A 144179-nucleotide genomic window follows, 5' to 3' on the forward strand; every position below is an offset into this window, starting at 1 on the left:
TCAACTTCTGTTGTTTCTTCAAAGACATGGTTGGAGGTTCTTTTTACCAAAAAAGTTCCTTAATTCCTCAGACAAGGGTCACCTTTTTTAGGTTTCCAGATAGATTGTGTCAATGTCTTTGTCTCTAACAGACAAGAGACAATTTATATTGGGTTCAGTTTGTCGGAACCTTCAGTCTCTATTACTTCCTTCCGTAGTTATATGCATGGAAGTTTTAGGTCTCATGACTGCAGCATCGGACTCGATTCCCTTTGCTTGTTATCATATGAGACCTCTCCAGTTTTTAATGCAGAATTAATGGTGCAGGGATTATTCCAGGATATCACATTTAATATCCTTGAATCCCAATATTCAACTATCTCTGTCTTGGTGGTTAGATCACCATCGTATAGTTTTACGGGTCTCTTTGGTTCATCCAACCTGGACCGTGATCACAACAGATGCAAGTCTTTTAGGTTGGGAAGCTGTCTGGGGATCTCTGACAGCACAAGGGGTTTGGAAATCTCAAGAGGCGAGATTACCAATCAATATTTTGGAACTCAGTTTTGGCTTCTATTGAAGAGAGAGACGTTTATTGGTTTTCAGGCAGACAATGTCACAACTGTGGCGTATGTCAATCATCAGGGTGGGACTCATAGTCCTCAGGCTATGAAAGAAGTATATTGGATACTTGCTTGAGAAGAATCCAGCTCCTGTCTAATTTCTGCGGTCCATATCCCAGGTATAGACAATTGGGAAGCGGATTATCTCCGTCGTCAAGCTTTACATCCGGAAGAGTGGTCTCTTCACCCAGATGTGTTTTTTCAATTTGTTCAGATGTGGGGGCTTCCAGAAATAGATCTGATGGCATCTCATCTAAACAGGAAACTTCTCAGGTACCTATCCAGGTCCAGGGATTCTCAGACGGAAGCAGTGGATGCATTGACACTTCCTTGGAGTTATCAACCTGCCTATATTTTTCCGTCTCTAGTTCTTTTTCCAAGAGTGATTTTCAAAATCATCATGGAGCAATCGTTTGTGCTGCTGGTGGCTCCTGCATGGCCACACAGGTTTTGGAATGTGGTTCTTGTTCGGATGTCCAGTTGCCAACCTTGGCCACTTCCATTAAGGCCAGACCTTATATCTCAAGGTTCGTTTTTCCATCAGGATCTTAAATCATTAAATTTGATGGTATGGAAATTGAACGCTTAGTGCTTAGTCATAGCGGTTTCTCTGACTCGATGATTAATACTATGTTGCAGGCTCGTAAATCTGTGTCTAGAAAGATGTATTATCAAGTTTGGAAGACTTACATCTCATGATGCTCTTCTCATAAATTCTCTTGGCATTCTTTTAGAATTCCTAGAATTTGACAGTTTCTTCAGGATGGTTTAGATAAGGGTTTGTCTGCAAGTTCTTTGTAAGGACAAATCTCTGCTCTTTCTGTTCTGTTCCACAGAAAAAATTCTAAACTTCCTGATATTCATTGTTTTTGTACAGGCTTTGGTTCGTATCAAGCCTATCATTAAATCAATTTCTCCTCCTTGGAGTCTTAATTTGGTTTTGAAGGCTTTACAGGTTCCTCCGTTTGAGCCTATGCATTCTCTGGACATTAAATTACTTTCTTGGAAAGTATTGTTCCTTTTGGCCATCTCTTCTGCTAGAAGAGTTTCTGAATTATCTGCTCTTTCTTGTGAGTCTCCTTTTCTGATTTTTCATCAGGATAAGGCGGTTTTGCGGACTTCGTTTAAATTTTTACCTAAAGTTGTGAACTCCAACATTAGTAGAGAAATTGTTGTCCCTTCTTTGTGTCCTAATCCTAAGAATTCTCTGGAGAGATCTTTACATTCTTTGGATGTGGTAAGAGCTTTTGAATATTATGTTGAAGCTACTAAAGATTTCAGGAAGACTTCTAGTCTATTTGTTATCTTTTCTAGTTCTAGGAAAGGTCAGAAGGCTTCTGCCATTTCTTTGGCATCTTGGTTAAAGCTTTTGATTCATCATGCTTACTTGGAGTCGGGTAAATTCCCGCCTCAGAGGATTATGGCTCATTCTACTAGGCCAGAATGAAACTTCTGTTGATCAGATTTGCAAAGCAGCAACTTGGTCTTCTTTGCATACTTTTACTAATTTCTACCATTTTGATGTTTTCTCTTCTTCAGAAGCAGTTTTTGGTAGAAAAGTACTTCAGGCAGCTGTTTTCAGTTTGATTCTTCTGCTTATAATTTCAGTCTTTTTCATTATCAAGATTAAAACTTTTGATTTGGGTTGTGGATTAATTTTTCAGCGGAATTGGCTATCTTTATTTTTATCCCTCCCTCTCTAGTGAATCTTGCGTGGAGTTCCACATCTTGGGTATTTGCTATCCCATACGTCACTAGCTCATGGACTCTTGCCAATTACATGGAAGAAAACATAATTTATGTAAGAATTTACCTGATAAATTCATTTATTGGCAAGAGTCCATGAGACCCACCCTTTTTATGGTGGTTATGATTTTTTTGTATAAAGCACAATTATTCCAATTCCTTGTTGATGCTTTTTCCTCCTTTCTTTTCACCCCACTTCTTGGCTATTCGTTAAACTGAATTGTGGGTATGGTGGGGGGTGTATTTATAGGCATTTTGAGGTTTGGGAAACTTTGCCCCCTCTTGGTAGGATTGTATATCCCATACGTCACTAGCTCATGGACTCTTGTCAATATGAAAGAAATTAATTTATCAGGTAAATTCTTACATAAATTATGTTTTTTTGCTTGTTGATATATGATGAGAGGGCATCTCCCTCACATGGACCCGTGGGAAAATAAGGAAAGACTGAATAATCCTAAATCAGGCTTTCAGGATAGGGCAGCAACAACTATTTGGGAGGCGGAGTGAGGATTATACCCCACAAGTTCCCAATTGCTTAAAAGCCACCACCGCTCTACTGAAGAGACTGACATGGACTACGGCTTAACCCCAGGAAGGAGCAGAACAAACTTGCTCTGCTTCAAAATAATAAAATCTTGATTGAAGAATCTGCTTTCAGACACCTAAACTTTACCACCTTGTTGCTTTTAACGTAGGCAAAGAGAATGACTGGGGTTGGAGGGAAGGGAGGGGATACTTAACAGCTTTGCTGTGGTGCTCTTTGCCTCCTCCTGCTGGCCAGGAGTGATATTCCCAATAGTAATAAGAGATGATCCGTGGACTCACAGTGTCATTAGAAAGAAATTACATTTTCTATTTGAATCATGAAAGTTTATTTTAGACTAGACTGTCCCTTTAACTTTGTTTAAATGTAGGTTAGTAATGGGTTAATTATGCAAGAAAGATATAAAGTTTAGCCTGTTTCCGATTTTAAAATGGATCCGGTGCCCTTTAAAAATAAGAAAAAGGGTGATGAAGAAGAAGAAGGAGTTGCTAAAGGAATTGCCAGCACTCCATGAAGGAGAGGAGGGGTAAGCCAGTTTAGGGAGGGGCGAAACCGCGTCACAACTGGCACTCATCGAACCGGTAACTTTTAACTAGGAGCCGGGTTATCCTGATTGTTTCTCCACCCGCTCTAAACGGACCCTGGGAGACCATGGCTGAATGCATCTCAGGCGTGTCCTTGAAGTAAGGATCTAGGACGAAACGCCAGAAAGTTGTTTGCAGCTATATAGCCAGTGGAAAAGACAGAGTTCAAGCGGTGAGATTTGGGGACTAAATTGCTCCATCAGGATACATGCTTTCCTCCACCACATTGCAACTTCAATGATTTGATACCTGGAGCGTGTTCATACACTAAGTGCTCCTAGGACTGAAGCGGCAAGAATTATTTCTCTCCTTTGATTAAGGCACTGAAAATTTAAAACACAAGTTTGTTTCCCATAGTATAATTGCCAGCTGCAACTTGGATACAAAGAGCAATTGTTGCTAAATGTTTCGTATTGAGCCTTCAGAGCATGTCTTGTACACTTATCTGCTCTAATTTTGGCTCTCCTTTTTCTTTGCCTTATTAATCTTTAGTATGAGTATAGCGCTACGGAATCTGTTGGCGCTCTACAAATAACCGATAATATGAGAATCGTTTAGGACTGTTTTTTCCTAGCTCATATGTTTATTTGTGGGGGGTTTCACTTTGAGGGTTATTGTGGGGTTTTGGGGGGCTTGGGAGGAGGTATAAATACTTTTTTGATTAAGGATTTTTTGTGTGCAGCCTTGTCATTCTTTGATATCCTTAAATACTGTGGATATCTCTTATTTTTGGTAGTATTAGTTTATGACTGCTTGCACCTGCTTCAAGTCCTGTTGACAGAGTGCACACATCTTTTTGTATTGTAATTGTGCATTCTAATTATTCTGAACGTTCTTTTGAAAGCTGTAAACTTTTTCAGTTTCATGTCTCTTCAAGAAATTTGTTAAGGATTTTGAGAACCAAAACAGGGTGAAAAGTACCCTCTCTTTCTTTGGTACTATAATGAGATTTGAATAAAACCCTTGGTTGGAACTGAAGCAAAAACTAGATCCCAGATCTCTTACACAAGCTAAAAAAACTTTAGCCTTTAAAGGATATCAAGGCACTTGAGACAGGAAGACTCTTTCTTCAAAAATTATTTCCAACACCAAGGTATCCTGAACAGATCTCTCTCAATCTGCCCCTCACCAGTCTGGCATAGGGGCCGTACCTTCATGTGGACTTAGAGGCTAGAGTAGATTTCTTGGTCTGTTTGTTTTTAGACCAAGAAGGGCTAGACTTCCAGGAACATTTTGAGAGAGGTGGAAGCTTTCCGATTGTTAAATTTGTTATCAGTGGCGTCACCACCAGGCAGGAACTTTCTCAAGTAATCCTTGAGGCTGCACACAGATCAGGAGAAGTGTAGTGATGCTTTCTGTGTGTGGAGTGATCAGAGCAGCCTGAGGGGGACAGTTTCAAAAGTGATGTCAGCAAACTGTGATGCTGTGATGTCAGCAAAAATTAGCAATAGAGAAGCAGTTAACCACACCCACCTGTAAGGCAGCATGGAAATGTTTTTTTATAATTTTCAACAAATAAACATGTAGCAGTCTTTCTTAGATTTCCTGATTAAAAACAAACTCAGTATGTGCATAATTTTTTTTTTTTTTTTAATGTAAAACAATTCTCATCAAGTTCGGTTTAATCATGTTTAAAAAGTTGTGTTTGTTTATCTGTCTGTATCTATCTGTCTTTCTGTATCTGTCTGTCTACCTATGTTGCTGTCTATCTGTATCTGTCTTGCTATCATATATGTTATGACACCATGAGTTACCGCACAGGGTGACACCAACCCTAACACCACTGATTCTTATCCTTTGTTAAAGGAGCAGCAAAGCACTACTGGGAGCTAGCTGATCACATCTGCTGAAACAATGACAAGTGACAAATATATGCAGCCACCAATCAGCAGCTAGCACCAATTAGTGCATTGCCGCTCCTGAACCTACCTATGTATGCTTTTCAACAAAGGATACCAAGAGAATTATGCAAATTGGATAGGTATTTAACATTACATGCTATATCTGAATGATGAATTAAACCTTTTGGGTTTTGTGCCCCTTTAAAATAAAAAGTAAATGATTCATAATTAATGAACAGTCTACAAAAAAAAATGATAATCTGCATACATGTTTATTTCAATATCCATCTGCTATAAGCAAAGTAAAATACATTCTACATTATCCCTGTTGCATATGAATGCTAAGTAATCAGATATTACCAAATAGTTTCTCTACATCACTGCATAAAAAAAAGATGACAGTATAAATGGAGAACGATGATATTTGGTAGATACAAAAGTGAAAGTGGTATAGTGTAAGTCTTATGAGTAGCGTGGTTGTTTGCTGTACACTAAATGCACGAGCTACAATCAAAGCCTCGATTCCTAAAAACACTTTGATCTGCCCATTTACCCAAGGGCAGCCTAATGGCATATAGAATCTAAGGTCACATGCTGCAAAGCTTACCACTTCCTTTCTTATGATTAGCATTTATTTATGCTAGCTTTCTAAAAGCTTTCGTTTTGACAGTTGCTGGACACTAAAGCAGTACTGCTCTCCAATCCCACCTACTAAATCTCAAGTTTCCATGGGCATGGTGAGGTTCAGGTGCAGCATGCAGAGAGCGTACTAGAACAATTAATCCTGCTAGCAATAATATCAATGCAGCCAGTGCACTGCATTTTACTTTTAGTGATAAGTTAAGTTCTACAACTCTTTTACTCTATAACAAAGCAATGGTTCAGGTTCTTAAGTCACAGTGTGTTGTTGAGTTTAAATTCAACAAGACTGCTCTTCTCCAAACCCTATCGTTTTTTTCGGTTTCTTTTCCCTTTGCCAGCTGTAGCATGGGCTTGTTTATTTGTCTTCTGGATATTTCTTCTTTTCTGGTTCTTTTTTTTCCTGCAAAATAAAGCACCATAATGCACATAAATGACCAGTAATCCAAGACCCTAATGAAAAATATGAACCAATGTGTTTATAAAAGCAGAGAAGGTATATGGGGTTAAATATCAATGCCTGGTTAGTGCGAAACACTGCTCACCTTTAAAACTTTCCCAAAAGGTTTAAAAATAGAATACTAATAAATAAGGTGGTGCAAATATATGCCGTTTCTACTCAGTGGGCCTTGAGTGACTATTTGATATGTATTGTGTATATGTTTATTTCAGATGTCCTTTCCGGTAAATGTTGGATTAGTAGTTTACTAGATGTCTTGTATGTGTATTTTGTATTAAATGTATATTTTATATTAAAAACATGGGCAATGATTCCCTATGGTTATATAAATTAACTTTGATGAGTATGCACTAATGTATTAGAGTTAATATATTCCCTTCATAGGCGACATAAATAAATACAATCAATTTGAAAAAATATATACACTATTTTATTTATACAATATGTATTACCGGACAGTTCTGAAAATGCTTTAAAATGCTATTCATTAAAAGCAACACCGGTGTTGATAATATCACTCTGAATAAAATATAAAAATTGCTACAATCCTCTACAATTCTTAAGCATGTGCCCTTATTCAAACAAATGGTAGTTAAAACAGAAATAGAAACATATAACATACACAGTTCTGATACAATGCATCTAGTTATTAAGTCTCTTAATTCAAGTCTCGTTTGAAATAAACCTCTGTTATAGCTTTCTGCAATGTTTTCGGCTTGAGTTAGTATTTCCAATTTCTTTAGGGCTTGAGTTAGTGTTAGCAGATATTAAAATGATAGCAAAAGATGAGGCAGCAGTCGGTTCCTTGTGTGCATAAAAACCAATTCTTTATTCTTCTTGTTTAAAACAATACTTCACATCACAGCAAACAGGTAAAAGGAATGCAGGTGGTTGACTAGTTTCGGCAATGCCGTAATCATAAACCTGCAATCACTTAAGAGGTGAACATATTTAAAGGGATTGCTTAACACAGTGATTGGTCAATGTTAATGGGAGGTTACAACCCCTCCCTTACATATTAACCTCTTACTAGTAAATTACTTGTTGCATCTAAATGCAGCATTATGCATGAAAATATTCCAACTATGGCTATAGAACTTCAATTCAGTCGCTTGTTTAATACAAAATACAATTTATAAATTTATACAATGCAATGATCTAGTAATCTTGAAAACTGATCTGCAGGTTAGAGCTCTATGCAATGAGCAGAGAAAACCTTTACTAATAGATTGTAGAACCTTTTATTTTAATTAAGAGCTAAGGTGTAATCATGTTAGAAATAGCAATGGTTAATTATTCAACACTCAATAGGCTGTTAATGAATATATTTCCAACAATATACAAATATATATATATATATATATATATATATAGTTACTAAATTAGTAAGGGCCATCTTAAATTTTAAATTTTTAAATTTTACGCCTGGTTTAGAAAACGTAAATGCCATCAATAATAATGGGACCATTCTCATGATAAACAAATATTGCTTTAAACCTTAAAATATTTGGACAGATGTGTGGTGATCGATAACACCAACAAATTCATTTGCCATAAGAGCTATTATTAAGGAAAAAACATGGGAAAACTATTTGATAATGATAGCCATAAAATATTTTCAAACACATGTATGTTACTATTGAGTATGTTTAAACACATTCAAAGTGCCCATAGTAATATATATTATACATATAGCCAGTCCGTGAGTTTGAATCTATAGAGCAGAAACCAGCTTGTCAATCACAATATTGCAACAATATATATGTGTGTTTTGTTTTCAAGAGAAACTATTGCCAGATCAGTCACGGTGGAAGATTGGCAGTATTACAAATATTACAACTATTATGATTGTTACAAATATGGTCTAGTGGGCACCAGTCCAAATCAATGGGATAAATATGTAAAGGGTAACAGTGTAGGTAATAATGGAACTCTCAGCAGACCTCTGAAAAGACCCTTAATATATAAGCTCAAAAATAAGCTCAAAAATAAATATCAGATAAAGTCAGAGTGGAAAATATTCATTAATGCCAATGATTGATGAGATCAAACTCAGAATTGAAGCCCTCCGGCACCTGTGTACGGAGTTTGAAAATCCAGAAGGCTTCCTGTCTGGCTAGAATCTCATCTTTATTACCCCCTCTTGAGGGTTGCTTATCTGTTCAATTGCCCTCCAATTAAATGTACTGACATCTCCGTCGTGTACCTCAATGAAATGCTTTGCCAAAGCCGAACAAGTTTTTTCATTTTTGATATATCCTAGATGTTCTCGTATCCTCGTACGGACATCTCTCGTAGTCATGCCTACATATTGCCGGCGATGTTGAGTGCATTCAATGAGGTACACGACGAATTGGGTTGAGCACCTGATGCATCCTTTTGTATCAAATGCATCATTGGTTACATAAGAGTAAAATCTCTTTCCCTCTGTTATAAAGTCACACGCCTTACATCTGGCACTGCTACATTTGTATGTACCATTCACAGCTAGCCATGTGGCTGATGTCTCCTTTTGGGGTAAAAGGGATGGAGATAGAATGTTACCTAGAGTTGGACCCCTAGAGTAAACACAATTGAAACCCTTTTCACTGTCTTTTTTTAAGGCCTTATCCCCATATAACAATGGGAAATATTTTCTTATGATATTACAAATGTCATTATATTCAGAAGAGTATTGAGTAACAAAAAGGATTTTATTATCACCCTTTTTGTTTGGTCTACTTCTGAAGGTATCACGTCTATCCACTTTCCTCACCTCCTTAGCCACATTTTCCACCATATTGGGCTGGTACCCTCTCTCTATCAATCGATTTACCATGTGTGTACTCTCTTCCCTCAAAGTCTGTCTCAGTATTACAGGTCCGTCTTGTCCGCAATAGCTGACCTTTGGCTATCCCTCGGAAAACATGCCTCGGGTGAGCACTTCTGCTATGCAGGAGTGTGTTACCCGAAATAGGCTTTCTATAGAGGCGGGTGATGACCTTTCCTGTGTCAGCAACCCCTCTAAGGGTGACATCCAGATAGTTAATGGTTGATTTATTCCACTCGAAAGTGAAATTCACACCATTTTCACTTTCATTAAGGTAGCGCACAAAGGTCACTTGCCTCTGCCTCACTCGATTTCCATATCAGAAGCAAATCGTCAATGAAGCGCCTATACAGGCTGATATGTCTCCTATAGGGATTACTATCTGCATAGACAAAGCACCTTTCCAGCCAACCCATGAAGATGTTGGCATAGGAGGGGGCAAATTTTGCCCCCATTGCCGTGCCCTGTCTCTGCAGATAGTAAGTGCCCTCAAAAAGGAAGTAGTTGTGCTGCAGCAAAAAGGTAGTCACCCTAAGTATGTAATCCATTAGGTATTCCTCCATGTTGTAGTGCAGCTCCAGAAAATATTTAATGGCTTTTACTCCCAAATCTTGTGGAATACTGGAGTATAATGATACCACATCCACCGCCAACCAACTATGGTCTGTGGTCCATATGAAATCATCTAGGAGCTGCAATACATGTGTCGTGTCCCTGATATAACTATGTAGGTCAAGGACAATTGGTTGGAGGATGGCGTCCAACCATTCAGACAATGGCTCCAAAAGGGAGCCAATGCCTGAAACGATTGGGCGCCCCTTTACATCGGAGAGACATTTATGTACTTTGGGCAGGTGGTGAAACACTGGAGTGATAGGATTAACCACATATAGATATTTCAGTGTTTCCCCATCCAAAATGCCATACTGCATGCCATCATCCAATAAACTGTAGAGTTCTTTTTGAAACCTATTAGTTGGGTTACTAGTTAGAGTGACATATGTGGTAGTATCTTCTAACTGTCTTTTAGCTTCTGAAATATATGCTGTTTTGTCCATAACAACAACACTTCCTCCCTTATCGGCTTTTTTTATGACGATAGATTCATTGCTTTTAAGGCTGTTTAGTGCCAATTTTTCATTTACTGTTAAATTATGACTTCTGACTTTGTTTGACTGGTGTAGACTAGTGAGATCATCAACTACACATTTATGGAACAATTCAAGTGCTTTCCCTCGGCTATGTATGGGATAAAAGGTTGTCTGTTTTTTAAATCTGGGAAAATTAATCAAATTTGGACTTTCACCATTATCAGTATCTTGTAAAAGACTTTCCAAAGTGATAATATCACATGTCTCTGAAAAATCCCTGTGCTCTCTAGTGCTACTTGTTACATTATATACTTCATCTATTAGTTCTGTCATGATTTCATTTGTGTCGGCACTTGTAGAAAAATGTTTGTCTAGGGGTCAACTTTCTAATAAATTTGTTTAGATCAATAATAGTGTTAAACAAATTGAAATTATTGTTGGGATCATACGCCCGGCTGATAAAGGTGGCAGCATTGTTGTTCTAAATAGATCGGACTATGTGGCAGAAGCCATCGCCAATTGAATAATCCCTCAAGAGTACACTCCCCTACGACAAATCCAACAGCTAGATTTAAAAAGGATCTTCTTGGAATTTTGGATGACGGTGTTGAACATGGGTTTCTTAATGAGCAAACTGCTTCATTTCTTATATGTTCAACATCCTAAGATACCCATGTTCCACCTTTTTCCAAAAGTCCACAAATCCCTTATTAATGTTAAGGGTCGCCCCCATTGTTAGTGGGGTTGATTCCCTACTAGAAAGACTTTCATCCTGGCTTGATAGTATTCTACAGCCTTTGGTGAACACCTTACCATCCTTTACCAAGGACACAAAACATATTATCAACTTATTGGCTAAACACAAGTGGAAATGACAACTTTGTATGGGTGACAATAGATGCAGTCTCCCTGTATTCTTCCATACCCCACACAGAAGGTATCATGGCTATAAATTCTTCTTAGCTAATTATACAGAGTACACTGAGGACTTTCAAAACTTCATAATTCGTGTATTGGAATTTTTACTCACTCACAATTTCTTTTGTTTTGAGTCCAATTTCTATCTTCAGAAAAGGGGTACAGCTATGGGGGCAAAATTTGCCCCCTCATATGCTAATCTCTACTTAGGCTTTTGGGAGATTTACTACATCTATGGAGACATCAATCCCTACAGGTCCTCTATATATTTTTATAAAAGATATATAGATGACCTGCTATGTATTTGGTCAGGTCCTTCAGAAGATGTGCCCAAATTCATTTCTTGGCTGAATCAGAATGAGTTGAACCTCAGTTTTACTTTCACCTCTGATCCAGTCAATATAGATTATCTTGATCTCACACTTACTGGTAACTGTAATGGCACCATTTCCACCAAGGTCTTCCGTAAACCAATATCAGGCAATACACTTTTACATGCTACATCTTGTCATCCCACAAATACTGCTTTTGCTGTGGCCAAAGGCCAATTTATGCGCATTAAAAGAAATTGTAGTAGGGAGGAAGATTTTGAACATGAAGCTAACCTATTGGAAAACAGACTAAAATTGCGAAAATATCCTAAAAGACAAATAAAACAGGCAAGACAACAAGTTAACCTCATCCCCAGAGAGTCAATGCTACTTGATAAATACAAGAATACAACAAGCAATTTTCAGGGTATTCACTTTGTCACAGAGTACAGTGCTCAATACACCGAGGTCTGCAACATTATCAAAAGACATTTTCCTCTTCTAATTGCAGACGATAAGCTCACAGATGTAGTGAAAAATGGCATTAGATGCTCTTACAAAAAATGTGCCACTTTGGCTTCAATTCTATCACCTACACAACTTAGATCTACAACACAACCTAGTAGCTCTTGGTTGAGACATCAGGGCATGTATAGATGTGGTCATAAAAAGTGCAAGCCATGTGACTATGCTCAAATTACGACAGAATTTAGATCCACTGTAACTGGGACCATCTATCCTATAAAATCCTGTCTAAACTGTACCAGCACCAATGTCATATATCTTGTCACTTGCATCCTTTGCAATATTCAATATGTTGGTCTCACGTCTAGGGACGTTAACTCTAGAATAAGAGAACATATCTCCTCCCTGACTAGGGGTACGGCTACAACTCCTTTAGTGCAACATTTTGCCACCAAACATAACTGTTGCCTTAATTCGTTTAGATGGGCAGCCATTGAAAAAGCCAAAGTCCCTATGAGAGGGGGAGATATAGACAAAGTTCTAGCGAAACGTGAAACCTTTTGGATTTTCCAATTAAAAAACCAGACTTCCTCAAGGGCTTAACTCCAAATTTGATTTGATCAACTTTTGGGAGTAGATGTCTATATGTCAATGTATAGGTCAATTTATAATATATATTTTGACAAATCAATCTTCCTCTACTGTCCTATTCATATTCAAGTACATATGTCCGTAGTCCTTAACCCTGACAATTTTCATTTGGGACTAATTGTTAATACATGTATACTCAATGTACTTTTTATTCTTCAATATATTGCTGTTCATTTAATTCATGTTTATAGTGCTCATATCGCATGTACCATATGTCTCATATAGTGTGATTCATAGCTGCAATTCATCTATACTTAGAATCTGCTGTGGTTCCTTTATATTCTTCTGACATAACCTTTAATCTAATATACTATATATATACTAAAATATAGCATTACAGTTTGTGTACACTACATTTTTCTTTCTGTCTTTATTAGATTATATACAGCACCATAATTTGTATAGGGTGTATGCGGTATCATACACATATACTTTTATGTGCTATATGTGTATTCATTAGCCCCCACTATTTTTCCCTCTTTCTTCTTTTCAGTCTCTTTATTCTTTCCTCTTTCTTTCTCTCCTCTTTCATTTTCCCCCTCCCCCCCCCCCCCCCCCCCCCCCCCCCCCCCCCCCTTTCTATTCTCTATTCTTCCCTTTCTCTCTTCTTTTCTTTTGCATAGCGACATTGCGTGTTTAAATCATTATATCGATATTATCGCTTATGTCCACGCTTTGTCTATTTGGCAATCATTTAATAACAGTTAGTATCTTGCATACTATCTTACATATATTGTGACTATATACTTTTTTCTTGTGAACACTTTAAGTGTCCAATATTGCTGCTTCTCTGTTCCCTCTATCCATTTGCTGATTTTTCACTTTCTCTCTTCTCTTCATATCCCTTTTCTCCTTACTTATACATCATATATGTCTGCTTTCTTTTACCTACCCCCTTGCTCTAAAATATATTCTGACATGTATAGGGTTAACTTTTATGTTCATGCTAAATGTGTTGAAATGGGCGTTTGTTGTTTTTTCTTTGAAAGTGTTTTTAGCCAATTGAATCACTTCACACCTCCTTTTTAAACACTGCACAGGTATAGCACCTTAGGCTATGATTACGGCATTTCGCCGAAACATGTAAGCCACTGGTGCTACGCTCATCTCTCCACTTACCTTCTGGCTGATGTTGTGTCTGTGTGAGCTGCGTCTCACTTCTACTTTTAAAAGAATCGAATAAAAGAATTTGTTTTATTATAACCTGGGACTCCATCCTTCTTCTTCTGTGATACATTAAAAGTTCACATGGAAACTGTGTACAAACACATTCCAGGGTAAAGGTGACGTCATCTGACGCATTTCACGCCGGTTGGCGCTTTCTCAAAGATAGTTTAGGGAGTGTTCTAAGTGAGACTAAGTAGCCACCACTCGATACAGTCACACCCACAAACTAATTGGCGTATTGTTACAGTTATACAAGATGCGGTAATGTTGAATTTGCATTTGTTATTCCACAAATCAAAATTGAAACATTATATTAACATAGCCTAAAGCTAAAAAAACTTTAAACATAACTACAAGCAACAACTGGAACTGAAAAATAAGAAAAAGACACACTAAGCTAGCTCTTATATCGTACATATCTTGCTTATATTTGGACTGGGACAGCATTACAGTTAAAGAGTTACAAACATATGCATAGACAAATTCCTATATATATACTAAAGTGAGAAAGACACAATGAAATTGGGAGCGTATATAAAGCCTACATCTTCCTTTAGGTCGTTTCACAATAGCATATATTCCACAAATATCGTTTGTCATTTGCAAAAAGCTTTGATATTAACCCAATTATAAGGGCTTGTTATTACTGCATATATTGTTTATTTCCAAACGGACTAACGCACTGATTCCGTTCCATAAAGACATGTTAGTATCAAAGAGTAGCACTAAAGGACTGTTGCAATCATAAAATAAAATATTAATAAATACAAATTAAACAAAGTAAACAAAAGAAAGAAAAAGAAAAACAAAACATTTGTATAGAGAGAGATTGATGTCAAAGAGACATGTTCAATATATCTATGAGAGAAGACATTTGCTATTTCTTTCAAACATGGCACTGTTTGTTATAGGCAAAACCAGAGTATTTAGAGAATTGTTCTGATTTCTATTATTTATTATAGACAGAACCAGATTATTTAACCACTTTTTCTGATTTCTATTATTTGTCTATACTTCAATAAGCAATAAACAGGAGTGCTATTTTTTTTTTTTTTTTTTATATATACAATTTTTTTTTTTTTTTTTTTTAATATTTTTATTGAGGACATAAAAAAAAAAAAAGACATACAATATAAAATTATACACATGTCACAAATTGGGGTCCATAAATCTTTGCAAAGATAGATGTATAAAGTTATAGTCCTCGATTTTCTTCCCCTAATTTGGTATAGTGGGTCACTTTTGGACCTTTCAGGGTGAAGCACAGATAAAGTCCAGGGGATTTAATAATAACAAAATTAAAAGAGAAAACAAAAAAAAGCAGCATCCTGCTAGAAAGAGAACATTACAAATATTTTAGAGACAAGTTATAATCCAGATGCTGGGGCTGGAGCTAAACACAGGGCATACATAAGGCACATCGCCACAAATCATTATCCATAAAACAGTTATAATAAAGAACAATACGAACCTCTAATATATAGGAGCAGCATTAATAAACAGCTATGTGTACAGTTTTTGCCATCTTTCTAGATATTTAATACATAATCATATTCATGTTAGTTGGTCTATGATTTCAGAACTGAGGTATAGCTTGGGTTGCTGTATACATAAAACAAGCTGACAGGGTAATAACTGCATGTAAAAAGCTGCACTACTAATTCATGTATATGTCTGGGGTTGTCTAAGCTAACTTAGGCGCGGTATTCTGTGAATTTTATGTCTGTCCCATGGTCCCGGCCGTAGACCACTAGATCAAACTATCAAACCTGCACCGCCATCTTATCTAGACTGTCCTAGATTCTGGAGGCCCGCCTTCTTTACGGGGAAAGCTAAGTTTTGCCCGGGAGGCCCCCCCAAACCCCCAGAACTCACTACTGTCAAATGTAAAGAAGAGCGAGGGCATGTTGCTGTGCAGCCCTATATACATGCAAGATGATAACGTCTGCTAACATTATTGCCTAGAAAAAGTGCCTTACTCCACCCTTCCATTATATATTAAAAAAAGGTAAGAACTATAGTGAAGTTGTATATAGAAGATTGATAACATAATGAAAACAGTGCCCTCTAAACAACCCCCAATTCCCATACACATATATAAAAAACTTTCTAATAACTGAACACAATTTTTATGTTTAATCTCTACCAGAGCTGAGATACTTAGCTAAAGTCCCAAAAGTCTCCATTTTATGTACACTGCATGCCTTCTGCTGATCAACAGCAAACACCCGTATTTGAAGCCCCTTCTTGGTTTTAATCCTGGTGCGGTTAGAAATAAGCTGGGTTTTCTTCTGCACTGTACTTTGAGATCTATATCTGCCTGAGTGGGTTTCTGGAGGATCGTTCGAGATCAAGAGATTTACTGCTTCAGGGATCGCGGACTCCCCGGAGCTCCCCCCTGGGCTCCAGGGCAGTGCCGCCGACTCCGGCTCAAATCTGATCTGGTCAGGCAGACTTGAAGTCTTCGGATTATATCCAAGAGGTTTCTCTGCGCCTTCTTTGAAGACTTAACTGCTGCAACTTATTACTGTAGCTGTTCCGGGCGCCATCTTCGCTTGGTAGGTGCGTTGCTGGGTTTCAACGCTCTGAACTAAGTGTGAATGTGTTTCTTTTAAGCCGTTCCAAGAGACTCCTATGATTCTAGTCAGAGCCGCTGGGGTAAATAAAGGTAATGGGATGCAGTCCTGTGACCGGGGGCTCTCCTTTTCTCTGAGTGATAGGTTCACTGTCCCCACATAGGATTTGTATGTGATTCGGGCCGTTTATCCGTGGGCTGCAATTGAAGTTGCTCTGAATCTGCAGCGTCAGACAGACTTTCTGTAAGGAGTTGTAATTCGCTCTCTGACAGCGCCTTCTCTATCAAGGGCATAAAGAGGTCTTCCATCTTGGCAAGGATCTCGTCCCACCTATCAGTAAGAGACTTGTCTCGCATTTTAGCTGTAGGGCTTAGTAGCAAGGTTGTATCGTGCTGCTTAGAAGTACACTGTCAACGTTGTAGAGCAGGCTGATGTGCCAATTCTATTCAAAAGCGAAAATAGCTCCAGCCGTACACCCCAGAAGAATCCGGGGGGGGAGACGCAGCCTGCGAATGTGCCGACACTGCAGGAATCTAAAGTCCTTTTCCGCCCCTGGGGTCATCAATACAGCCAACTGAAAAAAATCTTTGAATGCTTTATCTTGTATTCACATGAAACCAGTCATGGAAGCTCACTTTGCTGTAACTATCGAACTATTACCGGCAAATAAACAGCTATTCACCCGGGAGCTCAAGAAATGTGCGACCGCTCATGGTCGCTGCTTGGACACGCCCTTCAACAGGAGTGCTATTTTATTACAACCTGTGTATACCTAAATTGTCTACTTCTAAAGTGGAGATGTAGGATACTCTTTCCAGATACAGCCATTTAACTACATATTCTTATCAGTACGTGTGTAATTAACACAACAAAGGGAGGGATGGGCAGTGTGTACTGTATCATATGGCAATAAAAATTGTCACTGATATTTACATGGAAAAACTTATAGGTAACTGTGACATTATAAGTTGCCATCATCTATATTCCCTGATAGAGATCTAAATCCCATCTCAGATGAATACCCTTTGGTTCCTTGGTCTCTAACTTAAAGATCCACTGTACTTCAACATCCAACAGTTTTTTATATCTATTTCCACCTCTTTTATTTAAAGGGATATAGTCGATGGCTTGAAAACTTAAAGCTTTTTTGTTCTCAGTATGTAAATTAAAATGTTTGGCTACTGGAGTTTTGGGAGGGTCCTTTTCTATAGATGTAAGGTGTTCACGTATCCTGTCTTTCAAACTTCTACTGGTAGAACCTGTGTATTGCTTTCCACAGACCTCACATGTAATCACATAGAGAACATACTTGGAACAGCAGTCCAGTCTGTATTTTATATTATGTATAAAAGTATTTGCTGTCGATACAAAGGTCTCTCCTGTTTTGCAGTGTACACATACATTACAGTGTCTGCCACAACGAAAGAAGCCTTTCCTAGCTAGCCATGTTTCTTTAGTTTTAGATTCAGAATTAAAGACATAGTTAATCAGGCGACTACCAATAGTGGATGCTTTTTTTGGAATAAACTTTATACCCTTGTCTAAAATGGCCTTACAATCTTGATCAAGAGTCAAAATTTCAAGATTTTTATTTATTATGCTCTTGATGTTACCAAATTGATTACTGAACTGTGTAATGAATTTTATGTCATCTGTCGATATTGACTTATTGTTTCTTTTATTCTTTTGATTTAGTAAAAGTTTATTTCTGCCCATGTCTCTAACTTTTTGTCTGAGTTGATGCAGGGATTCTTTCTTGTAGCCTCTTTCTTCCAATCTATTAATTAGATCCAGAGAATGTTTATCATAATTTTGTATGTCAGTGCATATTCTCCCTTATTCTAATTAACTGTCCCTTTGGGATGCCTATTTTTAGATGTTTAGAATGACAAGAGTCTGCTCTTAGGATTGTGTTTCCTGCAAAAAATTTTCTGTACAATTCTGTGGATATTTTCCTTTCTTCCCCTTTCACCTGAATGTCAAGGTACTCTATGGAGTGTTTATTGAGCTGATAGGTAAACTTTAAATTAGAAGTATTATTATTTAGATAAAGTTATTGGCTTGTTTTTCTGTTCCTGACCATATAATTAACAAATCATCAATGTATCCAAGATACATTGTGATAAGATCACTGAAGATGTTATTTTCTCCATAGATATATGTTGACTCGTACCACCCTAAGAACAGATTTGCGTATGAGGGGGCAAATTTTTCCCCCATCGCTGTACCGCAAATCTGTAAGTAGTAGCACAAGTCAAACATGAAAAAATTAATTTGTGAGTAGGAATCTCAAAACTTCTAAAATAAATTCAATTAGTTCCTCTGGGAAATCACTTATTAGCTGGAAATGGTATTTGACTGCTTTAAAACCCAAGTCATGGGGAATGCAAGAGTAAAGTGAAGACACATCTATGGTTAGCCAGCTAAAAGATGGGTCCCAGAGTTGTTTGTCCATCTTATAAGTCTTTTAAGTCTTATAAGTCTTTTACATAGCTGGGGATTGTTTGAACAAATGGTTGGAGTATATTATCCAGCTAAAAAGTGATTTCCCAGAGGAACTAATGAATTTATTTTAGAAGTTATGATACAGTACTTTGCTTAATTTGTATTTATTAATATTTTATTTTATGATTGCAACAGTCCTTTAGTGCTACTCTTTGATACTAACATGTCTTTATGGAACGGAATCAGTGCGTTAGTCCGTTTGGAAATAAATATATGCAGTAATAACAAGCCCTTATAATTGGGTTAATATCAAAGCTTTTTGCAAATGACAAACGATATTTGTGGAATATATGCTATTGTGAAACAACCTAAAGGAAGATGTAGGCTTTATATACGCTCCCAATTTCATTGTGTCTTTCTCACTTTAGTATATATATAGGAATTTGTCTATGCATATGTTTGTAACTCTTGAACTGTAATGCTGTCCCAGTCCAAATATAAGCAAGATATGTACGATATAAGAGCTAGCTTAGTGTGTCTTTTTCTTATTTTTCAGTTCCAGTTGTTGCTTGTAGTTATGTTTAAAGTTTTTTTAGCTTTAGGCTATGTTAATATAATGTTTCAATTTTGATTTGTGGAATAACAAATGCAAATTCAACATTACCGCATCTTGTATAACTGTAACAATACGCCAATTAGTTTGTGGGTGTGACTGTATCGAGTGGTGGCTACTTAGTCTCACTTAGAACACTCCCTAAACTATCTTTGAGAAAGCGCCAACCGGCGTGAAACGCGTCAGATGACGTCACCTTTACCCTGGAATGTGTTTGTACACAGTTTCCGTGTGAACTTTTAATGTATACCAAATAAATTTTCAACAAGTGTTTTTTACCTAAGTGCTCTGTGCATAGTGTCTTACCTTAGCCTGTATCAATTGCTACGTGCTGCTACTCAATAATACTGAGTTTATACTTATGCTGTGTGGGAGTCCTTCTTCCTTTGATACATTTGTTTACAGCGGACTATCTGACCCGACCTCCTCCACGCCGAGTGTTGGATCCCCGGATGAGCAGCCTGCTTTACGCTGTGGGACGGCGGCGTCTAGGCTTCCAAGCTAAGTGACTAAATACAGCCATACCTTACCTTAAACGCTTTTGTTATATATATATATATATATATATACACACACACACATATATACACATACTATGCGATAAGCCTGCCCAGAGGGCAACTATTTTAAAAAAATATAAAAAATTAAAAAAAAATCCCCCCAAAAATAAAAACACCGCCTAATCTAATACTAAACTACCAATAGCCCTTAAAAGGGCAATCAGCTAATTTCCAGCCCAAAAAACCCTAATCTAAAAATAAATTTAAAAAAAAAGCCATCCCAAAAAAAAAAAAAAAAAAAAAAAAAAAAAAAACTAAGTCCCAAATAGGTACTCACGGTTCCTGAAGTCCGGCGGAGAAGGTCTTCTTCCAGACGGCTCCATCATCTTCTATCTTCATCTGGAAAAAAGGCGGCGCGGTGCAGAGCTGTCTTCCCCGATGCCTGGATTCTCAGCGGCGGTTCTCGGTGGCGTGGAGGCTCCTCTTCATCTAATGTCCGTTGGACACTAAAAATTTTAATGCAAGGTACCGCATTTAATTCGGGGTACCTTGCATACCTATTGGCTGAAATTTTTAAATCAGCCAATAGGATGAGAGCTACTAAAATCCTATTTGGCTGTTCAAATCAGTAGCTCTCATCCTATTGGCTGATTTCAAAATGTCAGCGAATAGGAATGCAAGGTACCCCAATAAATATTGGGTACCTTGCATTCAATCTTCAGTGTGCGACGGACGATCGAATGAAGAGGAGCCTCCACACCGCTGGGGACCGCCGCCGAGGATCCGTGCCACCTTCGCTCCGGATGAAGATAATAGAGCCACCTGAAAGAAAACCTTCTCCGCCAGACTTCAGGAAAGGTGAGTACCTATTTGGGGCTTAGTTTTAGGATTTTTTTTTTTGTGGGGGGGAGGTTATTTCTAAGTTTAGGGCTGTAAAAGAGCTAATTGCCCTTTTAAGGGCAAAGCCCATACAAATGGGTAGTTTAGGTATTTTTAGTGTTTGTATTTTTATTTTGGGGGTTTGGTGGGTGGGGGGTACATTTTTTAAATGTGAAAGAGCTGTTTAACTTAGGGAAATGCCCCACAAAAGGCCCTTTTTATTGGTAGTTTAGGGGGGTGCTTTTTTATTTTCATAGGAATTAGGTTTAATTTTTTTTATTTTTGATAATTGCTTATTTTTTTCTGCAATTTAAAAGTTTATTATTTTTTTAATTTTAGATAATTTTTGTAATTTAATGTTAGCTTTTATTATTTTAATTGTAACTTAGTATTGGTGTTAATTTAGGGGGTGTTAGGTTAGTGGGCTTAGTAATTAAATTAGTTATTTGCGTTGTGGGGGGGTTGGCAGTTTAATTTTTTTAACAAATCGGTTTAGGGGTTACAAACGCAATTATAGTATGAATATTTAATTTTTTTAACACATCGGTTTAGGGGTTAATAGGTTAATTGCGATGTGGGGGTTTGGTGGTTCAGGGGTTAATAGGTTAATTAGGTTTATTGCGATGTGGGGGGTTGGTGGTTTAGGGGTTAATATTTTAATTATGTTATTTGCGGATTAGGGGTTAATTACTTTATTATTTTGTGATGTGGGGGTTTGCGGTTTAGGCGTTTGTTAATACTTTGTGCGGGAGGATAGTTTGTTTTTATTATACATGTGGGCGGTTACGTGTTTTTTATTTATTTCTTGCAGGCGGTTACGTGTTTTTTTGTTATTTTTAAGGCGCAGCCAACATTCCCTTTAAGGATGCGTGCGCAACTGGCATTACAAACGCAATTATAGTATAGATATTTAATTTTTTTAACACATCTTCTCTGCCTGCATTTCTGTCTGTTTTGTTATTTTAGTTCTAAAATGTAAATGACAGTCTATATTTATTTGAACCTATTACCTTTCTGATTACTATGTATACAAAAGTATTAAAATATATAAAATTGCCTTCAGGTTCTATGTGTAAGGTGTATTATGACATGTAAATATTGCCTTAATGACATCCACTCTCCAAGCTGTCCTATTTTACAGATGCAAATATACAAGTATTCCAGAATCCAAACCTTTTCTGGTCCCAAGTAGTTTGGATAAAGGGTTCTGTACCTATACACACTTTTTTGTTTATATATATGCCATGATACTTCTAATTGTGTGAGTATTTTATTACAATTTGAACCTGGTCTCAATACTACTACTCTGTGTGCACTACTCATAATTATTTGATGAGCCTAGATCACAATGCCTATGCTGGTGATAATGCAAAACTTAAAGTATGATTGCACATACACAATGGAATTTTCTACGCTTTGCTTATATCGGTCTCAAAAATCACAGTCCATTTTATTTTCTACACTACACACGGTCATAAATCATACTCCTGAATAAAAAAATAAAAAAGTTCTTTCCTCAGATCTTTCTTATCTGCCCCAGGTCCTTAAAGTAAGGGCACCTTCTGACACAATAATGGCTAGCAAAAGTGAAATTAATCTTAAACTTAGATATATACTCATACCACAAAAATGTTAACCAGATGTCAATGTAAACATTTATATTTGCAATCAATCTTTAGATTCTTTAGCCACTGTCACAGGAATCAGACATCCTTAAAAGGGACTGCTTGATTTTTTTTTATTGTTTAAAAGATAGATATTGCCTTTACTACCCATTCCCCAGTTTTGCACAACCAACATTATGTTATTTACTTTAGAACATCTAAAACTCTAAATATCTGCCTGTTTCTAAACCCCTGTCGGCCGCCTTTATCTCAGTGCATTGTATTAGCTTTTCACAGCAAGACAGTGCTAGTTTGTGTGTGCCATATAGATAATACTGTGCTCACTCCTGTAGCACTGAGATAAGGGACAGTCTGCAGAGGCCTAGATATAAGGTTATCACTGAGGTAAAAGGTGTATTAATATATCGGTGTTGGTTATGCAGAACTGGGGAATGGGCAATAAAGGCATTATCTTTTTTTAAACAATAACAATTTTTAAGTAGACTGTCCTTTTAAGGCGAGTCTATTCATGTTGCAGTAACTTTTATACATAGACAAAGTACTACTGGTGGCAGGGATATATCTCTCCCCGAAGAGGTGGAGGTTTTTGAGTTGCAGAGTCTGCACTGAATTATTTTACTCACATATACAGAATATTAACAGTCTTAATTATTCTGCAATCCATGGAGAGAAATTTCAAAACAATATTATGTTTATACTTGGTATTCTCCAAAGTTTTTTTTTTAAAGGACTACATGTGCAGAGCACTTTTGTACTATTCCAGGTAGAGAATTTAGACAAGACATTCCATTTCAATTTGAGAAAATAACACATTGGGCTCAATGAACTAAGCAGTGTAAGCTGCTTTTGAGCCTTTGTGGGGCAGGTTTGCACGTGAGCCTACTTGCCGCAGGTCTTAGTACATGGGGCCTATTGTATTACTGTTGATAAAACAGGTGTTGAGTTTTGTTATGTTTTGCATCAAAATGTGTATCTGCAAAAAAAAATTGGAAGCGCCAAACCTTTAGCAATTCCTTTTGGTGGGAAAAGAGCTGAATTATGAAATGACGCTTGCCCCACTGCCCACCAAAGTAAAACAAGGAGATGATAGCTTATGTGTGTGCACTAGAGGAAAACTGATTATTCAGGTTTTAGATACATAAAAGTTGTCAAAGGTGGTGGTTTCTGCTAAAACCATAAAAAACAAATGTTATGCTTACCTGATAAATTATTTTCTTTCCTGGAATAGTCCTCAAATCCATTCAATTACTAGTGGGAATTCAACTCCTGGCCACTAGGGGAAAGCAAAGAACACCCCAGCAGAGCTGTTAAGTATCACTCCCGCTTCCCATAACTCCCAGTCATTAAGCCGAAGGAATATGGAAAGAGAAGATGACACAAGGGTATAGAAGTGCCTGAGTGTTAAAATAGACAAACGCCATCTTAAAAATAAATAAAGGGCGGGTTGTGGACTCTCCAATGGCATGGAGAGTCCTCAAATCCATTCAATTACTAGTGGGAACCAATACCCAAGCTAGAGGACACAGAATGGAAGGGAGGGAGAATAAGACAGGCGGACCTAAACAGAAGGCACCACCGCTTGAAGAACTTTCCTTCCCAAAAGAAGGCTTCAGATAAGACAAAAACTTTGATTATTTAAATTCGGAAAAAGAATACAGCTAGAACAAAAATACCCCATACTGGGGTGATTTGTAAAACGCTAGGATTTACTTTCACTTAAGACTACAATTTGGAAGAGTTTGTCCAAAAGGCAAACTGCAAGAAAGGAAATGTTCCCTGAGGATAGGAACAAGAAGATAAGCGTTCTTCAAGTCAATGGCAGTCATGATCTGACCCTCCAAAACTAAAGGGAGAAAGAACGGACAGTCTCCCTATAGAAGGACGGAAACCTTGAGAAATCTGTGAGACACCTAAGGTCTAGAAAAGGGATGAAAAATTCCCTCTTTCTAGGGGACCACGAAGATGAAATAGATTGTATACCTTGTTCCGCCAGAGGAACCGGGACAAATACTCATAGGAAAGCGAGGTGTCCACTGCCCAAGGCTCTGGGACATCTAAAATCCAAGCCAGCTGAAAAAAGTGCAAGCCTGCCCCCTCACCTGAGCCATGACTGGATAGGGTCCCTTTATGCTAACTAGACCTCAGAGAAAAGCTTCTTGGATTGCTATCCTTATCCCAAGACAGGATAGACCTCCATGAGTTCTTGGATTAATCAGGCTTTAGAAGTCTGTAGATCCTGAAGACTAACCTTCTTATCCTATAGCAGGAAAGCTCTCTTTCTACCAGAGACCGAGAATTTTTTTTAGCCAGACTAAGGCCAAATAAAGTCTTGCCCTAAAATAGAAGAGACAGAAGTTTAGACTTGGAAGTCTCAACAGCAGACCCAGTCTTCCACCATATATCTCTAAGAATAGAACGGCAAAGCCAGAAACTTTGTCTTTGTCAAATTCTGTTTCAGGAGCAGAGGAGCTTACCACTAAGCCACATCTCCCTTGAATCCCAAGCAAACCACTTGCATGCTGCATTCATATAAAGGATACACCAGCTAAAAGGTCCTGATCCTATCCTGGATCTCCTCTAATGTAGTCATTACAAAAAGAGACTGCACCAGCAACTGGGCAAAGAATAAAAATCTCTTGAACAAGAGACCGAAGAAAATATTCAAGATCCTCACCAAAGAAATATATAAGATATATTTGTAACAGGACACAAAATTTAATGTCCGAGACATATCAAGAAGTCGCTCAATAAAAAGGCCATACAATTGAGTTATAGTTTCATAAAAAGGGACCTATAGCGTCAGCAGCTGGATTCAAACCAAGCCAAACAGCATCTGGCATTCCCAGGCTGACTCCCATCGAAGTACCGCTCTTGGGATGTAAAACCACCCTAGAGAAAATTGTGATTTAGACTACATAGGACAGATTGACAAAAGGGTCCCAAGCGACTTCCTACCTTAGTAAAGAGCACCTCGCAAGCGAGGCATTAAAGTAATGCATTAGTGTCAGCAGAACACTAAGAAACGCAAACCTCCATATTGAGAGAGATAAGAATAAAGAACTTCTATAGATAACATAGAATACATGACAGAAAATAAATCACCTCAAAGAGAGATATTAAAATAGAGAGTCCTATAGAAAACATAGGAAAAAACCTGTTAAATACATTATTAAAAAATCTCTTCAATATGAGAGATAAACTAATAAATAAATAAAGCCCTTAAAGATAACATAGCGACTACTTGTCCTAAACATAGGAAAACATTTCCCTCAATACGAGAGATATTAACAACTAGCTCCGATAGATAACATAGGAGAATACATGTCACAGACAATATTAAAAACATATAAGTGGGGGGGCGGAGCCGGCCGGAGACCAGCATGGCCGCATAAGTGCAAAGCTCCGTAAAGCTGTAACCCTAATGCGACAAAACACGGCTACCTAAGGGCTCAAAAGGTACAGAAATCCCTCATAGAGCGGATCGGAGGGAAGCAGTGACTTTTACACCCTCGCTTTTGGCAGAAAACAGAGTTCCGATCAATTTCAACGCCACCGGCACGAGCTTAACCCGGGAACAACCGGGACGTTGCAAAAGGAGAGTTCACTATGCCCAGCAGTGCCGGAGAGTATGCAGGGATACAGAGGACACCCGAGGAGTGATCACATCGCACAATGGGTATGAAAGTGGCGACGCGGCTATAGGTAAACGGATAATGCTGAAAATATAACCGCCATTTTTGACCGCATGCCACATTAAAGTAATTACAGACGTAAGTCCAAAATTTATAAACAAATACAAAACAAGTTCAAGGCAAGGGACTGACACGTAACTGGGAGGCTAAATCATCCGAAAAAACACGGCCAGAATTTAAAAACCTAACAGACGCACTATACTGGATCAGTGCGTCTCACTTTAACTAGGCCTCATGTGTTAGTAAGGGAGAACTGAGAAATCAGGACACAGGCTGTGATCTGTTTTTGTTTATGCCAGCTCTCTTCCACGCAAAGCACACCAATTACCATTAGAGAGAGCATAGTAAAACAACCCATAACATTGCTGCACACGATATTAAACCCTTTGAAAGGAGTCATAACATGGCGTCCAGAAGACAAACTAAGCCTGATAAGCATAATAAAACAACAGCACCACAGGGAGTTAAGATGAACTCTTTTTTTAAAATGCTGGAAAATCCAAATACTATACAACCCATCCCCTCACAGCCAGATATAGGGGATGATAGAGAGGACTCTGATAGCGCTTTACAGGATGATGATAGCCCTCTCACCAGGGCTGATTTAAATTTTTTACCTTCAAAAGAGGACTTTGCCACTTTGATGACTCAAGTGAGCCAAATTGTTAAGGATGGGCTAGCAGAGGTTAAAAAAGATCTCACAGACATAGGCAACAGAGTGGTGCAATTAGAAGATCAGGCGGAAGAGATTTCAGAAACGACAAATTTAACCACATCACAACTACAATGTCAAGCATTGGAAATCACGCGTTTACAGGACCAGATCGAAGATCTGGACAATAGAGGCCGTAGACAGAATCTGAGGATAAGGGGTGTTCCAGAGACAATCACTAACACAGATATTCCACAATACCTGCAAGCCCTTTTTAACTACCTGTTAGACACGGATGCCAATATCCTTCTCGACAGAGCTCACAGAGCTTTAAGACCTAAGCCCGCTGCCTCTGCACCACCTCGAGACATCATTTTAAAATGTCACTATTTTCATGAAAAAGAAAAGATTATGGCCGCCGCCAGGAAAAAGACCCCTGTGACCTGGGAGGGCACAAACATACAAATTTATGCAGACCTAAGCTCTCTCACGCTCACGAAGCGCAAAGAAGTCAGCTTTCTTACTACACACCTCAGAGACTTAGGGATACCCTACCGCTGGGGCTTCCCCTTCTCACTTAAGGCGGTCAAGGACAATAAAGAAGCTATCTATCAGGACATTGAAGACCTAGATAAATTCTGTTCACAACTAAACATACCCATACCCAGAGTCCCTCAACTGGATGAAGAGGACTTTCTTGCACCAAATCTTAAACCAAATAGACCAAAACCTCAACGCCCAAAATGGTCCACTGTCACCAGGAACAACAGACCCATCATGAAAATGAAGCAGCCTCCTAGCTCAAGAGAAAAGTCACCAACTTGAGAATTCTATACCGGAGCTGGTTGATATATGAAGCAAGAATTCTCCCCTTTCCTTTTCTTTTATTACTCCTTCTTAGCCCCTCACCTCTCTCTTACTTTTCTCAGTGGACTTATGGACATTGGTCCCTCAAGACTAATTGGACACATTGATCAGTTTGTTGTGATTGTTATTGTTTATCTGTGTATGTTTTTTTTTCTCCTCAGGCTTACCCAACCCTATAGGTGTAGTACAATTACAGAACTACAGCATAAGGTACAGCCGCAGTAATGAGCTACTGCAGACCCCCCTGGAGTAGTTAGATTAGAATGGCCTTCAGAAGGTCTAGTCACTTGTTACTCATTATGAGTAAGTATGTTTTTAGTTTCAATGTTTTGTTATTTATATGCTCAGTGTTTAAGACCATTTTTTCTATTCTAGAAGCTTTACCCACTAAGTTGATATCTACTTCCTTCACAAGGAGACAAGAATCATCTACCCTACATGGTTATGTAAGTCCTGGGGGGGAGGGCTCCATCCCTGGTCTACTATTTTCATCCCAAGGTAAGACTACGTTCATACTCTCACATCAGCGCTCACTTCATATCCACAGTCATAATGACTAGATCTATTAGAATAGTCTCACAGAATGCCAAAGGCCTTAATTCCCCGATAGCCTTAAGCTGGTTCGCAAAACAAAAGAGCTCAATTGTACTAGTACAAGAAACCCATTTTGCTAAATTAACTGAACCCAAGTTTTCGTCTAAAGACTTCCCTACAGGGTACTTTAACTCAAACACAGTGAAAAAGAACGGTGTAGGGATTTTATTTCATAGAAATACCCCTTTTCAATTAATTAACACAGTCTTAGATAAAGAAGGGAGAATCCTAATAGTAGTTGGGTTGTTGTTCAATAGACCAGTTACAATAGTAAACGTTTATGCCCCCAGCACTAGCAGAACTTCCTTCTTTAAACGCCTCCAATCCATGGTTTTAGAAACACAGAAAGGTACACTGATCCTAGGGGGAGACCTTAATGTCGCGATGGACCCCACAATGGATACATCGACACATAAGCCAAGAGCTCAGCTGAGACCCCCAGACGCTGTCCTTAATTGTAGCAAAAGACTGGGGATGGTAGATGCATGGAGGATTCAACACCCCCAACAAAAGAATTACACCTTCTACTCACATCCATGGGCTATGTACTCCAGAATTGACTACTTGTATATAGACCAAGCCGGACTGTCCCCTAACATTAGATACTGATATAGTCCCGACTCCTTGGTCAGACCCACTCCCTGATATCACTTGAATTAAATTGGCCGGACTCCCCCAATCCAACCATATACATGGCGGTTAGAAGACCATATGTTACATCACCCCCCAACAACCCAGTCTTTAACGACCTCTATATCTGAATATTTCCAATTTAATAGCTTACCAGAGTCCTCTCCCCTTCTGACCTGGGAGGCACATAAAGCAGTGATAAGGGGGGAATGCATTAAAATTAGAGCCCAACTGAAGAAAATATATAACTCCACAATGCAGGAACTAAATGATAAATTGCGACGATTAGAATTACAACATAAAAACTCACCCAAAAACTCTGAATTACTAACCCTCCTCACAGCCACTAGGAAAGAGATCAATAACATATTACTAAAGGAAGCACAGAGAAGGGCCCTTGCACTGAGGAAATCCTTCTTCTATGAGGGCAATAGAGTGGGTCCTTTGTAAGCGAGAGCCTTAAAAACAAAAAGGGGGCTAAATCATATATATAAAATCAAATCAGCCGATGGCACATTGATTTATGACAGTAAAGGAATCGCAAACCAATTCAGTAGTTTCTATAAAAACCTTTACAATCTCGAAACCCCAGACTTAGGGACTCAACCTACAGACATACATGACTATATAAAGAAAGCAGGATTACCACAACTATCCCAGGACCAGAAATCGGACCTAGAAAGACCAATTACCATGCAGGAACTTCAGAAAGTAATTTCCCATCTCCCTAATGGTAAAAGGCCCAGGCCCAGACGGTTTTACAAACCAATATTACAAGACATTTAGACACCTGCTAACACCCCACCTCTTAGCATTATTTAAAAGTATAGATGACACGGGTAAATTTTCCACGGACATGCTACAGGCGCACATCTCTGTCATCCTTAAACCTGATAAACCACAAGAGGAACCCGGTAGTTATCGCCCCATATCCTTGTTAAATTCAGATATCAAAATTTTCAGCAAAATTCTCTCAAACCGCATCAACACCATCCTGAGTGAATTAATTCATGTCGACCAAGTAGGCTTCATACCACAGAGGGAAGCCCGTGACAACACAATTAGGGCTATCTCCCTAATGGAATACGCCAAATGCCATCAAATTGAATCAGTATATATAACAACGGATGCTGAAAAAGCGTTCGACAGAACGAGCTGGCGGTTCCTTAAAGAAACCTTAGGCTCCTTCGGGTTCGGCAATAACATGATTTCACGTATTTTCAGTTTATATTCCCACCCCAGTGCTAGAGTGAAAGCCAATGGCATGCTATCTGACCCTTTTTTAATCCAAAACGGTACACGCCAGGGTTGCCCACTGTCTCCTATATTGTTCATCCTGACAATGGAGGTCTTCGCTTCCCATGTCCGTGGGAATGAGAACATTAGAGGTATTCAAATAGGACCTAACGACTATAAAATTGCCATGTATGCAGACGATGTTCTGTTTTCAGTCTCGTCCCCTACATCCTCAATTCCGGCAGTAATGAGTGAAATAGATAAATTCGGCAGACTTTCTAATTTCTTAGTCAATAAGACTAAATCCGAAATCTTAAACATTTCCCTCCCAGAGACGACATTCTGCGGTCTTTCATCACTAAGCCCATTACGACTACAGACTGACTCCATTAAATATTTGGGTATCCATATCTCCCCCACTTACTCCACCCTTTTTAATAAAAACTATGAGACTCTACTACGTAACACACTAAGAGACCTGACAGAGTGGGAGACAAAACCACTCTCATGGTGGGGACGAATTCAATCCATAAAAATGACCACTTTACCAAGAATATTGTACATACTACAGGCCCTCCCATTGCACCTTCCCAACTGGTATTTACAAAGGCTACAGAGTAAAATAAATTCCTATATCTGGGGTACATGTAAGCCCAGAGTTAACAGGAACACCCTCTACAGATCACTGGATCTATAACGCAGCTACTCTACAAAGAGTGCTGGATTGGCATGGAGCACAAAATGGCAAAGCCTGGGTTTCCCTAGACTCGCACATCCTAAAGGTCCCACATGTGCAAGCTCTGTGCTGGGTTCCAAGTAACCTGAGACCCCAACAATGCCAACTCCTAGATTCTCACAAACATTTTTTTAAAAATTGGGACAAAATCATTGCATCCAACCCCCATATTACCACTAGTAGATCACCCTTATTCCCAATAGTACTTAATGTAGAAATGGTCGGAGGCCTAGACAGGGGCTTTAAGAGGTTAACAGAATGGGGATACACGGTCCCCCTATGCCGTTTTACTGAAGGAGGCAAACTCAGGGATAGGAATAGGCTCACGGAAGTAGCAGATGGGACCTATGCAAAGTGGCTAAAATATGCTCAACTGCATCATTTCATACAAACCACACAGTTTAAACAAGACTTACTGAGGCCACTCACCCCCTTTGAAAACTTATGCGACAGCGGTAATCTAGTACGGCATTCCCTCTCTATATCACGCAAACTGCTAACTGCCCACCACAAAACCCAACTACCGCTATACACAACCAAATGGGCAGGGGACATCAGGACCGGTCCGGTTGAGACGGACTGGCATAGAATATTCACGACTACTAAGAAATCCTCAACCTCCCCACAGATACTAGAAATGAATTATAAAATCCTGACACAATGGTATCTTACACCAACGAGATTAAACACAATATATCCTGACTCATCACGGATGTGCTGGAGGGGGTGTGGAGAGGCAGGAAGCTTAGTACATATGTGGTGCTTTGCCCCCAAGGTACGACCATTATGGAGAGAGGTAGAAGCACATTTCCAGTTACTTTTAGGCAATGAACTACACATATCTATGACAGCCGCATTACTCAATGACCTCCCCAAAACTTCCTGTAAACTGAAGTCCTTTTTGCTACAGACAGGACTGAATAGTCTAAGATCCCTAATAGCACGGGCATGGAAAACACCGGAAACCCCCACAAAAGCTATGTGGCTAGATAGGATGACAGAGCTTTTGAATTTAGAGGAGTACGGTTATATTAAACGCAATAAATCAACTTTCATTCATGACGCTAGATTCCTATGGGAAGAATCATTACACTCACCACAGATTTCACAAGAACCAATAGGGGATCCCACACAAACCGTAGTCACCACTGACCGCTTAAGGGATGGGGTGCCTCCCCGCCTGGGTATATGAAAAAATGTCAATATAATGACGGATGGGTAATAGGAAACTTTAGCTATATTCACCTGCTCTTACTTTCAGGGACAGAATAATTAGCGAATTACAGGTCATAGAAAAGAATAGAATGGATAACATCTTTATGAAGCATATGTTTGTTATTGTTAGTTAAATGTAGAAATGAAAGCCCGAGAAGGGTACTGTATTGACTATTGCAAGTAAAGCACTAATGTACTGTTTACTGTGTAATTTGAAATCAGAAAAATAATAAATACATTTTAAAAAAAACACCACAAACAAAAAACAAAAAACATATAAGTGCTAAAAGAACACTAAATTAAATACATATATAATACACATGATTATATCTGTCACAGATATATTAAAAAAAAATTCAGATACACTAGGCAATACATGCTTAAAGGGACACTCAAGTCAAAAGTAAACTTTCATGATTTAGATACAGCACACAATTTTAAACAACTTTCCAATTTACTTGTATTAACAAAATGTGCACAGTCTTTTTATATTTACACTATTTGAGGTCATCAGCTCCTACTGAGCATGTGCGAGAATTCACAGAATATACGTTTATGCATTTGTGATTGGCTGATGGCTGTCACATGACACAGGGGGAGTGGAAATAGACATAACTTTGAAATGTGTCAGAAAAAAATCTACTACTTATTTGAAGTTCAGACTAAGTGATATTACATTGTCTTTATATCTTGCATTTGTTGATTATGTAAATCTACTGTATTTACTGGTAATTTAATAGAAACAATTCACAAAGAATTATCAATATATGTCGCAACTGAGACATATGAAAAATCCTGAGCAGAGAAAGTCTCATTATCAAAAAACTAAAACTAAAATAATCCCAGGGTCCCAGGAAGCATAAACAAAATGATGTCTTCAACAAGCTGCAACAGAAAGTCATGCAAAGCCCTAGAGAAGGGGAATAGGCAGAAGATTCTTTCAAAAACAAGGAAAGAAAGGTTAAATCTGTACAGCAGTAAACCCCCTAAATAAAAGTAATTCCCAATTTAGAGGGAAATAAAACTTATTAGAATAACAGTCAAAGAGTATATGACTACATATACACATAAATTGGCTGATAACAGATATAAACATTAAATCTGAACAGGTAGAGGAAACATTTTTATTCTGACAGGGTGAGATACCAAAATAAAGCTGCCAGGTGGCAATAGACATCCATAAAAAAACTGAGAGACCAGTTCTTTTAACTAAAAGAAAGAACAACGTTCGACACCGCACAGAAAATTTGAGCACCACAAATAAAGTCACTGCCCCACACATGCATGTATTAAAGCACTGTTAAAAAATAAAAGCAGATCTCTAGATCCCTTAGTTTAAAACAGATCGCCAGATTGCAGTAAACTCGCTTACACTGTCACATCAAGAAAGCCGAGTTATGGCCGCCTCCAGTGTCTGCTTTACAAAAGCACATAACAGACAGATAAAGTAAAAAGTACCAGCATATAAAAATATCTAAAGCTAAATTAGGGTTGCAATACCAGCAACCCCTATAAATATCCAGCATAAGTAGTAATAGGTCAGCCAGACATACAATCCTTGAGACTGGCGCCTTAGATATGTAGCCGTGAAATTACCTCTGACTGGATGTTAGTCAGAGTTTACAAAACAGTACTCCAAGAAAGACACCATATAGGAGTGCACAGAACAGCAAGCAGTGACATCCGACTTTAAACTGAGGTGTTGCCGCTGTTAAAAGATCCTTACCGGCATTTAAGAAGCTGAGCCTTAATACTTCATACTAATGCCTCTATTTTCCAATAATGCCTACCCCCAGTGAGGTTAAAAGTAAAGTGGCAAAAGTCCCCCTCCATTAAGTGAAACTCTTCTGAGTTTTAAGTCACCCCTCATAGACCACAAGTCATAGAGGGAAAAAGGGTAATCAAGGGATTCATCAGTCTTGCAGCTCTCAGTAGCTCCCGGTCTGGCAGAAGAAAACCTAATCCTGACAGGGACCTAGGAACTTCAGCTGCAGGGAAGATACAATCTCTCAGGTTTGACGGCCTCACCCCATCGCTGACAGGGACCTGAGGGTAAAAGAAAAACAGAGTAACCAACCCTGTTTTTTTATAAAAGGGGTAGCATTGGTGTTAGAATTAAAGCAAGGACCATCTCGCCGCCTTCTAACTGCTAAAGCCACTATTACTTTAATTTTTAGTAACCTATTAAAAGATTATTACTAATCCTTTAATGGGTTACTAAGTACTCATTAAATGATTAAATAGTTGATTTTCTTCAGACACATCTTCATACACCCCTACAATGTATGGAGCAAAGAATGACTGGGAGTTATGGGAAGTGGGAGTGATACTTAAAGGGACATTAAACCCAATTTTTTTCTCTCATGATTCAGATGGAGAATACCATTTTAAACAACTTTCTAATTTACTTCTATTATCTAATTTGCTTAATTCTCTTGGTATTCTTTCCTGAAAAGCATATCTAATCAGCAGCTTCTGATTGGTGGCTGCACATAGATGCCTCATGTGATTGGCTCACCCGTGTGCATTGCTATTTCTTTAACAAAGGATATCTAAAGCATGAAGCAAATGTGTTCTTTGCTTCCCCCTGGTGGCCAGGAGTTGAATTCCCACTACTAATTGAATGGACTCATGGACTCTCCATGCCATTGGAAAGAAAGTTATATAATTTGCCAACAACTTTGGGCTAAAAATGTTCCTTTTGTTTTTGAAAGAGGAGTGAAGAAGAAGAAGAGGTTTAAAATATGTATAAAAACAAAATTTATGCTTACCCGATACATTTCTTTCTCTTTCTTGACACGGTGAGTCCACGGATTATCTCTAATTACTATTGGAAATATCACTCCTGCCCAGCAGGAGGCGGCAAAGAGCACCACAGCAAAGCTGTTAAATATCACCTCCCTTCTCTCCAACCCCAGTCATTCGACCAAAGTAAAAGGAAAGAAAGGAAATAAGGTGCAGAGGTGTCTGATGTTTATAACACAAAAAAAAACTGTCTAAAGAAAACAGGGCGGGACGTGGACTCACAGTGTCAAGAAATAAATAAATTTATCAGGTAAGCATAAATTTAGTTTTCTTTCTAATGACACAGTGAGTCCATGGATCATCTCTAATTACTATTGGGAATCAATACCCAAGCTAGTAGACACAGATGATAAGAAGCCTCAGCCGAGGCAAAAGTATCAAATTTATAGAATTTAGAAAAAGTGTGTAGAGAGGACCAAGTTGCAGCCTTGCAAATCTGTTCCACAGAAGCTTAATTTTTGAATGCCCAGGAAGAGCAAACAGCCCTCGTAGAATGAGCCGTGACTCTCTCAGGAGGCTGCTGCCCAGCAGTTTCATAGGCCAAGCGAATTATACTCTTCAGCCACAAAGAAAGAAGTAGATGTAGCTTTCCGACGCTTACGTTTCCCAGAGAAAACAATAAACCGAGCAGAAGACTGACGAAATTCCTTTGTCGTCTGTAGATAGAATTTCAACGCACGCACCACGTCTAGGTTGTGCAGCAGGCGTTCTTTATGAGAGGACGGGTTAGGACACAAAGAAAAAACAATGATTTCTTGATTAATGTTCCTATGCGAAACCACTTTAGGGAGGAACCCTAACTTAGTACGCAGAACTACCTTATCCGAATGAAAAATAAGGTAAGGGGATTCACACTGCGACGCTGAGAGCTCTGATACTCTACGAGCAGAAGAAATTGCAACAAGAAATAAAACCTTCCAAGATAGCATCTTAATATCTAAGGAATGCATAGGCTCAAACGGAGCCTGCTGAAGAACCTTAAAAACAAGGTTAAGACTCCAGGGAGAAGTAACAGGTTTGAACACAGGCCTGATTCTGACCAAAGCCTGACAGAAAGATTGCACATTTGGTACATCCGCCAGACGCTTATGTAACAAAATAGACAAAGCAGATATCTGACCCTTCAAAGTACTTGCCGATAAACCCTTCTCCAAACCTTCCTGGAGAAAGGACAGAAATCTAGGAATCCAAACTCTACTCCAAGAGTAGCCTCTGGATTCACACCAATACAGATATTTACTCCATATCTTATAGTAAATCTTTCGGGTAACAGATTTACGAGCTTAAATCATGGTCTCAATGACCGACTCAAAGAATCCCAGCTTAGATACAATTAAGCATTCAATCTCCAAGCAGTCAGCTTCAGAAAAACGAGATTTGGGTGAAGGAAGGGCCCTTGAAGTACTTTGATTTTCTGACTTCTGTCAGAAAAATTTTCATTGATAGGGAATCTATTATGGTTCCCAAGAACACTACCCTTTTAACTGGAATTAAGGAACTCTTTCCCAAATTCACCTTCTAACCGTGAGAAAGCAGGAAGGATAACAATATCTCTGTGTGAAAGTTCGCTTGTTGATGGATGGCGTCTGAACCAGAATGTTGTCTAGATAAGGCGCCACTGCAATGCCCCGCAACCAGAGCGCTGCCAACAGGGATCCCAGGACCTTTGAAAAAATCTGGGAGCTGTGGCAAGGCCGAATGGAAGAGACACAAACTGGAAGTCTTTGTCTAGAAATGCGAACCTCAGAAACTTGTGATGATCCCTGTGGATGGGAACATGCAGGTATGTGTCCTTTAAATCTACTGACGTCATGAATTGACCCCCTTGAACCAAGGGAAGAACGGAATGAATAGTTTCCATCTTGAAGGACTGTACTCTGAGGAACTTGTCTTTTAAGGTCTAAATTTGGTCTGAAGGTTCCCTCTTTTTTGGGAACCATGAACAGATTGGAGTAAAATCCCAGACCCTGTTCCTGCAGTGGACAGGAACTATCACTCCCAGGTCAGAAAGGTCTCGGACACAGTGTAAGACCGCCTCTCTTTTTATCTGGTCTACAGATAATCTTGAGAGCAGAAACCCGCCCTTGGGAGGAAAGGTCTTGAACTCTAGTTTGTATCCCTGGGACACGATGTCCACCGCACAGGGATCCTGAACATCTCAAACCCAAGCCTGAGCGAAGAAGGAAAGTCTGCCCCCCACAAGATCCGGTCCCGGATCGAGGGCAGACCCTTCATGCAGACTTTGAGTCAGCAAACGGGCTTCTAAGCTTGCTTCCCCTTGTTCCAAGACTGGTTGGTCCTCCAGGAAGGTTTGGACTGATCTTGCTTGGCAGAGGGAGAGGAACCATTTCCCCCCCGTAATGTCAGAAATCATTTCAGCCAAGCCCGGCCCAAACAAGGTCTTACCCTTGTAGGGAATCGCCAAAAGCTTAGACTTAGACGAAACATCCGCAGACCAGGATTTCAACCATAAGGCTCTGCGGGCAAGTACGGCAAAACCAGAAATCTTTGCTCCCAGCTTAATAACCTGTAGGGAAGCATCCGTAATAAAAGAATTGGCCAACTTAAGGGCCTTGATCCTATCCTGGATCTCTTCAAGGGGAGTGTCTGTCTGAATAGAATCAGACAATGCATCAAACCAGTATGTCGCCGCACTAGTGACGGTAGCAATACACACCGCAGGTTGCCATTGTAAAGCCTGGTGAACATACATGTTTTTGAGCAACCCCTCCAACTTCTTATCCATAGGATCCTTAAAGGAACAACTATCCTATGGGAACAGTAGCTGTCTTAGCCCCTTCCACCTTGGGAACCGTCTGCCAAGACTCCCTGATAGTCAGCAATAGGGAACATCTTATTTAAAATAGGGGATGGAGAAAAAACATAATTTATGTAAGAACTTACCTGATAAATTCATTTCTTTCATATTAGCAAGAGTCCATGAGCTAGTGACGTATGGGATATACATTCCTACCAGTTTCCCAAACCTCAAAATGCCTATAAATACACCCCTCACCACACCCACAAATCAGTTTAACGCATAGCCAAGAAGTGGGGTGATAAGACAAAAGTGCGAAAGCATAAAAAATAAGGAACTGGAATAATTGTGCTTTATACAAAAAATCATAACCACCACAAAAAGGGTGGGCCTCATGGACTCTTGCTAATATGAAAGAAATGAATTTATCAGGTAAGTTCTTACATAAATTATGTTTTCTTTCATGTAATTAGCAAGAGTCCATGAGCTAGTGACGTATGGGATAATGACTACCCAAGATGTGGATCTTCCACGCAAGAGTCACTAGAGAGGGAGGGATAAAATAAAGACAGCCAATTCCGCTGAAAATAATCCACACCCAAAATAAAGTTTTAAATCTTATAATGAAAAAAAACTGAAATTATAAGCAGAAGAATCAAACTGAAACAGCTGCCTGAAGTACTTTTCTACCAAAAACTGCTTCAGAAGAAGAAAACACATCAAAATGGTAGAATTTAGTAAAAGTATGCAAAGAAGACCAAGTTGCTGCTTTGCAAATCTGATCAACCGAAGCTTCATTCCTAAACGCCCAGGAAGTAGAAACTGACCTAGTAGAATGAGCTGTAATCCTTTGAGGCGGAGTTTTACCCGACTCGACATAAGCATGATGAATTAAAGATTTCAACCAAGATGCCAAAGAAATGGCAGAGGCCTTCTGACCTTTCCTAGAACCGGAAAAGATAACAAATAGACTAGAAGTCTTTCGGAAATTCTTAGTAGCCTCAACATAATATTTCAAAGCTCTAACTACATCCAAAGAATGCAATGATCTCTCCTTAGAATTCTTAGGATTAGGACATAATGAAGGAACCACAATTTCTCTGCTAATGTTGTTAGAATTCACAACCTTAGGTAAAAATGTAAAAGAAGTTCGCAACACCGCCTTATCCTGATGAAAAATCAGAAAAGGAGACTCACAAGAAAGAGCAGATAATTCAGAAACTCTTCTAGCAGAAGAGATGGCCAAAAGAAACAAAACTTTCCAAGAAAGTAATTTAATGTCCAATGAATGCATAGGTTCAAACGGAGGAGCTTGAAGAGCCCCCCAGAACCAAATTCAAACTCCAAGGAGGAGAAATTGACTTAATAACAGGCTTTATACTAATCAAAGCTTGTACAAAACAATGAATATCAGGAAGATTAGCAATCTTTCTGTGAAAAAGAACAGAAAGAGCAGAGATTTGTCCTTTCAAGGAACTTGCAGACAAACCTTTATCCAAACCATCCTGAAGAAACTGTAAAATTCTCGGAATTCTAAAAGAATGCCAGGAAAAATGATGAGAAAGACACCAAGAGTCTTCCAGACTCGATAATATATCTTCCTAGATACAGATTTACGAGCCTGTAACATAGTATTAATCACAGAGTCAGAGAAACCTCTTTGACTAAGAATCAAGCGTTCAATCTCCATACCTTTAAATTTAAGGATTTGAGATCCTGATGGAAAAAAGGACCTTGCGACAAAAGGTCTGGTCTTAACGGAAGAGTCCATGGTTGGCAAGAAGCCATCCGGACAAGATCCGCATACCAAAACCTGTGAGGCCATGCTGGAGCCACCAGCAGAACAAACGAGCATTCCTTCAGAATCTTGGAGATTACTCTTGGAAGAAGAACTAGAGGCGGAAAGATATAGGCAGGATGATACTTCCAAGGAAGTGACAATGCATCCACTGCTTCCGCCTGAGGATCCCTGGATCTGGACAGATACCTGGGAAGTTTCTTGTTTAGATGAGAAGCCATCAGATCTATTTCTGGAAGTCCCCACATTTGAACAATCTGAAGAAATACCTCTGGGTGAAGAGACCATTCGCCCGGATGTAACGTTTGGCGACTGAGATAATCCGCTTCCCAATTGTCTATACCTGGGATATGAACCACAGAAATTAGACAGGAGCTGGATTCCGCCCATACCAGTATTCGAGATACTTCTTTCATAGCCAGAGGACTGTGAGTCCCTCCTTGATGATTGATATATGCCACAGTTGTGACATTGTCTGTCTGAAAACAAATGAACGATTCTCTCTTTAGAAGAGGCCATGACTGAAGAGCTCTGAAAATTGCACGGAGTTCCAAAATATTGATTGGTAATCTCACCTCCTGAGATTCCCAAACCCCTTGTGCTGTCAGAGACCCCCAAACAGCTCCCCAACCTGTCAGACTTGCATCTGTTGAAATTACAGTCCAGGTCGGAAGAACAAAAGAAGCCCCCTGAATTAAACGATGGTGATCTGTCCACCACGTCAGAGAGTGTCGTACAATCGGTTTTAAAGATATTAATTGAGATATCTTTGTGTAATCCCTGCACCACTGGTTCAGCATACAGAGCTGAAGAGGTCGCATGTGAAAACGAGCAAAGGGGATCGCGTCCGATGCAGCAGTCATAAGACCTAGAATTTCCATGCATAAGGCTACCGAAGGGAATGATTGAGACTGAAGGTTTCGACAAGCTGAGATCAATTTTAGACGTCTCTTGTCTGTCAGAGACAGAGTCATGGACACTGAATCTATCTGTAAACCTAAAAAGGTTACCCTTGTCTGAGGAATCAATGAACTTTTCGGTAAATTGATCCTCCAACCATGATCTCGAAGAAACAACACAAGTCGATTCGTATGAGATTCTGCTAAATGTGAAGACTGAGCAAGTACCAGGATATCGTCCAAATAAGGAAATACCACAATACCCTGTTCTCTGATTACAGACAGAAGGGCACCGAGAACCTTTGTAAAAATTCTTGGAGCTGTTGCTAGGCCAAACGGCAGAGAGCACAAACTTACTTCACCACCTCCATAGGAGGCAAAGTTTGTGGTGAGGGGTGTATTTATAGGCATTTTGAGGTTTGGGAAACTTTGCCCCTCCTGGTAGGAATGTATATCCCATACGTCACTAGCTCATGGACTCTTGCTAATTACATGAAAGAAAGGGATACCAGGTCTCTCCCATAACCTAGCAATAATCTCTGTAGCCCGATCAGGTACAGGGAAAACCTCCACCATGAAAGGTACATCAAAATACTTGTTTAGCTTGCTAGACTTCTCAGGATTGATTACGACCGTAGTGTCGGAGTCGTCCAAGGTAGCCAAAACCTCCTTAAGTAACATACGGAGGTGTTCTAGCTTAAACCTGAAGGATACTTCAGCATCAGAAGAAAGAATTACACTGTCTGGGTCTGAGATTTCACCCTCAGATGCTACCGAAGTATCTTCCTCCTCAGATTTCTGGGAGGGAACATTGGAATAGCCACGACTGCTTTTCCCATGCTGCGTTTTCTCTGCAGCATGGGAAAAGCAGACAGCGCATCAGATACCGCAGAAGACACGAGGGTAGCGATGTCTTGCAATGTAACGCCAGGCAGAGTTTGAGAGGAAGCGCAGGGCACTGCATGTGTGGACGATTACGTTTGGGACACTTGAGGAGAAAGCTGCGGCATATCTTGAACATTGTCAGAAGACCCCTAAACAGCATCCGACTTAGAAAAAAGTCTATCCTTGTAATTTAAGGTTCTCTTAATACATGAGGAACAGAAAGGGATTGGTGGTTCCACGTTAGCATCAAAACAAAGAACAAGTAACATTTTGCTGGGCCTCTTGGTCCATCTTTACACAAAATTGAACAAATTAGAATTAAACATATATTTTAAGTTGAAATTAAACACACAAAAAACTTTACTGTCTCTTTAAATTTTAAAACGTAACTGCTTTATTTTTTCTGCAAGAAAATGAATAAACTGTCACAAACACTCCGGACAACATCTACACCTCAGCTTAGCTGAGGTGCCTACCTGCCTTGCTGACACCAGAGACAATATCCTGCTAGAAGAATTCTGGACTCAACTTACAGCACTATAAAAACGCAGTCCGGCAACCGTAGCACTGCTTACAAAGCTGCAATGACGCTGTCTTCCCTCCAGAACACAGGAAGTGAATGGGAAAAGGTGCGCAGCAGAAACTTGACGTCTCAGCTATCCCCGCCCATTGTGGGCGTATCAAAATTAACCTCCCGGTCGGCAAAACGTACTCTGAACTAAAGCCGCCGGGAGTAAGTGAAAACAAACCACACATTGAGCCTATATCTCCTCATCCCCAGTGCCTGCAAATACTGCCCTTTTCAACATTATCCCCCAATTGTATAGGAGAATGTCTCTTGTGTCCCATCAAATAAATATTAAAGTGCCATATTTTTCCTACATAGTCCCAGAAAAATAAAATCAGCACTTAACCTCCATGAAATCTGCCAGGCAGCAAGGCATCTCACTAGGTTTGAGAGGCATGTTACCTTCACATGCACCTGTGGAAGAAAACAAAGACTGAGTAATCTTACTCAGGCTTATAAATTAGGGCAGCAATAACTACTTGGGAGGCGCAGTGAGGATTATACCCCACCAGTTCCCAATTGCTTAAAAGCCACCACTGCTCTACTGAAGAGACTGACATGGGCTACGGCTACACCCCAGGACAAAGCAGAACAAACTTGCACTGGTGAAAAATAACAAAATCTTGATTGAAGAATCTTCTTCCAGACATCTAAACTTTACCACCTCCTTGCTCTTAACGTAGGCAAAGAGAATGACTGGGGTTGGAGGGAAGAGAGGTGATATTTAACAGCTTTGCTGTGGTGCTCTTTGCCGCATCCTGCTGGGCAAGAGTGATATTCCCAATAGTAATTAGAGATGATTTGTGGACTCCATATGTCATTAGAAAGATATTTTCACTCTTACACTCTTTGCCAAGTGGGGAATATGTGAATACACATGATTAATGTTGGCATGAGTTCTTGGTCCCATAAAGCAAGATGCAGTTATGCACAGTAATGCCAGTGAGGGTCTAGGACAGGACACATGCGTAGTCCTGCTTTGAAAGCCTCATTAAATGCATTCATGTTGTCTGGACCTTTCCAGTATATATTCTCTTATAACTATATACTTTCATATCTTCCATAATAATAAAGAACATTTATTTTAGAGCTAAGAGTACAAAACGTGCTACCATCTCCATATAAACACATATTAAATCATCGACTTTTACAACCCACAGTCAAACATCACATTTAACTTACTTATTGCCTTTTGCAGTTTCAGTATGACGGGGACAGCTCCTGTGTTTGTGATCTTTTCCTCCACAGAGAAAGCAGCCAGGCTCATTGCCAACACCACATGAGTGGTCAGGAAGTGCACATCGATTGCATCCGCTACAGTGCGTCCAAGCTAGTAAAAAGTGATAATGGTGAAAATCAAAGCAAGCTAATAAGAAGACTGCACCAGTCAGAGAAATGTATAGCAAAATAGTTAGGTAATTTAATCTAGGCAAAAGCAATTTGGGTGCAAAAAGAAACAAAAATGCGTAGTTTCCCTAATTAGAACTCATCAATCATAAAGTGCTCTCTTTAAGTGTGACACACAGAAACTCACTGTAAAATTCACCATAGATGTTACGACAAACCTTAAAATCAATGACAGTCTCTCAAAAACAGTCTAGTACAAATGGCAGTTAAAAAGTATAAGGTTGCACTAAAAAGGAAAGACACTAGCCCAAATATATATATATATATATATATATATTTATTTATATATATTCCTAAACACATTTAATGAATCATAAGAAACAGAGCAATTACATAAACTTTTAGGAAAAATAGCTGATAAAAAAACGTTATTCTTACCTTATAAATTCCTTTCTTTCTTGTTGGTGAGAGTCCACAATTCCTTACTGTTGGGAAATCATCACCTGGCGGCAAAGACACACCAAAGCAAAGCTTTAAGTATCGCTCCTACTTCCCTTAACCTCCCAGTATTATGTATAGCCAAGAATAGGAGGAAAAAGTGAGAGAGACAGTAGGGTAAAGTGGTGCAAATTAAAACTGCCACCACAAAGTAAAATGGGTTTGTGGACTCTCACCAACAAGAAAAAGTAATTTATCAGGTAAGAATAAATTATGTTTTCTATCTAAGTTGATGAGAGTACTCGTTTCCTTACTGTTGGGAAAGAATACTCAAGCTGTGGAGTCCACAATGGTAACGGGTGGGAAAAAAAAAAAAAAAGAATTAAGGCAGGCACCTATTTACCAGAAACCACAGTCCAAAGCAGCATCAAAATGACAAAAATATGATATGCAAAGATGACCAAGTAGCCACCTTGGAAATTTTATCTACTGAAGCCTATTTGTAAAAAACAAAACAAAAAAAAACAAGACCAAACTCAAAAACCAAGAATATAGAGAATAAGAAGTGGCACTCTGACTCGTACACCTACCTGAAAACAGAACTAACAAACTTCAGGACAGATAGAATACGTAGTAGCCTACAAATAGAAAAACAATGTCCTAAACACATCTAGAAAATGTAGTAATCTCTACTTTCATGATTTTGTAGTGGGACATAAAGAGGTTTCACAAATTCCCAATTAATGATCTATGGAGAACCCCCTCAGAGAAAAACTGAACAAAGTTCAAGAACAACCCTGTCCTGAAGGGAGAGCGTATGCGGTGGAACAAAAGAGAGCTAACAATTCAGATACTCTGCTAGCTGAAGAAAACTAAATTTATGCTTACCTGATAAATTACTTTCTTTTACGATATGACGAGTCCATTTCATCCTTACTTGTGGGATATTAACCTCCTGCTAACAGGAAGTGGCAAAGGGCACCACAGCAGAGCTGTATATATATAGCCCCTCCCCTTCCCCTCCACCCTCAGTCATTCTGCCGAAGGGATAGGAAGAGAAAAGGAAAGGCTAAAAAGGTGCAGAGGTGACTGAAGTTTACAAAAAATATAAAGAAAAACTGTCTTGAAAAGAACAGGGTGGGCCGTGGACTCGTCATATCGTAAAAGAAAGTAATTTATCAGGTAAGCATAAATTTAGTTTTCTTTTACAAAGATATGACGAGTCCACGGATTTCATCCTTACTTGTGGGAAACCAATACCAAAGCAATAGGACACGGATGAAATGGAGGGACAAGACAGGAATCCAGGCTTTCCAGAATAAACAATGAATAATGAAGATGATTGACGGAAATCTTTAGTTGCCTGTAAGTAAAACTTTAAGGCACGGACCACATCCAAATTATGCAACATACGCTCCTTCTTAGAAGAAGGGTTAGGACATAAGGAAGGAACAACAATTTCCTGATTAATATTGTTATTTGAAACAACCTTAGGAAGGAACGTAACACCACCTTATCAGAATGAAAAATAAGATAAAGGGAATCACACTGTAGTGCTGAAAGCTCAGAAACTCTTCGAGCAGAAGAAATAGCAACTAAAAACAGAACTTTCCAAGATAACAATTTGATATCCATGGAATGCAAAGGTTCAAACGGAACCCCTTGAAGAACTCAAAGAACTAAATTCAAACTCCAGGGAGGAGTAATGGGTCTATATACAGGCTTAATTCTACATAGAGCCTGACAAAAAGACTGAACGTCTGGCACATTTGCCAAACGTTTGTAAAACAGAATTGACAAAGCTGAAATTTGTCCCTTTAAGGAACTCACTGATAACCCTTTCTCCAATCCTTGGAGAAAAGACAGAATCCTAGGAATCCTAACTTGACTCCATGAGTAACCCTTGGATTCACACCAATAAAGATATTTACGCCATATCTTATGATAAATCTTTCTAGTGACAGGCTTTCTGGCCTGTATCAAAGTATTGATGACCGAATCAGAGAATCCTCACTTCGATAAAATCAAGCGGTCAATCTCCACACAGTCAGCTGCAGAGAAATTAGATTTGGATATTGGAAAGGACTTTGAATAAGAAGGTCCTGTCTCAATGGAAGTTTCCACGGTGGCAGAGTGGACATGTCCACTAGATCCGCATACCAAGTCCTGAGTGGCCACGCAGGCGCTATCAGGATCACTGAAGCTCTCTCCTGTTTGATTCGAGCAATCACGCGTGGGAGGAGAGGAAACGGCGGAAACACATAAGCTAGGTTGAACAACCAAGGAACTGCCAAGGCAGCTATCAGTTCGGCCTGATGATCCCTTGACCGGGATCCGTATCTTAGCATTCTGTCGAGATGCCATCAAATCCAATTCCGGTCTGCCCCATCTGAGAATCAATGAGGTAAATACCTCCGGATGAAGTTTACACTCCCCCGGATGAAAAGTCTGTCGACTTAGAAAATCTGCTTCCCAGTTCTCTACTCCTGGGATATAGATCGCTGACAGATGACAAGAGTGGGCCTCCGCCCAACTGATTATCTTGGATACCTCTATCATTGCTAAGGAACTCCTTGTTCCCCCTGATGATTGATATATGCCACAGTCGTGATGTTGTCCGACTGGAATCTGATGAATTTAGCCGAAGCCAACTGAGGCCATGCCTGAAGCGCATTGAATATTGCTCTCAGTTCCAGAATATTGATTGGACTCCACTTGAGTCCAAACACCCTGAGCCTTCAGGGAGTTCCAAACTGCACCCCAGCCCAGAAGGCTGGCATCTGTTGTCACTATCACCCACGAGGGTCTGCGGAAACAAGTCCCTTGGGACAGATGATCCGGCGACAACCACCAAAGAAGAGAGTTTCTGGTCTCTTGATCCAGATTTATCTGAGGAGATAAATCCGCATAATCCCCATTCCACTGTCCGAGCATGCACAGTTGAAGTGGTCTGAGATGAAAGCGAGCAAACGATGTCCATTGCCGCTACCATTAATCCAATTACCTCCATACACTGAGCCACTGATGGCCGAGGAATGGACTGAAGTGCTCGGCAAGTATTTAGAATCATTGATTTTCTGACCTCCGTCAGAAATATTTTCATGGCTACCGAGTCTATCAGAGTTCACCTTCCAGCCGTGGGTTCTCAGAAAAGACAACACTGTGTCCGTGTGAGATTTTGTTAGATGATATGTTGACGCCTGAATAGACCCTAGAACCTTTGTGAAGATTCTGGGTGCTGTGGCCAACCCGAAAGGAAGAGCCACAAACTGATAATGTTTGTCCAAGAAGGCAAACCTTAGAAACCGATGATGATCCTTGTGGATTGGAATATGAAGGTAAGCATCCTTTAAATCCACGGTAGTCATATATTGACCCTCTTGGATCATTGGTAAAATTGTTCGTATTGTCTCCATCTTGAATGATGGAACTCTTAGAAATTTGTTTACACACTTGAGATCTAAGATGGGTCTGAACATTCCCTCTTTTTTGGGAACCACAAATAGGTTTGAGTAAAACCCCTGTCCCTGTTCCAATTTTGGAACTGGACAAATTACTCCCATAGTAGAAAGGTCTTTTACACAGCGTAAGAACGCCTCTCTTTTTTTATCTGGTTTGCAGATAACTTTGAAAGATGAAATCTCCCTCTTGGGAGAAAGTCCTTGAATTCCAATTGATAACCGTGGGTCACTATTTCTAGTGCCCAGGGATCCTGAACATCTCTTGCCCAAGCCTGAGCAAAGAAAGAGAGTCTGCCCCATACTAGATCCAGTCCCGAATCAGGGGCCGCCCCTTCATGCTGTCTTAGGAGCAGCAGCGGGCTTTTTGGATTGTTTACCCTTATTCCAGTTCTGATTAGGTCTCCAGACTGACTTAGATTGGGTAAAATTCCCTTCCTGCTTTGAGGAAGAAGAAGCGGGGGTCCTCCTTTAAAGTTCCGAAAGGAACGAAAATGAATTATTCTGCTTACCCCTCATTTTAAACCGATTTATCCTGAGGTAGGGCATGGCCTTTACCTCCTGTAATATCAGAAATTATTTCCTTCAATTCTGGCCCGAAAAGGGTCTTACCTTTAAAGGGAATAGCTAAAAGCTTATGTTTTGATGACACATCAGCAGACCAAGATTTGAGCCACAATGCCCTACGTGCTAAAATAGCAAATCCTGCATTTTTGCCGCTAATTTAGCAATTTGAAAAGCGGCATCAGTAATAAAAGAATTAGCTAGCTTGAGAGCCTTAATTCTATCTAAGATGTCATCTAATGGAGTCTCAACCTTAAGAGACTCTTCTAGAGCCTCAAACCAAAAAGCTGCTGCAGTAGTTACTGGAACAATGCAAGCTGTAGGTTGTAAAAGAAACCCCTGATTAACAAATAATTTCTTTAGTAGACCCTCTAATTTCTTATCCATAGGATCTTTGAAAGCACAACTATCCTCAATGGGAATAGTAGTACGCTTAGCTAGGGTAGATATAGCTCCCTCTACCTTAGGGGCTGTTTGCCATGAGTCCCGAATGGTGTCTGATATGGGAAACATTTTCTTAAAATTAGGAGGGGGAGAAAACGGTATACCTGGTCTATCTTATTCCTTTCTAATAATTTCCGAAATTCTCTTAGGAACCGGAAAAACATCAGTGTAAGTAGGCACTTCTAAATATTTAGCCATTTTACACAATTTCTCTGGAGGAATCATAATAGGATCACAATCATCTAAAACCTCCCTAAGTAACAGGCGGAGGTGTTCAAGCTTAAATTTAAATGACATAGCATCTGAATCTGTCTGAGGTAAAACATTCCCTGAATCTGAAATTTCACCCTCAGAAAGTAATTCCCTGATCCCCAACTCAGAACACTGTGAGGGAACATCGGAAATAGCTAATAAAGCATCAGAGGATTCAATATTTACATTAATACCTGACCTACTGCGTTTACCCTGCAACACTGGTAATTTAGACAATACCTCTGTAAGGGTAGTTGACATAACTGCAGCCATCTCCTGCAGAGTAAAAGAATTAGACGCACTAGAAGTACTAGGCGTCGCTTGTGTGGGCGTTAAAGGTTGTGACACTTGGGGAGAATTGGATGGCATATCCTCATTCTCTTCAGACTGAGAATCATCCTTAGGCACACTTTCTTTATTTAAAATATGCTTTTTACATTGTAAGGCCCTTTCAGTACAAGAGTTACACAATGTTAGAGGGGTTTGCACAATAGCTTCTAAACACATAGAACAATGAGAATCCTCAATGTCAGACATATTGAACAGACTAGTAATACCACAAAAGTCGATTAAACACTTATTTATTGCATAAAATAAACTTTAGAAAAAACGTGTACTGTGCCTTTAAGAAAAGAAAAAGTGAACAATTTTTCCAAAATGATCAAAAAACGTTTAATTATCTCAAAATTTAACCTAAGATCGTTGGTTTATCCAAAAATTACTGCACCCTGAAGCAAGGGCATAAATAAGGCTCAAAAGTACAAAATATCAACATTTAGCCAATTTATAGAAAAAAATACCCTCTGCACCTCGCCTGCTCTGGCGCCTACCTGCCCCCAGGGTACTTTGAAATAACTTTCCAACACTTCAGACCAGCTTGCACAGTCCAGGAGCCACCGGAGTTACTGCTTGCTGTTGGCTAGCCTGAAGGAAGTGCGCATCTGAGCGTGCAAAAATAGGCCACGCCCCTTAAGGTCGATGCCGAAGTAGGCCCAAACACAACCGCATGGAAAGCGGTTTCACACCTAAGTATAATCAGCTAGTGCCATACAACCCCTCAAATGCACCAGTAAATAAATATATAAATATCTGAAAAAACGTTATGTATCATTTTTTTATAATACTCATAGTGTCACACAATGCCCATAAGTCAACCATTAAATAAAATTAGGGATTCCAGTAATACCCTTTATATAACATAGGAATACTGCTTACCCCATTCCTATACAGGGAAATAAATGCCAGCCAGTTCTGATATATCAAGTCTCCTCAGAAAAAAAGGCTGCACTTACCTTAATGCTGCTTGTAGCATGAAACCAGTCTCCACACTGAAGATGTCTCATGGTTACCTTCAGAAGTCTTGTGGGAACCAGCGTGGATCTTAGTTACAACTGCTAAGATCATCAACCTCAGGGCAGAAATCTTCTTTCATATCCCCCTGAGGAAAATACTCACCGGTACCATTTAAAATAAAAAACTTCTTGATTGAAGAAACTAAAATTAACACCTCACTTTACCATGTCTTCCTAGTATAACACAGGCAAAGAGAATGACTGAGGGTGGAGGGGAAGGGAGGGGCTATATATACAGCTCTGCTGTGGTGCTCTTTGCCACTTCCTGTTAGCAGGAGGTTAATATCCCACAAGTAAGGATGAAATCCGTGGACTCGTCATATCTTTGTAAAAGAAATAGCAAACACAAACTAAATCTTCCAGAATAATAACTGAAAGTCCCATGAATGCATAAATTCAAAGGACGGATATTGCCAAACTCTAAGAACCAGAATCAAACATTATGGAAATTCTGCTAGTGACAAGCTTAATAGCCTGAATCAAGAACTCTAATACAGAGTCTGAAAATTTGAGAAAATATATTTTGGCAGATGAGGAAGGTGCCACAAATGAAAATGATATCTGAACTAGATCCGAATACCATACACTGCGAGAAAATCATTCACGCTGGACACACGCCTTTAGCCTAGGCAGTTCGTAAAAATGGAATAAAAATATAAACTAGTTGACAAGACCAAGGAACAACTAGAGCTCCTATTAAATCCACCGGAGGATCTCGACCTCAACCCAAATCTGGGAAGTACGTGGTTCATATGAGACGCCATGATGTCTATTATTGTAAGACCCCAGCAATCTACCAACTGGTCACAAATCTACTAATTGAGGACCCATTTTCCTGAATGTAACTTTTGGAGACTCAGTTAATCCGCTTCCCAGCTGAGAATCCTAGGAATGTGAATTGCTAACATTGAACACTGAATAGCTTTTGCCCAATTCAGAATACACAAAACCTATTTCATCACTAGAGAACTCTGGGTACCACCCAGATGATTGACATAGGCTACTGCCGAGAAGATGATTACTGAAAGGGAATGAAACAAACCCCTGGCACCAAAGAGGTATATATTCATTCACCCAGCAAAATATAGTCTGGTTACCTGATTAATTGAGACAGGTTGGAAAGATCTACATTTCACTGCCCTAGCCTGCAAAGCTGTAGTGCAGATGAAGTTGTGCAAACGGGAAGTGACACATTGGGTTATAGAAGCCCGAGATAGGGAGTGAAAATTTTGGCTGGCCAATAGTAGCTTGACCTTGCTTTGTATGTAAAACACAGCTGCTATGAAGACCAAATCTATGAGTACCACCACAAAGGAAAACTCATGTACAAGAGAAAAAAGAAACTCTTGACCACCCTTACCTTCCAGACAAGACTACGAAACAACCATTAGTTTATCTGAGTGCACAATAGGCCAAAGGTAAAAATGGAACTTAACCCAGAGACAATCCAAATATGGCGTCACCACTTCGCAGAGAAGGCTAATTGCAAAGCGCACAAATCAATATTCATAATGATCCTTTGAGCTGTAGCCAGATCAAAGGAAAAACTGCAAACTGATAATACCTGTTCAAAAAGGCTGAACCCCCCCAAAAAAATATATAAGAATGTGTAAACATGTATCCTTCAATTTATTGGTGTAATAAACTGTACCTGGATCACTAAAGGGAGACACAGGAGTAGTATACATTCTATATATCCTTAAACAGTTACTGATTTACAGAAATGTGAACAGTATAGTAAAATAGTGAGTAGAAAATTGGTAGCAACTGATGTATTAACATTTAGACATAGCAGTATGTAATCGCATTAGCACATATTAGAAAGTAAAACCAATTTGAGAAAACATACATTAATTTAGGAGAAAATACCCAAATCTGAGGAAAACACCCCCAAAGGGTCAACTTCAGGGAGAACGACAGCTTGTTCCCCTATGCCAGAATACAGTGTCAAAAAACACAAAGGTAAGGAGTCCTATAGAGCACCCTGGAAATGTAGGCACCTTTTAGATAATGCTAATGTAACTCAGGATTTGTGAGAAGGATCCCTTAGCATTCAGAGAATAAGCCCAGCTCTTAACATAGCTAATATATCTTGAAAAAGCGCTTTTGGATGAAACGTGTTGATTAGAGGCTGAATACACTGAATATAGTGTACTTTTACCCCTTTTCAGAACCAAGATTTTAGGCCTTTTTTTTGGTTCCAACGAACCTAACCTGCTGTTTCATGGCATCCAGAATAGGCCATTAGTGGGTTTTAAACTAAAGTGGAATTTGCAGATGAAACCTTAAAGAGACAGTCTACACCAGAATATTTATTGTTTTAAAAGATAGATAATCCCTTTATTACCCATTCCCTAGTTTTGCATAACCAACACAATTATATTAATACACTTTTTACCTCTGTGATTTCCTTGTATCTAAGCCTCTGCAAACTGCCCCTTATTTCAGTTCTTTTGACAGACTTGCAGTTTAGTCAATCAGTGCTGGCTCCAAGGAACTCCACGTGCATGAGCACAGTGTTATCTATATGAAACACATGAATTAACACCCTCTAGTCGTGAAAAACTGTCAAAATGCCCTGAGATGAGAGGCGGCCTTCAAGGGCTTAGAAATTAGCATATTAACCTCCTAGGTTTAACTTTCAATTAAGAATACCAAGAGAACAAAGCAAAATTGGTGATAGATGTAAATTTGAAAATTGTTTAAAATTACATGCCCTATCTGAATAATGAAAGTTTGTTTTGGACTAAACTGTCCCTTTAAGGTAGTTCAGAAGAACAAAATTGATTAGAGAATCTACCTCTACAAATAAAGGAACTTTTGCCACCGTAGATATATTGGCATTGAAAATGAAGAAGGGAATTCCCTGTCATTTTTGTGATGTATATTAACAAGTCACATAACTGGAACGAACCTCAGACGCCACTGCTTGGGACTAGAAACAACTGTGAATGTTTAGCTAATTGCGGAGCAGAAGAGTTCCGGTAGTGAATAACAAGGCTGAACACCTAGTCGGATGTGTCAGAGTAACCCCAACCCTCCCATAGATAGGAGAGAACAAAAGATAGGGGTTTATAGCACTCACCCTTAACATAATAGTATATTAGGCTAAAACATAACCTTTAATAAATTCACACAATTAAAACTGCAGTAGTGTCTGCTTAGAGTGAATGTAAATTTTGATGATAAATAAAGTGCACGTTTTTTAAAAATTTGATTAAAAACAGGGGCACTTTAATTCATCAAAATTTACATTTTACTCGTGTTGTGAAAATACTTACCTTTTAATCTTGACAGCCGCTCCAGCTTCCCAGTCGTCGCAAGCCTCTTCCTACGTCAGAAATGACGGACCGGTCATCCTCCAATTACGGCTCCCCGCCCCCCCTCCCGGGGGAATCAGTGTCTGATTCAACGCCATGATTAAAGGAAGCCAGGTTCCTCATTTTAGACCCAGGAAGAGGCTTTGCGACAGGCGGAGGAATCGATACAGCGGCTGTCAAGATTAAAAAGTATTTTCACAACACGAGTGAAATGTAAATTTTTATTAAATAAAGTGCCCCTGTTTTTAATAAAAATTTTAAAAAACAGGCACTTTATCATCAAAATATACTTTCACTTTAACACTGCCCACCACCATAAATGAAATCGTCTAACACCCCCGTTTCCTGGCCGATAACTGGATACGTTGGCTTCAGGTGATAGGGGTGTCACAACGAAAATGTAACTTTAAAACAAGCGCATTTCGGCCGTAACACTGGCCCTTTCTCAGTGTTAAGTAAAAAATGACAAGACGAAAATGCGTGTATTACAGCCTTTTAAACATCCAACTAACTGTACTTAGCCAATCCAAGTACGGGACTCCTTATCGCCCCTCCCACCCTTCGTAGTCGTCCACTGATAGGACATGCTAAGGGTGTGAACTGGAATCGCTCATTTCATAGGTCATTAGTTGGTGATGCTAAAGCAGTGTCATAACACACCCCTTCTCCCCCCTGTTTATCGCTGCAAATACTAAGAATGCATTTTGCTATTCTGCAATCAAAATATGCGATCCAATACTCAGATATGTTACAAACGTTTTTAAGGTAAACACCGGTTTCCGAACTCCCAAATGTTTAGACAGTATCTAAAATGTTACTGATTGACAGGTTAGTATATTGCTCCAGAGTAGCTTACGCATAACCATAGCGGTTAAGCTCAAACATGTGTTTAGTATAATCGGAGCACCGATCATAAAGTCCATCAGTCACTTCAGGTCACCATAATTAAAGAGTCACCTAATTAGTAATTGGTCGCATCTATTAAAATGGTAATATACATTCATGTTGCTAATACCCACATTATTAAAGGAAGTTTTTAGAATTTTTTATTTTCGTTCATGCCATGAGGCATCACACAATGGAGTCTAAATATCCACTTTGTCTCTCTCTGCAGCAGTACCGTTTCATTAATACCACCTCTTATTCCCGGTCTCAACCTTTCAAGTCCCCAACATCTCAGAGCATTTGTGTTACCATTGTGATGCTGAAGGAAGTGCTTAGCCACACTAGTAATTTGTTTCCCTTTTTCAACATCTTTTCTGGCAGTCCTTATATTGCTTAAATGCTGTGACTCTAGTCCCCATGCCAACATAAAAAAGGTTACAACTGCATGTTAAGCAATAAAAAACATTGTTGCTTTTGCAGTTGATGTGGTTATTTATAAAACATTTTTTATTAAATCGGTCAGTGACAGATTTAGTCACCACCATGTGCTGGCAAACTCTACAACCACCACAGCGGATAGAATATTTGTATAATGGGGGCTTGTTAGCATTCCTGTCAAAGTGACTTTGGGTTAGACAGTCGTTTAAATGGTTGGACCTTCTATAAGTGAACATAGGGTTATCTGTTAGTAATGATTTTAGCCGATCATCAGCCTTCAAAACATGCCAGTGCCTATTAAAAATATCCCTAATTTGTTCACTATAAGGTGAATAAGTGTCAGAGAGTAACCCTGAAGGTGGCTTATGGAGTATCATAGAGATCTGATCCACCATATATTTTCTGTGTCACACTGAGTAATAACTTTTGAGCAGAGGTTAACAGACGGTGACCTCTGGTAATCGAACTTGACCTTATACTGACCTGAACAACACTGACATTTTTCAGCATTTAAAACAACCGAAGTGTGAATGTAAACTGTATTTAGTTTTGGTCCCAATAGCCGGCATATCATTTATATATATTTCTAGATGTTTGCCTAATAGGATTTTATCTGGATATCTATGTTTTTATAGGTATGAGATTGTGCACATCTCAGAATTAATTATTTTTGAATATATAAAAATCATGTTATTTTTTATTCAGTGAGAAAGTAATTATGATTCACTTCACACATTCCTCTATATTGCAACCCCACTGGGTTCTACAACATTTCCTTACATATACTTTTACATTTCATCTTTATTTTAAAACTGCTCAGGCGCCCTATAGTCTTCAATAATCTATAGTCCTGTAGTCTACTGAAAACTACTAAATAAATGAATTAGTCCAAAGCAAAACATGTAATATATTGTTCATACATGGATAATAAAGATTAAAGGGACACTGAACCCAAATGTTTTCTTTTGTGATTCAGATAGAGCATGCAATTTTAAGCAACTTTCTAATTTACTCCTATTATCAATTTTTCTTCGTTCTCTTGCAATCCTTATTTGAAAAAGATGGCATCTAAGCTAATTTTTTTGTTCAGGACCATGTACAGCACTTGTTTATTGGTGAGTGAATGTATCCACCAATCAGCAACAACAACCCAGGTTGTTCACCAAAAATGAGCCGGCATCTAAACTTACATTCTTGCATTTCAAATAAAGATACCAAGAGAATGAAGAAAATTTGATAATAGGAGTAAATTAGAAAGTTGCTTAAAACTGCATGCTCTATCTGAATCACGAAAGAAAAAAAATTGGGTTCAGGGTCCCTTTAATAAAATTTGATAATCAAAGATGAATTAATCTGTTCATAAAGACAAACCTATGATTTTTACGGGGTATAAAATAACCTTGACACTGATACTTTCAATACTGGTTCTGTGCAGAGCAACAAGGTCACTAAAAGAAGTGATTACACACTAACTAGCACGTGCAGTCAATAGGATCAATAAAAGATGATAAAGGCTTACATATAAAATCAACTGTGTGACGGCCTCTTTATGCTGCTTCTAAATATCATGCGGGTAATTAAAAAAAATTCCTAAAAGAAACATCTGTTTAACTCCAACCTAGGAGTCGGTTTGATATATTTAGGAGTTTGGCATTGCAATACATTTACGTGTGACTATAAAAATTATGGGTTTTTTGGCGATATGCACAAATAATCCATCTTGGCAGCCATTCTAGTTATTTTGAGTTACTGCTACTTACACGGCTTCACACACTTCTTGCATAATACACAATGCTTCCATCGTCTGCCATCCTAGAAACAAATGATGACAATCAGCAAGTACTCCACACGCTATCTCAAGATAAAACAATATAAAGGCAGAAAGGACTTGCATGCAAGTGTGATTTAATTAAAGCGTTTACATTAAGGGTATACAGGTGGCCCTCGGTTTACGACTGTTCAACTTGCGCCGTTTCAGAATAACGCCCTTTTTTTTGCTATTGAAAAGCATTGACTGCTATTAAAAGCATTAGCACATGCATACATTAAAATAGCCAGTAGGTGGAGCTGTCCGCTTGTGTTGCAGCAAACACATGCAAAGAAAAGCAAGCCAGACATCATCAATGGATCAGCTTTCAAAGGAACAAGATCTAGCAGCCACTTCCCTTAGCTGCAGACTCAATGCAGAGAACTGTTTGCAGAAAAAGGCAAGTAAAAACCGTTTTTGTTCATTAAACTTAGTTTGATGATGATGCAGTCTGTTGTGTGATTAAACACAGGCAGGATAATCAGTGTATAACCAGACCTGAGCAATGGATCCGTTTTTAAAGCAACAAGATCTAGCAGCCACTTCCCTTAGCTGCAGAAAAACAGAATTTATGTTTACCTGATAAATTACTTTCTCCAACGGTGTGTCCGGTCCACGGCGTCATCCTTACTTGTGGGATATTCTCTTCCCCAACAGGAAATGGCAAAGAGCCCAGCAAAGCTGGTCACATGATCCCTCCTAGGCTCCGCCTACCCCAGTCATTCGACCGACGTTAAGGAGGAATATTTGCATAGGAGAAACCATATGGTACCGTGGTGACTGTAGTTAAAGAAAATAAATTATCAGACCTGATTAAAAAAACCAGGGCGGGCCGTGGACCGGACACACCGTTGGAGAAAGTAATTTATCAGGTAAACATAAATTCTGTTTTCTCCAACATAGGTGTGTCCGGTCCACGGCGTCATCCTTACTTGTGGGAACCAATACCAAAGCTTTAGGACACGGATGAAGGGAGGGAGCAAATCAGGTCACCTAAATGGAAGGCACCACGGCTTGCAAAACCTTTCTCCCAAAAATAGCCTCAGAAGAAGCAAAAGTATCAAACTTGTAAAATTTGGTAAAAGTGTGCAGTGAAGACCAAGTCGCTGCCCTACATATCTGATCAACAGAAGCCTCGTTCTTGAAGGCCCATGTGGAAGCCACAGCCCTAGTGGAATGAGCTGTGATTCTTTCGGGAGGCTGCCGTCCGGCAGTCTCGTAAGCCAATCTGATGATGCTTTTAATCCAAAAAGAGAGAGAGGTAGAAGTTGCTTTTTGCCCTCTCCTTTTACCGGAATAAACAACAAACAAGGAAGATGTTTGTCTAAAATCCTTTGTAGCATCTAAATAGAATTTTAGAGCGCGAACAACATCCAAATTGTGCAACAAACGTTCCTTCTTTGAAACTGGTTTCGGACACAGAGAAGGTACGATAATCTCCTGGTTAATGTTTTTATTAGAAACAACTTTTGGAAGAAAACCAGGTTTAGTACGTAAAACCACCTTATCTGCATGGAACACCAGATAAGGAGGAGAACACTGCAGAGCAGATAATTCTGAAACTCTTCTAGCAGAAGAAATTGCAACTAAAAACAAAACTTTCCAAGATAATATCTTAATATCAACGGAATGCAAGGGTTCAAACGGAACCCCCTGAAGAACTGAAAGAACTAAATTGAGACTCCAAGGAGGAGTCAAAGGTTTGTAAACAGGCTTAATTCTAACCAGAGCCTGAACAAAGGCTTGAACATCTGGCACAGCGGCCAGCTTTTTGTGAAGTAACACAGACAAGGCAGAAATCTGTCCCTTCAGGGAACTTGCAGATAGTCCTTTGTCCAATCCTTCTTGAAGGAAGGATAGAATCCTAGGAATCTTAACCTTGTCCCAAGGGAATCCTTTAGATTCACACCAACAGATATATTTTTTCCAAATTTTGTGGTAAATCTTTCTAGTTACAGGCTTTCTGGCCTGAACAAGAGTATCGATAACAGAATCTGAGAACCCTCGCTTCGATAAGATCAAGCGTTCAATCTCCAAGCAGTCAGCTGGAGTGAAACCAGATTCGGATGTTCGAACGGACCCTGAACAAGAAGGTCTCGTCTCAAAGGTAGCTTCCAAGGTGGAGCCGATGACATATTCACCAGATCTGCATACCAAGTCCTGCGTGGCCACGCAGGAGCTATCAAGATCACCGACGCCCTCTCCTGATTGATCCTGGCTACCAGCCTGGGGATGAGAGGAAACGGCGGGAACACATAAGCTAGTTTGAAGGTCCAAGGTGCTACTAGTGCATCCACTAGAGCCGCCTTGGGATCCCTGGATCTGGACCCGTAGCAAGGAACTTTGAAGTTCTGACGAGAGGCCATCAGATCCATGTCTGGAATGCCCCACAGCTGAGTGACTTGGGCAAAGATTTCCGGATGGAGTTCCCACTCCCCCGGATGCAATGTCTGACGACTCAGAAAATCCGCTTCCCAATTTTCCACTCCTGGGATGTGGATAGCAGACAGGTGGCAGGAGTGAGACTCCGCCCATAGAATGATTTTGGTCACTTCTTCCATCGCCAGGGAACTCCTTGTTCCCCCCTGATGGTTGATGTACGCAACAGTTGTCATGTTGTCTGATTGAAACCGTATGAACTTGGCCCTCGCTAGCTGAGGCCAAGCCTTGAGAGCATTGAATATCGCTCTCAGTTCCAGAATATTTATCGGTAACAGAGATTCTTCCCGAGACCAAAGACCCTGAGCTTTCAGGGATCCCCAGACCGCGCCCCAGCCCATCAGACTGGCGTCGGTCGTGACAATGACCCACTCTGGTCTGCGGAATGTCATCCCTCGTGACAGGTTGTCCAGGGACAGCCACCAACGGAGTGAGTCTCTGGTCCTCTGATTTACTTGTATCTTCGGAGACAAGTCTGTATAGTCCCCCATTCCACTGACTGAGCATGCACAGTTGTAATGGTCTTAGATGAATGCGCGCAAAAGGAACTATGTCCATTGCCGCTACCATCAACCCGATCACTTCCATGCACTGAGCTATGGAAGGAAGAGGAACGGAATGAAGTATCCGACAAGAGTCTAGAAGCTTTGTTTTTCTGGCCTCTGTCAGAAAAATCCTCATTTCTAAGGAGTCTATTATTGTTCCCAAGAAGGGAACCCTTGTTGACGGAGATAGAGAACTCTTTTCCACGTTCACTTTCCATCCGTGAGATCTGAGAAAGGCCAGGACAATGTCCGTGTGAGCCTTTGCTTGAGGAAGGGACGACGCTTGAATTAGAATGTCGTCCAAGTAAGGTACTACAGCAATGCCCCTTGGTCTTAGCACAGCTAGAAGGGACCCTAGTACCTTTGTGAAAATCCTTGGAGCAGTGGCTAATCCGAAAGGAAGCGCCACGAACTGGTAATGTTTGTCCAGGAATGCGAACCTCAGGAACCGATGATGTTCCTTGTGGATAGGAATATGTAGATACACATCCTTTAAATCCACCGTGGTCATGAATTGACCTTCCTGGATGGAAGGAAGAATAGTTCGAATGGTTTCCATCTTGAACGATGGAACCTTGAGAAACTTGTTTAAGATCTTGAGATCTAAGATTGGTCTGAACGTTCCCTCTTTTTTGGGAACTATGAACAGATTGGAGTAGAACCCTATCCCTTGTTCTCTTAATGGAACAGGATGAATCACTCCCATTTTTAACAGGTCTTCTACACAATGTAAGAATGCCTGTCTTTTTATATGGTCTGAAGACAACTGAGACCTGTGGAACCTCCCCCTTGGGGGAAGTCCCTTGAATTCCAGAAGATAACCTTGGGAGACTATTTCTAGCGCCCAAGGATCCAGAACATCTCTTGCCCAAGCCTGAGCGAAGAGAGAGAGTCTGCCCCCCACCAGATCCGGTCCCGGATCGGGGGCCAACATTTCATGCTGTCTTGGTAGCAGTGGCAGGTTTCTTGGCCTGCTTACCCTTGTTCCAGCCTTGCATTGGTCTCCAAGCTGGCTTGGCTTGAGAAGTATTACCCTCTTGCTTAGAGGACGTAGCACTTTGGGCTGGTCCGTTTCTACGAAAGGGACGAAAATTAGGTTTATTTTTTGCCTTGAAAGGCCGATCCTGAGGAAGGGCGTGGCCCTTACCCCCAGTGATATCAGAGATAATCTCTTTCAAGTCAGGGCCAAACAGCGTTTTCCCCTTGAAAGGAATGTTAAGTAGCTTGTTCTTGGAAGACGCATCAGCCGACCAAGATTTCAACCAAAGCGCTCTGCGCGCCACAATAGCAAACCCAGAATTCTTAGCCGCTAACCTAGCCAATTGCAAAGTGGCGTCTAGGGTGAAAGAATTAGCCAATTTGAGAGCATTGATTCTGTCCATAATCTCCTCATAAGGAGGAGAATCACTATCGACCGCCTTTATCAGCTCATCGAACCAGAAACATGCGGCTGTAGCGACAGGGACAATGCATGAAATTGGTTGTAGAAGGAAACCCTGCTGAACAAACATCTTTTTAAGCAAACCTTCTAATTTTTTATCCATAGGATCTTTGAAAGCACAACTATCCTCTATGGGTATAGTGGTGCGTTTGTTTAAAGTGGAAACCGCTCCCTCGACCTTGGGGACTGTCTGCCATAAGTCCTTTCTGGGGTCGACCATAGGAAACAATTTTTTAAATATGGGGGGAGGGACGAAAGGAATACCGGGCCTTTCCCATTCTTTATTAACAATGTCCGCCACCCGCTTGGGTATAGGAAAAGCTTCTGGGAGCCCCGGCACCTCTAGGAACTTGTCCATTTTACATAGTTTCTCTGGGATGACCAACTTGTCACAATCATCCAGAGTGGATAATACCTCCTTAAGCAGAATGCGGAGATGTTCCAACTTAAATTTAAATGCAATCACATCAGGTTCAGCTTGTTGAGAAATGTTCCCTGAATCAGTAATTTCTCCCTCAGACAAAACCTCCCTGGCCCCATCAGACTGGGTTGGGGGCCCTTCAGAAATATTGTTATCAGCGTCGTCATGTTCTTCAGTATCTAAAACAGAGCAGTCGCGCTTACGCTGATAAGGGTTCATTTTGGCTAAAATGTTTTTGACAGAATTATCCATTACAGCCGTTAATTGTTGCATAGTAAGGAGTATTGGCGCGCTAGATGTACTAGGGGCCTCCTGAGTGGGCAAGACTCGTGTAGACGAAGGAGGGAATGATGCAGTACCATGCTTACTCCCCTCACTTGAGGAATCATCTTGGGCATCATTGTCATTATCACATAAATCACATTTATTTAAATGAATAGGAATTCTGGCTTCCCCACATTCAGAACACAGTCTATCTGGTAGTTCAGACATGTTAAACAGGCATAAACTTGATAACAAAGTACAAAAAACGTTTTAAAATAAAACCGTTACTGTCACTTTAAATTTTAAACTGAACACACTTTATTACTGCAATTGCGAAAAAACATGAAGGAATTGTTCAAAATTCACCAAATTTTCACCACAGTGTCTTAAAGCCTTAAAAGTATTGCACACCAAATTTGGAAGCTTTAACCCTTAAAATAACGGAACCGGAGCCGTTTTGAACTTTAACCCCTTTACAGTCCCTGGTATCTGCTTTGCTGAGACCCAACCAAGCCCCAAGGGGAATACGATACCAAATGACGCCTTCAGAAAGTCTTTTCTAAGTATCAGAGCTCCTCTCACATGCGACTGCATGCCATGCCTCTCAAAAACAAGTGCGCAACACCGGCGCGAAAATGAGGCTCTGCCTATGCTTTGGGAAAGCCCCTAAAGAATAAGGTGTCTAAAACAGTGCCTGCCGATATTATTATATCAAAATACCCAGATAAAATGATTCCTCAAGGCTAAATATGTGTTAATAATGAATCGATTTAGCCCAGAAAAAGTCCACAGTCTTAATAAGCCCTTTTTGAAGCCCTTATTTACGATCGTAATAAACATGGCTTACCGGATCCCATAGGGAAAATGACAGCTTCCAGCATTACATCGTCTTGTTAGAATGTGTCATACCTCAAGCAGCAAAAGTCTGCACACTGTTCCCCCAACTGAAGTTAATTGCTCTCAACAGTCCTGTGTGGAACAGCCATGGATTTTAGTGACGGTTGCTAAAATCATTTTCCTCATACAAACAGAAATCTTCATCTCTTTTCTGTTTCTGAGTAAATAGTACATACCAGCACTATTTTAAAATAACAAACTCTTGATTGAATAATAAAAACTACAGTTAAACACTAAAAAACTCTAAGCCATCTCCGTGGAGATGTTGCCTGTACAACGGCAAAGAGAATGACTGGGGTAGGCGGAGCCTAGGAGGGATCATGTGACCAGCTTTGCTGGGCTCTTTGCCATTTCCTGTTGGGGAAGAGAATATCCCACAAGTAAGGATGACGCCGTGGACCGGACACACCTATGTTGGAGAAAATGCAAGTAAAAAAACGTTTTTCTACATTAAACTTAGTTTGATGATGGTACAGTCTGTTGTGTGATTTTGTTTTTCTTCATTAAACTTAGATTGATGATGATACAGTCTGTGTTTGTGTGATAATTTCATTAGGTGCGGTTTAGCAAATGTTTTTGTTTATTAAACTTAGTTTGATGATGATACAATCTACAGTATATTTTTAGTTTTATAATGCTGTTTACCATTTAAAGTCTTCATTTTAAAGCTTTAAAAATAATGTATTAGGTGTTACTTATGACAATTTTGAGAGGGGCCTGGAACCTAACTCCCTCACTTCCCATTGACTTACATTATAAACTAGGTTTCAATTTACAACCATTCCTTCTGGAACCTAACCCCGGCGTAAACTGAGGGCTACCTGTATATCAATATAACAATGTTGCATTTGTTAAACAAATGTAAATAAAATAAACTTTTAGGGGTACAATTAAATTATTAGGTTGGTCACTAATATATAGTTGCAGATTATACAGATAAATATTCCTACAAGTTTGAACTATACTGGATTTAATTAATTAGCATCATATACAAAACAGTTTGACTGAAATTTTATTTATTGAAAACTAATGCAGAAAATTGATCAGGACTACCACTAATAGTAATAATAATAATTTTAAAAATTATATAACAGTAAAAAAAATCCTTACTTTCGAAGTGCAGGAATTGCAGATTGCACAGTGCTTATTTTCTGAAGATACAAATCGCTTACAATCTGAGCAAAACCTAAAGTAATGATAGTAATAAACATAATTGCAACATTATATATTTTCAGTTTATCACATATATAATTTTACGTAAAATAGAATTAAAAGGGACATTCCGGTCAAAATGTAAATGCACTTAGATGAATTACATTTTCGAATAAAAATATATTTGCAATGTACATGTAATGGCAAAAGTGTTTCTAGTAAAAGTTATCACTGTTTTAGTGTTTAAATTTTTCTCTGCACGTGAAGCATAGCTAGAAATTCTCAGTGCACCATCAGTGGGGCTTGTATCATGTCAGCAATTTAGAAATTGAGTCATTACCAGATGGTACAAGCACCTTAGGTTCTCTGACCAAGGGCTGTGCTTAAAATACTGGTGCATGGTGCATACTTAAATACACTTTTGAAACAGCTATAGCTATTATTAGGAGCATTTTTGCTAATACATGTTTATTGCAAAAATGCTTTTATTCAAAACAAATGCATCCATGTGGATTCCAAATTTGGCTGGAATATCCCCTTAACTTTTTATATGGTTACCCTGTTTTGGCACTGTCAATCTTTAATCACAATGTATGTGAAAAAAAAATAAAAAAATAATATATATATATATATATATACATACACATATTTACAATGTTTTTACTAGTCAAGGGTTAAAAGTCACTAGCGCACAGGGAAAAAGAAAATTTATGCTTACCTGACAAATTTTTTTATTTTTAGACACGATGAGTCCACGGGTTTCATCCCTACTTGTGGCATTACGCCTCCTGGTCAGCAGGAGGCGGCAAAGAGCACCACAGCAGAGCTGTATAAATATAGCTCCTCCCTTCCCTCCCACTCCAGTCATTCGACCGAAGTTAGGAAGAGCAAGGAAAAGCCAAGTTGCAGAGGTGTCTGAAGTTTACAAAAAATAATAACAACCTGTCTTGCAAGAACAGGGCGGGCCGTGGACTCATCGTGTCTAAAAAGAAACAAATTTATCAGGTAAGCATAAATTTTCTTTTCTTTTTAAAGACATGATGAGTCCACGGATTTAATCCCTACTTGTGGGATACAATGCCAAAGCTATAGTACACGGATGAAACGGGAGGGACAAGACAGGGAACCTAAACGGAAGGCACCACTACCTGAAGAACCTTTCTCCCAAAAACAGCCTCAGCCGAGGCAAAGGTATCAAATTTGTAAAATTTAGAAAAAGTGTGAAGAGAGGACCAAGTTGCAGCCTTGCAAAGCTGTTCAACAGAAGCATCATTTTTGAATGCCCATGAGGAAGCAACAGCCCTAGTGGAATGAGCCATAATTCTTTCAGGAGGCCAGCAGTCTCATATGCAAAATGGATGGTACTCTTCAGCCAAAAAGAAAGAGAGGTAGCCGTAGCTTTCTGACCCCTATGTTTCCCTGAAAAAACAAAGAAGATTGACGAAAGTCCTTAGTCGCCTGCAAGTAGAACTTTAGAGCACGGACTACATCCAAATTATGTAGCAGGCGTTCCTTCTGAGGAGGAGGATTAGGACACAAGGACGGAACAACAATTTCCTGATTAATGTTCTTGTCTGAAACAACTTTAGGAAGAAAACTAGGTTTAGTATGTAACACCATCTTATCAGCATGGAAAATAAGGTAAGGAGAATAATATTGTAATGCCGAAAGCTCCGATACTCTTCGAGCAGAAGAAATAGCAACCAGAAATAAAACTTTCCAAGATAACAACTTAATATCTATGGAATGCATAGGTTCAAACGGAACCCCTTGTAGAACTTTAAGAACTAAATTCAAACTCCAAGGAGGAGCAATTGGTCTAAATACAGGCCTGATTCTAGTCAGAGCCTGACAAAAAGATTGTACATCCGGAACAGCTGCCAATCGCTTATGTAACAAAATAGATAAGGCAGAGATCTGTCCCTTCAGAGAACTTGCAGATAACCTCTTCTCCAATCCTTCTTGGAGAAAAGATAAAATCCTAGGAATCCTGACCCTACTCCATGAGTAGCCCTTGGATTCACACCAATAAAGATATTTGCGCCATATTTTATGATAAATTTTCCTAGTAACAGGCTTACTTGCCTGAATTAAAGTATCAATGACCGAATCAGAAAAACCTCGCCTAGATAAAATTAAGCGTCCAATCTCCAAGCAGTCAGCTGCAGAGAAACGAGATTCGGGTGATGGAAGGGACCCTGAATGAGAAGGTCTCTCCTCAATGGAAGCTTCCACGGTGGCTAAGATGACATGTCCACCTTATCGGCATACCAAATCTTGCGAGGCCACGCAGGGGCAATGAGGATCACCGACGCCCTCTCCTGTTTGATTCGAGCAATCACCCGGGGAAGGAGAGCAAACGGAGGGAATACATAAGCTAGGCTGAAAGACCAAGGCATCTATCAGCTCGGCCTGAGGATCCCTGGACCCGTCTCGGAAGCATGGCATTCTGACGAGACGCCATAAAGTCCAACTCCGGCCGACCCCATCTGAGAATCAGGTTTGAGAATATTTCCGGGTGGAGTTCCCACTCTCCCGGATGAAAAGTGTGCCTGCTCAGAAAATCTGCCTCCCAGTTTTCCACCCCTGGGATGTAGATCGCCGACAGATGGCAAGAGTGAATCTCCGCCCACTGAATTATTTTGGCCACTTCGGTCATTGCTAAGGAACTCCTTGTTCCACCCTGATGATTGATGTAGGCCACTGTTATATTGTCCGACTGGAATCTGATGAATTGGGCTGAGGCCAACTGAGGCCAGGCCCGAAGCGCATTGAATATCGCCCTCAACTCTAGAATGTTGATTGGAAGGAGAGACTCTGCTTGAGACCATGCTCCTTGAGCCCTTAAGGAGTTCCAGACTGCTCCCCAACCTAACAGGCTGGCATCCGTTGTTACAATCAACCATGAGGGTCTGCGAAAGCATGTCCCCTGGGATAGATGATCCGGCGACAAACACCATAGAAGAGAGTCCCTCGTCTCCTGATCTAGATTTATTCAAGGAGACAAATCTGTATAATCTCCATTTCACTGTCTGAGCATGCTCAGCTGCAGAGGCCTGAGATGAAAACGCACAAACGGTACGATGTCCATTGCCGCCACCATCAAGCCGATTACCTCCATGCACTGAAATGTCGGTATGGGACCTTGCTAGTTGATAGGATGACGCCTGGACCAGAATATCGTCCAGGTAAGGAGCCACCGCCAGTAAAGACCCCAGAACCTTTGTGAAAATTCTGGGCGCCGTGGCCAGACCGAAAGGGAGAGCTACAAACTGAAAATGTTTGTCCAGAAAGGCAAACCTCGGGGACTTGATGATCTCTGTGGATAGGAACATGAAGATATGCATCCTTGAGATCCACTGTTGTCATAAATTGACCCTCCTGGATTAATGGAAGAATGGTACAAATGGTTTCCATCTTGAAGGATGGAACTCTGAGAAACTTGTTTAGACTTTTGAGGTCTAAAATAGGGCTGACGGTTCCCTCTTTCTTGGGAACTAAAAACAGATTTGAATAAAACCATTGTCCCTGAATTGGAACGGGACAGATTACTCCCATGGAGGAGAGGTCTCCTACACAACGTAAGAACTCCTCTCTTTTTATCTGGTCTGCAGAAACCTTCCTCAGGGATACAAATTGGAGTTCAGAAATTCTTCTCCCAGAGACACTATTTCTATTGCCCAGGGATCCTGAACGTCTCGCATCCAAGCCTGGATGAAGAATGAAAGTCTGCCCCCTACTAGATCCGGTCCCGGATCGGGGGCCAGCCCTTCATGCTGACTTGGGAGCAGCAGCAGGCTTTTTGGATTGTTTACCCTTGTTTCAAGACTGGTTGGGTCTCCAGGTAGACTTGGTTTGTGAATAGTTCCCGTCCTGTTTAGAGGAAGAGGAAGGGGGATTCCCTTGAAATTTCGAAAGGAACAACCTCTCTGTTTTGATTTTTTATCCTGAGGGAGGAGATGACCCTTGCCTCCCGTGATGTCAGAAATAATTTCTTTCAAGTCAGGTCCAAACAGAGTCTTCCCTTGTAAGGAATAGCCAAAAGTTTAGACTTGGATGACACATCCGCAGACCAAGACTTCAGCCATAAGGCTCTGCGTTCTAAGATGGAGAACCCCGAACTCTTAGCCGCCAATTTAGTAATCTAAAAGGAAGCATCCGTAATAAGCGAATTAGCTAATTTAAGAGCTTTAATCCGATCCTGTATCTCTTCCAAAGAAGTCTCAGTCTTAAGAGACTCTTCCAGAGCATCAAACCAATAAGCAGCTGCACTGGTAACCATAACAATGAAGGCCCCCGGTTGTAATAGCAACCCCTGATCAACATAGATCTTCTTAAGGAGACCCTCCAACTTCTTATCCATAGGGTCCTTAAAAGCACAACTATCCTCAATAGGAATAGTAGTTCGTTTAGCTAGAGTAGAAATAGCACCCTCCACCTTAGGGACTGTCTGCCAAGAGTCCCTAATAGTGTCAGCTATAGGGTACATCTTCTTAAAAACAGGAGGAGGAGAGAAGGGAATACCTGGTCTTTCCCATTCCTTATCAATAATCTCTGAAGTTCTCTTGGGAACTGGAAAGACCTCAGAATAAGAAGGGACTTCTAGATATCTGTCCAACTTACTCAACTTCTCTGGAGGAACCACTATTGAATCACAGTCATCCAGAGTCACCAAAACCTCCCTCAATAATAAGCGGAGGTGTTCAAGCTTAAACCTGAAAGAAACCACTTCTGAATCCGTCAATGGTAAAGCACTTCCTGAATCAAGAAGTTCACCTTCGGATAGAATCTCCATACCCTCCAATTCAGAGCCCTGGGAGGGTACATCTGAAATCACCATCAAGGCATCAGAAGTTGCATCGACTACGTGGTTCTCCTTTTTGCATTTGCCTTGAAATACGGGAAAGGCAGATAATGCATCGGAAAGAGTAGATGACATAACTGCAGCTATGTCCTTTAAAGTAATCGCAGCAGAAACTGCAGAGGTACTTGGCTCCTCTTGAGCGGGCGTTAAGGGCTGTGACGCTTGGGGAGAAAGTTGCGGGAAACTCTGTATCTCATCAGTAGAACCCTGAGAAGCAACCGCTTTTATACATTTTCTATCAAAGAAAATTTGCTCTCTAAACTGTAACGCCCTCTCAATGCATGAGGGACAAAAAGTAACAGGAGGTTCCACATTGGCATTCAAACACATGGAACATGTAACATTCTGAAGATCTTCCATGATAAAAATAAGCAAAGCAAATTTTAGTCTTGGCTCCTTTAAATATATAATCTGTTAATTTTATGTCAGAAAAAATATGAGAACAGCCCTAATATAGATGCTGTCCGGTAAAATCTTCTGAAACAGAGAGAATACTGTGCCTTTAAAATGTAAAAACTAACAATTTTACTAAATGAAAGAAAATGCACCTCTTCGCCTCAACAGCTCTGCTGAGGCACCTACCTGCCCCCACGGTACACCGACCACTGCTAACCGTGCTTCAGAATGCCTAAGACCTGCTTTAACTTTCAACCATGCGGTCTTATCGAACCCTGAACTGCAATGAAGCTCCCTGTATGCTGGATGCCGGGACTCCGTAGCAAGGAAACAACCCGCGCGGCGCCTCTTCAAGCGCGCAAAAGTTAACCCCGCCCTTCATGGGCGGCAAAGGAAACCACTTTGATCTTCCAGCTAAACAATGTGAAAAACGAATCGCCGGTCAAAGATAAACTTCTAAAACAGCAATTCAAATGTAAATCCATTTACTGATAAAGTAAAAACACACAGCCCTACACCAGAGCCTTAAGTCTCAGAGCTCCGCTAATAACAGTCCCCAGCATCTCGCCCACAGCACCAACAAACAGGGCTATTCGTCACAGTAGGAGCCCTTATAAAAATTACAGTCCCTTGTCATGACTCTCGCCCACCGCACTTCTTTTTGTGAAAGTCGAGTGGTACAGCGTAATGAGGGGGGCCCCTGACAATAAAGGTCTCTTTCCCCACTATCAGATAGGTAATATATACAGCCGTCTCTGAGGTAATATATGTCCCAGAAAAATAAAGAGCTGCACATATCTCTATGCTGAGCGACAGCATGACCGATCCCACAGGATCAAGAGGTCTTCTCCCTCCTGCAGTTCTGTGGAGACATACAGGGCCTTAGTTAATATCTGCTAAGACCATCGTCTGAAGGGCAGCACTCAGTATGGGAGGCGCAGTGAGTTTTATCCCACCAGTTCCCATTGCTTTAAAGCCACCTGTAGCTCTACTCTAGAGGCTGACAAAAAAATACGGCTACACCCTATAATAAAATAGCACTCACTGGTACCATTTTAAAAATAACAAACACTTGATTGAAGAATCTAAACTAACACCTCACTTTACCTCTTTCTATCACTAACACAGGCAAAGAGAATGACTGGAGTGGGAGGGAAGGGAGGAGCTATATATACAGCTCTGCTGTGGTGCTCTTTGCCTCCTCCTACTGACCAGGAGGCGTAATCCCACAAGTAGGGATGAAATCCGTGGACTCATTGTGTCTTTAAAAAGAAAAGTTACTAGTCCACTTTCTGTATATACACATATATTTTGTATAGATATTTTCTCCTGATATCAAGCAATCATGGAAGTCCAGTTCATATGGCAAGACCTGTGATTAGATAGCATCAGTGCAGGATCTGAATATTTTCTATGCAAGATTATACCTGTATCCTTCATTTTCAGGAAGTAGGATTTTTTCCGGTGGAATATCAGTGAATATACGCACAGGTGACTGTTTTCGCCCAGCCTTCTTATGCTTATAAAGAGTATGGTTATCATAATCAACCTGAAATAGGTAACAAATAATAAATTATGGAGTAGGTATGAAATTCATATTTTTCTTCATAAATGTTCAATAAACTGATGAACCTTCATCAATATTTACTTTACCATATAAAGTTTTGGACATTTTCAAATGTATAGTTATATCCAGTAATTAAATTTGGCAAGTAAACCAATATGTGCATATATAAGATATCTAGGGTTCTAAGACTATGTTTCAAATATGGAGAGAGTTTTTATTACGTCTGATGGGATATTATTTAGAGAATATTTACTAAAGTTCCTAGAAATGTGTAATAAAATAAAAAAAATATGGAATAAAGGAAAATGAGAGAAAGAATTTCAAGTAAATTCTTACAATAGAGCTCTGGAATCGGTAAAGGTACTGAATTGTTTGAGATGTATTTTAAAAAGCCAGCTGATGGCACTGTCTCTTTAAGAATACATATGATGTATTTAGACATCTCAGTCTTGCATTGAAGAAGTTGTGGTTAAAAAGAAGGCATAAAGCATATTTTTTGGAGGAAGTTTCCAACAGTTAAGAACCAACTGAGATATTTTACTAAATATCTCTAAATATCCCACATCAGCTAAACTATGCATCGTCCGTAACTGTAAAAAAAAAAAAAATTCCTTAAAGGAACATGAAACCCAAACAATTTATTTCATGATCCGACAGGGCATGCAATTTTAAAAACATTTCTAATTTACTTCTATTATCGCATTTTCTTTGATCTTTTGTTGAAAAACAGGGACGTGAGCTCAGGATCGTGCACATATCTGGAGCAGTATATAGCAGCAGTTTTTCAAAAATGTTATCATTTGCAAAAGCACTAGGTGTCTCTTCAACAAAGGATAACATAGGAACAAAGCAAATTTGATAATGGAAGTATATTTGGAAACTTTGTAAAAATTGCATTCTCTGTCTGAATTGCATATTTTTGTGTGTTTCATATCCCTTTAACTTAGCAAATGCACAAAGGTGAATCATAGGAATAACCATTAGTGTTTTTGATAAAGAACAGACAAGAAAGTCATAAGTAAAACAGATAAGACAGATTAACAATGAAACGTATAAGTGCAAAGTCTGTATTTATTACTTTCTGTATTGCTGTCAGGTTATTCTCTGTGGGACAATCTTTATGCATATTTATTTTCTCTCATTCGCTCGTTTGATAAAATTGCATCTGTATATAGATATTTGTGTGTGTGTATTTTATGTCACATAATAAAATAATAAAAAAATGCTGGTAGACTATTTTATAAATGTGTGTCTAGTATTTTGCTGCATTTTTACTATTAGAACCAACAAATGTTTACTTAATTCCGTATATTACTTGCATTGCTTATATATAATAGGGAGCGAATATATACAAATGAAAAACGTATAAAGGATAATTAAAGGGGCAATTCTCTAATTCACACTACTTACAAATACCAGATATGATAAAAAGTATACCTGATAATCGAGCATGGAGAACTCAGGAAAGCACTGTACAATACGAGGCTCAAAGAAGTATGGAAAGATCCAAAACATGGGTAGTTCTTTCCCACTCTCTGAAGGCAACAAGAAAAGTATAGTCATTTGTTTTGCTATTCTCTAGTGAAAACACCAGAGATAGCTTAAAGGGGGATGGGAGTCAAAATTAAACAATCATGATTGAGTGTACAGTTAAAGAAAACTGTATTACAATTATAACATTTACATCTTTCTCTTAGTATCCTTTGTTGAAACAGATGATTTTTATAAGAGCATACTGAGGTATGCTCAGAGCACATGTGTCTTTAGCACTTTATAGCATTAGTGCCTTCAACAATGTTTGTAACAATGTTCTACATAGTGACCAATACACATGCAACACCCCTGAGCCAGTTTCTGTAGACATTTGATAATAAAAGCTAGAGAAGCCCTGCCGTTTAATGTATTTACAGAAGGTTTTTTTGGTTTATGGCCTATTTGACTTGAGCATCCTCATTTCCAATGAATGCTCTTATGTTCCTCTCTGCAACCAATGTGACAACTGTTTCTACAACACCAGACATCTTGTGACCACTTTTTATGCCACTGTCAGCAGCAAATGTATATCCTATTGATTTATCTTAACCCTTTACAGTGTTTTACTACGCAACTATAGCTTTCCATATTTTAAAGAAGATTTGACAAGGGAAAGTATTAAACATGCTATTTTTTGTGCAAGTGGGCTATGTAAGTATGAGTGTGTGTGTGGGTGCTACATCAGTGCTAAGAAAGCCAAACAACAATATTTATCATTTCTTGGCAGTGTCTATGTAACATGGAGAACCACAAACAATGATGGAAGGGTACATTTGTTCATCCAGGAGCCACGTTTTCAAAACATAATTGGCTTTATGTATCTCCCACAAACTATTAATCGTTCGCACATATTGTAGAACATGACTGCAAGAAGTCTCTTGAAATGACTGGTGAAATTAAGCTTTACATATTATGTTACAGTGAACAGTCATACCAGTGTTTGATGAAGTCTTCCACATTTCTCTTAATCTTTTAAAGCTGAATGCTAGTGGTTCTACTAAACCTCCAAAAGGTGGGTCAGTTACCAGGAGGACGCCTTCACCATCGTCTTTTTGAAGGAATTTCCGGCAAATATCTTGAGCCTCCTGCAATACATTTATTATACAACAAAACGTTTAAAGCACTCAGTTGTTTCCTATCTTGCTCCAATCTGTGGCTTCAGATGGACTTTGAATTGGTGTTATGTCATTGTTTGAGTTGATTAATAGCTCATATTTTCTATGTTTTATTTTTATAGGAAGAGAGAGAGCGAGCGAGAGAAAAAAAGAGAGAGAGAGAGAGAGAGAGAGAGAGAGCGAGCGAGCGAAAGAGCGAGTTTTAAAACAATATATCCCCTCCAAAAGAGTACGTTATGGCATTACATTTCTATAAACTGTGTGAGAATGTCACAGGATAAATTCACAATTTTAGGATTTATGAAGGGAAGGATGGTAAGATCTATCTGGATGTCCACTTCATCTAAGAATAAGTGAGAATATTGTCTAGGACCATGTTCATCCTTTATTAGGCTATGTGAACCATCTGTATGTTAATAACTATTACACCAGCATCCCACTCTTTAATATAGTATACTGCTGTGACACACTGGCCTATGGAGTAATAAGAAAAATAAGTTGCTACAACAAATAATCCCCAAAAGCTAAAGGCTGGGGAATCACTTTACAGAGTGAAGAACTTTTTGCCGTAAAGATTAGTGACCAAAAACAGAATTTATGTTTACCTGATAAATTTCTTTCTCCAACGGTGTGTCCGGTCCACGGCGTCATCCTTACTTGTGGGATATTCTCTTCCCCAACAGGAAATGGCAAAGAGCCCAGCAAAGCTGGTCACATGATCCCTCCTAGGCTCCGCCTACCCCAGTCATTCGACCGACGTTAAGGAGGAATATTTGCATAGGAGAAACCATATGGTACCGTGGTGACTGTAGTTAAAGAAAATAAATTATCAGACCTGATTAAAAAACCAGGGCGGGCCGTGGACCGGACACACCGTTGGAGAAAGAAATTTATCAGGTAAACATAAATTCTGTTTTCTCCAACATAGGTGTGTCCGGTCCACGGCGTCATCCTTACTTGTGGGAACCAATACCAAAGCTTTAGGACACAGATGAAGGGAGGGAGCAAATCAGGTCACCTAAATGGAAGGCACCACGGCTTGCAAAACCTTTCTCCCAAAAATAGCCTCAGAAGAAGCAAAAGTATCAAACTTGTAAAATTTGGTAAAAGTGTGCAGTGAAGACCAAGTCGCTGCCCTACATATCTGATCAACAGAAGCCTCGTTCTTGAAGGCCCATGTGGAAGCCACAGCCCTAGTGGAATGAGCTGTGATTCTTTCGGGAGGCTGCCGTCCGGCAGTCTCGTAAGCCAATCTGATGATGCTTTTAATCCAAAAAGAGAGAGAGGTAGAAGTTGCTTTTTGACCTCTCCTTTTACCTGAATAAACAACAAACAAGGAAGATGTTTGTCTAAAATCCTTTGTAGCATCTAAATAGAATTTTAGAGCGCGAACAACATCCAAATTGTGCAACAAACGTTCCTTCTTTGAAACTGGTTTTGGACACAGAGAAGGTACGATAATCTCCTGGTTAATGTTTTTGTTAGAAACAACTTTTGGAAGAAAACCAGGTTTAGTACGTAAAACCACCTTATCTGCATGGAACACCAGATAAGGAGGAGAACACTGCAGAGCAGATAATTCTGAGACTCTTCTAGCAGAAGAAATCGCAACTAAAAACAAAACTTTCCAAGATAATAACTTAATATCAACGGAATGTAAGGGTTCAAACGGAACCCCCTGAAGAACTGAAAGAACTAAATTGAGACTCCAAGGAGGAGTCAAAGGTTTGTAAACAGGCTTGATTCTAACCAGAGCCTGAACAAAGGCTTGAACATCTGGCACAGCTGCCAGCTTTTTGTGAAGTAATACCGACAAGGCAGAAATCTGTCCCTTCAGGGAACTAGCAGATAATCCTTTTTCCAATCCTTCTTGAAGGAAGGATAGAATCCTAGGAATCTTAACCTTGTCCCAAGGGAATCCTTTAGATTCACACCAACAGATATATTTTTTCCAAATTTTGTGGTAAATCTTTCTAGTTACAGGCTTTCTGGCCTGAACAAGAGTATCGATAACAGAATCTGAGAATCCTCGCTTCGATAAAATCAAGCGTTCAATCTCCAAGCAGTCAGCTGGAGTGAAACCAGATTCGGATGTTCGAACGGACCCTGAACAAGAAGGTCTCGTCTCAAAGGTAGCTTCCAAGGTGGAGCCGATGACATATTCACCAGATCTGCATACCAAGTCCTGCGTGGCCACGCAGGAGCTATCAAGATCACCGACGCCCTCTCCTGATTGATCCTGGCTACCAGCCTGGGGATGAGAGGAAATGGCGGGAACACATAAGCTAGTTTGAAGGTCCAAGGTGCTACTAGTGCATCCACTAGAGCCGCCTTGGGATCCCTGGATCTGGCCCCGTAGCAAGGAACTTTGAAGTTCTGACGAGAGGCCATCAGATCCATGTCTGGAATGCCCCACAGGTGAGTGACTTGGGCAAAGATTTCCGGATGGAGTTCCCACTCCCCCGGATGCAATGTCTGACGACTCAGAAAATCCGCTTCCCAATTTTCCACTCCTGGGATGTGGATAGCAGACAGGTGGCAGGAGTGAGACTCCGCCCATAGAATGATTTTGGTCACTTCTTCCATCGCTAGGGAACTCCTTGTTCCCCCCTGATGGTTGATGTACGCAACAGTTGTCATGTTGTCTGATTGAAACCGTATGAACTTGGTCCTCGCTAGCCGAGGCCAGGCCTTGAGAGCATTGAATATCGCTCTCAGTTCCAGAATATTTATCGGTAGAAGAGATTCTTCCCGAGACCAAAGACCCTGAGCTTTCAGGGATCCCCAGACCGCGCCCCAGCCCATCAGACTGGCGTCGGTCGTGACAATGACCCACTCTGGTCTGCGGAACGTCATCCCTTGAGACAGATTGTCCAGGGACAGCCACCAACGGAGTGAGTCTCTGGTCCTCTGATTTACTTGTATCTTCGGAGACAAGTCTGTATAGTCCCCATTCCACTGACTGAGCATGCACAGTTGTAATGGTCTTAGATGAATGCGCGCAAAAGGAACTATGTCCATCGCCGCTACCATCAACCCGATCACTTCCATGCACTGAGCTATGGAAGGAAGAGGAACGGAATGAAGTATCCGACAAGAGTCTAGAAGTTTTGTTTTTCTGGCCTCTGTAAGAAAGATCCTCATTTCTAAAGAGTCTATAATTGTTCCCAAGAAGGGAACCCTTGTTGACGGGGATAGAGAACTCTTTTCCACGTTCACTTTCCAGCCGTGAGATCTGAGAAAGGCCAGGACAATGTCCGTGTGAGCCTTTGCTTGAGGAAGGGACGACGCTTGAATCAGGATGTCGTCCAGGTAAGGTACTACTGCAATGCCCCTTGGTCTTAGCACCGCTAGAAGAGAGCCTAGTACCTTTGTGAAAATCCTTGGAGCAGTGGCTAATCCGAAAGGAAGCGCCACGAACTGGTAATGTTTGTCCAGGAATGCAAACCTTAGGAACCGATGATGTTCCTTGTGGATAGGAATATGTAGATACGCATCCTTTAAATCCACCGTGGTCATGAATTGACCCTCCTGGATGGAAGGAAGAATAGTTCGAATGGTTTCCATCTTGAAAGATGGAACCTTGAGAAACTTGTTTAAGATCTTGAGATCTAAGATTGGTCTGAACGTTCCCTCTTTTTTGGGAACTATGAACAGATTGGAGTAGAACCCCATCCCTTGTTCTCTTAGTGGAACAGGATGAATCACTCCCATTTTTAACAGGTCTTCTACACAATGTAAGAACGCCTGTCTTTTTATGTGGTCTGAAGACAACTGAGACCTGTGGAACCTCCCCCTTGGGGGAAGTCCCTTGAATTCCAGAAGATAACCCTGGGAGACTATTTCTAGCGCCCAAGGATCCAGAACATCTCTTGCCCAAGCCTGAGCGAAGAGAGAGAGTCTGCCCCCCACCAGATCCGGTCCCGGATCGGGGGCCAATATTTCATGCTGTCTTGGTAGCAGTGGCAGGCTTCTTGGCCTGCTTTCCCTTGTTCCAGCCTTGCATTGGTCTCCAAGCTGGCTTGGCTTGAGAAGTATTACCCTCTTGCTTAGAGGACGTAGCACTTTGGGCTGGTCCGTTTTTACGAAAGGGACGAAAATTAGGTCTATTTTTCGCCTTGAAAGGCCGATCCTGAGGAAGGGCGTGGCCCTTACCCCCAGTGATATCCGAGATAATCTCTTTCAAGTCAGGGCCAAACAGCGTTTTCCCCTTGAAAGGAATGTTTAGTAGCTTGTTCTTGGAAGACGCGTCAGCCGACCAAGATTTCAACCAAAGCGCTCTGCGCGCCACAATAGCAAACCCAGAATTCTTAGCCGCTAACCTAGCCAATTGCAAAGTGGCGTCTAGGGTGAAAGAATTAGCCAATTTGAGAGCATTGATTCTGTCCATAATCTCCTCATAAGGAGGAGAATCACTATCGAGTGCCTTTATCAGTTCATCAAACCAGAAACATGCGGCTGTAGTGACAGGGACAATGCATGAAATTGGTTGTAGAAGGTAACCCTGCTGAACAAACATCTTTTTAAGCAAACCTTCTAATTTTTTATCCATAGGATCTTTGAAAGCACAACTATCCTCTATGGGTATAGTGGTGCGTTTGTTTAAAGTAGAGACCGCTCCCTCGACCTTGGGGACTGTCTGCCAAAAGTCCTTTCTGGGGTCGACCATAGGAAACAATTTTTTAAATATGGGGGGAGGGACGAAAGGAATACCGGGCCTTTCCCATTCTTTATTAACAATGTCCGCCACCCGCTTGGGTATAGGAAAAGCTTCTGGGAGCTCCGGCACCTCTAGGAACTTGTCCATTTTACATAGTTTCTCTGGGATGACCAACTTTTCACAATCATCCAGAGTGGATAATACCTCCTTAAGCAGAATGCGGAGATGTTCCAACTTAAATTTAAATGCAATTACATCAGGTTCAGCCTGTTGAGAAATGTTCCCTGAATCAGTAATTTCTCCCTCAGACAAAACCTCCCTGGCCCCCTCAGATTGGGTTAGGGGCCCTTCAGAGATATTAATATCAGCGTCGTCATGCTCTTCAGTAACTAAAACAGAGCAGCCACGCTTACGCTGACAAGGGTTCATTTTGGCTAAAATGTTTTTGACAGAATTATCCATTACAGCCGTTAATTGTTGCATAGTAAGGAGTATTGGCGCGCTAGATGTACTAGGGGCCTCCTGAGTGGGCAAAACTCGTGTAGACGAAGGAGGGAATGATGCAGTACCATGCTTACTCCCCTCACTTGAGGAATCATCTTGGGCATCATTGTCATTGTCACATAAATCACATTTATTTAAATGAACAGGAATTCTGGCTTCCCCACATTCAGAACACAGTCTATCTGGTAGTTCAGACATGTTAAACAGGCATAAACTTGATAATAAAGTACAAAAAACGTTTTAAAATAAAACCGTTACTGTCACTTTAAATTTTAAACTGAACACACTTTATTACTGCAATTGCGAAAAAACATGAAGGAATTGTACAAAATTCACCAAATTTTCACCACAGTGTCTTAAAGCCTTAAAAGTATTGCACACCAAATTTGGAAGCTTTAACCCTTAAAATAACGGAACCGGAGCCGTTTTAACACTTTAACCCCTTTACAGTCCCTGGTATCTGCTTTGCTGAGACCCAACCAAACCCAAAGGGGAATACGATACCAAATGACGCCTTCAGAAAGTCTTTTCTAAGTATCAGAGCTCCTCTCACATGCGACTGCATGCCATGCCTCTCAAAAACAAGTGCGCCACACCGGCGCGAAAATGAGGCTCTGCTTATGCTTTGGGAAAGCCCCAGAGAAATAAGGTGTCTAATACAGTGCCTGCCGATATTATAATATCAATAAACCCAGATAAAATGATTCCTCAGGGCTAAATATGTTTTAAAACTGAATCGATTTAGCCCAGAAAAGTCTACAATCTTAATAAGCCCTTGTGAAGCCCTTATTTACCATCGTAATAAACATGGCTTACCGGATCCCATAGGGAAAAAATGACAGCTTCCAGCATTACATCGTCTTGTTAGAATGTGTCATACCTCAAGCAGCAAGAGACTGCACACTGTTCCCCCAACTGAAGTTAATTGCTCTCAACAGTCCTGTGTGGAACAGCCATGGATTTTAGTTACGGTGCTAAAATCATTTTCCTCATACAAACAGAAATCTTCATCTCTTTTCTGTTTCTGAGTAAATAGTACATACCAGCACTATTTTAAAATAACAAACTCTTGATTGAATAATAAAAACTACAGTTAAACACTAAAAAACTCTAAGCCATCTCCGTGGAGATGTTGCCTGTACAACGGCAAAGAGAATGACTGGGGTAGGCGGAGCCTAGGAGGGATCATGTGACCAGCTTTGCTGGGCTCTTTGCCATTTCCTGTTGGGGAAGAGAATATCCCACAAGTAAGGATGACGCCGTGGACCGGACACACCTATGTTGGAGAAAAAACACATAATTTATGTAAGAACTTACCTGATAAATTCATTTCTTTCATATTGGCAAGAGTCCATGAGCTAGTGACGTATGGGATATAAAATCCTACCAGGAGGGGCAAAGTTTCCCAAACCTCAAAAAGCCTATAAATACACCCCTCACGACACCCACAATTCAGTTTAACAAATACCTAAGTAGTGGGGTGATAAAGAAAGGAGTAAAAAGCATCAACAAAGGAATTTGGAAATAATTGTGCTTTGTACAAAAAAAATCATAACCACCATAAAAAAGGGTGGGCCTCATTGACTCTTGCCAATATGAAAGAAATGAATTTATCAATTAAGTTCTTACATAAATTATGTTTTCTTTCATGTAATTGGCAAGAGTCCATGAGCTAGTGACGTATGGGATAGCAATACCCAAGATGTGGAACTCCACACAAGAGTCACTAGAGAGGGAGGGATAAAATAAAAACAGCCATTTCCCGCTGAAAAAATTAAATCCACAACCAAAAAAAAAATAATTTTTTTCTCATAAATGAAAGAAAAAAAACTTAAAACATAAGCAGAAGAATCAAACAAACAGCTGCCTGAAGAACTTTTCTACCAAAAACTGCTTGCGAAGAAGCAAATACATCAAAACGGTAGAATTTAGTAAATGTATGCAAAGAAGACCAAGTTGCTGCTTTTCAAATCTGATCAACTGAAGCTTCATTCTTAAAGCCCACGAAGTAGAGACTGATCTAGTAGAATGAGCTGTAACTCTCTGAGGCGGGGCTTGACCCAACTCCTAATAAGCTTGATGAATCAAGAGCTTTAACCAAGATGCCAACGAAACGGCAGAAGCCTTCTGACCTTTCCTAGAACCAGAAAAGATAACAAATAGACTAGAAGTCTTCCTGAAATCTTTAGTAGCATCAACATAATATTTCAAAGCTCTTACCACATCCAAAGAATGTAAGGATCTCTCCAAATAATTTTTAGGATTAGGACACAAAGAAGGGACAACAATTTCTCTATTAATGTTGTTAGAATTCACAACCTTAGGTAAGAATTTAAATGAAGTGCGCAAAACTGCCTTATCCTTGTGAAAAATCAGAAAAAGAGATTCACAAGAAAGAGCAGATAATTCAGAAACTCTTCTAGTAGAAGAGATGGCCAAAAGGAACAACACTTTCCAAGAAAGTAGTTTAATGTCCAAAGAATGCATAGGCTCAAACAGAGGAGCCTGTAAAGCCTTCAAAACCAAATTAAGACTCCAAGGAGGAGAAATTGATTTAATGACAGGCTTGATACGGACCAAAGCCTGTACAAAACAGTGAATATCAGGAAGCTTAGCAATCTTTCTGTGAAATAAAACAGAAAGAGCAGAGATTTGTCCCTTCAAGGAACTTGCAGACAAACCCTTATCCAAACCATCCTGAAGAAACTGTAAAATTCTAGGAATTCTAAAAGAATGCCAAGAGAATTTATAAGAAGAACACCATGAAATGTAAGTCTTCCAAACTCGATAATAAATTTTCCTAGAAACAGATTTACGAGCCTGTAACATAGTATTAATCACTGAGTCAGAGAAACCTCTATGACTAAGCACTAGGCGTTCACTTTCCATACCTTCAAATTGAATGATTTGAGATCCTGATGGAAAAACAGACCTTGAGATAGAAGGTCTAGCCTTAATGGAAAAGGCCAAGGTTGGCAACTGGACATTCGAACAAGATCCGCATACCAAAACCTGTGAGGCCATGCTTTAGCAACTAGTAACACAAACAATTGTTCTATGATGATTTTGGAGATCACTCTTGGAAGAAGAACTAAAGGCGGGAAAATATAAGCAGGTTGGTAACACCAAGGAACTGTCAACGCATCCACTGCTTCCGCCTGAGGATCCCAGGACCTGGACAGGTACCTGGGAAGTTTCTTGTTTAGATGAGAAGCCATCAGATCTATTTCTGGAAGACCCCACATCTGAACAATCTGAGAAAACACATCCAGATGGAGGGACCCCTCCCCCGGATGTAAAGTCTGACGGCTGAGATAATCCGCTTCCCAATTGTCTATACCTGGGATATGAACCGCAGAAATTAGACAGGAGCTGGATTTCGCCCAAGCAAGTATCTGAGGTACTTCTTTCATAACTTGGGGACTGTGAGTCCCACCCTGATGATTGACATATGCCCCAGTTGTGATATTGTCTGTCTGAAAACAAATGAACGGTTCTCTCTTCAACAGAGGCCAAACCTGAAGAGCCCTGAAAATCGCACGGAGTTCCAAAATATTGATTGGTAATCTCGCCTCTTGAGATTTCCAAACCCCTTATGCTGTCAGAGATCCCCAGACAGCTCCCCAACCTGAAAGACTTGCATCTGTTGTGATTACAGTCCAGGTTGGACGAACAAAAGAGGCCCCTAGAACTATACGATGGTGATCTAACCACCAAGTCAGAGATAGTCGAACATTGGGATTTAAGGATATTAATTGTGATATCTTTGTATAATCAGTGCACCACTGGTTCAGCATAGAATCCAAAAGACTGCAAAGGCGCACAGACCAACTCCGGTAAGATAAAAACTTCAATGCTTTATTAATCCATGTAAAAACAAGCCATAGATCCTCCGGTCAAATAAAAACACAATATAGCAATTCAGGTGTGTGAAATGGAGCTCCTCGCATACGCGTTTCGTGCGTCTGCGCACTTGATCACTGCATAGATTCTCTATGGGGTTAAGGTCAGGCGAGTTTGCTGGCCAATCAAGCACAGTAATCCCACGGTCATTGAACCAGGTTTTGGTGCTTTTGGCAGTGTGGGCAGGTGCCAAGTCCTGCTGGAAAATGAAGTCAGCATCCCCATAGAGCTTGTCTGCGGAAGGAAGCATGAAGTACTCCAAAATCTCCTGGTAGATGGCTGCGTTGACCCTGGACTTAATGAAGCACATTGGACCAACACCAGCAGATGACATGGCTCCTCAAATCAACACAGACTGTGGAAACTTCACACTGGACATCAAGCATCTTGTAGTGTGTGCCTATCCATTCTTCCTCCATACTCTGTGTCCTTGGTTTCCAAATGAGATGCAAAATTTCCTCTCATCAGAAAAGAGGACTTTGGACCACTGAGCAACAGACCAGGTCTGTTTTTCTTTAGCCCAGGTAAGACGCTTCTGACATTGTTTGTTGTTCAGGAGTGGCTTGACAAGAGGAATACGACATTTGAAGCCCATGTCCGGGATCCGTCTGTGTGTGGTGGCTCTTGATGCACTGACTCCAGCCTCAGTCCACTCCTTGCCTTTTCCTGACAATCCTCTCCAGGCTGCGGTCATCCCTGCTGCTTGTGCACCTTTTTCTTCCACACGTTTCCCTTCCACATAACTTTCTATTAATGTGCTTTGATACAGCACTTTGGGAACATCCAACTTCTTTTGCAATTACCTTTTGAGGCTTTCCCTCCTTATGGAGGGTGTCAATGATGGTTTTCTGCACAACTGTCAGGTTAGCAGTCTTTCCCATGATTGTGATTCCTACTGAACCAGACCATTTAAACCCTTTGCAGGTGTTATGGCTTAATTAGCTGATTAGAGTGGGACACTTTGAGCCTAGAATATTGCACCTTTTCACAATATTCTAATTTTCTGAGATTGTGGATTTGGGGTTTTCATGAGCTGTAAGCCATAATCATCACAATTATGACAAATCACGGGTTGAACTATATTGCTTTGCATGTAATGACTATCTCATATATTAGTTTCACCTTTTAAGTTGCATTAGTGAAATAAATTAACTTTTGCACGATATTCTAATTTTTCGAGTTTCACCTGTATAAATAGGCTTTCCTTAGATAGGATTCAAGTTTCCTATCTAAAGGATCTTTAAAGGAAGTACTATCTTCCATAGGAATAGTAGTACGTTTAGCAAGAGTAGAAATAGCCCCATCAACTTTGGGGGATCTTTTCCAAAAACTCCAATCTAACTGCTGGCAAAGGATACGATTTTTTAAACCTTGAAGAAGTAATAAAAGTACCACCAGGCCTATTCCATTCCTTAGAAATCATATCAGAAATAGCATCAGGAACTGGAAAAACCTCTGGAGTAACCACAGGAGGTTTATAAACAGAATTTAAACGTCTACTAGTTTTAACATCAAGAGAACTAGTTTCCTCAATATCTAATGTAATCAACACTTCTTTTAACAAAGAACAAATATACTCCATTTTAAATAAGTAGATTTGTCAGTGTCAATATCTGAGGAAGGATCTTCTGAATCAGACAGATCCTCGTCAGAGGAGGATAATTCAGTATGTTGTCGGTCATTTGAAATTTCATCAACTTTATGAGAAGTTTTAAAAGACCTTTATGTTTATTAGAAGGCGTGATGGCAGACAAAGCCTTCTGAATTGCATCAGCAATAAAATCTTTTAAATTCACAGGTATATCTTGTACATTAGATGTTGAAGGAACAACAGGCAATGTACTATTACTGATGGACACATTCTCTGCATGTAAAAGCTTATCATGACAACTATTACATACCACAGCTGGAGATATAATCTCCACAAATTTACAACAAATGCACTTAGCTTTGGTAGAACTGATATCAGGCAGCAGGGTTCCAACAGTGGTTTCTGAGACAGGATCAGATTGAGACATCTTGCAAATGTAAGAGAAAAAACAACATATAAAGCAAAATTATCAATTTCCTTATATGGCAGTTTCAGGAATGGGAAAAAATGCAAACAGCATAGCCCTCTGATAGAGAAAAAGGCTAGAGGCATATAGGAATGGGGTTTTAAATAATGAAAATATTTGGCGCCAAGTATGACGCACAATGTAAACAGAAATTTTTTTGGCACTAACAACATCCGGAGATGACACACTCGCGTCATTGAAGACGCAACCTCGTGAAAGGAACTCGGCGTCAACTAAGACACCGGAAATGACTAATTTTGCATCATCGAACGTAACTTCGCGCCAAAAAATCTCACGCCAAGAAAGACGCAATATACTTTGCCATTTTACGCCCTCGCGAGCCTAATTTTGTCCGCAAAATTTAATGAAAAACAGTCAATTTGAAAAAAGTCTATACTCCAGGTAAGAATTTTTTTATTTTTTCCTAAAAAATGCTTTTCCCAAATATGAAACTGACAGTCTGCAAAAGGAAATATACATAAACCTGACTCATGGCAAATATAAGTACAATAGATATATTTAGAACTTTATATTAATACATAAAGTGCCAAACCATAGCTGAGAGTGTCTTAAGTAATTAAAACATACTTACCAAAAGACACCCATCCACATATAGCAGATAGCCAAACCAGTACTGAAACAGTTATCAGTAGAGGTAATGGAATATGAGACTATATAGTCGATCTGAATAAGGGAGGTAGGAGATGAATCTCTACGACCGATAACAGAGAACCTATGAAATAGATCTCCCGTGAGGAAAACCCATTGCATTCACATCCCTCTGACATTCACTGTACTCTGAGAGGAATCAGGCTTTAAAATGCTGAGAAGCGCATATCAATGTAGAATCTAAGCACAAACTTACTTCACCACCTCCATAGGAGGCAAAGTTTGTAAAAACTTAATTGTGGGTGTGGTGAGGGGTGTATTTATAGGCATTTTTAGGTTTGGGAAACTTTGACCCTTCTGGGTGGATTGTATATCCCATACGTCACTAGCTCATGGACTCTTGCCAATTACATGAAAGAAATATTTTTTTCAATTATAGGATATAATAAGTATATTGGTGGAGTAGACCTTTCAAACCAAATAATTAAGCCATAACTCGCCACAAGGAAAACCAAAACTTGGTAGAAAATGTTGCTGTCTATTTGGTTCAAGTGGCACTTTTTAAATTGATTTGTACTGTACGGATCAGCTGCATCGCCTAACAAGTACTCTTTTTTTTTTTATTACCAGTTATCTGTAAAATTCAGAAAAATTTGAAATAATTTTCAATTTGCTCTTGGTATTACTTTTGGGAAGAGATCAGTTGCATATACAGGGTGGGTAGACCAATAGGATTTTATAGATGGCTTACATACAATGCCCATACTGAGAGTAAAATCCCCCCAAAAATGTAGTTATCTAGCGATTGTTGGGGTCCAGTTTTTTTTTTTGGGGGGGGGGGGGCAAAAAATTGTTGTGCTTATAAATTTGCACCACTATTTCCTCAAGTAAATCTGGTGGAAAAAAAATCTGCTGGGGTAAAGATAGTGTAATTTATATTTATACCACCAGACTTAACAAAATCAGGAATTTCTGGGCAATATGATTCAGGGGGATCATAGGTGTGCGCACAGGATGTGCCGGGTGTGTCTGGGCACTCCCTAATCCACCTGTGCATACAGGGCCAGAGCGGTGCCCACGTCGGCTCCTTGTGTGATTCAGGCTCATATTTTGCCAGGCTTCCCTGCAGCAATTACAAGATTAAAAGGCGTTATTGGCTTATCACTTCAATACGATATACACTTAAGCAATCGTTCCCAGCTTTGGTGTTAATTTGCACCATTCTCACATTTTTGTCTTTGTAATAGAGATTTCTTGGCAGCAACCACTAGCCTGATAAAATTATACAATGTTTTGAGCATTTGCTACAATGGCTTTCACCATTTTCTAGGTATTTCTGCAAACTTTCTTAAAGTGTTTGGTCTACTAAAAAAAAAAATCAAGGTATTATTTTTGGGTGTAATTCACAGAAGTAGTGGTGAATTCATGTTTAAATATGATTAGTACAACAAACGTAAAGGGACATGAAACCCAGATTTTTTCTTTCATGATTCAGCTAGAGATAGCAATTTTAAACAACTTTCAATTTACTTCCATGATCTAATTTGCTTCCTTCTCTTGATATCCTTTGTTTTAAAGAATATCTAAAGAGGCTAAGTAGCTTCTGATTGGTGGCTGCACATAGATGCCTTGTGTGATTTGCTCACCCATGTGCATTTCTATTTCTTCAACAATGGATATCTAAAGAATGAAGCAAATAACATCATGTTAGTAAATGTTTAAAATTGTATTCTCTATCTAAATCATGAAAGAAAAAGCTAAATATATGCTTACCTGATAAATGTCTTTCTTTCTTGACACGGGGAGTCCACGGATCATCAATAATTACTGTTGGGAATATCACTCCTGGCCAGCAGGAGGAGGCAAAGAGCACCACAGCAAAGCGGATAAATATCACTTCCCTACCTACAATCCCCCAGTCATTCGACCAAAGTAAAGGAGAGAAAGGAAGTAACACAAGGTGCAAAGGTGCCTGAGGTCGTGGACTCACCGTGTCAAGAAAGAAAGAAATTTATCAGGTAAGCATAAATTTTGTTTTCTTTCTAATGACACGGTGGGTCCACGGATCATCAATAATTACTGTTGGGAATCAATACCCAAGCTAGAGGACACAGATAAGGGAGGGACAAGACAGGTAACCTAAACAGAAGGCACCACTGCTTGAAGAACCTCTCTCGCAAAGGAAGCCTCAGCCGAGGCAAAAGTATTGAATTTATAGAATTTGGAAAAAGTATGCAAAGATAACCAAGTTGCAGCCTTGCAAATCTGTTCCACAGAAGCTTCATTTTTGAAAGCCCAAGAAGAAGAAACAGCCCTCGTGGAGTGAGCTGTGATTTTCTCAGGAGGTTGCTGTCCAGCAGTCTCATAGGCCAAACGTATAACACTCTTCAGCCAAAAGGAAAGCAAAGTAGCCATAGTTTTCTGACCCTTGTGTTTCCCAGAAAAACAGACAAACAAGGCAGAGGACTGACAAAAGTCCTTAGTCGCCTGTAGATAGAATTTCAGCGCACGTACAACAACATCTAGGTTATGCAATAAATGCTCCTTATGAGAAGAAGGGTTAGGACACAAAGAAGCAACCACGATTTCCTGATTAATATTCTTGAACGAAACAACTCTAGGCAGGAAACCCAACTTAGTACACTAAACCACCTTATCAGAATGAGAGATAAAAAAAAGGGGAATCACACTGTAGAGATGAGAGTTCCGAAACTCTCCTAGCAGAAGAAATGGCAACAAGAAACAAAACTTTCCAAGATAACAACTTAATATCCAAGGAATGCAGAGGCTCAAACGGAGCCTGCTGTAAAATCTTAAGAACAAGATTAAAACTCCAGGGAGGAGTAACTGGTTTAAACACAGGCCGGATCCTGACCAAGGTCTGACAAAACGATTGCACGTCTGGCACATCCGCCAGACGCTTGTGCAACAAAATAGACAATGCCGAAATCTGACCCTTCAGAGTACTAGACGACAAACCCTATTACAGACCGTCCTGGAGAAAAGAAATCCTATGAATCCTGACTCTACTCCAAGAGTATACTTTGGATTCACACCAATACAAATATTTACGCCAAATCTTATGGTAAATCCTACGGGTCACAGGCTTACGAGCCTGGATCAAGGTCTCAATGACCGACTCTGAAAACCCACGCTTAGATAAAATTAAGCGTTCAATCTCCAAGCAGTCAGCTTCAGAGAAACGAGATATGGATGAAGGAAGGGATCCTGAAGTAGAAGGTTCTTCCTCAGAGGAAGTCTCCAAGGTGGAAAGGATGACATTTCCACTAGGTCTGCATACCAGATCCTGTGAGGCCACGCCGGAGCAATGAGAATCACTGACGCCCTCTCCTGCTTGAGCCGAGCAATGACCCTTGGAAGGAGAGCGAACGGAGGAAATAGGTATGCTAGACTGAAGTGCCAGAGCATCTATCAGGACTGCCTGTGGATCCCTTGACCTTGAGTCGTACCTCGGGAGCTTGGCATTCTGCAGAGAAGCCATGAGATCCAGTTCTGGCTGCCCCCATTTGAGAATCAAACTGGGAAACACCTCCAGATGAAGTTCCTACTCCCCGGCATGAAAAGTCCGTCTGCTCAGAAAATCCGCTTCCCAATTGTCCACTCCTGGGATGTCCAATAAAAATAGAAATGGCACTTACCTGAAAAATAGTCTGTCCGGCAGCAGGACAGCTCATCTGGTTTTAGAGGATGTCATAACTCACATGGACCTGTGGAAAAGGAAAAAATCATCTGAGTAAACCTACTCAGGCTTTCTGATTAGGGCAGCAACAACCTTGGGAAAACGCAGAGGATTGTACCTCACAAGTTCCCAATTGCTCAAAAGCCACCACTGCCCTACTGAAGAGACTGATGTGGACTAAGGCTAGACCCCAGGAAAGATCAAAGTAAACCTACTCTGCTTAAAAATAATAAAATCTTAAAGAAAACTTATCAGACACCTAAATTTCACCTCCTCCTTGCACTTTAGGCAAAGAGAATGACTGGGGGATTGTGGGTAAGGAAGTGATATTTATCAACTTTGCTGTGGTGCTCTTTGCCTCCACCTCCTGGCCTGGAGTAATATTCCCAACAGTAATTATTGATAATCCATTGACTCACTGTGTCATTAGAAAGAAATTTGGGGTTTCATGTCCCTTTAAAATAACTTTATCACAGGGTGTGAAAAGGATCAACAGAAAAGTTAAACATATATGTGATAGCAAGCATTATAAAATTACATGGGAGACACTTTACCTCGCCACCAAAGAAATGGTGATTAAACATGTTGTAGTGGCAAAATTCCTCCTCGTTGTAGAACTGAGAATACCTGCAAAATTGCGATATCAGGAACAATAAATAAAACATAATTTATGCTTACCTGATAAATTCCTTTCTCCTGTAGTGTAGTCAGTCCACGGGTCATCATTACTTCTGGGATATTAACTCCTCCCCAACAGGAAGTGCAAGAGGATCACCCAAGCAGAGCTGCTATATAGCTCCTCCCCTCTACGTCACACCCAGTCATTCGACCGAGAACCAAACGAGAAAGGAGAAACTATAGGGTGCAGTGGTGACTGGAGTATAATTTAAAAATTTAGACCTGCCATAAAAAACAGGGCGGGCCGTGGACTGACTACACTACAGGAGAAAGGAATTTATCAGGTAAGCATAAATTATGTTTTCTCCTGTTAAGTGTAGTCAGTCCACGGGTCATCATTACTTCTGGGATACCAATACCAAAGCTAAAGTACACGGATGACGGGAGGGACAGGCAGGATCTTTATACGGAAGGGACCACTGCCTGAAGAACCTTTCTCCCAAAAACAGCCTCCGAAGAAGCAAAAGTGTCAAATTTGTAAAATTTGGAAAAAGTATGAAGAGAAGACCAAGTTGCAGCCTTGCAAATCTGTTCAACAGATGCCTCATTCTTAAAGGCCCAAGTGGAAGCCACAGCTCTAGTAGAATGAGCTGTAATTCTTTCAGGAGGCTGCTGTCCAGCAGTCTCATAGGCTAAACGTATTATGCTACGAAGCCAAAAAGAGAGAGAGGTAGCAGAAGCTTTTTGACCTCTCCTCTGTCCAGAATAAACGACAAACAGGGAAGAAGTTTGGCGAAAATCTTTAGTTGCCTGTAAATAAAATTTCAGGGCACGAACTACATCCAGATTGTGTAGAAGTCGTTCCTTCTTTGAAGAAGGGTTAGGACACAATGATGGAACAACAATCTCTTGATTGATATTCCTATTAGTGACTACCTTAGGTAAGAACCCAGGTTTAGTACGCAGAACTACCTTGTCTGAATGAAAAATCAGATAAGGAGAATCACAATGTAAGGCCGATAACTCAGAGACTCTTCGAGCCGAGGAAATAGCCATTAAAAACAGAACTTTCCAAGATAACAATTTGATATCAATGGAATGAAGGGGTTCAAACGGAACACCCTGTAAAACGTTAAGAACTAAATTTAAGCTCCATGGTGGAGCAACCGTTTTAAACACAGGCTTAATCCTGGCCAAAGCTTGACAAAAAGCCTGAACGTCTGGAACTTCTGACAGACGTTTGTGTAAAAGAATGGACAGAGCTGAGATCTATCCTTTTAAGGAACTAGCAGATAAACCCTTTTCTAAACCTTCTTGTAGAAAAGACAATATCCTAGGAATCCTAACCTTACTCCATGAGTAACTCTTGGATTCGCACCAATGTAAGTATTTACGCCATATTTTATGGTAAATCTTTCTGGTAACAGGTTTCCTAGCCTGTATTAAGGTATCAATTACTGACTCAGAAAATCCACGCTTTGATAAAATCAAGCGTTCAATTTCCAAGCAGTCAGCTTCAGAGAAATTAGATTTTGATGTTTGAAAGGACCCTGAATTAGAAGGTCCTGTCTCAGAGGCAGAGACCAAGGTGGACAGGATGACATGTCCACTAGATCTGCATACCAGGTCCTGCGTGGCCACGCAGGCGCTATTAGAATCACCGATGCTCTCTCCTGTTTGATCCTGGCAATCAATCGAGGAAGCATCGGGAAGGGTGGAAACACATAAGCCATCCCGAAGGTCCAAGGTGCTGTCAAAGCATCTACCAGGACCGCTCCCGGGTCCCTGGACCTGGACCCGTAACAAGGAAGCTTGGCGTTCTGGCGAGACGCCATGAGATCTCTCTCTAGTTTGCCCCAACGTCGAAGTATTTGGGCAAAGGCCTCCGGATGAAGTTCCCACTCCCCCGGATGAAAAGTCTGACGACTTAGGAAATCCGCCTTCCAGTTCTCCACTCCTGGAATGTGGATCGCTGACAGGTGGCAAGAGTGAGACTCTGCCCAGCGAATTATCTTTGATACTTCCATCATCGCTAGGGAGCTTCTTGTCCCTCCTTGATGGTTGATGTAAGCTACAGTCGTGATGTTGTCCGACTGAAACCTGATGAACCCCCGAGTTGTTAACTGAGGCCAAGCCAGAAGGGCATTGAGAACTGCTCTAAATTCCAGAATGTTTATTGGAAGGAGACTCTCCTCCTGAGTCCATGATCCCTGAGCCTTCAGGGAATTCCAGACAGCGCCCCAACCTAGTAGGCTGGCGTCTGTTGTTACAATTGTCCAATCTGGCCTGCTGAATGGCATCCCCCTGGACAGATGTGGCCGAGAAAGCCACCATAGAAGAGAATTTCTGGTCTCTTGATCCAGATTCAGAGTAGGGGACAAATCTGAGTAATCCCCATTCCACTGACTTAGCATGCACAATTGCAGCGGTCTGAGATGTAGGCGTGCAAAGGGTACTATGTCCATTGCCGCTACCATTAAGCCGATTACCTCCATGCATTGAGCCACTGACGGGTGTTGAATGGAATGAAGGACACGGCAAGCATTTTGAAGCTTTGTTAACCTGTCTTCTGTCAGGTAGATCTTCATTTCTACAGAATCTATAAGAGTCCCCAAGAAGGGAACTCTTGTGAGTGGAAAGAGAGAACTCTTCTCTTCGTTCACCTTCCACCCATGCGACCTTAGAAATGCCAGTACTAACTCTGTATGAGACTTGGCAGTTTGAAAGCTTGACGCTTGTATCAGAATGTCGTCTAGGTACGGAGCCACCGAAATTCCTCGCGGTCTTAGTACCGCCAGAAGAGCGCCCAGAACCTTTGTGAAGATTCTTGGAGCCGTAGCCAATCCGAATGGAAGAGCTACAAACTGGTAATGCCTGTCTAAGAAGGCAAACCTTAGATACCGGTAATGATCTTTGTGAATCGGTATGTGAAGGTAAGCGTCCTTTAAATCCACTGTGGTCATGTACTGACCCTTTTGGATCATGGGTAAGATTGTCCGAATAGTTTCCATTTTGAACAATGGAACTCTTAGGAATTTGTTTAGGATCTTTAAATCCAAGATTGGTCTGAAGGTTCCTTCTTTCTTGGGAACCACAAACAGATTTGAGTAAAACCCCTGTCCGTGCTCCGACCGCGGAACCGGGTGGATCACTCCCATTAGTAAAAGATCTTGTACACAGCGTAGAAACGCCTCTTTATTTGGTTTGTTGACAACCTTGAAAGATGAAATCTTCCTTTTGGTGGAGAGATTTTGAAGTCCAGAAGATATCCCTGAGATATGATCTCTAACGCCCAGGGATCCTGGACATCTCTTGCCCAAGCCTGGGCGAAGAGAGAAAGTCTGCCCCCCACTAGATCCGTTCCCGGATCGGGGGCCCTCAATTCATGCTGTCTTAGGGGCAGCAGCAGGTTTTCTGGCCTGCTTGCCCTTGTTCCAGGACTGGTTAGGTTTCCAGCCTTGTCTGTAGCGAGCAACAGCTCCTTCCTGTTTTGGTGCAGAGGAAGTTGATGCTGCTCCTGCCTTGAAGTTACGAAAGGCACGAAAATTAGACTGTCTAGCCCTAGGTTTGGCTCTGTCTTGAGGCAGGGCATGGCCTTTACCTCCTGTAATGTCAGCGATAATTTCTTTCAAACCGGGCCCGAATAAGGTCTGCCCTTTGAAAGGTATGTTAAGTAATTTAGATTTAGAAGTAACATCAGCTGACCAGGATTTTAGCCACAGTGCTCTACGTGCCTGAATGGCGAATCCGGAATTCTTAGCCGTAAGTTTAGTTAAATGTACTACGGCATCTGAAATAAATGAATTAGCTAGCTTAAGGGTTTTAAGCTTATTTGAAATCTCATCTATAGTTATTGAGTCAAGAGTCTCTTTCAGAGACTCGGACCAAAATGCGGCCGCAGCCGTGACAGACGCAATACATGCAAGGGGTTGCAATATAAAACCTTGTTGAACAAACATTTTCTTAAGGTAACCTTCTAATTTTTTATCCATTGGATCTGAAAAGGCACAGCTATCCTCCACCGGGATAGTGGTACGCTTAGCCAGAGTAGAAACCGCTCCCTCCACCTTAGGGACCATCTGCCATAAGTCCCGTGTGGTGGCGTCTATTGGAAACATTTTTCTAAATACAGGAGGGGGGGGGAAAGGGTACACCGGGCCTATCCCACTCCTTAGTAATTATCTCTGTAAGCCTCTTAGGTATAGGAAATACGTCAGTACTCGCTGGTACCGCATAGTATCTATCCAGCCTACATAATTTCTCTGGGATTGCAACGGTGTTACAATCATTCAGAGCCGCTAATACCTCCCCTAGCAGTACACGGAGGTTTTCTAGTTTAAACTTAAAATTTGAAATGTCTGAATCCACTCTATTTGGATCAGATCCGTCACCTGCAGATTGAAGCTCTCCGTCCTCATGTTCTGCAAATTGTGACGCAGTATCTGACATGGCCCTATTATTATCAGCGCACTCTGTTCTCACCCCAGAGTGATCTCGCTTACCTCTAAGTTCTGGTAATTTAGACAAAACTTCAGTCATAACATTAGCCATGTCCTGTAGTGTGATTTGTAATGGCCGCCCTGAAGTACTCGGCGTTACAATATCACGCACCTCCCGAGCGGGAGATGCAGGTACTGACACGTGAGGCAAGTTAGTCGGCATAACTTCCCCCTCGTTGTTTGGTGAATGATGTTCAATTTGTACAGATTGACTTTTATTTAAAGTAGCATCAATGCAATTAGTACATAAATTTCTATTGGGCTCCACCTTGGCTTTTGCACATATAGCACAGAGATATTCCTCTGAGTCAGACATGTTTAACAAACTAGCAATTAAACTAGCAAGCTTGGAAATACTTTTCAACTCAATTTACAAGTAATATGAAAAACGTACTGTGCCTTTAAGAAGCACAGAAAAGAACTATGACAGTTGAATAACAATGAACCGGAGAAATTATAAAAACCAAATTTTTCCCGGTAAAGGCATAAATTTAGCAAAGGATTGCCCCCATTAGCAATGGATAATTAACCCTTAATAGCAGAAAAAAAATGTACAAAATATAAACGTTTTTTATCACAGTCAAAGCACAATCTCACAGGTCTGCTGTGAGTGATTACCTCCCTCAAAATAATTTTTGAAGACCCTTGAGCTCTGTAGAGACGATCCGGATCATGCAGGGAGAGAAACAGACTTGTGACTGAATTTCTGATGCGTAGCAAAAGCGCCAAAATAGGCCCCTCCCCCTCACACACAACAGTGAGGGAAGCTCAGTGAACTGTCTTAAATTAAAATAAACGACAGCCAAGTGGAAAAACAGTGCCCAAAACAATTTTTCACCCAGTACCTCAGATAATTAAACGATTTAACATGCCAGCAAAACATTTAAAATCAAATAATATGAATGTCATTAAAAAGCCTGCTGCTAGTCGTTCCCACTGCAAGTTAGGCTAAAAGTTATATGCATATAGTATTATCCCAGTGAAGTGCCATTCCCCAGAATACTGAAGTGTAAACATATATACATAACAGCCTGATACCAGTTGCTACTACTGCATTTAAGGCTGAACTTACATTATATTGGTATTGGCAGTATTTTCTCAGTCAATTCCATTCCTCAGAAAATAATATACTGCAACATACCTCTTTGCAGGTGAACCTGCCCGCTGTCCCCTGATCTGAAGTTTACCTCACTCCTCAGAATGGCCGAGAACAGCAAAATGAATCTTAGCTACGCCGGCTAAGATCATACAAAAACTCAGGTAGATTCTTCTTCAAATTCTACCTGAGAAGGAACAACACACTCCGGTGCTGTTTTAAAATAACAAACTTTTGATTGAAGATATAAAAACTAAGTATAATCACCACAGTCCTCTCACACATCCTATCTATTAGTTGGGTGCAAGAGAATGACTGGGTGTGACGTAGAGGGGAGGAGCTATATAACAGCTCTGCTTGGGTGATCCTCTTGCACTTCCTGTTGGGGAGGAGTTAATATCCCAGAAGTAATGATGACCCGTGGACTGACTACACTTAACAGGAGAAATAACTACATTTACATATAGTTTTATCACCATTTTACTCATGTGACACATGAAAACAAACTACTGTAATCTTATAGCTAAAGAAATGTTAACAAATCTGTGAAGGTTACACTAAAGAGGTGAGCGCTGTTTTATAAGTGCAATTATCACATTCACATAAGAGCCAAGCAAACCGTAATATGTCTTTACATCACATTCACGTGTACCTGAAGTCAATGTCTAGCAAAAGACTTTTCATTTTTGGCTCTTCAGAGGCACGGAGTTTGATTAATTCATGAAGCCTAGAAACACAGAAAGATGTGAAATACAAAATAGCAGTACACATACAGCTATGTGTGAACAGCCAAAGGATTTGACAGCATAGAGCAGGTAATAAACTACTTCACACCTAGAAACATGACAACACTAATTAGCCTCTTCAGGAGCTGCAACATGTAGTGTTTCACTTTTGAGAACCAGGAAGAATATTGGAGGAAACAGCTACTTTTATTTAGGAGCACAAAAAGGGTACATGTATAAGGGTACATGTATAAGGGTACATGTATAAGGGTACATGTATAAGGGTACATGTATAAGGGTACATGTATAAGGGTACATGTATAAGGGTACATGTATAAGGGTACTTGTATAAGGGTACTTGTATAAGGGTACATGTATAAGGGTACATGTATAAGGGTACATGAAGAAAAATGACTAATTCATGGGACATAAAAGTGCAAAAAGAAAATGATCTAATGAGTTTGAGGATTTTATTGAAAACTTAGTTTAAAGGGACACAAAACCCATTTTTCTTACATGATTCAGAGCATATCATTTTAAATAACTTTCCTTTTTTTTTTTATATCTAATTAGTTTTGTTCCTTTGCTGAAATGTAAAACTAAGTTGGTTTAGAAGCTGCTGATTGGTGGCTGCACATATGTGCCTCGTCATTGGCTTTCAGTTAGCTCCCAATAGTGCATTACTGCTGGTTCAATAAAAGATACCAAAAGAATGAAGCAAATTAGATATTAGGAGTAAATTGGAAAGTTGTTTAAAATGGTATGATTTATCTGAATCATGAAAGAAAATGTGCTTCATGTCCCTTTAAAGTCTGCACCAGAGCAGCAATGCACTACTGGGAGCTAGTTGAACACATCTGGTAACCTACCTATGTATGTATCTATGCTCCTGAACCTACCTATGTATGTTTTTCAACAAAGGATAACAAGAGAATAAAGTCAAATTGATAATAGCAATACATTGATAAGTCTCTTAAAAACACAGGCTCTTAGCTTTAAGAGCTAGATGTATATTGCCCAAAATACTGAGAATTTATAGCATTTTTGCTATCACTATTTAAACAGAAATAAAGCCTTGTTTTTTTATATATACCTATCAAAACTATATTTATTTATTTTTTTAAAGTAGACAACCCAAGGTATTGATCTAGGCCCATTTTGGTATATTTCATGCCACCATTTTGCATCCAAATGCGATCATATTAGAAAAAAAGTTTACTTTTATGCAACTTTGGGTTTCTCACTAAAGATATTTACATATCGCGTGTGCGGTCATAACACAAGTGGTTGTAAAAGCTTCTCTGGGATCCTTTTTGTTAAGATATAGCAGACATAAATGATTTATCCATTGCTTTTTGGTAATTAGAAGACCGCTAATTAAAGCTGTGCACCGCACTTTCAGACAGTGAAGGGGTTAATTAATTAGCTGGTAAAGGTAATAGTAATGTCATGTAGGGATTACACTCCCACCTTATCCCTCCCAACAGCTCACCCCTCACTACCATCTTAGGTACTGGTAGGCCGTCTGCAGTTTAGTTAAACTTTTTTTTTTTTTGCAGTGTAGGGATCCTTCCTCAACCCTCCCACCTCCCTTTCAAACATCTAAATCTCCACCCGCCTACTAGTGGCAACCATCTTAAGTACTGTAGTCTGTAGTGTAGTGGTACCCCTCATCCCCACCTCCCCCAACCCCCCTCTGGGTTTTTTTTTCCTGCAGTGTAGAGACCCATATCCAAACTCCCTTCCATATTTATTGGCCGTTATATAGGTTCCGCCCCTCCCTCATGCTCCATCGCTGGCCGCCCACTCGCCTTCCTCCTTCCCTCCCACTGGCACCAATGAATGATCGCTACAGACAGTGTCTGATCGTGCTCAATTAAAATATGAAGGCAGATGCTGGAAGCCCACAAAAAGCAGTCTCAGTTGTCGCTTGACAACCAAGACTGCTTGGGCTTCCAGTATTACAGACATAGATGTAGGTTATGCAATACAATGGGCTATGTATCACATGATGTAGCTATACATCTATTTGGGCAAAGGAGTTAAAGGTGTGAAGACAAAATGTAATGCTAAAATAACTGCATATATTTTACGCATACTGTGTGTTTAATCCCTTTGCAGGAGTTAAACACATAAAAGGGATAGAAAGCCCAAAATGTGTCAGACAACACACCTTCTCAGAGAGCCGTCTGCAGTGAGTATTGCATCAGTGAAGACGTATTTTGTGTCACACAAGCCACTACTGACTCTCTGAGAAGGTGCAGCGTTTTAATGCTGGTACAGGGGCCATCATAGCCTCTTTTACTAGAAATATTTTGCTGATGGAAGAATACTGCAAAAATTATTCTATTTAACATTTAAATGCACATTTCTATTTTGACCTTTACATCCCTTTAAAGTCAGCTCCAGAGCAAATGTGTGCAGCCACCAATCACCAGTGTAGGATATGTACATGTTTGTTAAAAAAAAGATACCAAGAGAACAAAGTAAATTTGATAATAGAAGTGTATTTAAAAGTGTTGTAAAAACAAATGCTTTATCCTTTATAATTTTGACTTTCCTATACGTTTAACCTCTGCATTATCTCACTTAGGTCTACTAACTAACTATAATATTATGAAGTGACTGCTGCTTCAGTCACAGTAAAACATACCTGGGTGTCCCAACACAGAGGACTCGTCTGAACCCCAGAGAGGTTATAGCATCTAGAAGAAATGTACAGCTTCGATCTGCAAACAGATATTGAGCATTGGACTTCTTATTTTCTAAAGGATGCAACAGGAGGCTGGGTCTTTTTAATTGAGATACAGAGATGTCACCAAGCACATGATGAGCAAAATGTCTGTCCCACTCATCTTGCAACAGGAGCTGCTGGCAATCTCTGCAAAACTTTCTTTTGGCCAATGGAAGCTGAATAAAGTTTTCAAACCTTTGTATATAAAAAAATATATATTTGCTAAAAATATTAACATGACAAATGACTTATAATTATTTGCATCAAACAACATATATTATGGGTCTGGTTATCTAAAAGTCGTCACTGCAAAATCGTATAAAAAGATCCTTCATGGAATATATCGTACAGAAGGCCAACAGTTTCTAGCTCCTAGATTTTTAACAAATTTGTCGAGCCCTGGTATAGTGCTCAATAAAATAAACATTTCAAATGCATTATAAATGTACTCTAAAAATCGTAATAGTACTAAGCTTAAACTCATATTATTAGTACTAATTGAAATGTGCATTAAAAGTTCATAGCAAAATGCAAATTTACATGAAGGTGGAAATGTATTTAATGTAAAACAGTAAAACTTGTATTTAACATGCAACATTTTATTTTTTTTATTATTTTTTTTAAGTTGAAATTGTAATCAAGAGGTCAAAATTCAAAAGGTGCTATTATAATAGGGGTCTCGCAGTCTAGGGCAGTGGGCTGAACAGGGGCTTGAATAAAGTTTTCTAATAGAGGTCATTAGAATTCTCTAAGCAAGTGTGCACCTGTAAGTCTTGCTGTTTTCTATCAACAAATGTAACATGGTGAATTGTTTCAAAATATGCAATGCTCTTAATAAACTGAAAGAAAAAGACGTCTGAAAAACTAAATACTAATGCAAATGGTAACTTATGACAGTGTAAATTGATTTGCATGTGCTATCATTGCCAGATGTTCTCTGTGATATTCTCTCTTTACAATGAGATTTTGCATTTCATAGAGTTTATTTCTATGGAAAAGCTCACAACTCAATAAGAATTCCAGGTTCAGGTTTTCTGAGAGTCTTGCCATGCAGATGAATTTCAGGTAATCTGGCCCTACATATGTTCATAGTTTATTTGTATGCAGAGCTTAAATTAGAAAATGCATTGAAATTCATCAAACAGGCCACATCCATCTTTTAATGCTAGGGTAGAACAAGGAGGCAAAATATGTAAACAACATTTAAAACAGGAAGGAGAAAAAAAAATACATAGCTTGTATATGGAGTGGAAACATTTTTCTCTGCTAGACTAAGATGTGCTGAATATGAGAATGGTTTGTACCAATGGTTGACAGATTTATTTCAAATTTTGGAGCCAGCAAGTATATTAAGTTAGTCAAGCTTTCAGGAGACAGACAAAGCTATTTTTTAGGTTCCTTTGCCTCAAAGGAATATTGTAGTTTAAAGGAAAAGTAAACTATCATGTACCCGTATGCAGAACCACACAGCCCAGCAAAAATTAGTTTACCTTAAATTCATCAATTTTTTTAATCATTATTATTTATGTCTGTAATGTACCTTTCATAACGCAATCCTATCTCGCCGTCACTACGCATGGATATAAAAAAAAATTGTATTTTGGAATAACAAATTTCTTCTTTCTCCTTTTCATTGGTCCCCCACTGGCATCCCAACCGACTCACTTCACGCCCCCAATTGACAATACGCATGCGTGTCTCATGGAATTCTCAGCCTCTATCGAAGCACTTCATGAGACACGCATGCGCATCATCTTTCGAGCCGCAAATTTCAGATAGACTGTTTTTATTGTTTTGTTGATGCATGCGCAATAAAGGAGGCTTCACTGGAACAGGCACGGATGTACACATAAGAGCGGGTGGGACCGCTCTTATGTGAGAAATAGAAAAAGCAGGAAATGAGCAGGTGGGAGGAGGATGTGAAGAAAACGGTATGAAATGTATTATATTATTATATACAAAAGACCAATGAATTTAAAAAAAATATTAGCGACTGCATTACTCTTTAGAAGATTAAAGTGAATGTAAATTTTGATGCTAAAGTGCCCGGTTTTTAAAACTTTGATTAAAAACAGGGGCACTTTAATTCATCAAAATTTACATTTCACTCCTGTTGTGACAAAAAAAAAAACTTACCTTTTAAACTTCACAGCAGCTCCAGCTTCCTCCGGTCTCACAAGCCATTTCTGATGTCAGAAATGATTGATAGGTCATCCTCCAATCACAGCTTCCCAACCGGGGGATTCAGTGTCTGATTCACTGCTGTGATTGGAGGAAGCCGGATGCCTCATTTTAGACCCAGGAAGAGGCTTTGAAACGGGTGGACGCTGGAGCTGCTGTGTAGATTAAAAGTTACGTTTTTTTTTCACAACAGGAGTGAAATGAAAATTTTGATGAATTAAAGGGCCCCTGTTTTTAATCAAAGTTTTAAAAACCGGCACTTTAGCATCAAAATTTACATTCACTTTAATGAATGGCATTAATTGTGAAGTGCAAAATTAACTTTCACTTTAAAATGTTCCCCCATTAATGTGTTCCCAATGATCTATTTTACCTACAAGAAATAGTTATTTTACCTTTATTTTTCCATATGGAATAGATGTTTTTGCCTGTTGAAGCAGCAACCTAAACTGAAAATGTCGATACTGTAGTATAAGCTATAGAAAATATATGCAACCAAGTAGCAGCAGCAGAAATGTATCTCCAAGTGGGGTGGAGAGAGCCCAGTCTATTTTAAAATGTGTCTATGCAGCATCTCTAATACAATGAACTCTTAAAATATGAAAGGATGAAGCAGTAGTCTTCCAAGTATGAATAAAAAGTCCAATCTTTATTTCATAGTTAAAACATCACAGCAAGGGGTAAGAAGGTGCAGGCTGGTTGACTAGTTTCGGCTGTGTGCCGTAATCATAATCCTGCAGCCACTTAAAATTGTACATATTTAAAGGGGTTTCCAAACACAGTGATTGGTCAATGTTAATGGGAGTGTAAATCCACCCCCTCACATAATTTAACCTCTTACTGAACTTTTATCTGGGCCTGATAGGAGATTTGACCTTGTTAACATAGAGAAAGACTATAGGAAATAATGATCACAGATAATCAATGCATTTATGCAGGCTCAAAAATATGTTTAGATATATATATATATATATATATGTATCTAGTGCATATGAAGAGATATACAGCACATATTCATATGAACTCTTATCAGCTGTTCGTCTGACAAAATTGTCCCCCTAAATCAGCAGTCGCCAACAAGTGGTCTGTGGACCACTGGTGGTCCGTGAGAGGATGTTTGTGGTCCGTGACACCATCAAGCAGGAATTAATCTCCACTGAGGGTGTCACTCCCTACAGTGCCTGGCTGGACATCAGTGAAAACCGACGGAGGAGTTAAATTACAATCTCCCTACGCACGTTGGGTAGTAATGCACAACTTGCATAGCTAGATTGCATTTTTAACCCCTCCTGCCCGACACGCTACTCAGTGGAAGATGCTTCCATTCTAAAGCCAGCAGAGGTTGGTATAGTCTTGGATTGAAATAGTGGAATTAAAGTATATAAAAAAAAAGAAAATCTCATATTTAATTTATTTTCTTCCCTTTATCTGTCTCTTTGTAGTAGTTTTCCTAATTCAGATGAACTTACATCACTGTTTGTCTTCCTCCCCTCCATCTTCTTTTTTTGTTTGTTTATTAAATATTAACTATTTTTTCATTCTAATAATTTTCCAGGACACAAAGCCATTCTACCTGAATTCCAGTAATTGCCACCCAGCAGATCAGCCATATCCCAACAGAATTATAGTAATTGCAACTAACATCCTTTGGGGTTAGCTCACATTCACATTGAGAGCTTTCTGATAAAAACTTAATTTAGAATGTCTAGGAAGTCTTGTGTTCCTTTTAAACAAAAATATTGTCTTCCCACTTTCTGCCTCTCTGTTTCCAGCTCAAAAGTTGGCACTCACCCTTCATCTGTCATTCAGTTAGTCAATTCCAAAAAATAATTCTTACAAATGTGTAAATATATACATAATGTAAACTTAGCTATGGTTATACTAGTTATGTACAGTGTGTGTGTGTGTGTGTGTGTGTATGTATATATATATATATATATATATATATATATATAAATAAAAAAAAATTGCATAAGAAATTAGCACATCTATAAAAGTATTGATTTACTTTTGAGACATGGAGGTTTTTAATCTCAGACTTATCTCCACGATAATTTTGATTATATATATATATATATATATATATATATATATATATATATATATATATATATATATATATATATATATATATATATATATATATATATATAAATTAAACCAATGAAGAAGGAGGAGTTACTCACAGGGTCTTGTTTCCAAATACCAATGTATTTAATGACGTTTCGGGGTCTCCCCCGTTTTCAAAATAAGCATAAAATGTTGTACAAACTTACCCCTTATTTATACCCCTGCACATCTATCACCGCAAGCTACACAGCGTCAGCGTCACCCAGGTGGTAAATCGCCATAGAACAGGCTAACAATGTTATTGAGCCAGTTGTTCGTTCCTGTGAGTGCGCTTCTCTCTGTATGTATTTAGTCTCCCTATGGGAAAAAGGGGCAACCAGACGTGGACTCCTTGCTCAGTGTGCTTAGAGGAATATAGCTACACCTCACTGACGAGGCCCAATGAAGGCCGAAACGATCGTCTGGGGTTGCTGTGTTCCTTGTTCAGAGAGGAATTGCCTGGTATTTCGGCGCTGGACTGACCGTAATAGGCGGGATCAGACTGATATACTACAGGAAAGTTCTACTCTGTGAAAAGCATTACTGGGCTAAAAAGTTGCACCCAGGTGGTAAATCGCCATAGAACAGGCTAACAATGTTATTGAGCCAGTTGTTCGTTCCTGTGAGTGCGCTTCTCTCATATATATATATATATATATATATATATATATATATATATATATATATATATATATATATATATATATATATACACACACACACACATATACATGTACACACACACATATACATTATAGAGGTTTGTACCTTTTTTTTTTTTTTTTTTTTAAATTCATGTTAGTGGTCCACGGGATTCAAAATTGTGAGTTTAGTGGTCCCTGAGGTCCGAAAGGTTGGCGACCCCTGCTCTAAACCATGTTCCATGTTTATCATGTGCCGTAAATATTGTATTAGTTTTGTAATTGTCGGATTTAAAAAAAAAAAAAAAAATCATGTCCACAGCAACTCTTAATAACCCCATCTTTATTTCATGATAGGCCCATACAAAACAACCAGCGACCGCTATCATGAAACAATGTGCCTATCATCAAATAAAGATGGCTTTTATTGAGAGTTGTTGTGGACATGGATTTTGTTACTATGAGAAGAATGGAATAAGCAGAGCCTCTGTCTGCATTAGCATCTAGCCTCCCAAAAAAAAGCTGCTGTATTCTGTATTGTTTTTTATATATTCTTTTAAATAAACACATAAGGAAATCAGTTGCATCCAAATAATGTACATATAATACATGGGTAACGAGGCATTAAACATGTAACAAATGTTTTACATGAAAAAAAAAGAACTTAAAACTTTTTAAATTTACTTTGAATCTAATAGAAAATGCAGTTGTGCACATCTGATCTCTAGGGATAAATTGCTAGCTGACTGATACGCTCCCTGAGCTGTGTTGGTACAGATGTACAAGATAGAAAATAAAAAAAGTTGTTATATTTGGAACAGAAACATCAATTAAAAAAAAAACATAATTTATGTAAGAACTTACCTGATAAATTAATTTCTTTCATATTAGCATGAGTCCATGAGCTAGTGACGTATGGGATATACATTCCTACCAGGAGGGGCAAAGTTTCCCAAACCTTAAAATGCCTATAAATACACCCCTCACCACACCCACAATTCAGTTTAACGAATAGCCAAGAAGTGGGGTGATAAGAAAAAAGTGCGAAAGCATATAAAATAAGGAATTGGAATAATTGTGCTTTATACAAAAAAATCAAAACCACCACAAAAAAGGGCGGGCCTCATGGACTCTTGCTAATATGAAAGAAATGAATTTATCAGGTAAGTTCTTACATAAATTATGTTTTCTTTCATGTAATTAGCAAGAGTCCATGAGCTAGTGACGTATGGGATAATGATTACCCAAGATGTGGATCTTTCCACACAAGAGTCACTAGAGAGGGAGGGATAAAATAAAGACAGCCAATTCCTGCTGAAAATAATCCACACCCAGAATAAAATTTTAATGAAAAAACATAAGCAGAAGATTCAAACTGAAAACACTGCCTGAAGTACGTTTCTACCAAAAACTGCTTCAAAAGAAGAAAACACATCAAAATGGTAGAATTTAGTAAAATTATGCAGAGGACCAAGTTGCTGCTTTGCAAATCTGATCAACCGAAGCTTCATTCCTAAACGCCCAGGAAGTAGAAACTGACCTAGTAGAATGAGCTGTAATCCTTTGAGGCGGAGTGTTACCCGACTCAACATAGGCATGATGAAATAAAGATTTCAACCAAGATGCCAAAGAAATGGCAGAAGCTTTCTGGCCTTTTCTAGAACCGGAAAAGATGACAAATAGACTAGAAGTCTTTCGGAACATAATATTACAAACATATATTACAAAGCTCTAACAGCATCCAAAGAATGCAATGATTTCTCCTTAGAATTCATAGGATCAGGACATAATGAAAGAACCACAATTTCTCTACTAATGTTGTTAGAATTCACAACCTTAGGTAAAAAATTCAAAAGAAGTTCGCAGCACCGCCTTATCCTGATGCAAAATCAGAAAAGGAGACTCACAAAAAAGAGTAGATAATTCAGAGACTCTTCTGGCAGAAGAGATGGCCAAAAGAAACAAAACTTTCCAAGAAAGTAATATAACGACCAAAGAATGCATGGGTTCAAAAGGAGGAGCTTGAAGAGCCCCCAGAACCAAATTCAAACTCCAAGGAGGAGAAATTGACTTAAAGACAGGTTTTATACGAACCAAAGGTTGTACAAAACAATAAATATCAGGAAGATTAGCAAACCTTCTGTGAAAAAGAACAGAAAGAGCAGAGATTTGTCTTTCAAGGAACTTGCGGACAAACCTTTATCTAAACCATCCTGAAGAAACTGTAAAATTCTCGGTATTCAAAAAGAATGCCAAGAAAAAAGATGAGAAAGACACTAAGAAATATAAGTCTTCCAGACTCTATAATATATCTCTCTAGATACAAATTTACGAGCCTGTCACATAGTATCAATCACAGAGTCAGAGAAACCTCTTTGACCAAGAATCAAGCGTTCAAACTCCATACCTTAAAATTAAGGTTTTGAGACAGAAAGACTGGTCTTAACGGAAGAGTCCACAGCTGGCAAGAGGCCATCCGGACAAGATCCGCATACCAAAACCTGTGAGGCCATGCTGGAGCTACCAGCAGGAAAAAATGAGCATTCCTTTAGAATATTGGAGAATACCCTTGGAAGAAGAACTAGAGGTGGAAAGATATAGGCAGGATGACACTTGTAAGGAAGAAATAATGCATCCACTGCCTCCGCCCGAGGATCCCGGGATCCGGACAGATACCAGGGAAGTTTCTTGTTTAGATGAGAAGCCATCAGATCTATTTCTGGGAGTTCCCACATTTGAACAATCTGAGGAAATACCTCTGGGTGAAGAGACCATTCGCATTGGCGACTGAGATAATCCGCTTTCCAATTGTCCATACCTGGGATATGAACCGCAGAGATTAGACAGGAGCTGGATTCCGCCCAAACCAAAATTCGAGATACTTCTTTCATAACCAGAGGACTGTGAGTCCCTCCTTGATGATTGATGTATGCCACAGTTGTGACATTGTCTATCTGAAAACAAATGAACAACTCTCTCTTCAGAAGAGGCCAAGACTGAAAAGCTCTGAAAATTGCACGGAGTTCCAAAATATTGATCGGAAATCTCACCTCCTGAGATTCCCAAACCCCTTGTGCTGTCAGATACCCCCACACAGCTCCCCAACCTGTAAGACTTGCATCTGTTGAGATTATAGTCCAGGTCGGAAGAACAAGAAGCCCCCTGAACTAAACGATGGTGATCTGTCCACCATGTCAGAGAGTGTCGTATAATCGGTTTAAAGATATTAATTGAGATATCTTTGAGTAATCCCTGCACCATTGGTTCAGCATACAGAGCTGAAGAGGTCGCATGTGAAAACGAGCAAAGGAGATCGCATCTGACGCGGCAGTCCTAAGACCTAAAATTTCCATGCATAAGGCTACCAAAGGGAATGATTGTGACTGAAGGTTTTGACAAGCTGATATCAATGTTAAACTTCTCTTGTCTGACAAGGACAGAGTCATAGACACTGAATCTATCTGGAAACCTAAAAAGGTTACCCTTGTCTGAGGAATCAATGAACTGATTGGTAAATTGAACCTCCAACCATGAACTTGAAGAAACAACACAAGTCGATTCGTATGAGATTCTTCGAAAATGAGAAGACTGAGCAAATACCAAGATATCGTCCAAATAAGGAAATACCAAAACCCTGTTCTCTGATTACAGAAAGAAGGGCACCGAGAACCTTTGAAAAAAATTCTTGGAATTGAGGCTAGGCCAAACGGTAGAGCCAAAAAACTGGTAATGCTTGTCTAAAAAGAGAATCTCAGACACTAAAAGTGATCTGGATGAATCGGAATATGCAGATACACATCCTGTAAATCTATTGTAGACATATAATGCCCTTGCTAAACAAAAAGCAGGATAGTCCTACAGTAACCATCTTGAATGTTGGTATCCTTACATAACGATTCAATATTGATAGATCCGGAACTGGTCTGAAGGAAATGACCTTCTTTGGTACAATGAAGAGATAAAATAAAACCCCAGCCCCTGTTCCAGAACTGGAACTGGCATAATTACTCCAACCAACTCTAGATCTGAAACACATTTCAGAAATGCTGAGCCTTTGCTGTGTTAACTGGGACACGGGAAAGAAAAAAAATCTCTTAGCAGGAGGTCTTAACTTGAAGCCAATTCTGTACCTTTCTGAAACAATGTTCTGAAACCAGAGATTGAGAACGGAATTGATCCAAATTTCTTTGAAGAAAACGTAATCTGCCCCATACCAGCTGGGCTGGAAAAAGGGCCGCACCTTCATGGGTACTTAGGAGCTGGCTATAGATTTCTATAAGGCTTGGATATATTCCAAACTGGAAATAGTTTCCAAACTGATACAGCTCCTGAGGATGAAGGATCAGGCTTTTGTTCCTTGTTGTGAGGAAAGGAACGAAAAAGATTATTAGACCTAAATTTACCTTAGATTTTTTATTCTTTGGTAAAAAAAGTTCCCTTCCTTCCAGAAACAATTGAGATAATAATTTAATACCCTGGAAAGAAAGGGAAAGCAAAGTTGACTTAGAAGACATATCAGCATTCCAAGTTTAATCCATAAAGCTTTTCTAGCTAAAATAGCTAGAGACATATACCTGACATCAACTCTAATGATATCAAAAGATGGTATCACCAATAAAAATATTAGCATGTTATAGAATAATAATAATGCTATAAAATTATGATCTGTCACTTGTTGCGCTAAAGCTTCTAACCAAAAAGTTGAAGCTGCAGCAACATCCGCTAAAAATATAGCAGGTCTAAGAAGATTACCTGAACATAAGTAAGCTTTTCTTAGAAATGATTCAATTTTCCTTAAATAAAGTACTATCTGCCGTAGGAACAGTAGTACATTTAGCAGGAGTAGAGACAGCCCCATAACCTTAGGGATTTTGTCCCAAAAAAAATCTAATCTGTCAGATGGCACAGGATATAATTGCTTAAACGTTTAGAAGGAGTAAAAGAATTACCCAAATTATTCCATTCCCTGGAAATTACTTCAGAAATAGCATCAGGGAGATTAAACACTTCTGGAATAACTACAGGAGATTTAAAAACCTTATTTAAACGTTTAGATTTAGTATCAAGAGGACCAGAATCCACTATTTCTAATGCAATTAATACTTCTTTAAATAAAGAACGAATAAATTCCATCTTGAACAAATACAAAGATTTATCAGTATCAGAATGATGATGTTCATTTAAAAATTCATCTGAAAAAAGAGAAGTTTTTAAAAGACTTTTATGTAAACTAGAAGGAGAAATAACAGACATAGCCTTCTTAATGGATTTAAAAAATAAAATCTCTTATGTCTATCAGGAACACTCTGAAAATTAGATGTTGACGAACAGCAACAGGTAATGTAACAGTACTAAAGGAAATTTTATCTGCATTAATAATTTTGTCATGACATGCAATACAAACAACAGCTGGAGAAACAGATACCAAAAATTATAGCAGATACACTTAGCTTGGTAGCTCCAGCACTAGACAGCGATTTTCCTGTAGTATCTTCTGACTCAGATGCAACGTGAGACATCTTGCAATATGTAAGACAAAAAAACAACATATAAAGCAAAATTGATCAAATTCCTTAAATAACAGTTTCAGGAATGGGAAAAAATGCCAAAGAACAAGCTTCTAGCAACCAGAAGCAATGAAAAATGAGACTAAAATAATGTGGAGACAAAAGCGACGCCCATATTTTTTAGCGCCAAATCAGACGCCCACATTATTTGGCGCCTAAAATGCTTTTGGCGCCAAAAATGACGCCACATCCGGAACGCTGACATTTTTGGCGCAAAATAACGTCAAAAAATGACGCAACTTCCGGCGACACGTATGACGCCGGAAACGGAAAAGAATTTTTGCGCCAAAAAAGTCTGCGCCAAGAATGACGCAATAAAATGAAGCATTTTCAGCCCCCGCGAGCCTAACAGCCCACAGGGAAAAAAAGAGTCAAATTTTTGAAGGTAAGAAAAAAATTAATAATTCAAATGCATTATCCCAAATATGAAACTGACTGTCTGAAAAATAAGGAAAGTTGAACATTCTGAGTCAAGGCAAATAAATGTTTGAATACATATATTTAGAACTTTATAAACAAAGTGCCCAACCATAGCTTAGAGTGTCACAGAAAATAAGATTTACTTACCCCAGGACACTCATCTACATGTTTGTAGAAAGCCAAACCAGTACTGAAACGAGAATCAGCAGAGGTAATGGTATATATAAGAGTATATCGTCGATCTGAAAAGGGAGGTAAGAGATGAATCTCTACGACCGATAACAGAGAACCTATGAAATAGACCCCGTAGAAGGAGATCACTGCATTCAAATAGGCAATACTCTCCTCACATCCCTCTGACATTCACTGCACGCTGAGAGGAAAACCGGGCTCCAACTTGCTGCGGAGCGCATATCAACGTAGAATCTAGCACAAACTTACTTCACCACCTCCATCGGAGGCAAAGTTTGTAAAAACTGAATTGTGGGTGTGGTGAGGGGTGTATTTATAGGCATTTTAAGGTTTGGGAAACTTTGCCCCTCCTGGTAGGAATGTATATCCCATACGTCACTAGCTCATGGACTCTTGCTAATTACATGAAAGAAAATCATAATACATTTTAAAAGTATTTTAGAGAAAATAAAGAAAAAAATTGCTTTCACCATATCTTTTAATAAAAAGTAAAAAAAGATACCACAAGTTACTTTGGAATATTAGATCTCTCACACTCATATGTGTGATCTAGTTCAGAGGAACGGAACGTTACAATCATTTTGTTAGACTGAAAAGGTACCTTATCATGTACTGCTTGTGTGTCAGAGGCGGCTGTTGGCGTTGGTTATAGTCTTTTCGTGCTGCAAGCCTTGCTTCTGAAACCTACAAATATTAATAAGCAGAGGTTATTCAATAAACTAATATCTGTCACTTATCCACATAAATAGGCACTAATATAAAGTAACAATACACAATAGCTCCTTGTACTGTGTAATGCATTGTGGGGTTTGTCAAAAGGATGAAATTTATGAGCTGCAGGATACTCACATTTCTCTACCAAGTCTTAAAAACAGGGATGATGGTGAAGTAGTGCTGATAGGAGTTTTGACTAAACTGATCTTGATCTTTGTGGACCTGACAGCATTCTTATTTTTGTGTTTTGTCAAATGTAATATAAAAACACAGAATGGGGATGTAGACACTGATTGGAACAGGTTTGCCCATTTCTTATTGGCTCACTGGCCGTATCTTTGTCTCGGACGGGACGAGTTTGATTATATGTTTGACACTTTTGCAGGTGTTAAACACAAAGCAAGAAAATGCAATTTGTTAAAAATATTAAAATTAACAAAACCATACATTTATTTCTTTTATTTTAACAGTAGAATCTCCTAGGGTTAAGCAATTTAGAAGCAAGTATAAATATGTAGGTGCCAGACAAAGGTGTTTCTACATAGAGATTTGGAAAATATTTCTGTGATGTTTCAAACCCTTGTTTTAACCTAAAATAAAGTAGAAAATATTCTCTATAATAAATTATTATAAGTCAAGAAGGCACTTTATCTCAAGTTCCAACACTCTTCAACTGTAACCATTTCATGACACATTCTTCAATTTAAAGGGACATTCTGGTCAAAGTATAAATGCACATAGATGAATTACATCTTTAAATAGAAACATATTTGCAATATACAGTACATGCATTGTTAAAAATGCTTCTATTAAAAGTTCTCACTATTTTATTGTTAACATTTTTCTCTGCATGTGAAGCATTGCTAGATTGTCAACTCACCGAATAAGTGCTGCACCTGCTCAGAGTGCCAGTGGGGCTTGTATTATATTAACAAATCCAGTCATTATCAGATGATACAAGCACCGTAGGCTCTCTGAGCAAGTGCTGTGTTTAAAATGCTGGTGCACAGTGCATATTTCAATACACTTTTGAAACAGCTATAGCTTTTATCAGAAGCATATTTTCCTATCTTTAACATTCAGTGGACTGGTAACTGGTTTTCCCTAACTAGTAAACTATAGTTATATTTTCCAATATGTATATACAGGGAGTGCAGAATTATTAGGCAAATGAGTATTTTGACCACATCATCCTCTTTATGCATGTTGTCTTACTCCAAGCTGTATAGGCTCGAAAGCCTACTACCAATTAAGCATATTAGGTGATGTGCATCTCTGTAATGAGAAGGGGTGGGGTCTAATGACATCAACACCCTATATCAGGTGTGCATAATTATTAGGCAACTTCCTTTCCTTTGGCAAAATGGGTCAAAAGAAGGACTTGACAGGCTCAGAAAAGTAAAAAATAGTGAGATATCTTGCAGAGGGATGCAGCACTCTTAAAATGTCAAAGCTTCTGAAGAGTGATCATCGAACAATCAAGCGTTTCATTCAAAATAGTCAACAGGGTCACAAGAAGCGTGTGGAAAAACCAAGGCACAAAATAACTGCCCATGAACTGAGAAAAGTCAAGCGTGCAGCTGCCAAGATGCCACTTGCCACCAGTTTGGCCATATTTCAGAGCTGCAACATCACTGGAGTGCCCAAAAGCACAAGGTGTGCAATACTCAGAGACATGGCCAAGGTAAGAAAGGCTGAAAGACGACCACCACTGAACAAGACACACAAGCTGAAACGTCAAGACTGGGCCAAGAAATATCTCAAGACTGATTTTTCTAAGGTTTTATGGACTGATGAAATGAGAGTGAGTCTTGATGGGCCAGATGGATGGGCCCGTGGCTGGATTGGTAAAGGGCAGAGAGCTCCACTCCGACTCAGACGCCAGCAAGGTGGAGGTGGAGTACTGGTTTGGGCTGGTATCATCAAAGATGAGCTTGTGGGGCCTTTTCGGGTTGAGGATGGAGTCAAGCTCAACTCCCAGTCCTACTGCCAGTTTCTGGAAGACACCTTCTTCAAGCAGTGGTACAGGAAGAAGTCTGCATCCTTCAAGAAAAACATGATTTTCATGCAGGACAATGCTCCATCACACGCGTCCAAGTACTCCACAGCGTGGCTGACAAGAAAGGGTATAAAAGAAGAAAATCTAATGACATGGCCTCCTTGTTCACCTGATCTGAACCCCATTGAGAACCTGTGGTCCATCATCAAATGTGAGATTTACAAGGAGGGAAAACAGTACACCTCTCTGAACAGTGTCTGGGAGGCTGTGGTTGCTGCTGCACGCAATGTTGATGGTGAACAGATCAAAACACTGACAGAATCCATGGATGGCAGGCTTTTGAGTGTCCTTGCAAAGAAAGGTGGCTATATTGGTCACTGATTTGTTTTTGTTTTTGAATGTCAGAAATGTATATTTGTGAATGTTGAGATGTTATATTGGTTTCACTGGTAAAAATAAATAATTGAAATGGGTATATATTTGTTTTTTGTTAAGTTGCCTAATAATTATGCACAGTAATAGTCACCTGCACACACAGATATCCCCCTAAAATAGCTATAACTAAAAACAAACTAGAAACTACTTCCAAAACTATTCAGCTTTGATATTAATGAGTTTTTTGGGTTCATTGAGAACATGGTTGTTGTTCAATAATAAAATTAATCCTCAAAAATACAACTTGCCTAATAATTCTGCACTCCCTGTATATTATATATTTAACGTATTTATTATTCAATTACCTTTTCATCTTCCCATTGGAAGAAATTGCAGTCCTTCCTATCCCGACAGGCTGAACATGCATAAAATCTTCTGCCCTGCTGTCTTCCTTGTGAAGCTTTTACAAACAACAACGTTGGGCCTACAACAAAAATAAATAAACATTTTTACCTTATTTGTACAATAGCTAAAACATGCATATTCTTGTAAAAATCATGATGCCAGTAGTAGAAAAAAAACTTACATGTGTCTCTTAAAAGGGACACTCAAGTCAAAATTAAACTTTTTGATTCAAATAGATTATGCAATTTTAAACAACTTTCCAAATTACTTCCATTAAAGGGACACTGAACCCAAATTTTTTCTTGTGAGATTCAGTTAGAGCATGCAATTTTAAGCAACTTTCTAATTTACTACTATTATAATTTTTTCTTCATTCTCTTGCTATCTTTATTTGAAAAAGAAGGCATCTAAGCTAAGGAGCCAGCCCATTTTTGGTTCAGCACGCTGAACTGCACTTGTTTATTGGTGGGTGAATTTATCCACCAATCAGCAAGAACAACCCAGGTTGTTCACCAAAAATGGGCTGGCATCTAAACTTACATTCTTGCTTTTCAAATAAAGATACTAAGAGAATGAAGAAAATTTGATAATAGGAGTAAATTAGAAAGTTGCTTAGAAGTGCATGCTCTATCTAAATCATGAAAGAAAAAATTTGGGTTCAGTGTCCCTTTAACAAAATGTGCAGTCTTTTTATATTTACAGTATAGTCACAAACTCCTACTGAGCATGTGCAAGAATTCACAAAATATACGTATTTGTGATTGGCTGATGGCTGTCACATGATACAGAAGAAGCTGAAATACACATAACTGACATTTGTCCAAAAAATCTACTACTTATTTGAAGTTCTAAGAACTATTACATTGTCTTATCGTGCATTTGTTGATTATACAAATATATAGTATTTATTGTTTTTTAATGGAATTTCAGAATCGCTCAATACACTTCATCCATGTGCAACAAGAAAAATGACTGTCATCTTACCCAAAAGCACTTCATTTAACAACATATTTAAAATTTATGTTTCAAATGTATTATTTAAAAGGGATATTAAACAAAACATTTATATCACACTTAAAGTGAACGTCAAGTTTGATGAATCAGTGCCCGGTTTTTAAAAACCATATTAAAAACGGGCACTTTCATTCATCAAACTTTAAATTTCACTTGTTTAGTTAAAATACTTACCTTTTAATCTTGAAAGCCGCTCCAATGCTTCCCCCGCCCGTCGCAAGCCTCTTCATATGTAAAAAATTACGAATCCGGCTTCCTCCAATCACGACTTTGCCTCAGGCAATGATTGGAGGATGCCGTATTCATCATTGCTAACGTATGAAGTGACGAGCGGCAGGAGGGGGAATCGCTGGAGCGGCTTTCAAGATTAAAAGGTAAGTATTTTACCAAAACTAGTGAAATGTAAGTTTTATGAATGAAAGTGCCCCTGTTTTTAATAGGGTTTTTTTTAAACCGGGCACTGATTCATCAAACTTGACATTCACTTTAAGAACACTATTTAAATATGTTAAAAACATAACATGTTATAAGGTCTTTATTTTGATTCTGAAACTAACAGAGTCCTTTTGTGTGTGCAGCTATATGTGGTGGGATAGAAGCTTAGCCTCCAGCTGCTACACTGATGAACAGTGACATCTATATATAAACAACAACAAAATATTAACCACTGGCAGCAAAGACGTTAAGTTTATTAAAACCCAGAACTCAATATATCAGTCATGTACAAACACAAATTCACAACCTAAGCTGCAAAGTTTTTGTGGAATTTTTGCCATTTCTGCGTGACTGTAAAACAAATATATAATTTACGTCTACAGCATGTTTTGAACTTACATGTGTCTATAACAAAATGAGGAACCCCATCTCTTGACCTTCACATTGTAATGACAGAAGCAGACTCTTGGTCAATCACAAGATGCAGCCGAAATATGTAAACAAACATGCTCTCTATGCAAAGTATTAAACCAGAAATAACTGACTACTAGCCTGCAATAATGTAAAGTGTATGGTTAAAGGAAAAGTAAAGTTGCCTGCTGCACCTCTATACCGCAAAGCAAAATACAGCTCAAAATAACTTGAGTTTAATTCATGATATTTTTTTTTTAGATATTATAGATTTATCACTTAAATGTACCTTTTAGTTTGCATCTCTATATCGCCGTTCCTCCGCCTGCCTCAAAAAAATGTTTTGATTTTCCAATGACGAATATCTTTATACATCTTTCTATTGGTCCCCCAGTGGCGTCTGGAAATTACACTAAACGCCCCCACCTTCAATTGCGCATGCGTGTCTCATTGAATGTACTCCGTGTCTAGAAGCGCGTCCATGAGACACGCATGCGCATAGAGCTCTAAAGGGAAACAGCCAATGACTTAGATGCATCCGCACTTAGTACACAATAAATTTAACTGCACAAGTATGTGCACGGATGAACACGTAAGAGCGGGCGGGACCGCTCTTACGTGTAAAATAACAAAACCAGGAAATGAAGGGGGGGGCGGAGGAAGATAGGAGACGGTAATAAGGGATGTAAGTATAATATATTAAAAATAAGACGGAATACCAAAACAAAAAGCGACTAGATATAATAGGATAATTGTAATACATGGCATTAATGTTGATTGTTAAAATTTACTTTCACTTTAACCTTTACTGGCTGTAATTACTATACAATAAAGACATAAAAGTGCAAAATGAAAATCCTTTAATACTGTTATATGCCAGCAGAAGTGCAATAATAAAAAGCTCTAACTACATGTTTAACCCCTGAAAAGAATATAAACACATAGAAATCAGCACCATAGCAACAATGCCCTACTTGGAGCTAGCTGGACACATCTGGTCACCCAATGACAAAAGACAAATGTGTGCAAACACCAATCACTAGCTAGCTCCATGTATTGTAGGATATGAACATATTCTTTTAAACAAAGGCTATCAAGAAAACAAAGCAAATTTGACCATTTTAAATGGTATGCTCTGGCCCTTTAAAAACACATGACATAATAGCGCAAAGTGCTGTAAATACAGGAAGGAAAAATAAGTGGAAAAAATAAATTACTATACTATTTGGGATAAGTTTAGTGGCGGTGATTTCCCAATACAATACTGATTATATTTTTAATTTATTAGTGGTTGAACATATCATGTGACAGTAAAGCCTTAGATTACGAAGTTAAATGATAGAGCTCTGAGCTGCAGTTTCGCTGCGCATTGCTCGGTAAGCTCTCACCATGCGGACAGTGAGGAGCTGTTGCGTGGCTCTCAGGGCTAAGAAGGACTTGTATTCCTTCAAAAGATTCGTTGCTAACCACGTGCTTCCTGGTCTCTTCAAGCTCCATCACTAGTCTGTACTATTCTACGGACGAAACTCACTCTATGGACGCAACACGTCAGTACTTACGCAGATCCAAAATGAAGCACAATCCGCCATATTATAATAGGGCGTGCTCCCAGTCCCTTCAAGACAAAATCATTTCCATGTATATAAACTTAGCGCTATATTAGCATATATGATGGTTAGTATTAAAAAAGTAGATTGTAATATTTTTAAATTGTCTTTGTTAAATATTTATCTGCCATTGGAAAAAATGGCCAGGTAAGTACATCATTGGGAATCACTTTACTACTTTAGTAACCGAACCGACGTTAGAATCTAGAACGTTCAGTAACAGCACAAAATTAAATTAATGTGAAAGAAAACAAGTATCTAATAATCACAACATAACGTTTGTGTTCCATAAAATTATACCTATTAAAATCAAAAGGTGGGGGACAAATAAAGTGTTGTTATTAATTGAAATGCATGCAGATCAAATACATTTTTGAAAAGAAACATATTTACAGCATACATACAACATTGCAGACATCCCAACTCTCCCTGATTGTAATAGCGGCTCCCTGATGCCAGCAAATGGAATGCAATCTCCCTGAAACTCCAAGTACCATGATCCAATGTGGCCCAAATCCTGAAAAGTTTTTCTTTGCTGGGACGATATAGAACCCTCAAAGCATGCACCAATAACCAAAAATCCCATGCACCAATAACCAAAAATCCCCCACTTATTCTAATAAAATAAAAACACAAATGGGGGGCGGAGCTAGCTAGGAAGCGTATTGGTCGCATATTGCTTCAGCTCGGCTGAAATTGTTCATTAAAACTGCCTTTTCGACCATCTGTTTCAGCTATAATTCACTCCAGTCATTACACTAGCTTTAGTGACTTCTACAGCCTGCTTTTGAGCTCAGAGAAATTTGCTATATAGGAGATAATTGATACCTTGGACAATCTGGTTCACAGACTGCGTGTGAACGGCCATCTTCTCAACCACAAGGTAATCTACTACAGCAGGGACAAACCCGCTGAGTACCCCTTAAACTTAGACCGAAGATACCAGCTAACTGAAGTATGATCGACACAGCCTATTATACCTGCGACATTTGAGGGTGAGCTACTATCACAGATTGCAGGTACTTTTGGTGGTGTTGCGTCAGTGACACGCTCGGCTGCTTTTCACTATGGAGGACACTCTAAAGACCATACGGGCCCTTTTTGTAGATTTTGAAAGGGCTGTTCTCAGAGACCTTGGCAGCTGGCTTGCACTATACACGGCTAAGAGGGTAACAACCTCCATACCTGTGCCTCTTATTTCTATGAACTCTCTGGTGTCTTTGCCTATGGACAGCTGGAGAGAGGAAGGGGAGCAGCATTTCCACCATGTGGGACAGACCTGGTCCATGCTGGCTGCGGCCGACCCCATGGACCAAGTTGCAGATACTGTGGCTTAGCGGAGGTTCAACTTGGCTGACAAGATCAGCAGTTTGGAGACCGGATCGCTACCTCTTTATGTAGGGGAGAATTTGGAAATGAAGAGCCCTAACACTATGTCGGCACATATACAGATTGCTAGGCCGGAGTCACTGATACTCTCCCATGTGTGGGGGAAGGTGGACATGAAAAGTCTTACTGCTTGTGCTGCATATGTTCCACGGCACCTCTGGCAGCCCACTAAGACGAAGTATAAGGCCAGTTTCTCTGCTCACAAACTAGGGATAAAGAATAACATTAGTCTCCCAGCTCACAAGCTTGGAATAGGTTAATTTTACTGACTCTCCCGGTCATGAAAAGAAGATTTCGAAATAGGTTTTGTTTTAGATTTTCATATGTTTCTATTGTCATTATTCTGTTATGCCAGGTTTTATATTGAAGACTCTAATAATATGAATATGATCTCTGTTTTCCTTTTGGTAATACATTATGTTTGAGGTCAGTTATTCAGCCCTGAGTTATACAGCTCTGGCTACTGTTAGTGTGTTAAAGTCTTTCTGCTACCTATTACCTATTTATTGTTTCCTGTTTATTCATATGCCTCAGGCTGCTAAAGTTGCTAGCACATGTTATTTTAATGACCCGCTCCACCTATGCTTATTGACTGTTCATATATGTCTCAAACTGATATCATTATGTCTCAGACTACTAAAGTTAAAGTTGCTAGCGTATGTCATGTTACTGAACTAGAGGCTCAATATATGTCTATTCGCATTACTAAAGTAACCCTTAGACCTCAGTTATACTGTCACATTTTATATGCATATTTATCAGCCCCTTATCCTCCCTATACTAGCCATATTCTTATGTTGCATGTTAAGGAGCTGCACATTTAGCCTTTGGCCTGGGGGTATAGGGCCCATGCTCCTAGGTCAGTGGTATGATATATCCAATGATAAATGTGACCTTAGCTGTAATATTGCTAGTACTCCTATCAGTGGAAAGTATAAGTCTGGCGTTTAGGCTTTACCTTAGCGGCAACTTATTTGATAGTAGATCTAACTGTTTAAAGTTACTTAATATATGAAAGTGGATGATGGAATTTATAGCTTATATTTTACCAAGATGTGGTTTAATATTGTATCTAGTTAAATGAATGCACTCAGCATCATTCTGCCACAACCCAACTAGGTTCTCTATATATTGGGCATATTTGTTATGGTTACTATTAGAGTGCTCCCCCCCCCCCCGCTTATATAGCTTACTGGTTAAGCCTAGGGGCACAGACCCCATATGAACCCCCTAATTTTGTTTAATTGTGTTTTTTAATTAATATGTTATTGATATACCCCCCATACCCTTTAAATTGAGGTGTTGTCTCTATAAGATTTAAAGTTAGTTACAAATGAGCAGATATGTCTAATTACATGTACGCAGACTATTGCATTTATGTTTCGTAACAAATTCTATGTATATTTTTTCAAATGTCACAGTTTATCTGTATGCCTTTTTTTTTTTTAAAACCTCAATAAAAATATTTAAAAAAAAACACAAATACTACCTTATTTACTGCATGTAATTAAACTTTGTATTCTAAAATATTTAAGCATTCAACAAGCGTACAATCAACGGAAAATAGGTTTGTTGTATGTGGTTGTGCAATAAAGCTACTTTTTTTTTTTAATGTGACTTTAGTGGGAAGCTACTTTAATGATAAGTCTGTATTTTACTTAGGGTTTCAAGGTGTCCAATATATAAGTGGGAAGTGTGGGGGGGGGGTGGCGCAGTTGCGGGTGAACCCACCTCCCTGAAATGAGTTTTTGCAGATTGGTAAAAAAAAGTTATCGCTGTTTTAGTGTAAGCATTTTTCTGTCCATGTGAAGCATAACTTACGATCGTCTGGGGTTGTCATGTTCCTTGTTCAGATGAGACTTGCCTGGTATTTCGGGGCTGAACTGACCTTACTTGGCCGGATCAGACTGATATACTTAAGGAAAGTTTTCCTTTGTGAAAAGCGCACTGGTCTAAAAGAGGCTGCTTCCGTATGGTAAATCGCCATAGAACTAGCTAATGAGCTGTTGTTCGTTCCTGGTAGAGCGATTCTCTCTTTGTATGCAAATTAATATGACCCTGGGGAAGTCTCCCTATGGGTGATGGGGGAAACCAGACATGGACTCCTTGCCCATTGTGCTTAGAGGAATGTGGCTGCACCTCACTGACGAGGTCCATAGGAGGCCGAAACGATCGTCTGGGGTTGTCATGTTCCTTGTTCAGAGGAGAATTGCCTGGTATTTCGGGGCTGGACTGACCTTACTTGGCGGGATCAGACTGATATACTGAAGGAAAGTTTTCCTTTGTGAAAAGCGCACTGGTCTAAAAGAGGCTGCTTCCGGGTGGTAAATCGCCATAGAACTAGCTAATGAGCTGTTGTTCGTTCCTGGTAGAGCGCTTCACTCTTTGTATGCATATCTACTTATCCCCAGTGCGCCAGCATTTTAAATACTACAGTTGATCAGGGCGCCAGTGGGGCATGTGTCATGTAACTAGGGTTGCCACCCATCCCTTAAAATACGGAATCATCCCGTATTTGAGCAGAAAAAATCGTGTCCTGTTTTGAATCAATACGGGATGGGGTTTGTCCTGTATTTTTGTAGTGATAGGTATGCAGACATCCCAAGTCTCCCTGAAGTTCAGGCAGTCTCCCTGATTGTAATAGCGGCTCCCTGATGCCAGTAAATGGAATGCAATATCCCTGAAACTCCAAGTACTATGATCCAATGTGGCCCAAATACTGAAAAGTGTTTCTTTAAGGAATGCCTTTGGTTGCAGGGACGTTATAGAACCCTCAAAGCATGCACCAATAACCCCCCACTTATTCTAATAAAATAAAAACAGAAATACTACCTTATTTACTGCATGTAATTAAACTTGGTATTCTAAAATATTTGAGCATTCAACAAGCGTACGATCACTGGAAAATAGGTTTGTTGTACGTGGTTGTGCAATAAAGCTACTTTTTTTATTGTGACTTTAGTGGGAAGCTACTTTAATGATAAGTCTGTATCTTACTTAGGGTTTCAAGGTGTCCAATATATAACTGGGAGGGAGGGGGGGTGGCGGCGGCGCAGTAGCAGGAGAAGCCACCTCCCTGAAATGAGTTTTTACAGGTTGGGATGTCTGGGTATGAGGCATGGAACTTGGAAGTGCTCTGGGGATCCGCGTTATTTCAGGCACAATACAGATAACTCACACTTCTAATTTCAGGATCTGATGTAACTTCAGCCCTAGCACTCTATGGTAAGTTTCCGGTGGGGCTCTGCATGTTTCTGCACTCGGTTCCCAGGGGAAACAGACGCTCTGCGGTTCGCTGTCACTGAGCTTGCAGCAACTCTATAGTGTTCCGTCTATCTCTACGGTCCCTGGGCCGCCTCGGTATCCTTTGTTAGCAGAAGAGATTTGGACATGGGGAGGGTTGGGATGCTGTATTGTGACAGTCAGGGTTGCATTGCCAACATGGAACTGGTGGTGTGAAGCCAGAAGACAGGTGAGAAGATAAACTGTCTAGAGAGTGATTCAGGTGCTGGGAAAGAGATTGATGTAAGAGATATAAGGAAGAAAATGAGAGATGATTGAGACGAAGATGGGAGCGCGTGACAATATTATGGAATTGCGGATAATGGCAGAACGACTTTGGGGAACGGTGTAGATGCCGGAACAGAACAGGCCTTTTATGAAGGAAATTGATTGAAAATATAATGGGATGTGTTAGAGACTCTTGAGAACAATTTTAGGAACAAGAATCTTTGTGATATAATATTTAATTAACCCTTTAACTACCAAAATAGTGTCTGGAACTAAACATAACAGACCAGAACAGAACCTTCCCAGAAAACCAGATACACCAAATTCACAAGTCACCCATGACTAAATGTAATAAGTGTAATCAGCTACAAACCATCCACAGAAACCATGTTCCAATGCCTGAAATACGCTTTTTCATGAAAAGTGTTGGAACGGCACCTTCCCATCAACATATACAGACCAAATTCCCCAGCCACACATAACTAGATTTGATAAGTGTAATCAACCACAAACCAACCACATTCCAATACCCGTTCTGGACGGTAATATGCTTTTTCATGAAAAGTGATGGAACGGCACCTTCCCAGAAAACCAATTTCACCAGTCACACATGACTAAATGTAATAAGTGTAATCAGCCACAAACCATCCACAGAAACCACATTACAATATCTGTTCCGGCCTGTAATACACTTTTTTATTAAAAGTGACTGAACAGCACCTTCCCAGCAACATATACAGACCAAATTCAGCAGCCACACATAACTAGATTAAATAAGTGTAATCAACCACAAACCATCCAAACCACGTTCCAATACCCATTCCGGCCTGTAATACGCTTTTTCATGAAAAGTGATGGAACAGCACCTTCCCAGCAACATAGACAGAACAAATCCACCTACTACACATAACTAGATGTAATAAGTGTAATCAACCACAAACCATCCACAGAAACCACGTTTCAATACTCATTATGGCTGGTAATATGCTTTTTCATGAAAAGTGACGGAGCGGCACCTTCCCAGCAACCCAAATTCACCAGTCACACATGACTAAATGTAATAAGTGTAATCAGCCACAAACCATCCACAGAAACCACATTATGATATCTGTTCCGGCCTTTAATATGTTTTTCTATGAAAAGTGACAGAACAGCACATTTCCAGCATCATATACAGACCAAATTCACCAACCACACATAACTAGGTATAATAAGTTTAATCAACCACAAATCATCCACAGAAACCACATTCCAATACCCGTTCTAGCCGGTAATAAGCTTTTTCATGAAAAGTGACAGAACTGCAGCTTCCCAGTAAACTAGATACAACAAATTTACCAATCGCATATGACTAAATTTAATAAGTGTAATCAACCACATACTATCCACAGAACCCGCACTACAATAACCGTTCTGGCCTGTAATACGCTTTATCATGAATAGTGACTGAAGGGCACATTCCCAGCAACCCAGATAGACTAAATTCACTAGCAACAGATGACTAGATGTAATCAGCCACAAACCATCCACAGAAACCACACTACAACATCAATTGTGGCCTTTAATATGCTTCATTATAAAAATGAATGGAATGGTTAGCTGTTTAATAGTTTCAGCACTCCGAATCGGATGAATTTTGGAGATATTGCGTAGGTGGTTGTGACAGGATGAAGAGAGCAATTGGATGTGGGGTATGAAGGACAGATTGGAGTCAAGTGTAACTCCTATGCAGCTGACTTGGGGTGATGGGAAGATAGTGGTGTTGCCAACAATGATAGAAAAGTTAGAAACTTTAGTAGAATTAGAGGGGGTGATTAGAAGGGCTCAATCTTGAACATGTTGATTTTTTGGTAGTGAGAGGCCATCCAGGAAGAAATGCCAGATAAGCAGTCGCTGATGAGAAAAAGGACAGAAGGAGAGAGTGCAGAGGTGTTTGAATCCATAGCTACTGATAAGTTTACCCAGTGAGGAAGTATAAATAGGGAAGAGTAGAGGACCCACAACAGAGCCTTAAGGTACTCCAACAGACAGAGACAATGAAGAGGAGGAGTCGCCAGCAAATGAGACAGAAAAGGACCTATTAGAGAGATAAGAGTGGATCCAGGAGAGGGCAGTGTCACAGAGCCCAAGGGAGCTGAGAATCGGTAGGAGAAGGGGATGGACAACTGTGTCAAAGGCAGAAGACAGGTCTTGGAACGTGGTTTCTGTGGATGGTTTGTGGTTGATTACACTTATCAGATTTAGTTATATGTGGCTGGTAAATGTGGTCTGTATATGTTGTTGGGAAGGTGTAGTTCCATCACTTTTCAGGAAAAGGTGTATTACAGGCAAGAACAGGTATTGGAATGTGGTTTCTGCGGATGGTTTCTGGTTGATTACACTTATTTCATCTAGTTATGCGTGGCTGGTAAATCTGGTCTGTATATGCTGCTGGGAGGGTGCTGTTCCAGCACTTTTCATGAAAAAAAGCGTATTACCAGCAGGAATAGGTATTGGAACATGGTTTCTGTGGATAGTGTGTGCTTGATTACCCTTATCACATCTAGTTATGTGGGGCTGGTGAATTTGGTCAGTATATGTTGCTGGGAAGGTGTTCCGTCAATGTTCATGAAAATAGTATTACAGGCCGGAACCGATATCATAATGTGGTTTCTGTGAATGGTTTGTGGAGGATTACACTTTATACATTTAGTCATGTGTGACTGGTGAATTTGATGTATCTGGTTTGCTGGGAAGGTGCTGTTCCGTCACTTTTAATGAAAAAGCATTTTACAGGCCGGAACGGTATTGGAACGTGGTTTCTGTGGATGGTTTGTGGTTGATTACACTTATCACATTTAGTTTTATGTGGCTGGTGAATTTGGTCTGTATATGTTGTTGGGAAGATGCTGTTCCATCACTTTTCATGAAAAAGCGTATTACAGGCTGTAACGGGTATTGGAATGTGGTTTCTGTGGATAGTTTGTGGTTGATTGCACTTATTTCATCTAGTTATGTGTGGCTGGTGAATCTGGTCTGTATATGTTGCTGGGAAGGTGCCGTTCCGTCACTTTTCATGAAAAAGCGTATTCCCTGCAGGAACAGGTATTGGAACATGGTTTCTGTGGATCGTTTGTGATAGATTACCCTTATCACATCTAGTTATGTGTGGCTGGTGAATTTGGTCAGTATATGTTGCTGGGAAGGTGCTGTTCCATCAATTTTCATGAAAAGCGTATTACAGGCCGGAACAGATATCATAATGTGGTTTCTGTGGATGGTTTGTGGCTGATTACACTTTATACATTTAGTCATGTGTGACTGGTGAATTTGATGTATCTGGTTTGCTGGTAAGGTGCCGTTCCGTCACTTTTCATGAAAAAGTGTCTTACGTGCCGGAATGGGTATTGGAACGTGGTTTCTGTGGATGGTTTGTGGTTGATTAAACTTATTTCATCTAGTTATGTGTGTCTAGTGAATGTGTTCTGTATATGTTGCTGGGAAGGTGCCGTTCCGTCACTTCTCATGAAAAAGCGTATTACAGGCTGGAACAGGTATTGAAACATGGTTTCTGTGGATGGTTTGTGGTTTTTTTATTGCCAGAAACTGGAAAAAGAACCAACCCCCCAGATGGCAGGGGGTAGTGGACTGTATAAACTATGTGGAAACCATGGAAAACTATGTTTTTAGGGAACGTAGATGACTAAATGACTATTGCCTTATATGAGAACCATGGGACACACTTCAGACCCACAAAACCCCGTAATTAGACTGGTAAATCAGTACGGATTAGTAACTATTAACTGAAGATCCCCTAACACCCCTGACCAACACACGCCCTAAACCCCCCTGTTACAAAATGCTATTTGTAACTGGCCCTTTAAATGGAAAAATGCCCTGCTTCCCTGGATTGTGGAGAAGCCTATTTGCCAGCCTCCTTCCTCATGACTATGGCCCCTGGAAGATTGTGCCCCTGAAAACGTATTAACTTTTATTGGGTGTGTATGGCCCTTTAAGAACCGTCTGGGGACATATTATGACTTTGGTGAACAATGCCCCTTTAAGACTATGTCCCCAGACCTGTAAAATAACTTGTCCCTGGCTTTCTCCCACGTGGTTCAGTAAATAGGGCTTACTGAACCAAGTACCACATAGGCAGAGTGTTCCACAGAAAGGGAGCACTGTTACAAAAGCATTAGTTTTCATTGTGTGCCATTAAGTGCTATGTGACAGACCCTTCGGTCAGAACTAAAGAGTTAACTTTGTTCAGCTTCAAGAAGCTAGTTTCTAAATACAAGTTTGCTGGCATCAGCTCTAATTAAGTTTAGTGATAAACATTCCCATTGTCTAATCACCTCCAGAGTCAGACTGCTGTTGATAAGATGGACTGCATTGTTTTCTTGTGTGTAACTTGTTATCTGCTGAAGTAATGTTGTGGCCTGTCAAAGGGCGTTGTCTCTCTATCTAATTGTGTGATTGGGGATTTTATGCCTCCCCCTGAGAGTGTCCTTTTTGCATGTAACCTCAATAAAAAGCAGGCTGGGTGTTCCAGCACTTCAGACCTTTTCTGACCCTCTAACTTGCAGCCTTGACTCATGTTTGTAGGGGACAGCTTGTAAGGTTTTAACAGTATGTGTGTTAAAATCTTGTGTTTATAAATTGTAGTTTTGTAGCTGAGATTTGCTTCTAAGGAAAAATGTTATTAACCTTAGCAATGAACAAAATCAGCAGATTTAATTAAGTGTTGCAAGGGTTCTCATTTAACATGAAAACAAACTGTGCAGAGACAAGCAAGTAATATAAATATATGCCCAGCTAGCAATAGACACTTTGAATAATATTTTAGAGTTCAGGAACATGTATACAAATGTATCTGAATGTGAGAACAAGATGTTTGTTTCAAGCAAAGCACAGAAATATAGTAGTAAAAGTTCAAGCAAGCAAACAAACAATGTCAGGTAATTCCTTATACAAAAGTTATACTTGCGATTTCAGGCTTGCAAATAGATGCACAACAGAGAGCTGAAATGAAGAGGATTGCAGTCTGTTAAATGGAGGTTTTTTTATCCAAATATCCCAGCTGCTTCAGAGATGTGTGTAGATTCACAAAGTTCCTTGTAAGCAGGATTCCTAGCAAGCTGACAGGAGGTCAGAAGCCAGAATGAGGCTGATAGGCACAGGAAATCACTCAGGAATGAATTGAGGAAAACAGCAAATAAATCACTGTTTGAAACAAACTGAATAAATGTTCCTAAATTCTTATGAAAAGGTAGCCTGATTTGAGGTTGTTAAATCCAGGGTAAGATACAGCTAGACTATTAACAAAATACTCAAGCAATGTCTGTTTAAAGGAAGTGAGGTTAAGTAGCTTAGGAGAGAAAGGGGTGGAGAGAGACTTAAAGGTACAGCATCCTTACACAGCTATAATCACTACAGGGATTGCTATGCTCTTCATACTCCCTTAGCTACTGAGCTCTTGTAAGAGCTCTTGTTCCTGATCCTGCTTCGCTCTACAGAAGGAAGAGGTTCACCTACTGGAGCCTGGTAGTAGGTCCAGGGCGCAGAGCAGACGGCGAGATACCAGCCCAGCAGCGGTGGTTCGTAGAGTCTGCATTACTTATTGGGGCTACGCAGTAGTTATGGTGTCTACGGTGCTGATGATCCTTTGGTGAGCGCTAGGAGCATCCTTTTCTACGGTCCAACTTCCAGCCAGCCTGGAGGCAACCGTAACATTTGGCGGCAGCGGTGGGATGGCGTCCTAGCGCAAGGAGCAGCACCCCAACAGCACTGGTATCGTAGGAGAGTTATTGAGGGCAACGCTAGCCACTGCGCAGCGTCCCTACCTACAGCAGCATGGAGCTGACAAGACACTGGTCAGAACCCTGTGAAGAGCACCTCAACCGGATCCGTCGCTATGAGGGCGCTGATTTCGTTCCAAAGGTAAAGAGGCGGCTAGTCCGATATGGTCCAGACCCTGCGCAGGAGGTAGTCAGTCGAATCATCCGGGAATTGGATACTGAGAACGAAGCGGCACGAGCCTTTGAGCGCCAACTGTGGAGTTTGAGGGTATGGACACCTGGTCTCCAGCGAGAAAGTGAGTTACAGGGAGAGGAGAGCAGCGACCTCCCTCCCCAGCGGCAGTATACCGTGCAGAGGGAAGAGACAACCGGTCTCCTTCCCCAACCCCAACCAGAGATACCCGAGGCAGCAGGCCTCATAGACTGGTCCTGGGAGGACCCCCAGCAGGCAGGTGGAGATGGGACTGCAGTCTCTCTACCGGCCCTACAGGGATGCTGGGCAGGCGGCCCAGATCCCCAGCAACAGACCCAGCTGCAGGGAGGGGAGAGCATCGACCTCCCTCCACAGCCGGAGTGTGCCTTCCAGGGAGAGGAGACAACCGGTCTCTTTCCCCAGCCGCAGCATGTTCCACAGGGAGCGGAGAGCATCGACCTCCCTTCCCAACGGCCGCCGGAGTATCAGGAGGGGGAGGTAAGCCAATCTCCCCCTCCCCAGCTAACTCCTAACTTGGGCCCAGGGTTAACAGTGGAGATGTTAACCCCCACTGACCCCCACGTTCCCTTTGCCACCGGGCAGGACTATGCCCCAATTCCCCCAGCAGAAGAGCTGGCACCAGGACAGAGCGCTGCTGGCCTCTGCCCTACAGACCCCCTTGTTACAGGACTGGCCTGCAAACCCCTCACCCCAGCAGAAGCGCTGGCACCAGGGCAGAGTGCCGCTGGCCTCTGCCCCCCAAGTACCACCAGCTATTTGCCCAGCTGCGCCAGGAAGGCTGAGGATGCTACACTTTCATCCTACAACCTGGAACCTACAGGCCAGTACTACTCATTGTGGGGGGGCTACTTTGCTGCTAATGTTTATTTGTGGGTGGGTTGCGAGACTAACTTAGGCACTGACCGACAGAAGGTCAGGTGCCTGGTTAGTCTCCCTCCAAAAGGGGAGATATGTTACAAAATGCTATTTGTAACTGGCCCTTTAAATGGAAAATTGCCCTGCTTCCCTGGATTGTGGAGAAGCCTATTTGCCAGCCTCCTTCCTCATGACTATGGCCCCTGGAAGATTGTGCCCCTGAAAACGTATTAACTTTTATTGGGTGTGTATGGCCCTTTAAGAACCGTCTGGGGACATATTGTGACTTTGGTGAACAATGCCCCTTTAAGACTATGTCCCCAGACCTGTAAAATAACTTGTCCCTGGCTTTCTCCCACGTGGTTCAGTAAATAGGGCTTACTGAACCAAGTACCACATAGGCAGAGTGTTCCACAGAAAGGGAGCACTGTTACAAAAGCATTAGTTTTCATTGTGTGCCATTAAGTGCTATGTGACAGACCCTTCGGTCAGAACTAAAGAGTTAACTTTGTTCAGCTTCAAGAAGCTAGTTTCTAAATACAAGTATGCTGGCATCAGCTCTAATTAAGTTTAGTGATAAACATTCCCATTGTCTAATCACCTCCAGAGTCAGACTGCTGTTGATAAGATGGACTGCATTGTTTTCTTGTGTGTAACTTGTTATCTGCTGAAGTAATGTTGTGGCCTGTCAAAGGGCGTTGTCTCTCTATCTAAATGTGTGATTGGGGATTTTATGCCTCCCCCTGAGAGTATCCTTTTTGCATGTAACCTCAATAAAAAGCAGGCTGGGTGTTCCAGCACTTCAGACCTTTTCTGACCCTCTAACTTGCAGCCTTGACTCATGTTTGTAGGGGACAGCTATAATCACTACAGGGATTGCTATGCTCTTCATACTCCCTTAGCTACTGAGCTCTTGTAAGAGCTCTTGTTCCTGATCCTGCTTCGCTCTACAGAAGGAAGAGGTTCACCTACTGGAGCCTGGTTGTAGGTCCAGGGCGCAGAGCAGACGGTGAGATACCAGCCCAGCAGCGGTGGTTCGTAGAGTCTGCATTACTTATGGTGGCTACGCAGTAGTTATGGTGTCTACGGTGCTGATGATCCTTTGGTGAGCGCTAGGAGCATCCTTTTCTACGGTCCAACTTCCAGCCAGCCTGGAGGCAACCGTAACACCCCCACATAGATAAACCAGGTGCAGAGACTATGAGATTACCTGACAACCCCATAATGTTATTCTCCTTGGAAGAAGGAGAGATTTGCTGTCCTCCTTGTCCAGAGTTCATATCCTAAGTGCCTTAGCGACTTAAATTATTACCCTAATGGTCATGCCTTTAATGTTTCCGGTAAAGAAGTCGGAAAATCCAATGATAAGAAAACATCCAAACAAAAGGTGACTTCTGTAAAAAGGAGGTTCTAAGAATAGAGATATCTCCTAGCCAATTTTTTACAATGTTTTGTACTTCCGAGTGCAGCCTCATGTTTATATGTTGTACATCCCTTCTATATTGCATTCAATGTATGACTTATTTGTAACCTCAATAAAAATTATTAAAAAAAAAAAATAGACACCAAAAGGGGCGAAAATACTCTCAGGGTAATCACACACCCCAAGTAAATAGTGCTCCCCAAAATACTAACACTGAACAAGTTAAACACCAAAGACAACCACGTCAAAATAGGAGAAATAGCTATGATTCTGAGGGATCCCAATGATCCAGGAATCAATACCCTGGGACATCAAAAAATTGGTCCATGGGTAAAGATAACTTGTCCATTCAAGTGGGCCAACTCAGCACACAAGTTAGTCAATTATGTACACTATTTACTAATATGAGTCAAGCTTTTACGGCCCAGCAACCTAACAATCCTTTTTTAGGGGTACAGCCAGTGGCCAGCAGTGGGCCACAGGCACAGTCATAAATTCTGCAGTATCACCTGAAAGAGAGGGGAAAGATATACCAAATGAAATGATAAATGTCAATAATGGTACTAATCATATTCTCTCCCTACAGACCGTAAACAGACGATTTTGCTGTGATGACGAGCAACCTCGACCTGAAAGCTCTAACCAATCTCTTCCTTTGCAGCATTCTCTTAACCATATTTCCACAGATGCAGTACACAGGAACCCAATCAGCCCTATTATGGAGGACATGAATGGTAAGAATGAAGTTTCTTCTTCATCAGGTAACACGGCGGATCCAGGTTACACGTGGCGAAGCCCACCATTGTGTAATCATGCCAACTTTATGTGTGAAATGGTAGAAACTGCACGGAGATATTACGTATTAGCTGAGCTCCAGGATTCAGTCTCCAACCCTATCATGGGATTGATTGATACTGGATCTCAGGCAACTATTTTATCCCACAGGTACTACACAGCTAAAGGAGCTTACACCCCACAAACCTAAAATAAAAGAATTTGACGGTTCGCTAATAGGTGTTGGGGTGACTCTCTAAAAGTCTACGGTACGGCATGGTTAAAATTGAAGATGGGGAACAGGATCATAACACACCCTGTCATTATAGTAGATCTGCCAACTGATTGTTTAATAATTGGTAGTGATTTCCTGAAGCAATTAAGGACCATAATTGATTGCATAAATAATGTAATTTGGTCACAAGTAAAAAGGCCTATTAATTATGAGAAATCCGGTATATCTCGCACCCGACATAACTGTCACGTGGTGGAAGAGAAGCCGGATGCTGTGGAGATTCATTTCAGGAATGACTCTATTCATTTCAGGAATGACTCTAAGTGGTTCTGATGGTAATACTTTTAAAATTTCGCCTGGAAAGATAGCGAATATTTCCTTAGACGGCGATGTATTAACCATATCTCTCCACAAGGGGGATCATAAAATCCCTAAGGGGGAGGCCACACTCAATACCTCACAGGAATTGAGAGAGTCAAAGAGGATCTATTTATCCCTATGCAAGTGCATGACCTTGGTAAAACCAAATATGCTAAACTGAACTTAAAACAGGAAGCTAGCTACATAAGCAAAGGTTTATTAGCGCAGATCGCTGAACCTAAAGTGATTAAATATCTTTCTCCCCAAGACCACTATGTCCACGGCCTGGATGACAGGTCTGAAAGCTATAATATCACAGCTAAGTGTTTATTATCAATCTCTATAGGTAATAAATCATCAAAACACCTGTTTTTAGTTTTAGATACTCCCCATAATCAAATATACGTTGTCAATGATCTCTTACATAGATATGCCATACAAATAGATTTGATTAACTCTTGCCTCTGGAGGAGGTTAAAGGGGGACCCTGAAATATTTCAGGATGAAAACGCAGCCCTGAAATCAAACCAGCAAATGCCATATGCTGTGAATATGCAGGTGTCTAACAATGTTATAATCCCTGCTGGGGCTGATAAATTCCTCTTATCCTTACAGGTAAAGAGAGGTCAGAAATTAAAAACTTCTGAAACACTAATTTGCCTCTCCCATAGAATACAAAATCTGGGTATCACAATGACCCATACTCCTTTGGTAAATATAGGAACTCTTCCAATACATGTTATTGTGCATAGCATGACCCCACAGGATGTAACCTTATCCAAGGGAACTACCATAGGATATGCTCTGGAATCAAGTTATTACACTTTTGGATTCCAGAATAATATAATTGGGCTAATACCAGAAGGATATTTAACTGAAGAACAATTAATAAAACAATCCTTTGCATCTATGCCAGAGGGACTATTTACAATTCAGTCTATTTATCCCTTCAGCTCAGAGGAAGGCATCTGTAAAATTGAAGAAGCCTCCCTGGTGTTTGATCAGCCGATCAAACAGCAAGAATACCCCAATACCCAGAGTCATGGGGGCAATGTAAATTATAATCAAGGGGACCTCACCTCTAGGTTAGAAGAAGCCTATGACATAGGACAGGCTGAAATCTTTCCAGGATTTCAGCAAATAGTCGAAGAGCAAATATCTTTAGCTAATGGCTGTTCCAGTGATGTTGAACGCCGACAGCTAAGTGAACTCCTGATGGAGTACAAGGATATTTTTGCTAGGGATTCTTATGACTGTGGGACTACAGACTTGCACATTGCAAGAATACAAACAGATCCCAATGCACCACCTGTCTTTGTTAAACAATACAGACTTCCTTTAGCCTCATATGATTCTCTTGCAGAAATCATAAGGAACTTGGAAGAAAGGGGTATTATCAGACAGGTGCACAGCTCTTATAACAATCCTATTCTAGGTGTTCTTAAGCCCAATGGACAATGGCGTTTGTGTGCTGACTTAAGACAGCTAAACAAACAAGTGTACATGTCTGGCTGGCCTGTGCCATATATTAACCAGTGCCTAGCACATATGCAGGGATCTAAAACATTCCCTGCCATTGATTGTGCACAGGGATATTGGACCATAAAGGTACATGAGGAGGACCAGTATAAGCTGGCATTCTCCTTCCAAAAGGTCCAGTATGCATTCCAAAGACTTCCGTTTGGATACATAAATTCAGGACATGAATTTGCTGTATTGATGCATAAGGCTATGCCTGATGCACTGGAAAGGGGGACCTTATCTTATGTTGATGATGTTTTAATCAAAAGCACAGATTTTGAAAAACACATCACAGAGCTTAAACACGTCCTCAGCCAACTTAAAAGAGCAGGTGTCAAATTATCCCTATAAAAAGCTCAATGGTGCCGCACTCGTGTAAACTTCTTGGGACATGAAGCTACTTCTGAAGGGCTAAATCCTCAGAAGAAAAAGGTGGAAGCTATAGTAAATTCTAAAAACCCAACTAACTTAAAGGAATTGAGATCATTCCTGGGTATGACAAATTATTCTTGCAAATTCATTGATAATAATGCAGAATTAGCTAAACCACTACTACTTCTTCTAAAGAAGGATGTTAAATGTTACTCAAGAGACAGCCATCAAGGAGCTGAAGATGAAACTCACTCAATCACCTTGCTTAGCATACCCTGAAGGTGGTAAACCTTTCTTCTTAGAGACAGGTTACACAGATATAAGCATGAATGCTGTTTTATACCAAAAGCATGATAATATAAGCAAAGTCATTGCTTATGCGAGCAAAACTATCCCCAGTAGAAATAAAATTTAGCGATTGCTCTACAAAATTTCCGCAGCTATATACAGGGCAAGAAAATTATTGTAGAAACGGCCCACCAGCCTTTGCTTTACCTGCAAACTGAGAGAATAAGAGATGGGAACTTGTCTTATAGCCGCACAACAGCTTGGACTCTTTCCTTACAAGGCTGGCCTTTAGAATTCAGCTACAAGCAGAATAAAAAGAATCCAGTCGCACAGGGGCTTGCTGAACTCCATGACTGTACTGCTAAGGACCCTGGGGAAGAATTATTGGAAGATGATTTCCTGGAGGAACAATTGCTTTCCTCATATAAAATATATAATGAGGACCATTGTCAGACATTACCTTGGGTATATGTTGATGGTTGTTTCTACCAAGCCACTATTGAACATGAGCCCAGATTAGTCGCTGGCATTGGTATAACTTGGGCAAGCGGATTCCCAAATATTTCTGTAGGTTTCAACATTGGACCAAGATCCAGTCAAGTTGCAGAACTAACTGCTGTTCTAAAAACCATTGAGATGGGTATTGAACACGGTATTCATGAATTTGTGATCATTACTGACTCAAGTTACGTGCGTGACAGTTTTGTTGAATACCTGCCAATTTGGAAAAGGAATGACATGCAGAAAACTAACAACAAACCAGTCAAGCATGGCAAGTTGTTCTGCGAGATTGATAATCTGGTGGTATCAAATGATTTAACCATACACTGGAAAAAGACCAAGGGTCATTCCAGGGTTCTATGTCCTGATAAGGAAGGCAATGATCTTGCAGATTCATTAGCCAAACAAGGAGCCATAACTGGAGAACTCCTTAATATTGACCACTTAATCAGGCCCATTTATCAAGCTCCGTACGGAGCTTGAAGGGCCGTGTTTCTGGCGAGTCTTCAGACTCGCCAGAAACACAACTTATGAAGCAGCGGTCTAAAGACCGCTGCTTCATAACCCTGTCCGCCTGCTCTGAGCAGGCGGACAGGAATCGCCGGAAATCAACCCGATCGAATACGATCGGGTTGATTGACAGCTCCCTGCTGGCGGCCAATTGGCCGCGAGTCAGCAGGGGGCGGCGTTGCACCAGCAGCTCTTGTGAGCTGCTGGTGCAATGTTAAATGCGGAGAGCGTATTGCTCTCCGCATTTAGCGAGGTCTTGCGGACCTGATCCGCAGTGTCGGATCAGGTTCGCAAGCCCTTTGATAAATGGGCCCCAATGGGTGCAATTCAGGTAGAAGCCATTACAAGAAACCAGGCTAAACAACAGAGTGAGCCTAACCTGGTACAATGGAGTCAGGATTCTCCTAGTGAGGACCTGATCACAAGTCAAAAAGAAGAACCCATTGTAGGCATATTCTATAAACACATAGAAAATCTTGAAAGCAACCCCATCTCAAAAGATGATTGTATTGGCAAGGAAGATCTTAGAATCTTAATGAAGTCCAGATCGCAATTCAAGTTACAAGATGGTTTGTTAATTAGAACCTCCAAAACTGGCATCCAACAATGGGTGGTACCCATCAAGTTCAGAAGTCTAATGCTTCAACATGCCCATGATGCTCCCACATCTGGCCATCGTGGTGCCAAACTAACGTATGAAATATTGCGTGATTACACCTTCTGGTCACACATGTTGAAAGATGTTCAAACATACTGTCAAGGTTGTTTAATCTGTCCACAGTTCTAACCCACTGCACCAATGCATAGGGTGCCATTGCAGAAAAGGGGGATGGTAATGCCATGGTCAGATATACAAATTGATTTTATTGGTCCAGTAATAAGGTCATCAAGAGGTAACAAATACATGTTGACAGTGACATGCCTATTCACTAAATGGGTAGAGTGCATCAGTGCACCTAACAAGAGCAACTCCAAGTTGTGTTACCAAAATGTCACCTTTTGAACTGATGACTGGTAGAAAAATGGTTCTACCTAAGGATCTACTGTACGGTACATCAGACCAGAACTTGATAAATGCTGCCAATACGCATCAATATGTGGAGAAGAAAGCACCTGCAATATGTCTTTGCATTTGCTCAAAGGAACTTAGAGCAGGCTGCAACTGCCACTAAAACCTATTATGATCTCAAAACTTCAAAAAAGGAATATGAAATAAATGATAAGGTTCATCTTTATAACTTTAGATGAGATCAGGTTAAGGAGAAGAAATTTCTTCCATCATGGAAGAGTCCTTTTGTCGTTACTGACAAAATATCTCCAGTTGCCTATAAAATTAGGATCCCTAAAAATTATACTTTTATGGATAAATGGGTCCATATTAATCAGTTGCGAGCGTGCCATCCTAGGTCCCAACTACAGTTCATAGAGGGAGAATGAAATATCATATCCCCAAATACATTAGACATATTGTAGTTTAAAGATGCCTAGCAAATGAGCACAGGAGCTCAAAAATAACGGACTCTCTTCATAGAAGTGTTGAGTCATAGGCACAGGGAAAAATATTGAATCTCTTATTATAGGCACAGGGAAACATATTACATTCCTGATGACAGAAGCACCATGTTTTAAAATTGCAAAATATGCTATAAAAGTCTATTTAATGGGTTAAATCTGCATTCAAAAGACTTCCTGCTCAACCCCCCATTGTTAAAACTTTGGCTAACATCTAACACACCATTTGCCAGGAATCAACCCCTGCTGTGTGTGAACACAGAAGAGAAACCAGGTGGAGTCCCTTTTGTCTAGAGACTATTGTGAATAAACTTACATACAAATTGGCCCTCCCTAAGATAAACAAAAGACAAATGTCTGTTGGGAAAAGAAACACAATTTTGAAATGTGAGAAGCTAAAAGTCTAAATTGTGGATATATATGTGAGAATATATATGGGATACCTAGAAGGAGAAACAGAGGCACCAACATAGAACAGTATTGTCTGAAAAAACAGAAATAGAAGAAAACACGGAGCCTCTATTATAAGCTTCTCACCAGATGTTAAGGCACAACCGGAGTGCCGTGAAGGGCAGTACAGGACCTTCTCAGTCGCCCGTAAGACAGCAAAGACAGCGTCCGGACACGTGACAAAGAGGCAGGTTGCGAGCAGACCAATCAGGAGATCCCAAGTGAGCCGGAGGTGAGTCAGTGATAATCAGACAGGAGCATGAACAGTGTAAAAAGGAAATTTATGCTTACCTGATAAATTGATTTCTTCTACTATACGACGAGTCCACGGATTCATCCTTACTTGTGGGATATTATCCTCCTGCTAACAGGAAGTGGCAAAGAGCACCACAGCAGAGCTGTATATATAGCTCCTCCCTTCCCTCCACCCCCAGTCATTCGACCAAAGGTATAGGAAGAGAAAGGAAAAGCTAAAAGGTGCAGAGGTGACTGAAGTTTTGAAAAATAAAATAAATTCCGTCTTAAAAAGGACAGGGTGGGCCGTGGACTTGTCGTATCGTAGAAGAAATCAATTTATCAGGTAAGCATAAATTTCCTTTTCTTCTACAAGATACGACGAGTCCACGGATTCATCCTTACTTGTGGGATACAATACCAAAGCAACAGGACACGGATGAACAGGAGGGACAAGACAGAGACCTAAACGGAAGGCACCACTGCTTGAAGAACCTTTCTCCCAAAAATAGCCTCAGAAGAAGCAAAAGTATCAAATTTGGAAAATTTGGAAAAAGTATGAAGGGAGGACCAAGTCGCAGCCTTACAAATCTGTTCAACAGAAGCATTGTTTTTAAAAGCCCATGTTGAAGCCACAGCTCTAGTAGAATGAGCCGTAATTTTTTTCAGGAGGTTGCTGTCCAGCAGTCTCGTATGCTAGGTGGATGATGCTTTTCAGCCAAAAAGAAAGAGAGGTAGCCGTAGCTTTTTGACCCCTACGCTTTCCAGAATAAACATTGAATAGAGAAGATATTTGACGGAAATCCTTGGTCGCTTGTAAGTAAAACTTCAAGGCACGAACCACGTCCAAGTTATGTAACAAACGTTCCTTCTTAGAAGAAGGATTAGGACACAAGGAAGGAACAACATTTTTCTGATTAATATTCTCATTTGAAACAACCTTAGGAAGGAATCCAGGTTTAGTACGCAAAACCACCTTATCAGAATGGAATATAAGATAAGGCGAATCACATTGTAACGCAGAAAGCTCAAACTCTTCGAGCAGAAGAGATAGCAACCAAAAACAAAACTTTCCAAGATAACATCTTAATATCTGTGGAATGCATGGGTTCAAACAGAACCCCTTGAAGAACATTGAGAACTAAATTCAAACTCCATGGCGGAGCAATAGGTTTGATTCTGATTAAAGCCTGACAAAAGAACTGAATGTCTGGGACATCCGCCAGACGCTTGTGTAGTAAAATCATCAAGAGGTAACAAATACATGTTGACAGTGACATGCCTATTCACTAAATGGGTAGAGTGCATCAGTGCACCTAACAATAGCACTGAAACATGCGCAGCATTACTCATCAACCACGTGTTTTCCAGATCACTAGCGAAGTGATGACCAATATGTGGAAAATACTAGGGGTTAAAATAAAGCTCCATATTGCATATAGAGCTGCCTCAAGTGGTGGTGTAGAGCGTTACAACCAATCCATAGTGAAAATCCTAAAAATGTTTGTGAGTGAAACGGGTAAAGATTGGGATGTAAAACTACCTCTAGTCCTAATGGCATTAAGAGCAACTCCAAGTTGTGCTACCAAAATGTCACCTTTTGAACTGATGACTGGTAGAAAAATGGTTCTACCTAGGGATCTACTGTACGGTACATCAGACCAGAACTTGATAAATGCTGCCAATACGCATCAATATGTGGAGAAGAAAGCACCTGCAATATGTCTTTGCATTTGCTCAAAGGAACTTAGAGCAGGCTGCAACTGCCACTAAAACCTATTATGATCTCAAAACTTCAAAAAAGGAATATGAAATAAATGATAAGGTTCATCTTTATAACTTTAGATGAGATCAGGTTAAGGAGAAGAAATTTCTTCCATCATGGAAGAGTCCTTTTGTCGTTACTGACAAAATATCTCCAGTTGCCTATAAAATTAGGATCCCTAAAAATTATACTTTTATGGATAAATGGGTCCATATTAATCAGTTGCGAGCGTGCCATCCTAGGTCCCAACTACAGTTCATAGAGGGAGAATGAAATATCATATCCCCAAATACATTAGACATATTGTAGTTTAAAGATGCCTAGCAAATGAGCACAGGAGCTCAAAAATAACGGACTCTCTTCATAGAAGTGTTGAGTCATAGGCACAGGGAAAAATATTGAATCTCTTATTATAGGCACAGGGAAACATATTACATTCCTGATGACAGAAGCACCATGTTTTAAAATTGCAAAATATGCTATAAAAGTCTATTTAATGGGTTAAATCTGCATTCAAAAGACTTCCTGCTCAACCCCCCATTGTTAAAACTTTGGCTAACATCTAACACACCATTTGCCAGGAATCAACCCCTGCTGTGTGTGAACACAGAAGAGAAACCAGGTGGAGTCCCTTTTGTCTAGAGACTATTGTGAATAAACTTACATACAAATTGGCCCTCCCTAAGATAAACAAAAGACAAATGTCTGTTGGGAAAAGAAACACAATTTTGAAATGTGAGAAGCTAAAAGTCTAAATTGTGGATATATATGTGAGAATATATATGGGATACCTAGAAGGAGAAACAGAGGCACCAACATAGAACAGTATTGTCTGAAAAAACAGAAATAGAAGAAAACACGGAGCCTCTATTATAAGCTTCTCACCAGATGTTAAGGCACAACCGGAGTGCCGTGAAGGGCAGTACAGGACCTTCTCAGTCGCCCGTAAGACAACAATGACAGCAAAGACAGCGTCCGGACACGTGACAAAGAGGCAGGTTGCGAGCAGACCAATCAGGAGATCCCAAGTGAGCCGGAGGTGAGTCAGTGATAATCAGACAGGAGCATGAACAGTGTAAAAAGGAAATTTATGCTTACCTGATAAATTGATTTCTTCTACTATACGACGAGTCCACGGATTCATCCTTACTTGTGGGATATTATCCTCCTGCTAACAGGAAGTGGCAAAGAGCACCACAGCAGAGCTGTATATATAGCTCCTCCCTTCCCTCCACCCCCAGTCATTCGACCAAAGGTATAGGAAGAGAAAGGAAAAGCTAAAAGGTGCAGAGGTGACTGAAGTTTTGAAAAATAAAATAAATTCCGTCTTAAAAAGGACAGGGTGGGCCGTGGACTTGTCGTATCGTAGAAGAAATCAATTTATCAGGTAAGCATAAATTTCCTTTTCTTCTACAAGATACGACGAGTCCACGGATTCATCCTTACTTGTGGGATACAATACCAAAGCAACAGGACACGGATGAACAGGAGGGACAAGACAGAGACCTAAACGGAAGGCACCACTGCTTGAAGAACCTTTCTCCCAAAAATAGCCTCAGAAGAAGCAAAAGTATCAAATTTGGAAAATTTGGAAAAAGTATGAAGGGAGGACCAAGTCGCAGCCTTACAAATCTGTTCAACAGAAGCATTGTTTTTAAAAGCCCATGTTGAAGCCACAGCTCTAGTAGAATGAGCCGTAATTTTTTTCAGGAGGTTGCTGTCCAGCAGTCTCGTATGCTAGGTGGATGATGCTTTTCAGCCAAAAAGAAAGAGAGGTAGCCGTAGCTTTTTGACCCCTACGCTTTCCAGAATAAACATTGAATAGAGAAGATATTTGACGGAAATCCTTGGTCGCTTGTAAGTAAAACTTCAAGGCACGAACCACGTCCAAGTTATGTAACAAACGTTCCTTCTTAGAAGAAGGATTAGGACACAAGGAAGGAACAACATTTTTCTGATTAATATTCTCATTTGAAACAACCTTAGGAAGGAATCCAGGTTTAGTACGCAAAACCACCTTATCAGAATGGAATATAAGATAAGGCGAATCACATTGTAACGCAGAAAGCTCAAACTCTTCGAGCAGAAGAGATAGCAACCAAAAACAAAACTTTCCAAGATAACATCTTAATATCTGTGGAATGCATGGGTTCAAACAGAACCCCTTGAAGAACATTGAGAACTAAATTCAAACTCCATGGCGGAGCAATAGGTTTGATTCTGATTAAAGCCTGACAAAAGAACTGAATGTCTGGGACATCCGCCAGACGCTTGTGTAGTAAAATCATCAAGAGGTAACAAATACATGTTGACAGTGACATGCCTATTCACTAAATGGGTAGAGTGCATCAGTGCACCTAACAATAGCACTGAAACATGCGCAGCATTACTCATCAACCACGTGTTTTCCAGATCACTAGCGAAGTGATGACCAATATGTGGAAAATACTAGGGGTTAAAATAAAGCTCCATATTGCATATAGAGCTGCCTCAAGTGGTGGTGTAGAGCGTTACAACCAATCCATAGTGAAAATCCTAAAAATGTTTGTGAGTGAAACGGGTAAAGATTGGGATGTAAAACTACCTCTAGTCCTAATGGCATTAAGAGCAACTCCAAGTTGTGCTACCAAAATGTCACCTTTTGAACTGATGACTGGTAGAAAAATGGTTCTACCTAGGGATCTACTGTACGGTACATCAGACCAGAACTTGATAAATGCTGCCAATACGCATCAATATGTGGAGAAGAAAGCACCTGCAATATGTCTTTGCATTTGCTCAAAGGAACTTAGAGCAGGCTGCAACTGCCACTAAAACCTATTATGATCTCAAAACTTCAAAAAAGGAATATGAAATAAATGATAAGGTTCATCTTTATAACTTTAGATGAGATCAGGTTAAGGAGAAGAAATTTCTTCCATCATGGAAGAGTCCTTTTGTCGTTACTGACAAAATATCTCCAGTTGCCTATAAAATTAGGATCCCTAAAAATTATACTTTTATGGATAAATGGGTCCATATTAATCAGTTGCGAGCGTGCCATCCTAGGTCCCAACTACAGTTCATAGAGGGAGAATGAAATATCATATCCCCAAATACATTAGACATATTGTAGTTTAAAGATGCCTAGCAAATGAGCACAGGAGCTCAAAAATAACGGACTCTCTTCATAGAAGTGTTGAGTCATAGGCACAGGGAAAAATATTGAATCTCTTATTATAGGCACAGGGAAACATATTACATTCCTGATGACAGAAGCACCATGTTTTAAAATTGCAAAATATGCTATAAAAGTCTATTTAATGGGTTAAATCTGCATTCAAAAGACTTCCTGCTCAACCCCCCATTGTTAAAACTTTGGCTAACATCTAACACACCATTTGCCAGGAATCAACCCCTGCTGTGTGTGAACACAGAAGAGAAACCAGGTGGAGTCCCTTTTGTCTAGAGACTATTGTGAATAAACTTACATACAAATTGGCCCTCCCTAAGATAAACAAAAGACAAATGTCTGTTGGGAAAAGAAACACAATTTTGAAATGTGAGAAGCTAAAAGTCTAAATTGTGGATATATATGTGAGAATATATATGGGATACCTAGAAGGAGAAACAGAGGCACCAACATAGAACAGTATTGTCTGAAAAAACAGAAATAGAAGAAAACACGGAGCCTCTATTATAAGCTTCTCACCAGATGTTAAGGCACAACCGGAGTGCCGTGAAGGGCAGTACAGGACCTTCTCAGTCGCCCGTAAGACAACAATGACAGCAAAGACAGCGTCCGGACACGTGACAAAGAGGCAGGTTGCGAGCAGACCAATCAGGAGATCCCAAGTGAGCCGGAGGTGAGTCAGTGATAATCAGACAGGAGCATGAACAGTGTAAAAAGGAAATTTATGCTTACCTGATAAATTGATTTCTTCTACTATACGACGAGTCCACGGATTCATCCTTACTTGTGGGATATTATCCTCCTGCTAACAGGAAGTGGCAAAGAGCACCACAGCAGAGCTGTATATATAGCTCCTCCCTTCCCTCCACCCCCAGTCATTCGACCAAAGGTATAGGAAGAGAAAGGAAAAGCTAAAAGGTGCAGAGGTGACTGAAGTTTTGAAAAATAAAATAAATTCCGTCTTAAAAAGGACAGGGTGGGCCGTGGACTTGTCGTATCGTAGAAGAAATCAATTTATCAGGTAAGCATAAATTTCCTTTTCTTCTACAAGATACGACGAGTCCACGGATTCATCCTTACTTGTGGGATACAATACCAAAGCAACAGGACACGGATGAACAGGAGGGACAAGACAGAGACCTAAACGGAAGGCACCACTGCTTGAAGAACCTTTCTCCCAAAAATAGCCTCAGAAGAAGCAAAAGTATCAAATTTGGAAAATTTGGAAAAAGTATGAAGGGAGGACCAAGTCGCAGCCTTACAAATCTGTTCAACAGAAGCATTGTTTTTAAAAGCCCATGTTGAAGCCACAGCTCTAGTAGAATGAGCCGTAATTTTTTTCAGGAGGTTGCTGTCCAGCAGTCTCGTATGCTAGGTGGATGATGCTTTTCAGCCAAAAAGAAAGAGAGGTAGCCGTAGCTTTTTGACCCCTACGCTTTCCAGAATAAACATTGAATAGAGAAGATATTTGACGGAAATCCTTGGTCGCTTGTAAGTAAAACTTCAAGGCACGAACCACGTCCAAGTTATGTAACAAACGTTCCTTCTTAGAAGAAGGATTAGGACACAAGGAAGGAACAACATTTTTCTGATTAATATTCTCATTTGAAACAACCTTAGGAAGGAATCCAGGTTTAGTACGCAAAACCACCTTATCAGAATGGAATATAAGATAAGGCGAATCACATTGTAACGCAGAAAGCTCAAACTCTTCGAGCAGAAGAGATAGCAACCAAAAACAAAACTTTCCAAGATAACATCTTAATATCTGTGGAATGCATGGGTTCAAACAGAACCCCTTGAAGAACATTGAGAACTAAATTCAAACTCCATGGCGGAGCAATAGGTTTGATTCTGATTAAAGCCTGACAAAAGAACTGAATGTCTGGGACATCCGCCAGACGCTTGTGTAGTAAAATCATCAAGAGGTAACAAATACATGTTGACAGTGACATGCCTATTCACTAAATGGGTAGAGTGCATCAGTGCACCTAACAATAGCACTGAAACATGCGCAGCATTACTCATCAACCACGTGTTTTCCAGATCACTAGCGAAGTGATGACCAATATGTGGAAAATACTAGGGGTTAAAATAAAGCTCCATATTGCATATAGAGCTGCCTCAAGTGGTGGTGTAGAGCGTTACAACCAATCCATAGTGAAAATCCTAAAAATGTTTGTGAGTGAAACGGGTAAAGATTGGGATGTAAAACTACCTCTAGTCCTAATGGCATTAAGAGCAACTCCAAGTTGTGCTACCAAAATGTCACCTTTTGAACTGATGACTGGTAGAAAAATGGTTCTACCTAGGGATCTACTGTACGGTACATCAGACCAGAACTTGATAAATGCTGCCAATACGCATCAATATGTGGAGAAGAAAGCACCTGCAATATGTCTTTGCATTTGCTCAAAGGAACTTAGAGCAGGCTGCAACTGCCACTAAAACCTATTATGATCTCAAAACTTCAAAAAAGGAATATGAAATAAATGATAAGGTTCATCTTTATAACTTTAGATGAGATCAGGTTAAGGAGAAGAAATTTCTTCCATCATGGAAGAGTCCTTTTGTCGTTACTGACAAAATATCTCCAGTTGCCTATAAAATTAGGATCCCTAAAAATTATACTTTTATGGATAAATGGGTCCATATTAATCAGTTGCGAGCGTGCCATCCTAGGTCCCAACTACAGTTCATAGAGGGAGAATGAAATATCATATCCCCAAATACATTAGACATATTGTAGTTTAAAGATGCCTAGCAAATGAGCACAGGAGCTCAAAAATAACGGACTCTCTTCATAGAAGTGTTGAGTCATAGGCACAGGGAAAAATATTGAATCTCTTATTATAGGCACAGGGAAACATATTACATTCCTGATGACAGAAGCACCATGTTTTAAAATTGCAAAATATGCTATAAAAGTCTATTTAATGGGTTAAATCTGCATTCAAAAGACTTCCTGCTCAACCCCCCATTGTTAAAACTTTGGCTAACATCTAACACACCATTTGCCAGGAATCAACCCCTGCTGTGTGTGAACACAGAAGAGAAACCAGGTGGAGTCCCTTTTGTCTAGAGACTATTGTGAATAAACTTACATACAAATTGGCCCTCCTTAAGATAAACAAAAGACAAATGTCTGTTGGGAAAAGAAACACAATTTTGAAATGTGAGAAGCTAAAAGTCTAAATTGTGGATATATATGTGAGAATATATATGGGATACCTAGAAGGAGAAACAGAGGCACCAACATAGAACAGTATTGTCTGAAAAAACAGAAATAGAAGAAAACACGGAGCCTCTATTATAAGCTTCTCACCAGATGTTAAGGCACAACCGGAGTGCCGTGAAGGGCAGTACAGGACCTTCTCAGTCGCCCGTAAGACAACAATG

At 40.0% G+C, this 144179-nt stretch overlaps 1 protein-coding gene across 1 annotated transcript; it reads right to left on the minus strand.

Annotated features, from left to right (window-relative positions):
- Nucleotides 1-5573: 5573 nt before the first annotated feature.
- On the minus strand, nucleotides 5574-115815 carry ZCCHC4 (zinc finger CCHC-type containing 4). The gene is made up of 13 exons (XM_053704082.1): nucleotides 115700-115815; nucleotides 112412-112530; nucleotides 109560-109642; nucleotides 97768-98043; nucleotides 95042-95116; nucleotides 88731-88803; nucleotides 72563-72713; nucleotides 71533-71630; nucleotides 69956-70077; nucleotides 63227-63302; nucleotides 56063-56114; nucleotides 42987-43134; nucleotides 5574-6362 (listed from the first exon to the last, which is right to left on the minus strand). The coding sequence occupies exons 1-13, from the start codon at nucleotides 115806-115808 to the stop codon at nucleotides 6266-6268; spliced, it is 1479 nt and encodes a 492-aa protein (XP_053560057.1). The 5' UTR covers nucleotides 115809-115815; the 3' UTR covers nucleotides 5574-6265.
- Nucleotides 115816-144179: the final 28364 nt, after the last annotated feature.

Source organism: Bombina bombina, chromosome 2, assembly GCF_027579735.1.
Source record: "Bombina bombina isolate aBomBom1 chromosome 2, aBomBom1.pri, whole genome shotgun sequence".
Classification (NCBI taxonomy): Eukaryota; Metazoa; Chordata; class Amphibia; order Anura; family Bombinatoridae; genus Bombina; species Bombina bombina.

Bases quoted from the DNA above. Each gene is read 5' to 3' on its own strand.
- ZCCHC4 (XM_053704082.1), bottom strand. From the start codon at position 115,808: ATGGAGCTTGAAGAGACCAGGAAGCACGTGGTTAGCAACGAATCTTTT. The intron at 95,117-97,767 runs GTATGTTTTACT...CTGTGTTTCTAG, and splicing joins CTCTGTGTTGGGACACCCAG to GCTTCATGAATTAATCAAAC. The intron at 43,135-56,062 runs GTAAGTAGCAGT...ACTTTTTACTAG, and splicing joins CAAGAAGTGTGTGAAGCCGT to CTTGGACGCACTGTAGCGGA.